The sequence below is a fragment of the Diceros bicornis genome, chromosome 36 (assembly GCF_020826845.1).
Source record: "Diceros bicornis minor isolate mBicDic1 chromosome 36, mDicBic1.mat.cur, whole genome shotgun sequence".
Classification (NCBI taxonomy): Eukaryota; Metazoa; Chordata; class Mammalia; order Perissodactyla; family Rhinocerotidae; genus Diceros; species Diceros bicornis.
In genome coordinates, this window is record NC_080775.1 from 35,726,495 (window position 1) to 35,870,673 (window position 144,179).

Here is a 144,179-nt window from a genome sequence, read left to right on the forward strand (position 1 = left end):
TCCTAACAAAGTTTTGACACAGATTCCCTATTCGGGCATTCAGAACATATAGCACGTTGCTGCAAGCAAGCACATTCTCATTCAAAGATGCAAGTTACTATGTAGGAACAAGTTTGTATAAGTATTTCAAAGATGCCCAGAACTGAGCTAAACTTGGTATGTCTCCAACTCCAAGAAATAACTTCATGCCCCATCTCCCTTACTTCCAGCTAGTAAGGATCACATAATTCCTAACAAAGTTTTGACACAGCTTCCCTATTCGGGCATTCAGAACATATAGCACGTTGCTGTAAGCAAGCACATTCTCATTCAAAGTTGCAAGTTACTATGTAGGAACAAGTTTGTATAGGTATTTCAAAGATGCCCAGAACTGAGCTAAACTTGGTATGTGTCCAACTCCTAGAAATAACTTCATGCCCCATCTCCCTTACTTCCAGCTAGTAAGGATCACATAATTCCTAACAAAGTTTTGACACAGATTCCCAATTCGGGCATTCAGAACATATAGCACGTTGCTGTAAGCAAGCACATTCTCATTCAAAGTTGCAAGTTACTATGTAGGAACAAGTTTGTATAGGTATTTCAAAGATGCCCAGAACTGAGCTAAACTTGGTATGTGTCCAACTCCTAGAAATAACTTCATGCCCCATCTCCCTTACTTCCAGCTAGTAAGGATCACATAATTCCTAACAAAGTTTTGACACAGATTCCCAATTCGGGCATTCAGAACATATAGCACGTTGCTGTAAGCAAGCAGATTCTCATTCAAAGATGCAAGTTACTAGGTAGGAACAAGTTTGTATAGGTATTTCAAAGATGCCCAGAACTGAGCTAAACTTGGTATGTGTCCAACTCCTAGAAATAACTTCATGCCCCATCTCCCTTACTTCCAGCTAGTAAGGATCACATAATTCCTAACAATGTTTTGACACAAATTCCCAATTCGGGCATTCAGAACATATAGCACGTTGCTGTAAGCAAGCACATTTTCATTCAAAGTTGCAAGTTACCATGTAGGAACAAGTTTGTATAGGTATTTCAAAGATGCCCAGAACTGAGCTAAACTTGGTATGTGTCCAACTCCTAGAAATAACTTCATGCCCCATCTCCCTTACTTCCAGCTAGTAAGGATCACATAATTCCTAACAAAGTTTTGACACAGATTCCCAATTCGGGCATTCAGAACATATAGCACGTTGCTGTAAGCAAGCAGATTCTCATTCAAAGTTGCACGTTACTAGGTAGGAACAAGTTTGTATAGGTATTTCAAAGATGCCCAGAACTGAGCTAAACTTGGTATGTGTCCAACTCCTAGAAATAACTTCATGCCCCATCTCCCTTACTTCCAGCTAGTAAGGATCACATAATTCCTAACAAAGTTTTGACACAGATTCCCTATTCGGGCATTCAGAACATATAACACGTTGCTGTAAGCAATCACATTTTCATTCAAAGTTGCAAGTTACTATGTAGGAACAAGTTGGTATAGGTATTTCAAAGATGCCCAGAACTGAGCTAAACTTGGTATGTGTCCAACTCCTAGAAATAACTTCATGCCCCATCTCCCTTACTTCCAGCTAGTAAGGATCACATAATTCCTAACAAAGTTTTGACACAGATTCCCAATTCGGGCATTCAGAACATATAGCACGTTGCTGTAAGCAAGCACATTCTCATTCAAAGTTGCAAGTTACTGTGTAGGAACAAGTTTGTATAGGTATTTCAAAGATGCCCAGAACTGAGCTAAACTTGGTATGTGTCCAACTCCTAGAAATAACTTCATGCCCCATCTCCCTTACTTCCAGCTAGTAAGGATCACATAATTCCTAACAAAGTTTTGACACAGATTCCCAATTCGGGCATTCAGAACATATAGCCCGTTGCTGTAAGCAAGCACATACTCATTCAAAGTTGCAAGTTACTGTTTAGGAACAAGTTTGTATAGGTATTTCAAAGATGCCCAGAACTGAGCTAAACTTGGTATGTGTCCAACTCCTAGAAATAACTTCATGCCCCATCTCCCTTACTTCCAGCTAGTAAGCATCACATAATTCCTAACAAAGTTTTGACACAGATTCCCAATTCGGGCATTCAGAACATATAGCACGTTGCTGTAAGCAAGCACATTCTCATTCAAAGATGCAAGTTACTATGTAGGAACAAGTTTGTATAGGTATTTCAAAGATGCCCAGAACTGAGCTAAACTTGGTATGTGTTCAACTCCTAGAAATAACTTCATGCCCCATCTCCCTTACTTCCAGCTAGTAAGGATCACATAATTCCTAACAAAGTTTTGACACAGATTCCCAATTCGGGCATTCAGAACATATAGCACGTTGCTGTAAGCAAGGACATTCTCATTCAAAGTTGCAAGTTACTATGTAGGAACAAGTTTGTATAGCTATTTCAAAGATGCCCAGAACTGAGCTAAACTTGGTATGTGTCCAACTCCTAGAAATAACTTCATGCCCCATCTCCCTTACTTCCAGCTAGTAAGGATCACATAATTCCTAACAAAGTTTTGACACAGATTCCCTATTCGGGCATTCAGAACATATAGCACGTTGCTGCAAGCAAGCACATTCTCATTCAAAGTTGCAAGTACTATGTAGGAACAAGTTTGTATAGGTATTTCAGAGATGCCCAGAACTGAGCTAAACTTGGTATGTGTCCAAATCCTAGAAATAACTTCATGCCCCATCTCCCTTACTTCCAGCTAGTAAGGATCACATAATTCCTAACAAAGTTTTGACACAGATTGCCAATTCGGGCATTCAGAACATATAGCACGTTGCTGTAAGCAAGCACATTCTCATTCAAAGATGCAAGTTCCTATGTAGGAACAAGTTTGTATAGGTATTTCAGAGATGTCCAGAACTGAGCTAAACTTGGTATGTGTCCAACTCCTAGAAATAACTTCATGCCCCATCTCCCTTACTTCCAGCTAGTAAGGATCACATAATTCCTAACAAAGTTTTGACACAGATTGCCAATTCGGGCATTCAGAACATATAGCACGTTGCTGTAAGCAAGCACAATCTCATTCAAAGTTGCAAGTTACTATGTGGGAACAAGTTTGTATAGGTATTTCAAAGATGCCCAGAACTGAGCTAAACTTGGTATTTGTCCAACTCCTAGAAATAACTTCATGCCCCATCTCCCTTACTTCCAGCTAGTAAGGATCACATAATTCCTAACAAAGTTTTGACACAGATTCCCAATTCGGGCATTCAGAACATATAGCACGTTGCTGTAAGCAAGCAGATTCTCATTCAAAGATGCAAGTTACTATGTAGGGACAAGTTTGTATAGGTATTTCAAAGATGCCCAGAACTGAGCTAAACTTGGTATGTGTCCAACTCCTAGAAATAACTTCATGCCCCATCTCCCTTTCTTCCAGCTAGTAAGGATCACATAATTACTAACAAAGTTTTGACACAGATTCCCAATTCGGGCATTCAGAACATATAGCACGTTGCTGTAAGCAAGCAGATTCCCATTCAAAGATGCAAGTTACTATGTAGGAACAAGTTTGTATAGGTATTTCAAAGATGCCCAGAACTGAGCTAAACTTGCTATGTGTCCAACTCCTAGAAATAACTTCATGCCCCATCTCCCTTACTTCCAGCTAGTAAGGATCACATAATTCCTAACAAAGTTTTGACACAGATTCCCAATTCGGGCATTCAGAACATATAGCACGTTGCTGTAAGCAAGCACATTTTCATTCAAAGTTGCAAGTTACTTTGTAGGAACAAGTTTGTATAGGTATTTCCAAGATGCCCAGAACTGAGCTAAACTTGGTATGTGTCCAACTCCTAGAAATAACTTCATGCCCCATCTCCCTTACTTCCAGCTAGTAAGGATCACATAATTCCTAACAAAGTTTTGACACAGATTCCCAATTCGGGCATTCAGAACATATAGCACGTTGCTGTAAGCAAGCACATTCTCATTCAAAGATGCAAGTTACTATGTAGGAACAAGTTTGTATAGGTATTTCAAAGATGCCCAGAACTGAGCTAAACTTGGTATGTGTCCAACTCCTAGAAATAACTTCATGCCCCATCTCCCTTACTTCCAGCTAGTAAGGATCACATAATTCCTAACAAAGTTTTGACACAGATTCCCAATTCGGGCATTCAGAACATATAGCACGTTGCTGTAAGCAAGCACATTTTCATTCAAAGTTGCAAGTTACTAGGTAGGAACAAGTTTGTATAGGTATTTCAAAGATGCCCAGAACTGAGCTCAACTTGGTATGTGTCCAACTCCTAGAAGTAACTTCATGCCCCATCTCCCTTACTTCCAGCTAGTAAGGATCACATAATTCCTAACAAAGTTTTGACACAGATTCCCTATTCGGGCATTCAGAACATATAGCACGTTGCTGTAAGCAAGCAGATTCTCATTCAAAGATGCAAGTTACTAGGTAGGAACAAGATTGTATAGGTATTTCAAAGATGCCCAGAACTCAGCTCAACTTGGTATGTGTCCAACTCCTAGAAGTAACTTCATGCCCCATCTCCCTTACTTCCAGCTAGTAAGGATCACATAATTTCAAACAAAGTTTTGACACAGATTCCCTATTCGGGCATTCAGAACATATAGCACGTTGCTGCAAGCAAGCACATTCTCATTCAAAGCTGCAAGTTACTAGGTAGGAACAAGTTTGTATAGGTATTTCAAAGATGCCCAGAACTGAGCTCAACTTGGTATGTGTCCAACTCCTAGAAGTAACTTCATGCCTCATCTCCCTTACTTCCAGCTAGTAAGGATCACATAATTCCTAACAAAGTTTTGACACAGATTCCCAATTCGGGCATTCAGAACATATAGCACGTTGCTGCAAGCAAGCACATTCTCATTCAAAGTTGCATGTTACTATGTAGGAACAAGTTTGTATAGGTATTTCAAAGATGCCCAGAACTGAGCTAAACTTGGTATGTGTCCAACTCCTAGAAATAACTTCATGCCCCATCTCCCTTACTTCCAGCTAGTAAGGATCACATAATTCCTAACAAAGTTTTGACACAGATTCCCAATTCGGGCCTTCAGAACATATAGCACGTTGCTGCAAGCAAGCACATTCTCATTCAAAGATGCAAGTTACTATGTAGGAACAAGTTTGTATAGGTATTTCAAAGATGCCCAGAACTGAGCTAAACTTGGTATGTGTCCAACTCCTAGAAATAACTTCATGCCCCATCTCCCTTACTTCCAGCTAGTAAGGATCACATAATTCCTAACAAAGTTTTGACACAGATTCCCAATTCGGGAATTCAGAACATATAGCACGTTGCTGTAAGCAAGCAGATTCCCATTCAAAGATGCAAGTTACTATGTAGGAACAAGTTTGTATAGGTATTTCAAAGATGCCCAGAACTGAGCTAAACTTGGTATGTGTCCAACTCCTAGAAATAACTTCATGCCCCATCTCCCTTACTTCCAGCTAGTAAGGATCACATAATTCCTAACAGTTTTGACACAGATTGCCAATTCGGGCATTCAGAACATATAGCACGCTGCTGTAAGCAAGCACATTCTCATTCAAAGATGCAAGTTACTATGTAGGAACAAGTTTGTATAGGTATTTCAAAGATGCCCAGAACTGAGCTAAACTTGGTATGTGTCCAACTCCTAGAAATAACTTCATGCCCCATCTCCCTTACTTCCAGCTATTAAGGATCACATAATTCCTAACAAAGTTTTGACACAGATTCCCAATTCGGGCATTCAGAACATATAGCACGTTGCTGTTAGCAAGCAGATTTTCATTCAAAGTTGCAAGTTACTATGTAGGAACAAGTTTGTATAGGTACTTCAAAGATGCCCAGAACTGAGCTAAACTTGGTATGTGTCCAACTCCTAGAAATAACTTCATGCCCCATCTCCCTTACTTCCAGCTAGTAAGGATCACATAATTCCTAACAAAGTTTTGACACAGATTGCCAATTCGGGCATTCAGAACATATAGCACGTTGCTGCAAGCAAGCACATTCTCATTCAAAGTTGCAAGATACTATGTAGGAACAAGTTTGTATAGGTATTTCAAAGATGCCCAGAACTGAGCTAAACTTGGTATGTCTCCAACTCCAAGAAATAACTTCATGCCCCATCTCCCTTACTTCCAGCTAGTAAGGATCACATAATTCCTAACAAAGTTTTGACACAGCTTCCCTATTCGGGCATTCAGAACATATAGCACGTTGCTGTAAGCAAGCACATTCTCATTCAAAGTTGCAAGTTACTATGTAGGAACAAGTTTGTATAGGTATTTCAAAGATGCCCAGAACTGAGCTAAACTTGGTATGTGTCCAACTCCTAGAAATAACTTCATGCCCCATCTCCCTTACTTCCAGCTAGTAAGGATCACATAATTCCTAACAAAGTTTTGACACAGATTCCCAATTCGGGCATTCAGAACATCTAGCACGTTGCTGTAAGCAAGCACATTCTCATTCAAAGTTGCAAGTTACTATGTAGGAACAAGTTTGTATAGGTATTTCAAAGATGCCCAGAACTGAGCTAAACTTGGTATGTGTCCAACTCCTAGAAATAACTTCATGCCCCATCTCCCTTACTTCCAGCTAGTAAGGATCACATAATTCGTAACAAAGTTTTGACACAGATTCCCAATTCGGGCATTCAGAACATATAGCACGTTGCTGTAAGCAAGCAGATTCTCATTCAAAGTTGCAAGTTACTAGGTAGGAACAAGTTTGTATAGGTATTTCAAAGATGCCCAGAACTGAGCTAAACTTGGTATGTGTCCAACTCCTAGAAATAACTTCATGCCCCATCTCCCTTACTTCCAGCTAGTAAGGATCACATAATTCCTAACAAAGTTTTGACACAGATTCCCAATTCGGGCATTCAGAACATATAGCACGTTGCTGTAAGCAAGCACATTCTCATTCAAAGATGCAAGTTACTATGTAGGAACAAGTTTGTATAGGTATTTCAAAGATGCCCAGAACTGAGCTAAACTTGCTATGTGTCCAACTCCTAGAAATAACTTCATGCCCCATCTCCCTTACTTCCAGCTAGTAAGGATCACATAATTCCTAACAAAGTTTTGACACAGATTCCCAATTCGGGCATTCAGAACATATAGCACGTTGCTGTAAGCAAGCACATTCTCATTCAAAGTTGCAAGTTACTATGTAGGAACAAGTTTGTATAGGTATTTCAAAGATGCCCAGAACTGAGCTAAACTTGGTATGTGTCCAACTCCTAGAAATAACTTCATGCCCCATCTCCCTTACTTCCAGCTAGTAAGGATCACATAATTCCTAACAAAGTTTTGACACAGATTCCCAATTCGGGCATTCAGAACATATAGCACGTTGCTGTAAGCAAGCAGATTCCCATTCAAAGATGCAAGTTACTATGTAGGAACAAGTTTGTATAGGTATTTCAAAGATGCCCAGAACTGAGCTAAACTTGGTATGTGTCCAACTCCTAGAAATAACTTCATGCCCCATCTCCCTTACTTCCAGCTAGTAAGGATCACATAATTCCTAACAGTTTTGACACAGATTCCCAATTCGGGCATTCAGAACATATAGCACGTTGCTGTAAGCAAGCACATTCTCATTCTAAGATGCAAGTTACTATGTAGGAACAAGTTTGTATAGGTATTTCAAAGATGCCCAGAACTGAGCTAAACTTGCTATGTGTCCAACTCCTAGAAATAACTTCATGCCCCATCTCCCTTACTTCCAGCTAGTAAGGATCACATAATTCCTAACAAAGTTTTGACACAGATTCCCAATTCGGGCATTCAGAACATATAGCACGTTGCTGTAAGCAAGCACATTCTCATTCAAAGTTGCAAGTTACTATGTAGGAACAAGTTTGTATAGGTATTTCAAAGATGCCCAGAACTGAGCTAAACTTGGTATGTGTCCAAGTCCTAGAAATAACTTCATGCCCCATCTCCCTTACTTCCAGCTAGTAAGGATCACATAATTCCTAACAAAGTTTTGACACAGATTCCCAATTCGGGCATTCAGAACATATAGCACGTTGCTGTAAGCAAGCAGATTCCCATTCAAAGATGCAAGTTACTATGTAGGAACAAGTTTGTATAGGTATTTCAAAGATGCCCTGAACTGAGCTAAACTTGCTATGTGTCCAAGTCCTAGAAATAACTTCATGCCCCATCTCCCTTACTTCCAGCTAGTAAGGATCACATAATTCCTAACAAAGTTTTGACACAGATTCCCAATTCGGGCATTCAGAACATATAGCACGTTGCTGTAAGCAAGCAGATTCCCATTCAAAGATGCAAGTTACTATGTAGGAACAAGTTTGTATAGGTATTTCAAAGATGCCCAGAACTGAGCTAAACTTGGTATGTGTCCAACTCCTAGAAATAACTTCATGCCCCATCTCCCTTACTTCCAGCTAGTAAGGATCACATAATTCCTAACAGTTTTGACACAGATTGCCAATTCGGGCATTCAGAACATATAGCACGCTGCTGTAAGCAAGCACATTCCCATTCAAAGATGCAAGTTACTATGTAGGAACAAGTTTGTATAGGTATTTCAAAGATGCCCAGAACTGAGCTAAACTTGGTATGTGTCCAACTCCTAGAAATAACTTCATGCCCCATCTCCCTTACTTCCAGCTATTAAGGATCACATAATTCCTAACAAAGTTTTGACACAGATTGCCAATTCGGGCATTCAGAACATATAGCACGTTGCTGTAAGCAAGCAGATTCCCATTCAAAGATGCAAGTTACTATGTAGGAACAAGTTTGTATAGGTATTTCAAAGATGCCCAGAACTGAGCTAAACTTGGTATGTGTCCAACTCCTAGAAATAACTTCATGCCCCATCTCCCTTACTTCCAGCTAGTAAGGATCACATAATTCCTAACAGTTTTGACACAGATTCCCATTTCGGGCATTCAGAACATATAGCACGTTGCTGTAAGCAAGCACATTCTCATTCAAAGATGCAAGTTACTATGTAGGAACAAGTTTGTATAGGTATTTCAAAGATGCCCAGAACTGAGCTAAACTTGGTATGTGTCCAACTCCTAGAAATAACTTCATGCCCCATCTCCCTTACTTCCAGCTAGTAAGGATCACATAATTCCTAACAAAGTTTTGACACAGATTCCCATTTCGGGCATTCAGAACATATAGCACGTTGCTGTAAGCAAGCACATTCTCATTCAAAGTTGCAAGTTACTATGTAGGAACAAGTTTGTATAGGTATTTCAAAGATGCCCAGAACTGAGCTAAACTTGGTATGTGTCCAACTCCTAGAAATAACTTCATGCCCCATCTCCCTTACTTCCAGCTAGTAAGGATCACATAATTCCTAACAAAGTTTTGACACAGATTCCCAATTCGGGCATTCAGAACATATAGCACGTTGCTGTAAGCAAGCAGATTCCCATTCAAAGATGCAAGTTACTATGTAGGAACAAGTTTGTATAGGTATTTCAAAGATGCCCTGAACTGAGCTAAACTTGCTATGTGTCCAACTCCTAGAAATAACTTCATGCCCCATCTCCCTTACTTCCAGCTAGTAAGGATCACATAATTCCTAACAAAGTTTTGACACAGATTCCCAATTCGGGCATTCAGAACATATAGCACGTTGCTGTAAGCAAGCAGATTCCCATTCAAAGATGCAAGTTACTATGTAGGAACAAGTTTGTATAGGTATTTCAAAGATGCCCAGAACTGAGCTAAACTTGGTATGTGTCCAACTCCTAGAAATAACTTCATGCCCCATCTCCCTTACTTCCAGCTAGTAAGGATCACATAATTCCTAACAGTTTTGACACAGATTGCCAATTCGGGCATTCAGAACATATAGCACGCTGCTGTAAGCAAGCAGATTCCCATTCAAAGATGCAAGTTACTATGTAGGAACAAGTTTGTATAGGTATTTCAAAGATGCCCAGAACTGAGCTAAACTTGGTATGTGTCCAACTCCTAGAAATAACTTCATGCCCCATCTCCCTTACTTCCAGCTAGTAAGGATCACATAATTCCTAACAAAGTTTTGACACAGATTCCCAATTCGGGCATTCAGAACATATAGCACGCTGCTGTAAGCAAGCAGATTCAAATTCAAAGATGCAAGTTACTATGTAGGAACAAGTTTGTATAGGTATTTCAAAGATGCCCAGAACTGAGCTAAACTTGGTATGTGTCCAACTCCTAGAAATAACTTCATGCCCCATCTCCCTTACTTCCAGCTAGTAAGGATCACATAATTCCTAACAGTTTTGACACAGATTCCCAATTCGGGCATTCAGAACATATAGCACGTTGCTGTAAGCAAGCACATTCTCATTCAAAGATGCAAGTTACTATGTAGGAACAAGTTTGTATAGGTATTTCAAAGATGCCCAGAACTGAGCTAAACTTGCTATGTGTCCAACTCCTAGAAATAACTTCATGCCCCATCTCCCTTACTTCCAGCTAGTAAGGATCACATAATTCCTAACAAAGTTTTGACACAGATTCCCAATTCGGGCATTCAGAACATATAGCACGTTGCTGTAAGCAAGCACATTCTCATTCAAAGTTGCAAGTTACTATGTAGGAACAAGTTTGTATAGGTATTTCAAAGATGCCCAGAACTGAGCTAAACTTGGTATGTGTCCAACTCCTAGAAATAACTTCATGCCCCATCTCCCTTACTTCCAGCTAGTAAGGATCACATAATTCCTAACAAAGTTTTGACACAGATTCCCAATTCGGGCATTCAGAACATATAGCACGTTGCTGTAAGCAAGCAGATTCCCATTCAAAGATGCAAGTTACTATGTAGGAACAAGTTTGTATAGGTATTTCAAAGATGCCCTGAACTGAGCTAAACTTGCTATGTGTCCAACTCCTAGAAATAACTTCATGCCCCATCTCCCTTACTTCCAGCTAGTAAGGATCACATAATTCCTAACAAAGTTTTGACACAGATTCCCAATTCGGGCATTCAGAACATATAGCACGTTGCTGTAAGCAAGCAGATTCCCATTCAAAGATGCAAGTTACTATGTAGGAACAAGTTTGTATAGGTATTTCAAAGATGCCCAGAACTGAGCTAAACTTGGTATGTGTCCAACTCCTAGAAATAACTTCATGCCCCATCTCCCTTACTTCCAGCTAGTAAGGATCACATAATTCCTAACAGTTTTGACACAGATTGCCAATTCGGGCATTCAGAACATATAGCACGCTGCTGTAAGCAAGCACATTCTCATTCAAAGATGCAAGTTACTATGTAGGAACAAGTTTGTATAGGTATTTCAAAGATGCCCAGAACTGAGCTAAACTTGGTATGTGTCCAACTCCTAGAAATAACTTCATGCCCCATCTCCCTTACTTCCAGCTATTAAGGATCACATAATTCCTAACAAAGTTTTGACACAGATTCCCAATTCGGGCATTCAGAACATATAGCACGTTGCTGTTAGCAAGCAGATTTTCATTCAAAGTTGCAAGTTACTATGTAGGAACAAGTTTGTATAGGTACTTCAAAGATGCCCAGAACTGAGCTAAACTTGGTATGTGTCCAACTCCTAGAAATAACTTCATGCCCCATCTCCCTTACTTCCAGCTAGTAAGGATCACATAATTCCTAACAAAGTTTTGACACAGATTGCCAATTCGGGCATTCAGAACATATAGCACGTTGCTGCAAGCAAGCACATTCTCATTCAAAGTTGCAAGATAGTATGTAGGAACAAGTTTGTATAGGTATTTCAAAGATGCCCAGAACTGAGCTAAACTTGGTATGTCTCCAACTCCAAGAAATAACTTCATGCCCCATCTCCCTTACTTCCAGCTAGTAAGGATCACATAATTCCTAACAAAGTTTTGAGACAGCTTCCCTATTCGGGCATTCAGAACATATAGCACGTTGCTGTAAGCAAGCACATTCTCATTCAAAGTTGCAAGTTACTATGTAGGAACAAGTTTGTATAGGTATTTCAAAGATGCCCAGAACTGAGCTAAACTTGGTATGTGTCCAACTCCTAGAAATAACTTCATGCCCCATCTCCCTTACTTCCAGCTAGTAAGGATCACATAATTCCTAACAAAGTTTTGACACAGATTCCCAATTCGGGCATTCAGAACATATAGCACGTTGCTGTAAGCAAGCAGATTCTCATTCAAAGATGCAAGTTACTAGGTAGGAACAAGTTTGTATAGGTATTTCAAAGATGCCCAGAACTGAGCTAAACTTGGTATGTGTCCAACTCCTAGAAATAACTTCATGCCCCATCTCCCTTACTCCCAGCTAGTAAGGATCACATAATTCCTAACAATGTTTTGACACAAATTCCCAATTCGGGCATTCAGAACATATAGCACGTTGGTGTAAGCAAGCACATTTTCATTCAAAGTTGCAAGTTACCATGTAGGAACAAGTTTGTATAGGTATTTCAAAGATGCCCAGAACTGAGCTAAACTTGGTATGTGTCCAACTCCTAGAAATAACTTCATGCCCCATCTCCCTTACTTCCAGCTAGTAAGGATCACATAATTCGTAACAAAGTTTTGACACAGATTCCCAATTCGGGCATTCAGAACATATAGCACGTTGCTGTAAGCAAGCACATTTTCATTCAAAGTTGCAAGTTACTATGTAGGAACAAGTTTGTATAGGTATTTCAAAGATGCCCAGAACTGAGCTAAACTTGGTATGTGTCCAACTCCTAGAAATAACTTCATGCCCCATCTCCCTTACTTCCAGCTAGTAAGGATCACATAATTCCTAACAAAGTTTTGACACAGATTGCCAATTCGGGCATTCAGAACATATAGCACGTTGCTGTAAGCAAGCACATTCTCATTCAAAGTTGCAAGTTACTATGTAGGAACAAGTTTGTATAGGTATTTCAAAGATGCCCAGAACTGAGCTAAACTTGGTATGTGTCCAACTCCTAGAAATAACTTCATGCCCCATCTCCCTTACATCCAGCTAGTAAGGATGACATAATTCCTAACAAAGTTTTGACACAGATTCCCAATTCGGGCCTTCAGAACATATAGCACGTTGCTGTAAGCAAGCACATTCTCATTCAAAGATGCAAGTTACTATGTAGGAACAAGTTTGTATAGGTATTTCAAAGATGCCCAGAACTGAGCTAAACTTGGTATGTGTCCAACTCCTAGAAATAACTTCATGCCCCATCTCCCTTACTTCCAGCTAGTAAGGATCACATAATTCCTAGCAAAGTTTTGACACAGATTCCCAATTCGGGCATTCAGAACATATAGCACGTTGCTGTAAGCAAGCAGATTCCCATTCAAAGATGCAAGTTACTATGTAGGAACAAGTTTGTATAGGTATTTCAAAGATGCCCAGAACTGAGCTAAACTTGGTATGTGTCCAACTCCTAGAAATAACTTCATGCCCCATCTCCCTTACTTCCAGCTAGTAAGGATCACATAATTCCTAACAGTTTTGACACAGATTGCCAATTCGGGCATTCAGAACATATAGCACGTTGCTGCAAGCAAGCACATTCTCATTCAAAGTTGCAAGTTACTATGTAGGAACAAGTTTGTATAGGTATTTCAAAGATGCCCAGAACTGAGCTAAACTTGGTATGTCTCCAACTCCAAGAAATAACTTCATGCCCCATCTCCCTTACTTCCAGCTAGTAAGGATCACATAATTCCTAACAAAGTTTTGACACAGATTCCCAATTCGAGCATTCAGAACATATAGCACGTTGCTGTAAGCAAGCACATTCTCATTCAAAGTTGCAAGTTACTATGTAGGAACTAGTTTGTATAGGTATTTCAAAGATGCCCAGAACTGAGCTAAACTTGGTATGTGTCCAACTCCTAGAAATAACTTCATGCCCCATCTCCCTTACTTCCAGCTAGTAAGGATCACATAATTCGTAACAAAGTTTTGACACAGATTCCCAATTCGGGCATTCAGAACATATAGCACGTTGCTGTAAGCAAGCACATTTTCATTCAAAGTTGCAAGTTACTATGTAGGAACAAGTTTGTATAGGTATTTCAAAGATGCCCAGAACTGAGCTAAACTTGGTATGTGTCCAACTCCTAGAAATAACTTCATGCCCCATCTCCCTTACTTCCAGCTAGTAAGGATCACATAATTCCTAACAAAGTTTTGACACAGATTGCCAATTCGGGCATTCAGAACATATAGCACGTTGCTGCAAGCAAGCACATTCTCATTCAAAGATGCAAGTTTCTATGTAGGAACAAGTTTGTATAGGTATTTCAAAGATGCCCAGAACTGAGCTAAACTTGGTATGTGTCCAACTCCTAGAAATAACTTCATGCCCCATCTCCCTTACTTCCAGCTAGTAAGGATGACATAATTCCTAACAAAGTTTTGACACAGATTGCCAATTCGGGCATTCAGAACATATAGCACGTTGCTGCAAGCAAGCACATTCTCATTCAAAGATGCAAGTTACTATGTAGGAACAAGTTTGTATAGGTATTTCAAAGATGCCCAGAACTGAGCTAAACTTGGTATGTGTCCAACTCCTAGAAATAACTTCATGCCCCATCTCCCTTACTTCCAGCTAGTAAGGATCACATAATTCCTAACAAAGTTTTGACACAGATTCCCTATTCGGGCATTCAGAACATATAGCACGTTGCTGCAAGCAAGCACATTCTCATTCAAAGATGCAAGTTACTATGTAGGAACAAGTTTGTATAGGTATTTCAAAGATGCCCAGAACTGAGCTAAACGTTGTATGTGTCGAACTCCTAGAAATAACTTCATGCCCCATCTCCCTTACTTCCAGCTAGTAAGGATCACATAATTCCTAACAAAGTTTTGACACAGATTCCCTATTCGGGCATTCAGAACATATAGCACGTTGCTGCAAGCAAGCACATTCTCATTCAAAGATGCAAGTTACTATGTAGGAACAAGTTTGTATAGGTATTTCAAAGATGCCCAGAACTGAGCTAAACTTGGTATGTCTCCAACTCCAAGAAATAACTTCATGCCCCATCTCCCTTACTTCCAGCTAGTAAGGATCACATAATTCCTAACAAAGTTTTGACACAGCTTCCCTATTCGGGCATTCAGAACATATAGCACGTTGCTGTAAGCAAGCACATTCTCATTCAAAGTTGCAAGTTACTATGTAGGAACAAGTTTGTATAGGTATTTCAAAGATGCCCAGAACTGAGCTAAACTTGCTATGTGTCCAACTCCTAGAAATAACTTCATGCCCCATCTCCCTTACTTCCAGCTAGTAAGGATCACATAATTCCTAACAAAGTTTTGACACAGATTCCCAATTCGGGCATTCAGAACATATAGCACGTTGCTGTAAGCAAGCACATTTAAATTCAAAGTTGCAAGTTACTTTGTAGGAACAAGTTTGTATAGGTATTTCCAAGATGCCCAGAACTGAGCTAAACTTGGTATGTGTCCAACTCCTAGAAATAACTTCATGCCCCATCTCCCTTACTTCCAGCTAGTAAGGATCACATAATTCCTAACAAAGTTTTGACACAGATTCCCAATTCGGGCATTCAGAACATATAGCACGTTGCTGTAAGCAAGCACATTCTCATTCAAAGATGCAAGTTACTATGTAGGAACAAGTTTGTATAGGTATTTCAAAGATGCCCAGAACTGAGCTAAACTTGGTATGTGTCCAACTCCTAGAAATAACTTCATGCCCCATCTCCCTTACTTCCAGCTAGTAAGGATCACATAATTCCTAACAAAGTTTTGACACAGATTCCCAATTCGGGCATTCAGAACATATAGCACGTTGCTGTAAGCAAGCACATTTTCATTCAAAGTTGCAAGTTACTAGGTAGGAACAAGTTTGTATAGGTATTTCAAAGATGCCCAGAACTGAGCTCAACTTGGTATGTGTCCAACTCCTAGAAGTAACTTCATGCCCCATCTCCCTTACTTCCAGCTAGTAAGGATCACATAATTCCTAACAAAGTTTTGACACAGATTCCCTATTCGGGCATTCAGAACATATAGCACGTTGCTGTAAGCAAGCAGATTCTCATTCAAAGATGCAAGTTACGAGGTAGGAACAAGATTGTATAGGTATTTCAAAGATGCCCAGAACTGAGCTCAACTTGGTATGTGTCCAACTCCTAGAAGTAACTTCATGCCCCATCTCCCTTACTTCCAGCTAGTAAGGATCACATAATTTCTAACAAAGTTTTGACACAGATTCCCTATTCGGGCATTCAGAACATATAGCACGTTGCTGCAAGCAAGCACATTCTCATTCAAAGATGCAAGTTACTAGGTAGGAACAAGTTTGTATAGGTATTTCAAAGATGCCCAGAACTGAGCTCAACTTGGTATGTGTCCAACTCCTAGAAGTAACTTCATGCCTCATCTCCCTTACTTCCAGCTAGTAAGGATCACATAATTCCTAACAAAGTTTTGACACAGATTCCCAAATCGGGCATTCAGAACATATAGCACGTTGCTGCAAGCAAGCACATTCTCATTCAAAGTTGCATGTTACTATGTAGGAACAAGTTTGTATAGGTATTTCAAAGATGCCCAGAACTGAGCTAAACTTGGTATGTGTCCAACTCCTAGAAATAACTTCATGCCCCATCTCCCTTACTTCCAGCTAGTAAGGATCACATAATTCCTAACAAAGTTTTGACACAGATTCCCAATTCGGGCCTTCAGAACATATAGCACGTTGCTGTAAGCAAGCACATTCTCATTCAAAGATGCAAGTTACTATGTAGGAACAAGTTTGTATAGGTATTTCAAAGATGCCCAGAACTGAGCTAAACTTGGTATGTGTCCAACTCCTAGAAATAACTTCATGCCCCATCTCCCTTACTTCCAGCTAGTAAGGATCACATAATTCCTAACAAAGTTTTGACACAGATTCCCAATTCGGGAATTCAGAACATATAGCACGTTGCTGTAAGCAAGCAGATTCCCATTCAAAGATGCAAGTTACTATGTAGGAACAAGTTTGTATAGGTATTTCAAAGATGCCCAGAACTGAGCTAAACTTGGTATGTGTCCAACTCCTAGAAATAACTTCATGCCCCATCTCCCTTACTTCCAGCTAGTAAGGATCACATAATTCCTAACAGTTTTGACACAGATTGCCAATTCGGGCATTCAGAACATATAGCACGCTGCTGTAAGCAAGCACATTCTCATTCAAAGATGCAAGTTACTATGTAGGAACAAGTTTGTATAGGTATTTCAAAGATGCCCAGAACTGAGCTAAACTTGGTATGTGTCCAACTCCTAGAAATAACTTCATGCCCCATCTCCCTTACTTCCAGCTATTAAGGATCACATAATTCCTAACAAAGTTTTGACACAGATTCCCAATTCGGGCATTCAGAACATATAGCACGTTGCTGTTAGCAAGCAGATTTTCATTCAAAGTTGCAAGTTACTATGTAGGAACAAGTTTGTATAGGTACTTCAAAGATGCCCAGAACTGAGCTAAACTTGGTATGTGTCCAACTCCTAGAAATAACTTCATGCCCCATCTCCCTTACTTCCAGCTAGTAAGGATCACATAATTCCTAACAAAGTTTTGACACAGATTGCCAATTCGGGCATTCAGAACATATAGCACGTTGCTGCAAGCAAGCACATTCTCATTCAAAGTTGCAAGATACTATGTAGGAACAAGTTTGTATAGGTATTTCAAAGATGCCCAGAACTGAGCTAAACTTGGTATGTCTCCAACTCCAAGAAATAACTTCATGCCCCATCTCCCTTACTTCCAGCTAGTAAGGATCACATAATTCCTAACAAAGTTTTGACACAGCTTCCCTATTCGGGCATTCAGAACATCTAGCACGTTGCTGTAAGCAAGCACATTCTCATTCAAAGTTGCAAGTTACTATGTAGGAACAAGTTTGTATAGGTATTTCAAAGATGCCCAGAACTGAGCTAAACTTGGTATGTGTCCAACTCCTAGAAATAACTTCATGCCCCATCTCCCTTACTTCCAGCTAGTAAGGATCACATAATTCCTAACAAAGTTTTGACACAGATTCCCAATTCGGGCATTCAGAACATATAGCACGTTGCTGTAAGCAAGCAGATTCTCATTCAAAGATGCAAGTTACTAGGTAGGAACAAGTTTGTATAGGTATTTCAAAGATGCCCAGAACTGAGCTAAACTTGGTATGTGTCCAACTCCTAGAAATAACTTCATGCCCCATCTCCCTTACTCCCAGCTAGTAAGGATCACATAATTCCTAACAATGTTTTGACACAAATTCCCAATTCGGGCATTCAGAACATATAGCACGTTGCTGTAAGCAAGCACATTTTCATTCAAAGTTGCAAGTTACCATGTAGGAACAAGTTTGTATAGGTATTTCAAAGATGCCCAGAACTGAGCTAAACTTGGTATGTGTCCAACTCCTAGAAATAACTTCATGCCCCATCTCCCTTACTTCCAGCTAGTAAGGATCACATAATTCCTAACAGTTTTGACACAGATTCCCAATTCGGGCATTCAGAACATATAGCACGTTGCTGTAAGCAAGCACATTCTCATTCAAAGATGCAAGTTACTATGTAGGAACAAGTTTGTATAGGTATTTCAAAGATGCCCAGAACTGAGCTAAACTTGCTATGTGTCCAACTCCTAGAAATAACTTCATGCCCCATCTCCCTTACTTCCAGCTAGTAAGGATCACATAATTCCTAACAAAGTTTTGACACAGATTCCCAATTCGGGCATTCAGAACATATAGCACGTTGCTGTAAGCAAGCAGATTCTCATTCAAAGTTGCAAGTTACTAGGTAGGAACAAGTTTGTATAGGTATTTCAAAGATGCCCAGAACTGAGCTAAACTTGGTATGTGTCCAACTCCTAGAAATAACTTCATGCCCCATCTCCCTTACTTCCAGCTAGTAAGGATCACATAATTCCTAACAAAGTTTTGACACAGATTCCCAATTCGGGCATTCAGAACATATAGCACGTTGCTGTAAGCAATCACATTTTCATTCAAAGTTGCAAGTTACTATGTAGGAACAAGTTTGTATAGGTATTTCAAAGATGCCCAGAACTGAGCTAAACTTGGTATGTGTCCAACTCCTAGAAATAACTTCATGCCCCATCTCCCTTACTTCCAGCTAGTAAGGATCACATAATTCCTAACAGTTTTGACACAGATTCCCAATTCGGGCATTCAGAACATATAGCACGTTGCTGTAAGCAAGCACATTCTCATTCAAAGATGCAAGTTACTATGTAGGAACAAGTTTGTATAGGTATTTCAAAGATGCCCAGAACTGAGCTAAACTTGCTATGTGTCCAACTCCTAGAAATAACTTCATGCCCCATCTCCCTTACTTCCAGCTAGTAAGGATCACATAATTCCTAACAAAGTTTTGACACAGATTCCCAATTCGGGCATTCAGAACATACAGCACGTTGCTGTAAGCAAGCACATTCTCATTCAAAGTTGCAAGTTACAATGTAGGAACAAGTTTGTATAGGTATTTCAAAGATGCCCAGAACTGAGCTAAACTTGGTATGTGTCCAACTCCTAGAAATAACTTCATGCCCCATCTCCCTTACTTCCAGCTAGTAAGGATCACATAATTCCTAACAAAGTTTTGACACAGATTCCCAATTCGGGCATTCAGAACATACAGCACGTTGCTGTAAGCAAGCAGATTCCCATTCAAAGATGCAAGTTACTATGTAGGAACAAGTTTGTATAGGTATTTCAAAGATGCCCAGAACTGAGCTAAACTTGGTATGTGTCCAACTCCTAGAAATAACTTCATGCCCCATCTCCCTTACTTCCAGCTAGTAAGGATCACATAATTCCTAACAAAGTTTTGACACAGATTCCCTATTCGGGCATTCAGAACATATAGCACGTTGCTGCAAGCAAGCACATTCTCATTCAAAGATGCAAGTTACTATGTAGGAACAAGTTTGTATAGGTATTTCAAAGATGCCCAGAACTGAGCTAAACGTTGTATGTGTCGAACTCCTAGAAATAACTTCATGCCCCATCTCCCTTACTTCCAGCTAGTAAGGATCACATAATTCCTAACAAAGTTTTGACACAGATTCCCTATTCGGGCATTCAGAACATATAGCACGTTGCTGCAAGCAAGCACATTCTCATTCAAAGATGCAAGTTACTATGTAGGAACAAGTTTGTATAGGTATTTCAAAGATGCCCAGAACTGAGCTAAACTTGGTATGTCTCCAACTCCAAGAAATAACTTCATGCCCCATCTCCCTTACTTCCAGCTAGTAAGGATCACATAATTCCTAACAAAGTTTTGACACAGCTTCCCTATTCGGGCATTCAGAACATATAGCACGTTGCTGTAAGCAAGCACATTCTCATTCAAAGTTGCAAGTTACTATGTAGGAACAAGTTTGTATAGGTATTTCAAAGATGCCCAGAACTGAGCTAAACTTGCTATGTGTCCAACTCCTAGAAATAACTTCATGCCCCATCTCCCTTACTTCCAGCTAGTAAGGATCACATAATTCCTAACAAAGTTTTGACACAGATTCCCAATTCGGGCATTCAGAACATATAGCACGTTGCTGTAAGCAAGCACATTTAAATTCAAAGTTGCAAGTTACTTTGTAGGAACAAGTTTGTATAGGTATTTCCAAGATGCCCAGAACTGAGCTAAACTTGGTATGTGTCCAACTCCTAGAAATAACTTCATGCCCCATCTCCCTTACTTCCAGCTAGTAAGGATCACATAATTCCTAACAAAGTTTTGACACAGATTCCCAATTCGGGCATTCAGAACATATAGCACGTTGCTGTAAGCAAGCACATTCTCATTCAAAGATGCAAGTTACTATGTAGGAACAAGTTTGTATAGGTATTTCAAAGATGCCCAGAACTGAGCTAAACTTGGTATGTGTCCAACTCCTAGAAATAACTTCATGCCCCATCTCCCTTACTTCCAGCTAGTAAGGATCACATAATTCCTAACAAAGTTTTGACACAGATTCCCAATTCGGGCATTCAGAACATATAGCACGTTGCTGTAAGCAAGCACATTTTCATTCAAAGTTGCAAGTTACTAGGTAGGAACAAGTTTGTATAGGTATTTCAAAGATGCCCAGAACTGAGCTCAACTTGGTATGTGTCCAACTCCTAGAAGTAACTTCATGCCCCATCTCCCTTACTTCCAGCTAGTAAGGATCACATAATTCCTAACAAAGTTTTGACACAGATTCCCTATTCGGGCATTCAGAACATATAGCACGTTGCTGTAAGCAAGCAGATTCTCATTCAAAGATGCAAGTTACGAGGTAGGAACAAGATTGTATAGGTATTTCAAAGATGCCCAGAACTGAGCTCAACTTGGTATGTGTCCAACTCCTAGAAGTAACTTCATGCCCCATCTCCCTTACTTCCAGCTAGTAAGGATCACATAATTTCTAACAAAGTTTTGACACAGATTCCCTATTCGGGCATTCAGAACATATAGCACGTTGCTGCAAGCAAGCACATTCTCATTCAAAGATGCAAGTTACTAGGTAGGAACAAGTTTGTATAGGTATTTCAAAGATGCCCAGAACTGAGCTCAACTTGGTATGTGTCCAACTCCTAGAAGTAACTTCATGCCTCATCTCCCTTACTTCCAGCTAGTAAGGATCACATAATTCCTAACAAAGTTTTGACACAGATTCCCAAATCGGGCATTCAGAACATATAGCACGTTGCTGCAAGCAAGCACATTCTCATTCAAAGTTGCATGTTACTATGTAGGAACAAGTTTGTATAGGTATTTCAAAGATGCCCAGAACTGAGCTAAACTTGGTATGTGTCCAACTCCTAGAAATAACTTCATGCCCCATCTCCCTTACTTCCAGCTAGTAAGGATCACATAATTCCTAACAAAGTTTTGACACAGATTCCCAATTCGGGCCTTCAGAACATATAGCACGTTGCTGTAAGCAAGCACATTCTCATTCAAAGATGCAAGTTACTATGTAGGAACAAGTTTGTATAGGTATTTCAAAGATGCCCAGAACTGAGCTAAACTTGGTATGTGTCCAACTCCTAGAAATAACTTCATGCCCCATCTCCCTTACTTCCAGCTAGTAAGGATCACATAATTCCTAACAAAGTTTTGACACAGATTCCCAATTCGGGAATTCAGAACATATAGCACGTTGCTGTAAGCAAGCAGATTCCCATTCAAAGATGCAAGTTACTATGTAGGAACAAGTTTGTATAGGTATTTCAAAGATGCCCAGAACTGAGCTAAACTTGGTATGTGTCCAACTCCTAGAAATAACTTCATGCCCCATCTCCCTTACTTCCAGCTAGTAAGGATCACATAATTCCTAACAGTTTTGACACAGATTGCCAATTCGGGCATTCAGAACATATAGCACGCTGCTGTAAGCAAGCACATTCTCATTCAAAGATGCAAGTTACTATGTAGGAACAAGTTTGTATAGGTATTTCAAAGATGCCCAGAACTGAGCTAAACTTGGTATGTGTCCAACTCCTAGAAATAACTTCATGCCCCATCTCCCTTACTTCCAGCTATTAAGGATCACATAATTCCTAACAAAGTTTTGACACAGATTCCCAATTCGGGCATTCAGAACATATAGCACGTTGCTGTTAGCAAGCAGATTTTCATTCAAAGTTGCAAGTTACTATGTAGGAACAAGTTTGTATAGGTACTTCAAAGATGCCCAGAACTGAGCTAAACTTGGTATGTGTCCAACTCCTAGAAATAACTTCATGCCCCATCTCCCTTACTTCCAGCTAGTAAGGATCACATAATTCCTAACAAAGTTTTGACACAGATTGCCAATTCGGGCATTCAGAACATATAGCACGTTGCTGCAAGCAAGCACATTCTCATTCAAAGTTGCAAGATACTATGTAGGAACAAGTTTGTATAGGTATTTCAAAGATGCCCAGAACTGAGCTAAACTTGGTATGTCTCCAACTCCAAGAAATAACTTCATGCCCCATCTCCCTTACTTCCAGCTAGTAAGGATCACATAATTCCTAACAAAGTTTTGACACAGCTTCCCTATTCGGGCATTCAGAACATCTAGCACGTTGCTGTAAGCAAGCACATTCTCATTCAAAGTTGCAAGTTACTATGTAGGAACAAGTTTGTATAGGTATTTCAAAGATGCCCAGAACTGAGCTAAACTTGGTATGTGTCCAACTCCTAGAAATAACTTCATGCCCCATCTCCCTTACTTCCAGCTAGTAAGGATCACATAATTCCTAACAAAGTTTTGACACAGATTCCCAATTCGGGCATTCAGAACATATAGCACGTTGCTGTAAGCAAGCAGATTCTCATTCAAAGATGCAAGTTACTAGGTAGGAACAAGTTTGTATAGGTATTTCAAAGATGCCCAGAACTGAGCTAAACTTGGTATGTGTCCAACTCCTAGAAATAACTTCATGCCCCATCTCCCTTACTCCCAGCTAGTAAGGATCACATAATTCCTAACAATGTTTTGACACAAATTCCCAATTCGGGCATTCAGAACATATAGCACGTTGCTGTAAGCAAGCACATTTTCATTCAAAGTTGCAAGTTACCATGTAGGAACAAGTTTGTATAGGTATTTCAAAGATGCCCAGAACTGAGCTAAACTTGGTATGTGTCCAACTCCTAGAAATAACTTCATGCCCCATCTCCCTTACTTCCAGCTAGTAAGGATCACATAATTCCTAACAGTTTTGACACAGATTCCCAATTCGGGCATTCAGAACATATAGCACGTTGCTGTAAGCAAGCACATTCTCATTCAAAGATGCAAGTTACTATGTAGGAACAAGTTTGTATAGGTATTTCAAAGATGCCCAGAACTGAGCTAAACTTGCTATGTGTCCAACTCCTAGAAATAACTTCATGCCCCATCTCCCTTACTTCCAGCTAGTAAGGATCACATAATTCCTAACAAAGTTTTGACACAGATTCCCAATTCGGGCATTCAGAACATATAGCACGTTGCTGTAAGCAAGCAGATTCTCATTCAAAGTTGCAAGTTACTAGGTAGGAACAAGTTTGTATAGGTATTTCAAAGATGCCCAGAACTGAGCTAAACTTGGTATGTGTCCAACTCCTAGAAATAACTTCATGCCCCATCTCCCTTACTTCCAGCTAGTAAGGATCACATAATTCCTAACAAAGTTTTGACACAGATTCCCAATTCGGGCATTCAGAACATATAGCACGTTGCTGTAAGCAATCACATTTTCATTCAAAGTTGCAAGTTACTATGTAGGAACAAGTTTGTATAGGTATTTCAAAGATGCCCAGAACTGAGCTAAACTTGGTATGTGTCCAACTCCTAGAAATAACTTCATGCCCCATCTCCCTTACTTCCAGCTAGTAAGGATCACATAATTCCTAACAGTTTTGACACAGATTCCCAATTCGGGCATTCAGAACATATAGCACGTTGCTGTAAGCAAGCACATTCTCATTCAAAGATGCAAGTTACTATGTAGGAACAAGTTTGTATAGGTATTTCAAAGATGCCCAGAACTGAGCTAAACTTGCTATGTGTCCAACTCCTAGAAATAACTTCATGCCCCATCTCCCTTACTTCCAGCTAGTAAGGATCACATAATTCCTAACAAAGTTTTGACACAGATTCCCAATTCGGGCATTCAGAACATACAGCACGTTGCTGTAAGCAAGCACATTCTCATTCAAAGTTGCAAGTTACAATGTAGGAACAAGTTTGTATAGGTATTTCAAAGATGCCCAGAACTGAGCTAAACTTGGTATGTGTCCAACTCCTAGAAATAACTTCATGCCCCATCTCCCTTACTTCCAGCTAGTAAGGATCACATAATTCCTAACAAAGTTTTGACACAGATTCCCAATTCGGGCATTCAGAACATACAGCACGTTGCTGTAAGCAAGCAGATTCCCATTCAAAGATGCAAGTTACTATGTAGGAACAAGTTTGTATAGGTATTTCAAAGATGCCCAGAACTGAGCTAAACTTGGTATGTGTCCAACTCCTAGAAATAACTTCATGCCCCATCTCCCTTACTTCCAGCTAGTAAGGATCACATAATTCCTAACAGTTTTGACACAGATTCCCAATTCGGGCATTCAGAACATATAGCACGTTGCTGTAAGCAAGCAGATTCTCATTCAAAGATGCAAGTTACTATGTAGGAACAAGTTTGTATAGGTATTTCAAAGATGCCCAGAACTGAGCTAAACTTGCTATGTGTCCAACTCCTAGAAATAACTTCATGCCCCATCTCCCTTACTTCCAGCTAGTAAGGATCACATAATTCCTAACAAAGTTTTGACACAGATTCCCAATTCGGGCATTCAGAACATATAGCACGTTGCTGTAAGCAAGCACATTCTCATTCAAAGTTGCAAGTTACTATGTAGGAACAAGTTTGTATAGGTATTTCAAAGATGCCCAGAACTGAGCTAAACTTGGTATGTGTCCAACTCCTAGAAATAACTTCATGCCCCATCTCCCTTACTTCCAGCTAGTAAGGATCACATAATTCCTAACAAAGTTTTGACACAGATTCCCAATTCGGGCATTCAGAACATATAGCACGTTGCTGTAAGCAAGCAGATTCCCATTCAAAGATGCAAGTTACTATGTAGGAACAAGTTTGTATAGGTATTTCAAAGATGCCCTGAACTGAGCTAAACTTGCTATGTGTCCAACTCCTAGAAATAACTTCATGCCCCATCTCCCTTACTTCCAGCTAGTAAGGATCACATAATTCCTAACAAAGTTTTGACACAGATTCCCAATTCGGGCATTCAGAACATATAGCACGTTGCTGTAAGCAAGCAGATTCCCATTCAAAGATGCAAGTTACTATGTAGGAACAAGTTTGTATAGGTATTTCAAAGATGCCCAGAACTGAGCTAAACTTGGTATGTGTCCAACTCCTAGAAATAACTTCATGCCCCATCTCCCTTACTTCCAGCTAGTAAGGATCACATAATTCCTAACAGTTTTGACACAGATTGCCAATTCGGGCATTCAGAACATATAGCACGCTGCTGTAAGCAAGCACATTCTCATTCAAAGATGCAAGTTACTATGTAGGAACAAGTTTGTATAGGTATTTCAAAGATGCCCAGAACTGAGCTAAACTTGGTATGTGTCCAACTCCTAGAAATAACTTCATGCCCCATCTCCCTTACTTCCAGCTATTAAGGATCACATAATTCCTAACAAAGTTTTGACACAGATTCCCAATTCGGGCATTCAGAACATATAGCACGTTGCTGTTAGCAAGCAGATTTTCATTCAAAGTTGCAAGTTACTATGTAGGAACAAGTTTGTATAGGTACTTCAAAGATGCCCAGAACTGAGCTAAACTTGGTATGTGTCCAACTCCTAGAAATAACTTCATGCCCCATCTCCCTTACTTCCAGCTAGTAAGGATCACATAATTCCTAACAAAGTTTTGACACAGATTGCCAATTCGGGCATTCAGAACATATAGCACGTTGCTGCAAGCAAGCACATTCTCATTCAAAGTTGCAAGATAGTATGTAGGAACAAGTTTGTATAGGTATTTCAAAGATGCCCAGAACTGAGCTAAACTTGGTATGTCTCCAACTCCAAGAAATAACTTCATGCCCCATCTCCCTTACTTCCAGCTAGTAAGGATCACATAATTCCTAACAAAGTTTTGAGACAGCTTCCCTATTCGGGCATTCAGAACATATAGCACGTTGCTGTAAGCAAGCACATTCTCATTCAAAGTTGCAAGTTACTATGTAGGAACAAGTTTGTATAGGTATTTCAAAGATGCCCAGAACTGAGCTAAACTTGGTATGTGTCCAACTCCTAGAAATAACTTCATGCCCCATCTCCCTTACTTCCAGCTAGTAAGGATCACATAATTCCTAACAAAGTTTTGACACAGATTCCCAATTCGGGCATTCAGAACATCTAGCACGTTGCTGTAAGCAAGCACATTCTCATTCAAAGTTGCAAGTTACTATGTAGGAACAAGTTTGTATAGGTATTTCAAAGATGCCCAGAACTGAGCTAAACTTGGTATGTGTCCAACTCCTAGAAATAACTTCATGCCCCATCTCCCTTACTTCCAGCTAGTAAGGATGACATAATTCCTAACAAAGTTTTGACACAGATTCCCAATTCGGGCATTCAGAACATATAGCACGTTGCTGTAAGCAAGCAGATTCTCATTCAAAGATGCAAGTTACTAGGTAGGAACAAGTTTGTATAGGTATTTCAAAGATGCCCAGAACTGAGCTAAACTTGGTATGTGTCCAACTCCTAGAAATAACTTCATGCCCCATCTCCCTTACTCCCAGCTAGTAAGGATCACATAATTCCTAACAATGTTTTGACACAAATTCCCAATTCGGGCATTCAGAACATATAGCACGTTGGTGTAAGCAAGCACATTTTCATTCAAAGTTGCAAGTTACCATGTAGGAACAAGTTTGTATAGGTATTTCAAAGATGCCCAGAACTGAGCTAAACTTGGTATGTGTCCAACTCCTAGAAATAACTTCATGCCCCATCTCCCTTACTTCCAGCTAGTAAGGATCACATAATTCGTAACAAAGTTTTGACACAGATTCCCAATTCGGGCATTCAGAACATATAGCACGTTGCTGTAAGCAAGCACATTTTCATTCAAAGTTGCAAGTTACTATGTAGGAACAAGTTTGTATAGGTATTTCAAAGATGCCCAGAACTGAGCTAAACTTGGTATGTGTCCAACTCCTAGAAATAACTTCATGCCCCATCTCCCTTACTTCCAGCTAGTAAGGATCACATAATTCCTAACAAAGTTTTGACACAGATTGCCAATTCGGGCATTCAGAACATATAGCACGTTGCTGTAAGCAAGCACATTCTCATTCAAAGTTGCAAGTTACTATGTAGGAACAAGTTTGTATAGGTATTTCAAAGATGCCCAGAACTGAGCTAAACTTGGTATGTGTCCAACTCCTAGAAATAACTTCATGCCCCATCTCCCTTACATCCAGCTAGTAAGGATGACATAATTCCTAACAAAGTTTTGACACAGATTCCCAATTCGGGCCTTCAGAACATATAGCACGTTGCTGTAAGCAAGCACATTCTCATTCAAAGATGCAAGTTACTATGTAGGAACAAGTTTGTATGGGTATTTCAAAGATGCCCAGAACTGAGCTAAACTTGGTATGTGTCCAACTCCTAGAAATAACTTCATGCCCCATCTCCCTTACTTCCAGCTAGTAAGGATCACATAATTCCTAGCAAAGTTTTGACACAGATTCCCAATTCGGGCATTCAGAACATATAGCACGTTGCTGTAAGCAAGCAGATTCCCATTCAAAGATGCAAGTTACTATGTAGGAACAAGTTTGTATAGCTATTTCAAAGATGCCCAGAACTGAGCTAAACTTGGTATGTGTCCAACTCCTAGAAATAACTTCATGCCCCATCTCCCTTACTTCCAGCTAGTAAGGATCACATAATTCCTAACAGTTTTGACACAGATTGCCAATTCGGGCATTCAGAACATATAGCACGTTGCTGCAAGCAAGCACATTCTCATTCAAAGTTGCAAGTTACTATGTAGGAACAAGTTTGTATAGGTATTTCAAAGATGCCCAGAACTGAGCTAAACTTGGTATGTCTCCAACTCCAAGAAATAACTTCATGCCCCATCTCCCTTACTTCCAGCTAGTAAGGATCACATAATTCCTAACAAAGTTTTGACACAGATTCCCAATTCGAGCATTCAGAACATATAGCACGTTGCTGTAAGCAAGCACATTCTCATTCAAAGTTGCAAGTTACTATGTAGGAACTAGTTTGTATAGGTATTTCAAAGATGCCCAGAACTGAGCTAAACTTGGTATGTGTCCAACTCCTAGAAATAACTTCATGCCCCATCTCCCTTACTTCCAGCTAGTAAGGATCACATAATTCCTAACAAAGTTTTGACACAGATTCCCAATTCGGGCATTCAGAACATATAGCACGTTGCTGTAAGCAAGCACATTTTCATTCAAAGTTGCAAGTTACTATGTAGGAACAAGTTTGTATAGGTATTTCAAAGATGCCCAGAACTGAGCTAAACTTGGTATGTGTCCAACTCCTAGAAATAACTTCATGCCCCATCTCCCTTACTTCCAGCTAGTAAGGATCACATAATTCCTAACAAAGTTTTGACACAGATTGCCAATTCGGGCATTCAGAACATATAGCACGTTGCTGCAAGCAAGCACATTCTCATTCAAAGATGCAAGTTTCTATGTAGGAACAAGTTTGTATAGGTATTTCAAAGATGCCCAGAACTGAGCTAAACTTGGTATGTGTCCAACTCCTAGAAATAACTTCATGCCCCATCTCCCTTACTTCCAGCTAGTAAGGATGACATAATTCCTAACAAAGTTTTGACACAGATTGCCAATTCGGGCATTCAGAACATATAGCACGTTGCTGCAAGCAAGCACATTCTCATTCAAAGATGCAAGTTACTATGTAGGAACAAGTTTGTATAGGTATTTCAAAGATGCCCAGCACTGAGCTAAACTTGGTATGTGTCCAACTCCTAGAAATAACTTCATGCCCCATCTCCCTTACTTCCAGCTAGTAAGGATCACATAATTCCTAACAAAGTTTTGACACAGATTCCCTATTCGGGCATTCAGAACATATAGCACGTTGCTGCAAGCAAGCACATTCTCATTCAAAGATGCAAGTTACTATGTAGGAACAAGTTTGTATAGGTATTTCAAAGATGCCCAGAACTGAGCTAAACGTTGTATGTGTCGAACTCCTAGAAATAACTTCATGCCCCATCTCCCTTACTTCCAGCTAGTAAGGATCACATAATTCCTAACAAAGTTTTGACACAGATTCCCTATTCGGGCATTCAGAACATATAGCACGTTGCTGCAAGCAAGCACATTCTCATTCAAAGATGCAAGTTACTATGTAGGAACAAGTTTGTATAGGTATTTCAAAGATGCCCAGAACTGAGCTAAACTTGGTATGTCTCCAACTCCAAGAAATAACTTCATGCCCCATCTCCCTTACTTCCAGCTAGTAAGGATCACATAATTCCTAACAAAGTTTTGACACAGCTTCCCTATTCGGGCATTCAGAACATATAGCACGTTGCTGTAAGCAAGCACATTCTCATTCAAAGTTGCAAGTTACTATGTAGGAACAAGTTTGTATAGGTATTTCAAAGATGCCCAGAACTGAGCTAAACTTGGTATGTGTCCAACTCCTAGAAATAACTTCATGCCCCATCTCCCTTACTTCCAGCTAGTAAGGATCACATAATTCCTAACAAAGTTTTGACACAGATTCCCAATTCGGGCATTCAGAACATATAGCACGTTGCTGTAAGCAAGCACATTTTCATTCAAAGTTGCAAGTTACTATGTAGGAACAAGTTTGTATAGGTATTTCAAAGATGCCCAGAACTGAGCTAAACTTGGTATGTGTCCAACTCCTAGAAATAACTTCATGCCCCATCTCCCTTACTTCCAGCTAGTAAGGATCACATAATTCCTAACAAAGTTTTGACACAGATTCCCAATTCGGGCATTCAGAACATATAGCACGTTGCTGTAAGAAAGCAGATTCTCATTCAAAGATGCAAGTTACTAGGTAGGAACAAGTTTGTATAGGTATTTCAAAGATGCCCAGAACTGAGCTAAACTTGGTATGTGTCCAACTCCTAGAAATAACTTCATGCCCCATCTCCCTTACTTCCAGCTAGTAAGGATCACATAATTCCTAACAATGTTTTGACACAAATTCCCAATTCGGGCATTCAGAACATATAGCACGTTGGTGTAAGCAAGCACATTTTCATTCAAATTTGCAAGTTACCATGTAGGAACAAGTTTGTATAGGTATTTCAAAGATGCCCAGAACTGAGCTAAACTTGGTATGTGTCCAACTCCTAGAAATAACTTCATGCCCCATCTCCCTTACTTCCAGCTAGTAAGGATCACATAATTCCTAACAAAGTTTTGACACAGATTCCCTATTCGGGCATTCAGAACATATAACACGTTGCTGTAAGCAATCACATTTTCATTCAAAGTTGCAAGTTACTATGTAGGAACAAGTTGGTATAGGTATTTCAAAGATGCCCAGAACTGAGCTAAACTTGGTATGTGTCCAACTCCTAGAAATAACTTCATGCCCCATCTCCCTTACTTCCAGCTAGTAAGGATCACATAATTCCTAACAGTTTTGACACAGATTCCCAATTCGGGCATTCAGAACATATAGCACGTTGCTGTAAGCAAGCACATTCTCATTCAAAGATGCAAGTTACTATGTAGGAACAAGTTTGTATAGGTATTTCAAAGATGCCCAGAACTGAGCTAAACTTGCTATGTGTCCAACTCCTAGAAATAACTTCATGCCCCATCTCCCTTACTTCCAGCTAGTAAGGATCACATAATTCCTAACAAAGTTTTGACACAGATTCCCAATTCGGGCATTCAGAACATATAGCACGTTGCTGTAAGCAAGCACATTCTCATTCAAAGTTGCAAGTTACTGTGTAGGATCAAGTTTGTATAGGTATTTCAAAGATGCCCAGAACTGAGCTAAACTTGGTATGTGTCCAACTCCTAGAAATAACTTCATGCCCGATCTCCCTTACTTCCAGCTAGTAAGGATCACATAATTCCTAACAAAGTTTTGACACAGATTGCCAATTCGGGCATTCAGAACATATAGCACGTTGCTGTAAGCAAGCACAATCTCATTCAAAGTTGCAAGTTACTATGTGGGAACAAGTTTGTATAGGTATTTCAAAGATGCCCAGAACTGAGCTAAACTTGGTATTTGTCCAACTCCTAGAAATAACTTCATGCCCCATCTCCCTTACTTCCAGCTAGTAAGGATCACATAATTCCTAACAAAGTTTTGACACAGATTCCCAATTCGGGCATTCAGAACATATAGCACGTTGCTGTAAGCAAGCAGATTCTCATTCAAAGATGCAAGTTACTATGTAGGAACAAGTTTGTATAGGTATTTCAAAGATGCCCAGAACTGAGCTAAACTTGGTATGTGTCCAACTCCTAGAAATAACTTCATGCCCCATCTCCCTTTCTTCCAGCTAGTAAGGATCACATAATTACTAACAAAGTTTTGACACAGATTCCCAATTCGGGCATTCAGAACATATAGCACGTTGCTGTAAGCAAGCAGATTCCCATTCAAAGATGCAGGTTACTATGTAGGAACAAGTTTGTATAGGTATTTCAAAGATGCCCAGAACTGAGCTAAACTTGCTATGTGTCCAACTCCTAGAAATAACTTCATGCCCCATCTCCCTTACTTCCAGCTAGTAAGGATCACATAATTCCTAACAAAGTTTTGACACAGATTCCCAATTCGGGCATTCAGAACATATAGCACGTTGCTGTAAGCAAGCACATTTAAATTCAAAGTTGCAAGTTACTTTGTAGGAACAAGTTTGTATAGGTATTTCCAAGATGCCCAGAACTGAGCTAAACTTGGTATGTGTCCAACTCCTAGAAATAACTTCATGCCCCATCTCCCTTACTTCCAGCTAGTAAGGATCACATAATTCCTAACAAAGTTTTGACACAGATTCCCAATTCGGGCATTCAGAACATATAGCACGTTGCTGTAAGCAAGCACATTCTCATTCAAAGATGCAAGTTACTATGTAGGAACAAGTTTGTATAGGTATTTCAAAGATGCCCAGAACTGAGCTAAACTTGGTATGTGTCCAACTCCTAGAAATAACTTCATGCCCCATCTCCCTTACTTCCAGCTAGTAAGGATCACATAATTCCTAACAAAGTTTTGACACAGATTCCCAAATCGGGCATTCAGAACATATAGCACGTTGCTGTAAGCAAGCACATTTTCATTCAAAGTTGCAAGTTACTAGGTAGGAACAAGTTTGTATAGGTATTTCAAAGATGCCCAGAACTGAGCTCAACTTGGTATGTGTCCAACTCCTAGAAGTAACTTCATGCCCCATCTCCCTTACTTCCAGCTAGTAAGGATCACATAATTCCTAACAAAGTTTTGACACAGATTCCCTATTCGGGCATTCAGAACATATAGCACGTTGCTGTAAGCAAGCAGATTCTCATTCAAAGATGCAAGTTACGAGGTAGGAACAAGATTGTATAGGTATTTCAAAGATGCCCAGAACTGAGCTCAACTTGGTATGTGTCCAACTCCTAGAAGTAACTTCATGCCCCATCTCCCTTACTTCCAGCTAGTAAGGATCACATAATTTCTAACAAAGTTTTGACACAGATTCCCTATTCGGGCATTCAGAACATATAGCACGTTGCTGCAAGCAAGCACATTCTCATTCAAAGATGCAAGTTACTAGGTAGGAACAAGTTTGTATAGGTATTTCAAAGATGCCCAGAACTGAGCTCAACTTGGTATGTGTCCAACTCCTAGAAGTAACTTCATGCCTCATCTCCCTTACTTCCAGCTAGTAAGGATCACATAATTCCTAACAAAGTTTTGACACAGATTCCCAAATCGGGCATTCAGAACATATAGCACGTTGCTGCAAGCAAGCACATTCTCATTCAAAGTTGCATGTTACTATGTAGGAACAAGTTTGTATAGGTATTTCAAAGATGCCCAGAACTGAGCTAAACTTGGTATGTGTCCAACTCCTAGAAATAACTTCATGCCCCATCTCCCTTACTTCCAGCTAGTAAGGATCACATAATTCCTAACAAAGTTTTGACACAGATTCCCAATTCGGGCCTTCAGAACATATAGCACGTTGCTGTAAGCAAGCACATTCTCATTCAAAGATGCAAGTTACTATGTAGGAACAAGTTTGTATAGGTATTTCAAAGATGCCCAGAACTGAGCTAAACTTGGTATGTGTCCAACTCCTAGAAATAACTTCATGCCCCATCTCCCTTACTTCCAGCTAGTAAGGATCACATAATTCCTAACAAAGTTTTGACACAGATTCCCAATTCGGGAATTCAGAACATATAGCACGTTGCTGTAAGCAAGCAGATTCCCATTCAAAGATGCAAGTTACTATGTAGGAACAAGTTTGTATAGGTATTTCAAAGATGCCCAGAACTGAGCTAAACTTGGTATGTGTCCAACTCCTAGAAATAACTTCATGCCCCATCTCCCTTACTTCCAGCTAGTAAGGATCACATAATTCCTAACAGTTTTGACACAGATTGCCCATTCGGGCATTCAGAACATATAGCACGCTGCTGTAAGCAAGCACATTCTCATTCAAAGATGCAAGTTACTATGTAGGAACAAGTTTGTATAGGTATTTCAAAGATGCCCAGAACTGAGCTAAACTTGGTATGTGTCCAACTCCTAGAAATAACTTCATGCCCCATCTCCCTTACTTCCAGCTATTAAGGATCACATAATTCCTAACAAAGTTTTGACACAGATTCCCAATTCGGGCATTCAGAACATATAGCACGTTGCTGTTAGCAAGCAGATTTTCATTCAAAGTTGCAAGTTACTATGTAGGAACAAGTTTGTATAGGTACTTCAAAGATGCCCAGAACTGAGCTTAACTTGGTATGTGTCCAACTCCTAGAAATAACTTCATGCCCCATCTCCCTTACTTCCAGCTAGTAAGGATCACATAATTCCTAACAAAGTTTTGACACAGATTGCCAATTCGGGCATTCAGAACATATAGCACGTTGCTGCAAGCAAGCACATTCTCATTCAAAGTTGCAAGATACTATGTAGGAACAAGTTTGTATAGGTATTTCAAAGATGCCCAGAACTGAGCTAAACTTGGTATGTCTCCAACTCCAAGAAATAACTTCATGCCCCATCTCCCTTACTTCCAGCTAGTAAGGATCACATAATTCCTAACAAAGTTTTGACACAGCTTCCCTATTCGGGCATTCAGAACATCTAGCACGTTGCTGTAAGCAAGCACATTCTCATTCAAAGTTGCAAGTTACTATGTAGGAACAAGTTTGTATAGGTATTTCAAAGATGCCCAGAACTGAGCTAAACTTGGTATGTGTCCAACTCCTAGAAATAACTTCATGCCCCATCTCCCTTACTTCCAGCTAGTAAGGATCACATAATTCCTAACAAAGTTTTGACACAGATTCCCAATTCGGGCATTCAGAACATATAGCACGTTGCTGTAAGCAAGCAGATTCTCATTCAAAGATGCAAGTTACTAGGTAGGAACAAGTTTGTATAGGTATTTCAAAGATGCCCAGAACTGAGCTAAACTTGGTATGTGTCCAACTCCTAGAAATAACTTCATGCCCCATCTCCCTTACTCCCAGCTAGTAAGGATCACATAATTCCTAACAATGTTTTGACACAAATTCCCAATTCGGGCATTCAGAACATATAGCACGTTGCTGTAAGCAAGCACATTTTCATTCAAAGTTGCAAGTTACCATGTAGGAACAAGTTTGTATAGGTATTTCAAAGATGCCCAGAACTGAGCTAAACTTGCTATGTGTCCAACTCCTAGAAATAACTTCATGCCCCATCTCCCTTACTTCCAGCTAGTAAGGATCACATAATTCGTAACAAAGTTTTGACACAGATTCCCAATTCGGGCATTCAGAACATATAGCACGTTGCTGTAAGCAAGCAGATTCCCATTCAAAGATGCAAGTTACTATGTAGGAACAAGTTTGTATAGGTATTTCAAAGATGCCCAGAACTGAGCTAAACTTGCTATGTGTCCAACTCCTAGAAATAACTTCATGCCCCATCTCCCTTACTTCCAGCTAGTAAGGATCACATAATTCCTAACAAAGTTTTGACACAGATTCCCAATTCGGGCATTCAGAACATATAGCACGTTGCTGTAAGCAAGCACATTTAAATTCAAAGTTGCAAGTTACTTTGTAGGAACAAGTTTGTATAGGTATTTCCAAGATGCCCAGAACTGAGCTAAACTTGGTATGTGTCCAACTCCTAGAAATAACTTCATGCCCCATCTCCCTTACTTCCAGCTAGTAAGGATCACATAATTCCTAACAAAGTTTTGACACAGATTCCCAATTCGGGCATTCAGAACATATAGCACGTTGCTGTAAGCAAGCACATTCTCATTCAAAGATGCAAGTTACTATGTAGGAACAAGTTTGTATAGGTATTTCAAAGATGCCCAGAACTGAGCTAAACTTGGTATGTGTCCAACTCCTAGAAATAACTTCATGCCCCATCTCCCTTACTTCCAGCTAGTAAGGATCACATAATTCCTAACAAAGTTTTGACACAGATTCCCAATTCGGGCATTCAGAACATATAGCACGTTGCTGTAAGCAAGCACATTTTCATTCAAAGTTGCAAGTTACTAGGTAGGAACAAGTTTGTATAGGTATTTCAAAGATGCCCAGAACTGAGCTCAACTTGGTATGTGTCCAACTCCTAGAAGTAACTTCATGCCCCATCTCCCTTACTTCCAGCTAGTAAGGATCACATAATTCCTAACAAAGTTTTGACACAGATTCCCTATTCGGGCATTCAGAACATATAGCACGTTGCTGTAAGCAAGCAGATTCTCATTCAAAGATGCAAGTTACGAGGTAGGAACAAGATTGTATAGGTATTTCAAAGATGCCCAGAACTGAGCTCAACTTGGTATGTGTCCAACTCCTAGAAGTAACTTCATGCCCCATCTCCCTTACTTCCAGCTAGTAAGGATCACATAATTTCTAACAAAGTTTTGACACAGATTCCCTATTCGGGCATTCAGAACATATAGCACGTTGCTGCAAGCAAGCACATTCTCATTCAAAGATGCAAGTTACTAGGTAGGAACAAGTTTGTATAGGTATTTCAAAGATGCCCAGAACTGAGCTAAACTTGGTATGTGTCCAACTCCTAGAAGTAACTTCATGCCTCATCTCCCTTACTTCCAGCTAGTAAGGATCACATAATTCCTAACAAAGTTTTGACACAGATTCCCAAATCGGGCATTCAGAACATATAGCACGTTGCTGCAAGCAAGCACATTCTCATTCAAAGTTGCATGTTACTATGTAGGAACAAGTTTGTATAGGTATTTCAAAGATGCCCAGAACTGAGCTAAACTTGGTATGTGTCCAACTCCTAGAAATAACTTCATGCCCCATCTCCCTTACTTCCAGCTAGTAAGGATCACATAATTCCTAACAAAGTTTTGACACAGATTCCCAATTCGGGCCTTCAGAACATATAGCACGTTGCTGTAAGCAAGCACATTCTCATTCAAAGATGCAAGTTACTATGTAGGAACAAGTTTGTATAGGTATTTCAAAGATGCCCAGAACTGAGCTAAACTTGGTATGTGTCCAACTCCTAGAAATAACTTCATGCCCCATCTCCCTTACTTCCAGCTAGTAAGGATCACATAATTCCTAACAAAGTTTTGACACAGATTCCCAATTCGGGAATTCAGAACATATAGCACGTTGCTGTAAGCAAGCAGATTCCCATTCAAAGATGCAAGTTACTATGTAGGAACAAGTTTGTATAGGTATTTCAAAGATGCCCAGAACTGAGCTAAACTTGGTATGTGTCCAACTCCTAGAAATAACTTCATGCCCCATCTCCCTTACTTCCAGCTAGTAAGGATCACATAATTCCTAACAGTTTTGACACAGATTGCCAATTCGGGCATTCAGAACATATAGCACGCTGCTGTAAGCAAGCACATTCTCATTCAAAGATGCAAGTTACTATGTAGGAACAAGTTTGTATAGGTATTTCAAAGATGCCCAGAACTGAGCTAAACTTGGTATGTGTCCAACTCCTAGAAATAACTTCATGCCCCATCTCCCTTACTTCCAGCTATTAAGGATCACATAATTCCTAACAAAGTTTTGACACAGATTCCCAATTCGGGCATTCAGAACATATAGCACGTTGCTGTTAGCAAGCAGATTTTCATTCAAAGTTGCAAGTTACTATGTAGGAACAAGTTTGTATAGGTACTTCAAAGATGCCCAGAACTGAGCTAAACTTGGTATGTGTCCAACTCCTAGAAATAACTTCATGCCCCATCTCCCTTACTTCCAGCTAGTAAGGATCACATAATTCCTAACAAAGTTTTGACACAGATTCCCAATTCGGGCATTCAGAACATATAGCACGTTGCTGTAAGCAAGCAGATTCTCATTCAAAGATGCAAGTTACTAGGTAGGAACAAGTTTGTATAGGTATTTCAAAGATGCCCAGAACTGAGCTAAACTTGGTATGTGTCCAACTCCTAGAAATAACTTCATGCCCCATCTCCCTTACTCCCAGCTAGTAAGGATCACATAATTCCTAACAATGTTTTGACACAAATTCCCAATTCGGGCATTCAGAACATATAGCACGTTGCTGTAAGCAAGCACATTTTCATTCAAAGTTGCAAGTTACCATGTAGGAACAAGTTTGTATAGGTATTTCAAAGATGCCCAGAACTGAGCTAAACTTGCTATGTGTCCAACTCCTAGAAATAACTTCATGCCCCATCTCCCTTACTTCCAGCTAGTAAGGATCACATAATTCGTAACAAAGTTTTGACACAAATTCCCAATTCGGGCATTCAGAACATATAGCACGTTGCTGTAAGCAAGCAGATTCTCATTCAAAGTTGCAAGTTACTAGGTAGGAACAAGTTTGTATAGGTATTTCAAAGATGCCCAGAACTGAGCTAAACTTGGTATGTGTCCAACTCCTAGAAATAACTTCATGCCCCATCTCCCTTACTTCCAGCTAGTAAGGATCACATAATTCCTAACAAAGTTTTGACACAGATTCCCAATTCGGGCATTCAGAACATATAGCACGTTGCTGTTAGCAATCACATTTTCATTCAAAGTTGCAAGTTACTATGTAGGAACAAGTTTGTATAGGTATTTCAAAGATGCCCAGAACTGAGCTAAACTTGGTATGTGTCCAACTCCTAGAAATAACTTCATGCCCCATCTCCCTTACTTCCAGCTAGTAAGGATCACATAATTCCTAACAGTTTTGACACAGATTCCCAATTCGGGCATTCAGAACATATAGCACGTTGCTGTAAGCAAGCACATTCTCATTCAAAGATGCAAGTTACTATGTAGGAACAAGTTTGTATAGGTATTTCAAAGATGCCCAGAACTGAGCTAAACTTGCTATGTGTCCAACTCCTAGAAATAACTTCATGCCCCATCTCCCTTACTTCCAGCTAGTAAGGATCACATAATTCCTAACAAAGTTTTGACACAGATTGCCAATTCGGGCATTCAGAACATATAGCACGTTGCTGTAAGCAAGCACATTCTCATTCAAAGTTGCAAGTTACTATGTAGGAACAAGTTTGTATAGGTATTTCAAAGATGCCCAGAACTGAGCTAAACTTGGTATGTGTCCAACTCCTAGAAATAACTTCATGCCCCATCTCCCTTACTTCCAGCTAGTAAGGATCACATAATTCCTAACAAAGTTTTGACACAGATTCCCAATTCGGGCATTCAGAACATATAGCACGTTGCTGTAAGCAAGCAGATTCCCATTCAAAGATGCAAGTTACTATGTAGGAACAAGTTTGTATAGGTATTTCAAAGATGCCCAGAACTGAGCTAAACTTGGTATGTGTCCAACTCCTAGAAATAACTTCATGCCCCATCTCCCTTACTTCCAGCTAGTAAGGATCACATAATTCCTAACAGTTTTGACACAGATTCCCAATTCGGGCATTCAGAACATATAGCACGTTGCTGTAAGCAAGCACATTCTCATTCAAAGATGCAAGTTACTATGTAGGAACAAGTTTGTATAGGTATTTCAAAGATGCCCAGAACTGAGCTAAACTTGCTATGTGTCCAACTCCTAGAAATAACTTCATGCCCCATCTCCCTTACTTCCAGCTAGTAAGGATCACATAATTCCTAACAAAGTTTTGACACAGATTCCCAATTCGGGCATTCAGAACATATAGCACGTTGCTGTAAGCAAGCACATTCTCATTCAAAGTTGCAAGTTACTATGTAGGAACAAGTTTGTATAGGTATTTCAAAGATGCCCAGAACTGAGCTAAACTTGGTATGTGTCCAACTCCTAGAAATAACTTCATGCCCCATCTCCCTTACTTCCAGCTAGTAAGGATCACATAATTCCTAACAAAGTTTTGACACAGATTCCCAATTCGGGCATTCAGAACATATAGCACGTTGCTGTAAGCAAGCAGATTCCCATTCAAAGATGCAAGTTACTATGTAGGAACAAGTTTGTATAGGTATTTCAAAGATGCCCTGAACTGAGCTAAACTTGCTATGTGTCCAACTCCTAGAAATAACTTCATGCCCCATCTCCCTTACTTCCAGCTAGTAAGGATCACATAATTCCTAACAAAGTTTTGACACAGATTCCCAATTCGGGCATTCAGAACATATAGCACGTTGCTGTAAGCAAGCAGATTCCCATTCAAAGATGGAAGTTACTATGTAGGAACAAGTTTGTATAGGTATTTCAAAGATGCCCAGAACTGAGCTAAACTTGGTATGTGTCCAACTCCTAGAAATTACTTCATGCCCCATCTCCCTTACTTCCAGCTAGTAAGGATCACATAATTCCTAACAGTTTTGACACAGATTGCCAATTCGGGCATTCAGAACATATAGCACGCTGCTGTAAGCAAGCACATTCTCATTCAAAGATGCAAGTTACTATGTAGGAACAAGTTTGTATAGGTATTTCAAAGATGCCCAGAACTGAGCTAAACTTGGTATGTGTCCAACTCCTAGAAATAACTTCATGCCCCATCTCCCTTACTTCCAGCTAGTAAGGATCACATAATTCCTAACAAAGTTTTGACACAGATTGCCAATTCGGGCATTCAGAACATATAGCACGTTGCTGTAAGCAAGCACATTCTCATTCAAAGATGCAAGTTACTATGTAGGAACAAGTTTGTATAGGTATTTCAAAGATGCCCTGAACTGAGCTAAACTTGCTATGTGTCCAACTCCTAGAAATAACTTCATGCCCCATCTCCCTTACATCCAGCTAGTAAGGATCACATAATTCCTAACAAAGTTTTGACACAGATTCCCAATTCGGGCCTTCAGAACATATAGCACGTTGCTGTAAGCAAGCACATTCTCATTCAAAGATGCAAGTTACTATGTAGGAACAAGTTTGTATAGGTATTTCAAAGATGCCCAGAACTGAGCTAAACTTGGTATGTGTCCAACTCCTAGAAATAACTTCATCCCCCATCTCCATTACTTCCAGCTAGTAAGGATCACATAATTCCTAACAAAGTTTTGACACAGATTCCCAATTCGGGCATTCAGAACATATAGCACGTTGCTGTAAGCAAGCACACTCTCATTCAAAGTTGCAAGTTACTATGTAGGAACAAGTTTGTATAGGTATTTCAAAGATGCCCAGAACTGAGCTAAACTTGGTATGTGTCCAACTCCTAGAAATAACTTCATGCCCCATCTCCCTTACTTCCAGCTAGTAAGGATCACATAATTCCTAACAGTTTTGACACAGATTGCCAATTCGGGCATTCAGAACATATAGCACGTTGCTGTAAGCAAGCACATTCTCATTCAAAGATGCAAGTTACTATGTAGGAACAAGTTTGTATAGGTATTTCAAAGATGCCCAGAACTGAGCTAAACTTGGTATGTGTCCAACTCCTAGAAATAACTTCATGCCCCATCTCCCTTACTTCCAGCTAGTAAGGATCACATAATTCCTAACAAAGTTTTGACACAGATTCCCAATTCGGGCATTCAGAACATATAGCACGTTGCTGTAAGCAAGCACATTTTCATTCAAAGTTGCAAGTTACTATGTAGGAACAAGTTTGTATAGGTACTTCAAAGATGCCCAGAACTGAGCTAAACTTGGTATGTGTCCAACTCCTAGAAATAACTTCATGCCCCATCTCCCTTACTTCCAGCTAGTAAGGATCACATAATTCCTAACAAAGTTTTGACACAGATTGCCAATTCGGGCATTCAGAACATATAGCACGTTGCTGTAAGCAAGCACATTCTCATTCAAAGATGCAAGTTACTATGTAGGAACAAGTTTGTATAGGTATTTCAAAGATGCCCAGAACTGAGCTAAACTTGGTATGTGTCCAACTCCTAGAAATAACTTCATGCCCCATCTCCCTTACTTCCAGCTAGTAAGGATCACATAATTCCTAACAAAGTTTTGACACAGATTCCCAATTCGGGCATTCAGAACATATAGCACGTTGCTGCAAGCAAGCACATTCTCATTCAAAGATGCAAGTTACTATGTAGGAACAAGTTTGTATAGGTATTTCAAAGATGCCCAGAACTGAGCTAAACTTGGTATGTGTCCAACTCCTAGAAATAACTTCATGCCCCATCTCCCTTACTTCCAGCTAGTAAGGATCACATAATTCCTAACAAAGTTTTGACACAGATTCCCTATTCGGGCATTCAGAACATATAGCACGTTGCTGCAAGCAAGCACATTCTCATTCAAAGATGCAAGTTACTATGTAGGAACAAGTTTGTATAGGTATTCCAAAGATGCCCAGAACTGAGCTAAACGTTGTATGTGTCCAACTCCTAGAAATAACTTCATGCCCCATCCCCCTTACTTCCAGCTAGTAAGGATCACATAATTCCTAACAAAGTTTTGACACAGATTCCCTATTCGGGCATTCAGAACATATAGCACGTTGCTGCAAGCAAGCACATTCTCATTCAAAGATGCAAGTTACTATGTAGGAACAAGTTTGTATAGGTATTTCAAAGATGCCCTGAACTGAGCTAAACTTGGTATGTCTCCAACTCCAAGAAATAACTTCATGCCCCATCTCCCTTACTTCCAGCTAGTAAGGATCACATAATTCCTAACAAAGTTTTGACACAGCTTCCCTATTCGGGCATTCAGAACATATAGCACGTTGCTGTAAGCAAGCACATTCTCATTCAAAGTTGCAAGTTACTATGTAGGAACAAGTTTGTATAGGTATTTCAAAGATGCCCAGAACTGAGCTAAACTTGGTATGTGTCCAACTCCTAGAAATAACTTCATGCCCCATCTCCCTTACTTCCAGCTAGTAAGGATGACATAATTCCTAACAAAGTTTTGACACAGATTCCCAATTCGGGCATTCAGAACATATAGCACGTTGCTGTAAGCAAGCAGATTCTCATTCAAAGATGCAAGTTACTAGGTAGGAACAAGTTTGTATAGGTATTTCAAAGATGCCCAGAACTGAGCTAAACTTGGTATGTGTCCAACTCCTAGAAATAACTTCATGCCCCATCTCCCTTACTTCCAGCTAGTAAGGATCACATAATTCCTAACAATGTTTTGACACAAATTCCCAATTCGGGCATTCAGAACATATAGCACGTTGCTGTAAGCAAGCACATTTTCATTCAAAGTTGCAAGTTACCATGTAGGAACAAGTTTGTATAGGTATTTCAAAGATGCCCAGAACTGAGCTAAACTTGGTATGTGTCCAACTCCTAGAAATAACTTCATGCCCCATCTCCCTTACTTCCAGCTAGTAAGGATCACATAATTCCTAACAAAGTTTTGACACAGATTCCCAATTCGGGCATTCAGAACATATAGCACGTTGCTGTAAGCAAGCAGATTCTCATTGAAAGTTGCAAGATACTAGGTAGGAACAAGTTTGTATAGGTATTTCAAAGATGCCCAGAACTGAGCTAAACTTGGTATGTGTCCAACTCCTAGAAATAACTTCATGCCCCATCTCCCTTACTTCCAGCTAGTAAGGATCACATAATTCCTAACAAAGTTTTGACACAGATTCCCAATTCGGGCATTCAGAACATATAGCACGTTGCTGTAAGCAATTACATTTTCATTCAAAGTTGCAAGTTACTATGTAGGAACAAGTTTGTATAGGTATTTCAAAGATGCCCAGAACTGAGCTAAACTTGGTATGTGTCCAACTCCTAGAAATAACTTCATGCCCCATCTCCCTTACTTCCAGCTAGTAAGGATCACATAATTCCTAACAGTTTTGACACAGATTCCCAATTCGGGCATTCAGAACATATAGCACGTTGCTGTAAGCAAGCACATTCTCATTCAAAGATGCAAGTTACTATGTAGGAACAAGTTTGTATAGGTATTTCAAAGATGCCCAGAACTGAGCTAAACTTGCTATGTGTCCAACTCCTAGAAATAACTTCATGCCCCATCTCCCTTACTTCCAGCTAGTAAGGATCACATAATTCCTAACAAAGTTTTGACACAGATTGCCAATTCGGGCATTCAGAACATATAGCACGTTGCTGTAAGCAAGCACATTCTCATTCAAAGATGCAAGTTACTATGTAGGAACAAGTTTGTATAGGTATTTCAAAGATGCCCAGAACTGAGCTAAACTTGCTATGTGTCCAACTCCTAGAAATAACTTCATGCCCCATCTCCCTTACTTCCAGCTAGTAAGGATCACATAATTCCTAACAAAGTTTTGACACAGATTGCCAATTCGGGCATTCAGAACATATAGCACGTTGCTGTAAGCAAGCACATTCTCATTCAAAGATGCAAGTTACTATGTAGGAACAAGTTTGTATAGGTATTTCAAAGATGCCCAGAACAGAGCTAAACTTGGTATGTGTCCAACTCCTAGAAATAACTTCATGCCCCATCTCCCTTACTTCCAGCTAGTAAGGATCACATAATTCCTAACAAAGTTTTGACACAGATTCCCAATTCGGGCATTCAGAACATATAGCACGTTGCTGTAAGCAAGCACATTCTCATTCAAAGTTGCAAGTTACTATGTAGGAACAAGTTTGTATAGGTATTTCAAAGATGCCCAGAACTGAGCTAAACTTGGTATGTGTCCAACTCCTAGAAGTAACTTCATGCCCCATCTCCCTTACTTCCAGCTAGTAAGGATCACATAATTCCTAGCAAAGTTTTGACACAGATTGCCAATTCGGGCATTCAGAACATATAGCACGTTGCTGTAAGCAAGCACATTCTCATTCAAAGATGCAAGTTACTATGTAGGAACAAGTTTGTATAGGTATTTCAAAGATGCCCAGAACTGAGCTAAACTTGCTATGTGTCCAACTCCTAGAAGTAACTTCATGCCCCATCTCCCTTACTTCCAGCTAGTAAGGATCACATAATTCCTAACAAAGTTTTGACACAGATTCCCAATTCGGGCATTCAGAACATATAGCACGTTGCTGTAAGCAAGCACATTTTCATTCAAAGTTGCAAGTTACCATGTAGGAACAAGTTTGTATAGGTATTTCAAAGATGCCCAGAACTGAGCTAAACTTGGTATGTGTCCAACTCCTAGAAATAACTTCATGCCCCATCTCCCTTACTTCCAGCTAGTAAGGATCACATAATTCCTAACAAAGTTTTGACACAGATTCCCAATTCGGGCATTCAGAACATATAGCACGTTGCTGTAAGCAAGCAGATTCTCATTCAAAGTTGCAAGTTACTAGGTAGGAACAAGTTTGTATAGGTATTTCAAAGATGCCCAGAACTGAGCTAAACTTGGTATGTGTCCAACTCCTAGAAATAACTTCCTGCCCCATCTCCCTTACTTCCAGCTAGTAAGGATCACATAATTCCTAACAAAGTTTTGACACAGATTCCCAATTCGGGCATTCAGAACATATAGCACGTTGCTGTAAGCAATTACATTTTCATTCAAAGTTGCAAGTTACTATGTAGGAACAAGTTTGTATAGGTATTTCAAAGATGCCCAGAACTGAGCTAAACTTGGTATGTGTCCAACTCCTAGAAATAACTTCATGCCCCATCTCCCTTACTTCCAGCTAGTAAGGATCACATAATTCCTAACAGTTTTGACACAGATTCCCAATTCCGGCATTCAGAACATATAGCACGTTGCGGTAAGCAAGCACATTCTCATTAAAAGATGCAAGTTACTATGTAGGAACAAGTTTGTATAGGTATTTCAAAGATGCCCAGAACTGAGCTAAACTTGCTATGTGTCCAACTCCTAGAAATAACTTCATGCCCCATCTCCCTTATTTCCAGCTAGTAAGGATCACATAATTCCTAACAAAGTTTTGACACAGATTGCCAATTCGGGCATTCAGAACATATAGCACGTTGCTGTAAGCAAGCACATTCTCATTCAAAGATGCAAGTTACTATGTAGGAACAAGTTTGTATAGGTATTTCAAAGATGCCCAGAACAGAGCTAAACTTGGTATGTGTCCAACTCCTAGAAATAACTTCATGCCCCATCTCCCTTACTTCCAGCTAGTAAGGATCACATAATTCCTAACAAAGTTTTGACACAGATTCCCAATTCGGGCATTCAGAACATATAGCACGTTGCTGTAAGCAAGCACATTCTCATTCAAAGTTGCAAGTTACTATGTAGGAACAAGTTTGTATAGGTATTTCAAAGATGCCCAGAAGTGAGCTAAACTTGGTATGTGTCCAACTCCTAGAAGTAACTTCATGCCCCATCTCCCTTACTTCCAGCTAGTAAGGATCACATAATTCCTAGCAAAGTTTTGACACAGATTGCCAATTCGGGCATTCAGAACATATAGCACGTTGCTGTAAGCAAGCACATTCTCATTCAAAGATGCAAGTTACTATGTAGGAACAAGTTTGTATAGGTATTTCAAAGATGCCCAGAACTGAGCTAAACTTGCTATGTGTCCAACTCCTAGAAGTAACTTCATGCCCCATCTCCCTTACTTCCAGCTAGTAAGGATCACATAATTCCTAACAAAGTTTTGACACAGATTGCCAATTCGGGCATTCAGAACATATAGCACGTTGCTGTAAGCAAGCACATTCTCATTCAAAGTTGCAAGTTACTATGTAGGAACAAGTTTGTATAGGTATTTCAAAGATGCCCAGAACTGAGCTAAACTTGGTATGTGTCCAACTCCTAGAAATAACTTCATGCCCCATCTCCCTTACTTCCAGCTAGTAAGGATCACATAATTCCTAACAGTTTTGACACAGATTCCCAATTCGGGCATTCAGAACATATAGCACGTTGCTGTAAGCAAGCACATTCTCATTCAAAGATGCAAGTTACTATGTAGGAACAAGTTTGTATAGGTATTTCAAAGATGCCCTGAACTGAGCTAAACTTGCTATGTGTCCAACTCCTAGAAATAACTTCATGCCCCATCTCCCTTACTTCCAGCTAGTAAGGATCACATAATTCCTAACAAAGTTTTGACACAGATTCCCAATTCGGGCATTCAGAACATATAGCACGTTGCTGTAAGCAAGCACATTCTCATTCAAAGATGCAAGTTACTATGTAGGAACAAGTTTGTATAGGTATTTCAAAGATGCCCTGAACTGAGCTAAACTTGCTATGTGTCCAACTCCTAGAAATAACTTCATGCCCCATCTCCCTTACTTCCAGCTAGTAAGGATCACATAATTCCTAACAAAGTTTTGACACAGATTGCCAATTCGGGCATTCAGAACATATAGCACGTTGCTGTAAGCAAGCACATTCTCATTCAAAGATGCAAGTTACTATGTAGGAACAAGTTTGTATAGGTATTTCAAAGATGCCCAGAACTGAGCTAAACTTGATATGTGTCCAACTCCTAGAAATAACTTCATGCCCCATCTCCCTTACTTCCAGCTAGTAAGGATCACATAATTCCTAACAAAGTTTTGACACAGATTGCCAATTCGGGAATTCAGAACATATAGCACGTTGCTGTAAGCAAGCACATTCTCATTCAAAAGATGCAAGTTACTATGTAGGAACAAGTTTGTATAGGTATTTCAAAGATGCCCAGAACTGAGCTAAACTTGGTATGTGTCCAACTCCTAGAAATAACTTCATGCCCCATCTCCCTTACTTCCAGCTAGTAAGGATCACATAATTCCTAACAAAGTTTTGACACAGATTCCCAATTCGGGCATTCAGAACATATAGCACGTTGCTGTAAGCAAGCACATTCTCATTCAAAGTTGCAAGTTACTATGTAGGAACAAGTTTGTATAGGTATTTCAAAGATGCCCAGAACTGAGCTAAACTTGGTATGTGTCCAACTCGTCTAAATAACTTCATGCCCCATCTCCCTTACTTCCAGCTAGTAAGGATCACATAATTCCTAACAAAGTTTTGACACAGATTCCCAATTCGGGCATTCAGAACATATAGCACGTTGCTGTAAGCGAGCACATTTTCATTCAAAGTTGCAAGTTACTTTGTAGGAACAAGTTTGTATAGGTATTTCAAAGATGCCCAGAACTGAGCTAAACTTGGTATGTGTCCAACTCCTAGAAATAACTTCATGCCCCATCTCCCTTACTTCCAGCTAGTAAGGATCACATAATTCCTAACAAAGTTTTGACACAGATTCCCAATTCGGGCATTCAGAACATATAGCACGCTGCTGTAAGCAAGCACATTCTCATTCAAAGTTGCAAGTTACTATGTAGGAACAAGTTTGTATAGGTATTTCAAAGATGCCCAGAACTGAGCTAAACTTGGTATGTGTCCAACTCCTAGAAATAACTTCATGCCCCATCTCCCTTACTTCCAGCTAGTAAGGATCACATAATTCCTAACAAAGTTTTGACACAGATTCCCAATTCGGGCATTCAGAACATATAGCACGTTGCTGTAAGCAAGCAGATTCTCATTCAAAGTTGCAAGTTACTAGGTAGGAACAAGTTTGTATAGGTATTTCAAAGATGCCCAGAACTGAGCTAAACTTGGTATGTGTCCAACTCCTAGAAATAACTTCATGCCCCATCTCCCTTACTTCCAGCTAGTAAGGATCACATAATTCCTAACAAAGTTTTGACACAGATTCCCAATTCGGGCATTCAGAACATATAGCACGTTGCTGTAAGCAAGCACATTCTCATTCAAAGTTGCAAGTTACTATGTAGGAACAAGTTTGTATAGGTATTTCAAAGATGCCCAGAACTGAGCTAAACTTGGTATGTGTCCAACTCCTAGAAATAACTTCATGCCCCATCTCCCTTACTTCCAGCTAGTAAGGATCACATAATTCCTAACAAAGTTTTGACACAGATTCCCAATTCGGGCATTCAGAACATATAGCACGTTGCTGTAAGCAAGCAGATTCCCATTCAAAGATGCAAGTTACTATGTAGGAACAAGTTTGTATAGGTATTTCAAAGATGCCCTGAACTGAGCTAAACTTGCTATGTGTCCAACTCCTAGAAATAACTTCATGCCCCATCTCCCTTACTTCCAGCTAGTAAGGATCACATAATTCCTAACAAAGTTTTGACACAGATTCCCAATTCGGGCATTCAGAACATATAGCACGTTGCTGTAACCAAGCACATTCTCATTCAAAGATGCAAGTTACTATGTAGGAACAAGTTTGTATAGGTATTTCAAAGATGCCCAGAACTGAGCTAAACTTGATATGTGTCCAACTCCTAGAAATAACTTCATGCCCCATCTCCCTTACTTCCAGCTAGTAAGGATCACATAATTCCTAACAAAGTTTTGACACAGATTCCCAATTCGGGCATTCAGAACATATAGCACGTTGCTGTAAGCAAGCACATTCTCATTCAAAGATGCAAGTTACTATGTAGGAACAAGTTTGTATAGGCATTTCAAAGATGCCCAGAACTGAGCTAAACTTGGTATGTGTCCAAATCCTAGAAATAACTTCATGCCCCATCTCCCTTACTTCCAGCTAGTAAGGATCACATAATTCCTAACAAAGTTTTGACACAGATTCCCAATTCGGGCATTCAGAACATATAGCACGCTGCTGTAAGCAAGCACATTCTCATTCAAAGTTGCAAGTTACTATGTAGGAACAAGTTTGTATAGGTATTTCAAAGATGCCCAGAACTGAGCTAAACTTGGTATGTGTCCAACTCCTAGAAATAACTTCATGCCCCATCTCCCTTACTTCCAGCTAGTAAGGATCACATAATTCCTAACAAAGTTTTGACACAGATTCCCAATTCGGGCATTCAGAACATATAGCACGCTGCTGTAAGCAAGCACATTTTCATTCAAAGTTGCAAGTTACTTTGTAGGAACAAGTTTGTATAGGTATTTCAAAGATGCCCAGAACTGAGCTAAACTTGGTATGTGTCCAACTCCTAGAAATAAATTCATGACCCATCTCCCTTACTTCCAGCTAGTAAGGATCACATAATTCCTAACAAAGTTTTGACACAGATTCCCAATTCGGGCATTCAGAACATATAGCACGCTGCTGTAAGCAAGCACATTCTCATTCAAAGTTGCAAGTTACTATGTAGGAACAAGTTTGTATAGGTATTTCAAAGATGCCCAGAACTGAGCTAAACTTGGTATGTGTCCAACTCCTAGAAATAACTTCATGCCCCATCTCCCTTACTTCCAGCTAGTAAGGATCACATAATTCCTAACAAAGTTTTGACACAGATTCCCAATTCGGGCATTCAGAACATATAGCACGTTGCTGTAAGCAAGCAGATTCTCATTCAAAGTTGCAAGTTACTAGGTAGGAACAAGTTTGTATAGGTATTTCAAAGATGCCCAGAACTGAGCTAAACTTGGTATGTGTCCAACTCCTAGAAATAACTTCATGCCCCATCTCCCTTACTTCCAGCTAGTAAGGATCACATAATTCCTAACAAAGTTTTGACACAGATTCCCAATTCGGGCATTCAGAACATATAGCACGTTGCTGTAAGAAAGCACATTCTCATTCAAAGTTGCAAGTTACTATGTAGGAACAAGTTTGTATAGGTATTTCAAAGATGCCCAGAACTGAGCTAAACTTGGTATGTGTCCAACTCCTAGAAATAACTTCATGCCCCATCTCCCTTACTTCCAGCTAGTAAGGATCACATAATTCCTAACAGTTTTGACACAGATTCCCAATTCGGGCATTCAGAACATATAGCACGTTGCTGTAAGCAAGCAGATTCCCATTCAAAGATGCAAGTTACTATGTAGGAACAAGTTTGTATAGGTATTTCAAAGATGCCCTGAACTGAGCTAAACTTGCTATGTGTCCAACTCCTAGAAATAACTTCATGCCCCATCTCCCTTACTTCCAGCTAGTAAGGATCACATAATTCCTAACAAAGTTTTGACACAGATTCCCAATTCGGGCATTCAGAACATATAGCACGTTGCTGTAACCAAGCACATTCTCATTCAAAGATGCAAGTTACTATGTAGGAACAAGTTTGTATAGGTATTTCAAAGATGCCCAGAACTGAGCTAAACTTGATATGTGTCCAACTCCTAGAAATAACTTCATGCCCCATCTCCCTTACTTCCAGCTAGTAAGGATCACATAATTCCTAACAAAGTTTTGACACAGATTCCCAATTCGGGCATTCAGAACATATAGCACGTTGCTGTAAGCAAGCACATTCTCATTCAAAGATGCAAGTTACTATGTAGGAACAAGTTTGTATAGGCATTTCAAAGATGCCCAGAACTGAGCTAAACTTGGTATGTGTCCAACTCCTAGAAATAACTTCATGCCCCATCTCCCTTACTTCCAGCTAGTAAGGATCACATAATTCCTAACAAAGTTTTGACACAGATTGCCAATTCGGGCATTCAGAACATATAGCACGCTGCTGTAAGCAAGCACATTCTCATTCAAAGTTGCAAGTTACTATGTAGGAACAAGTTTGTATAGGCATTTCAAAGATGCCCAGAACTGAGCTAAACTTGGTATGTGTCCAACTCCTAGAAATAACTTCATGCCCCATCTCCCTTACTTCCAGCTAGTAAGGATCACATAATTCCTAACAAAGTTTTGACACAGATTCCCAATTCGGGCATTCAGAACATATAGCACGTTGCTGTAAGCAAGCACATTTTCATTCAAAGTTGCAAGTTACTTTGTAGGAACAAGTTTGTATAGGTATTTCAAAGATGCCCAGAACTGAGCTAAACTTGGTATGTGTCCAACTCCTCTAAATAACTTCATGCCCCATCTCCCTTACTTCCAGCTAGTAAGGATCACATAATTCCTAACAAAGTTTTGACACAGATTCCCAATTCGGCCATTCAGAACATATAGCACGCTGCTGTAAGCAAGCACATTCTCATTCAAAGTTGCAAGTTACTATGTAGGAACAAGTTTGTATAGGTATTTCAAAGATGCCCAGAACTGAGCTAAACTTGGTATGTGTCCAACTCCTAGAAATAACTTCATGCCCCATCTCCCTTACTTCCAGCTAGTAAGGATCACATAATTCCTAACAAAGTTTTGACACAGATTCCCAATTCGGGCATTCAGAACATATAGCACGCTGCTGTAAGCAAGCACATTCTCATTCAAAGTTGCAAGTTACTTTGTAGGAACAAGTTTGTATAGGTATTTCAAAGATGCCCAGAACTGAGCTAAACTTGGTATGTGTCCAACTCCTAGAAATAACTTCATGCCCCATCTCCCTTACTTCCAGCTAGTAAGGATCACATAATTCCTAACAAAGTTTTGACACAGATTCCCAATTCGGGCATTCAGAACATATAGCACGTTGCTGTAAGCAAGCACATTCTCATTCAAAGATGCAAGTTAATATGTAGGAACAAGTTTGTATAGGTATTTCAAAGATGCCCAGAACTGAGCTAAACTTGGTATGTGTCCAACTCCTAGAAATAACTTCATGCCCCATCTCCCTTACTTCCAGCTAGTAAGGATCACATAATTCCTAACAAAGTTTTGACACAGATTCCCAATTCGGGCATTCAGAACATATAGCACGCTGCTGTAAGCAAGCACATTCTCATTCAAAGTTGCAAGTTACTATGTAGGAACAAGTTTGTATAGGTATTTCAAAGATGCCCAGAACTGAGCTAAACTTGGTATGTGTCCAACTCCTAGAAATAACTTCATGCCCCATCTCCCTTACTTCCAGCTAGTAAGGATCACATAATTCCTAACAAAGTTTTGACACAGATTCCCAATTCGGGCATTCAGAACATATAGCACGTTGCTGTAAGCAAGCACATTTTCATTCAAAGATGCAAGTTACTATGTAGGAACAAGTTTGTATAGGTATTTCAAAGATGCCCAGATCTGAGCTAAACTTGGTATGTGTCCAACTCCAAGAAATAACTTCATGCCCCATCTGCCTTACTTCCAGCTAGTAAGGATCACATAATTCCTAACAAAGTTTTGACACAGATTCCCAATTCGGGCATTCAGAACATATAGCACGTTGCTGCAAGCAAGCACATTCTCATTCAAAGTTGCAAGTTACTATGTAGGAACAAGTTTGTATAGGTATTTCAAAGATGCCCAGAACTGAGCTAAACTTGGTATGTGTCCAACTCCTAGAAATAACTTCATGCCCCATCTCCCTTACTTCCAGCTAGTAAGGATCACATAATTCCTAACAAAGTTTTGACACAGATTCCCAATTCGGGCATTCAGAACATATAGCACGTTGCTGTAAGCAAGCAGATTTTCATTCAAAGTTGCAAGTTACTAGGTAGGAACAAGTTTGTATAGGTATTTCAAAGATGCCCAGAACTGAGCTAAACTTGGTATGTGTCCAACTCCTAGAAATAACTTCATGCCCCATCTCCCTTACTTCCAGCTAGTAAGGATCACGTAATTCCTAACAAAGTTTTGACACAGATTCCCAATTCGGGCATTCAGAACATATAGCACGTTGCTGTAAGCAATCACATTTTCATTCAAAGTTGCAAGTTACTATGTAGGAACAAGTTTGTATAGGTATTTCAAAGATGCCCAGAACTGAGCTAAACTTGGTATGTGTCCAACTCCTAGAAATAACATCATGCCCCATCTCCCTTACTTCCAGCTAGTAAGGATCACATAATTCCTAACAGTTTTGACACAGATTCCCAATTCGGGCATTCAGAACATATAGCACGTTGCTGTAAGCAAGCACATTCTCATTCAAAGATGCAAGTTACTATGTAGGAACAAGTTTGTATAGGTATTTCAAAGATGCCCAGAACTGAGCTAAACTTGGTATGTGTCCAACTCCTAGAAATAACTTCATGCCCCATCTCCCTTACTTCCAGCTAGTAAGGATCACATAATTCCTAACAAAGTTTTGACACAGATTCCCAATTCGGGCATTCAGAACATATAGCACGTTGCTGTAACCAAGCACATTCTCATTCAAAGATGCAAGTTACTATGTAGGAACAAGTTTGTATAGGTATTTCAAAGATGCCCAGAACTGAGCTAAACTTGATATGTGTCCAACTCCTAGAAATAACTTCATGCCCCATCTCCCTTACTTCCAGCTAGTAAGGATCACATAATTCCTAACAAACTTTTGACACAGATTGCCAATTCGGGCATTCAGAACATATAGCACGTTGCTGTAAGCAAGCACATTCTCATTCAAAGATGCAAGTTACTATGTAGGAACAAGTTTGTATAGGCATTTCAAAGATGCCCAGAACTGAGCTAAACTTGGTATGTGTCCAACTCCTAGAAATAACTTCATGCCCCATCTCCCTTACTTCCAGCTAGTAAGGATCACATAATTCCTAACAAAGTTTTGACACAGATTCCCAATTCGGGCATTCAGAACATATAGCACGCTGCTGTAAGCAAGCACATTCTCATTCAAAGTTGCAAGTTACTATGTAGGAACAAGTTTGTATAGGTATTTCAAAGATGCCCAGAACTGAGCTAAACTTGGTATGTGTCCAACTCCTAGAAATAACTTCATGCCCCATCTCCCTTACTTCCAGCTAGTAAGGATCACATAATTCCTAACAAAGTTTTGACACAGATTCCCAATTCGGGCATTCAGAACATATAGCACGTTGCTGTAAGCAAGCACATTTTCATTCAAAGTTGCAAGTTACTTTGTAGGAACAAGTTTGTATAGGTATTTCAAAGATGCCCAGAACTGAGCTAAACTTGGTATGTGTCCAACTCCTCTAAATAACTTCATGCCCCATCTCCCTTACTTCCAGCTAGTAAGGATCACATAATTCCTAACAAAGTTTTGACACAGATTCCCAATTCGGGCATTCAGAACATATAGCACGCTGCTGTAAGCAAGCACATTCTCATTCAAAGTTGCAAGTTACTATGTAGGAACAAGTTTGTATAGGTATTTCAAAGATGCCCAGAACTGAGCTAAACTTGGTATGTGTCCAACTCCTAGAAATAACTTCATGCCCCATCTCCCTTACTTCCAGCTAGTAAGGATCACATAATTCCTAACAAAGTTTTGACACAGATTCCCAATTCGGGCATTCAGAACATATAGCACGCTGCTGTAAGCAAGCACATTTTCATTCAAAGTTGCAAGTTACTTTGTAGGAACAAGTTTGTATAGGTATTTCAAAGATGCCCAGAACTGAGCTAAACTTGGTATGTGTCCAACTCCTAGAAATAACTTCATGCCCCATCTCCCTTACTTCCAGCTAGTAAGGATCACATAATTCCTAACAAAGTTTTGACACAGATTCCCAATTCGGGCATTCAGAACATATAGCACGTTGCTGTAAGCAAGCACATTCTCATTCAAAGATGCAAGTTACTATGTAGGAACAAGTTTGTATAGGTATTTCAAAGATGCCCAGAACTGAGCTAAACTTGGTATGTGTCCAACTCCTAGAAATAACTTCATGCCCCATCTCCCTTACTTCCAGCTAGTAAGGATCACATAATTCCTAACAAAGTTTTGACACAGATTCCCAATTCGGGCATTCAGAACATATAGCACGCTGCTGTAAGCAAGTACATTCTCATTCAAAGTTGCAAGTTACTATGTAGGAACAAGTTTGTATAGGTATTTCAAAGATGCCCAGAACTGAGCTAAACTTGGTATGTGTCCAACTCCTAGAAATAACTTCATGCCCCATCTCCCTTACTTCCAGCTAGCAAGGATCACATAATTCCTAACAAAGTTTTGACACAGATTCCCAATTCGGGCATTCAGAACATATAGCACGTTGCTGTAAGCAAGCTCATTTTCATTCAAAGATGCAAGTTACTACGTAGGAACAAGTTTGTATAGGTATTTCAAAGATGCCCAGATCTGAGCTAAACTTGGTATGTGTCCAACTCCAAGAAATAACTTCATGCCCCATCTGCCTTACTTCCAGCTAGTAAGGATCACATAATTCCTAACAAAGTTTTGACACAGATTCCCAATTCGGGCATTCAGAACATATAGCACGTTGCTGCAAGCAAGCACATTCTCATTCAAAGTTGCAAGTTACTATGTAGGAACAAGTTTGTATAGGTATTTCAAAGATGCCCAGAACTGAGCTAAACTTGGTATGTGTCCAACTCCTAGAAATAACTTCATGCCCCATCTCCCTTACTTCCAGCTAGTAAGGATCACATAATTCCTAACAAAGTTTTGACACAGATTCCCAATTCGGGCATTCAGAACATATAGCACGTTGCTGTAAGCAAGCAGATTTTCATTCAAAGTTGCAAGTTACTAGGTAGGAACAAGTTTGTATAGGTATTTCAAAGATGCCCAGAACTGAGCTAAACTTGGTATGTGTCCAACTCCTAGAAATAACTTCATGCCCCATCTCCCTTACTTCCAGCTAGTAAGGATCACGTAATTCCTAACAAAGTTTTGACACAGATTCCCAATTCGGGCATTCAGAACATATAGCACGTTGCTGTAAGCAATCACATTTTCATTCAAAGTTGCAAGTTACTATGTAGGAACAAGTTTGTATAGGTATTTCAAAGATGCCCAGAACTGAGCTAAACTTGGTATGTGTCCAACTCCTAGAAATAACATCATGCCCCATCTCCCTTACTTCCAGCTAGTAAGGATCACATAATTCCTAACAGTTTTGACACAGATTCCAAATTCGGGCATTCAGAACATATAGCACGTTGCTGTAAGCAAGCACATTCTCATTCAAAGATGCAAGTTACTATGTAGGAACAAGTTTGTATAGGTATTTCAAAGATGCCCAGAACTGAGCTAAACTTGGTATGTGTCCAACTCCTAGAAATAACTTCATGCCCCATCTCCCTTACTTCCAGCAGGTAAGGATCACATAATTCCTAACAAAGTTTTGACACAGATTCCCAATTCGGGCATTCAGAACATATAGCACGTTGCTGTAAGCAAGCACATTCTCATTCAAAGTTGCAAGTTACTATGTAGGAACAAGTTTGTATAGGTATTTCAAAGATGCCCAGAACTGAGCTAAACTTGGTATGTGTCCAACTCCTAGAAATAACTTCATGCCCCATCTCCCTTACTTCCAGCTAGTAAGGATCACATAATTCCTAACAAAGTTTTGACACAGATTCCCAATTCGGGCATTCAGAACATATAGCACGTTGCTGTAAGCGAGCACATTTTCATTCAAAGTTGCAAGTTACTTTGTAGGAACAAGTTTGTATAGGTATTTCAAAGATGCCCAGAACTGAGCTAAACTTGGTATGTGTCCAACTCCTAGAAATAACTTCATGCCCCATCTCCCTTACTTCCAGCTAGTAAGGATCACATAATTCCTAACAAAGTTTTGACACAGATTCCCAATTCGGGCATTCAGAACATATAGCACGCTGCTGTAAGCAAGCACATTCTCATTCAAAGTTGCAAGTTACTATGTAGGAACAAGTTTGTATAGGTATTTCAAAGATGCCCAGAACTGAGCTAAACTTGGTATGTGTCCAACTCCTAGAAATAACTTCATGCCCCATCTCCCTTACTTCCAGCTAGTAAGGATCACATAATTCCTAACAAAGTTTTGACACAGATTCCCAATTCGGGCATTCAGAACATATAGCACGTTGCTGTAAGCAAGCAGATTCTCATTCAAAGTTGCAAGTTACTAGGTAGGAACAAGTTTGTATAGGTATTTCAAAGATGCCCAGAACTGAGCTAAACTTGGTATGTGTCCAACTCCTAGAAATAACTTCATGCCCCATCTCCCTTACTTCCAGCTAGTAAGGATCACATAATTCCTAACAAAGTTTTGACACAGATTCCCAATTCGGGCATTCAGAACATATAGCACGTTGCTGTAAGCAAGCACATTCTCATTCAAAGTTGCAAGTTACTATGTAGGAACAAGTTTGTATAGGTATTTCAAAGATGCCCAGAACTGAGCTAAACTTGGTATGTGTCCAACTCCTAGAAATAACTTGATGCCCCATCTCCCTTACTTCCAGCTAGTAAGGATCACATAATTCCTAACAAAGTTTTGACACAGATTCCCAATTCGGGCATTCAGAACATATAGCACGTTGCTGTAACCAAGCAGATTCCCATTCAAAGATGCAAGTTACTATGTAGGAACAAGTTTGTATAGGTATTTCAAAGATGCCCTGAACTGAGCTAAACTTGCTATGTGTCCAACTCCTAGAAATAACTTCATGCCCCATCTCCCTTACTTCCAGCTAGTAAGGATCACATAATTCCTAACAAAGTTTTGACACAGATTCCCAATTCGGGCATTCAGAACATATAGCACGTTGCTGTAACCAAGCACATTCTCATTCAAAGATGCAAGTTACTATGTAGGAACAAGTTTGTATAGGTATTTCAAAGATGCCCAGAACTGAGCTAAACTTGATATGTGTCCAACTCCTAGAAATAACTTCATGCCCCATCTCCCTTACTTCCAGCTAGTAAGGATCACATAATTCCTAACAAAGTTTTGACACAGATTCCCAATTCGGGCATTCAGAACATATAGCACGTTGCTGTAAGCAAGCACATTCTCATTCAAAGATGCAAGTTACTATGTAGGAACAAGTTTGTATAGGCATTTCAAAGATGCCCAGAACTGAGCTAAACTTGGTATGTGTCCAACTCCTAGAAATAACTTCATGCCCCATCTCCCTTACTTCCAGCTAGTAAGGATCACATAATTCCTAACAAAGTTTTGACACAGATTCCCAATTCGGGCATTCAGAACATATAGCACGCTGCTGTAAGCAAGCACATTCTCATTCAAAGTTGCAAGTTACTATGTAGGAACAAGTTTGTATAGGTATTTCAAAGATGCCCAGAACTGAGCTAAACTTGGTATGTGTCCAACTCCTAGAAATAACTTCATCCCCCATCTCCCTTACTTCCAGCTAGTAAGGATCACATAATTCCTAACAAAGTTTTGACACAGATTCCCAATTCGGGCATTCAGAACATATAGCACGTTGCTGTAAGCAAGCACATTTTCATTCAAAGTTGCAAGTTACTTTGTAGGAACAAGTTTGTATAGGTATTTCAAAGATGCCCAGAACTGAGCTAAACTTGGTATGTGTCCAACTCCTAGAAATAACTTCATGCCCCATCTCCCTTACTTCCAGCTAGTAAGGATCACATAATTCCTAACAAAGTTTTGACACAGATTCCCAATTCGGGCATTCAGAACATATAGCACGCTGCTGTAAGCAAGCACATTCTCATTCAAAGTTGCAAGTTACTATGTAGGAACAAGTTTGTATAGGTATTTCAAAGATGCCCAGAACTGAGCTAAACTTGGTATGTGTCCAACTCCTAGAAATAACTTCATGCCCCATCTCCCTTACTTCCAGCTAGTAAGGATCACATAATTCCTAACAAAGTTTTGACACAGATTCCCAATTCGGGCATTCAGAACATATAGCACGTTGCTGTAAGCAAGCAGATTCTCATTCAAAGTTGCAAGTTACTAGGTAGGAACAAGTTTGTATAGGTATTTCAAAGATGCCCAGAACTGAGCTAAACTTGGTATGTGTCCAACTCCTAGAAATAACTTCATGCCCCATCTCCCTTACTTCCAGCTAGTAAGGATCACATAATTCCTAACAAAGTTTTGACACAGATTCCCAATTCGGGCATTCAGAACATATAGCACGTTGCTGTAAGCAAGCACATTCTCATTCAAAGTTGCAAGTTACTATGTAGGAACAAGTTTGTATAGGTATTTCAAAGATGCCCAGAACTGAGCTAAACTTGGTATGTGTCCAACTCCTAGAAATAACTTCATGCCCCATCTCCCTTACTTCCAGCTAGTAAGGATCACATAATTCCTAACAAAGTTTTGACACAGATTCCCAATTCGGGCATTCAGAACATATAGCACGTTGCTGTAAGCAAGCAGATTCCCATTCAAAGATGCAAGTTACTATGTAGGAACAAGTTTGTATAGGTATTTCAAAGATGCCCTGAACTGAGCTAAACTTGCTATGTGTCCAACTCCTAGAAATAACTTCATGCCCCATCTCCCTTACTTCCAGCTAGTAAGGATCACATAATTCCTAACAAAGTTTTGACACAGATTCCCAATTCGGGCATTCAGAACATATAGCACGTTGCTGTAACCAAGCACATTCTCATTCAAAGATGCAAGTTACTATGTAGGAACAAGTTTGTATAGGTATTTCAAAGATGCCCAGAACTGAGCTAAACTTGATATGTGTCCAACTCCTAGAAATAACTTCATGCCCCATCTCCCTTACTTCCAGCTAGTAAGGATCACATAATTCCTAACAAAGTTTTGACACAGATTCCCAATTCGGGCATTCAGAACATATAGCACGTTGCTGTAAGCAAGCACATTCTCATTCAAAGATGCAAGTTACTATGTAGGAACAAGTTTGTATAGGCATTTCAAAGATGCCCAGAACTGAGCTAAACTTGGTATGTGTCCAACTCCTAGAAATAACTTCATGCCCCATCTCCCTTACTTCCAGCTAGTAAGGATCACATAATTCCTAACAAAGTTTTGACACAGATTGCCAATTCGGGCATTCAGAACATATAGCACGCTGCTGTAAGCAAGCACATTCTCATTCAAAGTTGCAAGTTACTATGTAGGAACAAGTTTGTATAGGCATTTCAAAGATGCCCAGAACTGAGCTAAACTTGGTATGTGTCCAACTCCTAGAAATAACTTCATGCCCCATCTCCCTTACTTCCAGCTAGTAAGGATCACATAATTCCTAACAAAGTTTTGACACAGATTCCCAATTCGGGCATTCAGAACATATAGCACGTTGCTGTAAGCAAGCACATTTTCATTCAAAGTTGCAAGTTACTTTGTAGGAACAAGTTTGTATAGGTATTTCAAAGATGCCCAGAACTGAGCTAAACTTGGTATGTGTCCAACTCCTCTAAATAACTTCATGCCCCATCTCCCTTACTTCCAGCTAGTAAGGATCACATAATTCCTAACAAAGTTTTGACACAGATTCCCAATTCGGGCATTCAGAACATATAGCACACTGCTGTAAGCAAGCACATTCTCATTCAAAGTTGCAAGTTACTATGTAGGAACAAGTTTGTATAGGTATTTCAAAGATGCCCAGAACTGAGCTAAACTTGGTATGTGTCCAACTCCTAGAAATAACTTCATGCCCCATCTCCCTTACTTCCAGCTAGTAAGGATCACATAATTCCTAACAAAGTTTTGACACAGATTCCCAATTCGGGCATTCAGAACATATAGCACGCTGCTGTAAGCAAGCACATTCTCATTCAAAGTTGCAAGTTACTTTGTAGGAACAAGTTTGTATAGGTATTTCAAAGATGCCCAGAACTGAGCTAAACTTGGTATGTGTCCAACTCCTAGAAATAACTTCATGCCCCATCTCCCTTACTTCCAGCTAGTAAGGATCACATAATTCCTAACAAAGTTTTGACACAGATTCCCAATTCGGGCATTCAGAACATATAGCACGTTGCTGTAAGCAAGCACATTCTCATTCAAAGATGCAAGTTAATATGTAGGAACAAGTTTGTATAGGTATTTCAAAGATGCCCAGAACTGAGCTAAACTTGGTATGTGTCCAACTCCTAGAAATAACTTCATGCCCCATCTCCCTTACTTCCAGCTAGTAAGGATCACATAATTCCTAACAAAGTTTTGACACAGATTCCCAATTCGGGCATTCAGAACATATAGCACGCTGCTGTAAGCAAGCACATTCTCATTCAAAGTTGCAAGTTACTATGTAGGAACAAGTTTGTATAGGTATTTCAAAGATGCCCAGAACTGAGCTAAACTTGGTATGTGTCCAACTCCTAGAAATAACTTCATGCCCCATCTCCCTTACTTCCAGCTAGTAAGGATCACATAATTCCTAACAAAGTTTTGACACAGATTCCCAATTCGGGCATTCAGAACATATAGCACGTTGCTGTAAGCAAGCACATTTTCATTCAAAGATGCAAGTTACTATGTAGGAACAAGTTTGTATAGGTATTTCAAAGATGCCCAGATCTGAGCTAAACTTGGTATGTGTCCAACTCCAAGAAATAACTTCATGCCCCATCTGCCTTACTTCCAGCTAGTAAGGATCACATAATTCCTAACAAAGTTTTGACACAGATTCCCAATTCGGGCATTCAGAACATATAGCACGTTGCTGCAAGCAAGCACATTCTCATTCAAAGTTGCAAGTTACTATGTAGGAACAAGTTTGTATAGGTATTTCAAAGATGCCCAGAACTGAGCTAAACTTGGTATGTGTCCAACTCCTAGAAATAACTTCATGCCCCATCTCCCTTACTTCCAGCTAGTAAGGATCACATAATTCCTAACAAAGTTTTGACACAGATTCCCAATTCGGGCATTCAGAACATATAGCACGTTGCTGTAAGCAAGCAGATTTTCATTCAAAGTTGCAAGTTACTAGGTAGGAACAAGTTTGTATAGGTATTTCAAAGATGCCCAGAACTGAGCTAAACTTGGTATGTGTCCAACTCCTAGAAATAACTTCATGCCCCATCTCCCTTACTTCCAGCTAGTAAGGATCACGTAATTCCTAACAAAGTTTTGACACAGATTCCCAATTCGGGCATTCAGAACATATAGCACGTTGCTGTAAGCAATCACATTTTCATTCAAAGTTGCAAGTTACTATGTAGGAACAAGTTTGTATAGGTATTTCAAAGATGCCCAGAACTGAGCTAAACTTGGTATGTGTCCAACTCCTAGAAATAACATCATGCCCCATCTCCCTTACTTCCAGCTAGTAAGGATCACATAATTCCTAACAGTTTTGACACAGATTCCCAATTCGGGCATTCAGAACATATAGCACGTTGCTGTAAGCAAGCACATTCTCATTCAAAGATGCAAGTTACTATGTAGGAACAAGTTTGTATAGGTATTTCAAAGATGCCCAGAACTGAGCTAAACTTGGTATGTGTCCAACTCCTAGAAATAACTTCATGCCCCATCTCCCTTACTTCCAGCTAGTAAGGATCACATAATTCCTAACAAAGTTTTGACACAGATTCCCAATTCGGGCATTCAGAACATATAGCACGTTGCTGTAACCAAGCACATTCTCATTCAAAGATGCAAGTTACTATGTAGGAACAAGTTTGTATAGGTATTTCAAAGATGCCCAGAACTGAGCTAAACTTGATATGTGTCCAACTCCTAGAAATAACTTCATGCCCCATCTCCCTTACTTCCAGCTAGTAAGGATCACATAATTCCTAACAAAGTTTTGACACAGATTGCCAATTCGGGCATTCAGAACATATAGCACGTTGCTGTAAGCAAGCACATTCTCATTCAAAGATGCAAGTTACTATGCAGGAACAAGTTTGTATAGGCATTTCAAAGATGCCCAGAACTGAGCTAAACTTGGTATGTGTCCAACTCCTAGAAATAACTTCATGCCCCATCTCCCTTACTTCCAGCTAGTAAGGATCACATAATTCCTAACAAAGTTTTGACACAGATTCCCAATTCGGGCATTCAGAACATATAGCACGCTGCTGTAAGCAAGCACATTCTCATTCAAAGTTGCAAGTTACTATGTAGGAACAAGTTTGTATAGGTATTTCAAAGATGCCCAGAACTGAGCTAAACTTGGTATGTGTCCAACTCCTAGAAATAACTTCATGCCCCATCTCCCTTACTTCCAGCTAGTAAGGATCACATAATTCCTAACAAAGTTTTGACACAGATTCCCAATTCGGGCATTCAGAACATATAGCACGTTGCTGTAAGCAAGCACATTTTCATTCAAAGTTGCAAGTTACTTTGTAGGAACAAGTTTGTATAGGTATTTCAAAGATGCCCAGAACTGAGCTAAACTTGGTATGTGTCCAACTCCTCTAAATAACTTCATGCCCCATCTCCCTTACTTCCAGCTAGTAAGGATCACATAATTCCTAACAAAGTTTTGACACAGATTCCCAATTCGGGCATTCAGAACATATAGCACGCTGCTGTAAGCAAGCACATTCTCATTCAAAGTTGCAAGTTACTATGTAGGAACAAGTTTGTATAGGTATTTCAAAGATGCCCAGAACTGAGCTAAACTTGGTATGTGTCCAACTCCTAGAAATAACTTCATGCCCCATCTCCCTTACTTCCAGCTAGTAAGGATCACATAATTCCTAACAAAGTTTTGACACAGATTCCCAATTCGGGCATTCAGAACATATAGCACGTTGCTGTAAGCAAGCACATTTTCATTCAAAGTTGCAAGTTACTTTGTAGGAACAAGTTTGTATAGGTATTTCAAAGATGCCCAGAACTGAGCTAAACTTGGTATGTGTCCAACTCCTCTAAATAACTTCATGCCCCATCTCCCTTACTTCCAGCTAGTAAGGATCACATAATTCCTAACAAAGTTTTGACACAGATTCCCAATTCGGGCATTCAGAACATATAGCACGTTGCTGTAAGCAAGTACATTCTCATTCAAAGTTGCAAGTTACTATGTAGGAACAAGTTTGTATAGGTATTTCAAAGATGCCCAGAACTGAGCTAAACTTGGTATGTGTCCAACTCCTAGAAATAACTTCATGCCCCATCTCCCTTACTTCCAGCTAGTAAGGATCACATAATTCCTAACAAAGTTTTGACACAGATTCCCAATTCGGGCATTCAGAACATATAGCACGTTGCTGTAAGCAAGCACATTTTCATTCAAAGATGCAAGTTACTTTGTAGGAACAAGTTTGTATAGGTATTTCAAAGATGCCCAGATCTGAGCTAAACTTGGTATGTGTCCAACTCCAAGAAATAACTTCATGCCCCATCTGCCTTACTTCCAGCTAGTAAGGATCACATAATTCCTAACAAAGTTTTGACACAGATTCCCAATTCGGGCATTCAGAACATATAGCACGTTGCTGCAAGCAAGCACATTCTCATTCAAAGTTGCAAGTTACTATGTAGGAACAAGTTTGTATAGGTATTTCAAAGATGCCCAGAACTGAGCTAAACTTGGTATGTGTCCAACTCCTAGAAATAACTTCATGCCCCATCTCCCTTACTTCCAGCTAGTAAGGATCACATAATTCCTAACAAAGTTTTGACACAGATTCCCAATTCGGGCATTCAGAACATATAGCACGTTGCTGTAAGCAAGCAGATTTTCATTCAAAGTTGCAAGTTACTAGGTAGGAACAAGTTTGTATAGGTATTTCAAAGATGCCCAGAACTGAGCTAAACTTGGTATGTGTCCAACTCCTAGAAATAACTTCATGCCCCATCTCCCTTACTTCCAGCTAGTAAGGATCACGTAATTCCTAACAAAGTTTTGACACAGATTCCCAATTCGGGCATTCAGAACATATAGCACGTTGCTGTAAGCAATCACATTTTCATTCAAAGTTGCAAGTTACTATGTAGGAACAAGTTTGTATAGTTATTTCAAAGATGCCCAGAACTGAGCTAAACTTGGTATGTGTCCAACTCCTAGAAATAACATCATGCCCCATCTCCCTTACTTCCAGCTAGTAAGGATCACATAATTCCTAACAGTTTTGACACAGATTCCCAATTCGGGCATTCAGAACATATAGCACGTTGCTGTAAGCAAGCACATTCTCATTCAAAGATGCAAGTTACTATGTAGGAACAAGTTTGTATAGGTATTTCAAAGATGCCCAGAACTGAGCTAAACTTGGTATGTGTCCAACTCCTAGAAATAACTTCATGCCCCATCTCCCTTACTTCCAGCAGGTAAGGATCACATAATTCCTAACAAAGTTTTGACACAGATTGCCAATTCGGGCATTTAGAACATATAGCACGTTGCTGTAAGCAAGCACATTCTCATTCAAAGATGCAAGTTACTATGTATGAACAAGTTTGTATAGGTATTTCAAAGATGCCCAGAACTGAGCTAAACTTGGTATGTGTAGAACTCCTAGAAATAACTTCATGCCCCATCTCCCTTACTTCCAGCTAGTAAGGATCACATAATTCCTAACAAAGTTTTGACACAGATTCCCAATTCGGGCATTCAGAACATATAGCACGTTGCTGTAAGCAAGCAGATTCTCATTCAAAGTTGCAAGTTACTAGGTAGGAACAAGTTTGTATAGGTATTTCAAAGATGCCCAGAACTGAGCTAAACTTGGTATGTGTCCAACTCCTAGAAATAACTTCATGCCCCATCTCCCTTACTTCCAGCTAGTAAGGATCACATAATTCCTAACAAAGTTTTGACACAGATTCCCAATTCGGGCATTCAGAACATATAGCACGTTGCTGTAAGCAAGCACATTCTCATTCAAAGTTGCAAGTTACTATGTAGGAACAAGTTTGTATAGGTATTTCAAAGATGCCCAGAACTGAGCTAAACTTGGTATGTGTCCAACTCCTAGAAATAACTTCATGCCCCATCTCCCTTACTTCCAGCTAGTAAGGATCACATAATTCCTAACAAAGTTTTGACACAGATTCCCAATTCGGGCATTCAGAACATATAGCACGTTGCTGTAAGCAAGCAGATTCCCATTCAAAGATGCAAGTTACTATGTAGGAACAAGTTTGTATAGGTATTTCAAAGATGCCCTGAACTGAGCTAAACTTGCTATGTGTCCAACTCCTAGAAATAACTTCATGCCCCATCTCCCTTACTTCCAGCTAGTAAGGATCACATAATTCCTAACAAAGTTTTGACACAGATTCCCAATTCGGGCATTCAGAACATATAGCACGTTGCTGTAACCAAGCACATTCTCATTCAAAGATGCAAGTTACTATGTAGGAACAAGTTTGTATAGGTATTTCAAAGATGCCCAGAACTGAGCTAAACTTGATATGTGTCCAACTCCTAGAAATAACTTCATGCCCCATCTCCCTTACTTCCAGCTAGTAAGGATCACATAATTCCTAACAAAGTTTTGACACAGATTCCCAATTCGGGCATTCAGAACATATAGCACGCTGCTGTAAGCAAGCACATTCTCATTCAAAGTTGCAAGTTACTATGTAGGAACAAGTTTGTATAGGTATTTCAAAGATGCCCAGAACTGAGCTAAACTTGGTATGTGTCCAACTCCTAGAAATAACTTCATGCCCCATCTCCCTTACTTCCAGCTAGTAAGGATCACATAATTCCTAACAAAGTTTTGACACAGATTCCCAATTCGGGCATTCAGAACATATAGCACGTTGCTGTAAGCAAGCACATTTTCATTCAAAGTTGCAAGTTACTTTGTAGGAACAAGTTTGTATAGGTATTTCAAAGATGCCCAGAACTGAGCTAAACTTGGTATGTGTCCAACTCCTCTAAATAACTTCATGCCCCATCTCCCTTACTTCCAGCTAGTAAGGATCACATAATTCCTAACAAAGTTTTGACACAGATTCCCAATTCGGGCATTCAGAACATATAGCACGCTGCTGTAAGCAAGCACATTCTCATTCAAAGTTGCAAGTTACTATGTAGGAACAAGTTTGTATAGGTATTTCAAAGATGCCCAGAACTGAGCTAAACTTGGTATGTGTCCAACTCCTAGAAATAACTTCATGCCCCATCTCCCTTACTTCCAGCTAGTAAGGATCACATAATTCCTAACAAAGTTTTGACACAGATTCCCAATTCGGGCATTCAGAACATATAGCACGTTGCTGTAAGCAAGCACATTTTCATTCAAAGTTGCAAGTTACTTTGTAGGAACAAGTTTGTATAGGTATTTCAAAGATGCCCAGAACTGAGCTAAACTTGGTATGTGTCCAACTCCTAGAAATAACTTCATGCCCCATCTCCCTTACTTCCAGCTAGTAAGGATCACATAATTCCTAACAAAGTTTTGACACAGATTCCCAATTCGGGCATTCAGAACATATAGCACGTTGCTGTAAGCAAGCACATTCTCATTCAAAGATGCAAGTTAATATGTAGGAACAAGTTTGTATAGGTATTTCAAAGATGCCCAGAACTGAGCTAAACCTGGTATGTGTCCAACTCCTAGAAATAACTTCATGCCCCATCTCCCTTACTTCCAGCTAGTAAGGATCACATAATTCCTAACAAAGTTTTGACACAGATTCCCAATTCGGGCATTCAGAACATATAGCACGTTGCTGTAAGCAAGCACATTTTCATTCAAAGATGCAAGTTACTATGTAGGAACAAGTTTGTATAGGTATTTCAAAGATGCCCAGATCTGAGCTAAACTTGGTATGTGTCCAACTCCAAGAAATAACTTCATGCCCCATCTGCCTTACTTCCAGCTAGTAAGGATCACATAATTCCTAACAAAGTTTTGACACAGATTCCCAATTCGGGCATTCAGAACATATAGCACGTTGCTGCAAGCAAGCACATTCTCATTCAAAGTTGCAAGTTACTATGTAGGAACAAGTTTGTATAGGTATTTCAAAGATGCCCAGAACTGAGCTAAACTTGGTATGTGTCCAACTCCTAGAAATAACTTCATGCCCCATCTCCCTTACTTCCAGCTAGTAAGGATCACATAATTCCTAACAAAGTTTTGACACAGATTCCCAATTCGGGCATTCAGAACATATAGCACGTTGCTGTAAGCAAGCAGATTCCCATTCAAAGATGCAAGTTACTATGTAGGAACAAGTTTGTATAGGTATTTCAAAGATGCCCAGAACTGAGCTAAACTTGCTATGTGTCCAACTCCTAGAAATAACTTCATGCCCCATCTCCCTTACTTCCAGCTAGTAAGGATCACATAATTCCTAACAAAGTTTTGACACAGATTCCCAATTCGGGCATTCAGAACATATAGCACGTTGCTGTAAGCAAGCACATTTTCATTCAAAGTTGCAAGTTACTTTGTAGGAACAAGTTTGTATAGGTATTTCAAAGATGCCCAGAACTGAGCTCAACTTGGTATGTGTCCAACTCCTAGAAATAACTTCATGCCCCATCTCCCTTACTTCCAGCTAGTAAGGATCACATAATTCCTAACAAAGTTTTGACACAGATTCCCAATTCGGGCATTCAGAACATATAGCACGTTGCTGTAAGCAAGCAGATTCTCATTCAAAGATGCAAGTTACTAGGTAGGAACAAGTTTGTATAGGTATTTCAAAGATGCCCAGAACTGAGCTCAACTTGGTATGTGTCCAACTCCTAGAAGTATCTTCATGCCCCATCTCCCTTACTTCCAGCTAGTAAGGATCACATAATTTCTAACAAAGTTTTGACACAGCTTCCCTATTCGGGCATTCAGAACATATAGCACGTTGCTGCAAGCAAGCACATTCTCATTCAAAGATGCAAGTTACTAGGTAGGAACAAGTTTGTATAGGTATTTCAAAGATGCCCAGAACTGAGCTAAACTTGGTATGTGTCCAACTCCAAGAAGTAACTTCATGCCCCATCTCCCTTACTTCCAGCTAGTAAGGATCACATAATTCCTAACAAAGTTTTGACACAGATTCCCTATTCGGGCATTCAGAACATATAGCACGTTGCTGCAAGCAAGCACATTCTCATTCAAAGTTGCATGTTACTATGTAGGAACAAGTTTGTATAGGTATTTCAAAGATGCCCAGAACTGAGCTAAACTTGGTATGTGTCCAACTCTTAGAAATAACTTCATGCCCCATCTCCCTTACTTCCAGCTAGTAAGGATCACATAATTTCTAACAAAGTTTTGACACAGATTGCCAATTTGGGCATTCAGAACATATAGCACGTTGCTGTAAGCAAGCACATTCTCATTCAAAGTTGCAAGTTACTATGTAGGAACAAGTTTGTATAGGTATTTCAAAGATGCCCAGAACTGAGCTAAACTTGGTATGTGTCCAACTCCTAGAAATAACTTCATGCCCCATCTCCCTTTCTTCCAGCTAGTAAGGATCACATAATTCCTAACAAAGTTTTGACACAGATTCCCAATTCGGGCCTTCAGAACATATAGCACGTTGCTGTAAGCAAGCACATTCTCATTCAAAGATGCAAGTTACTATGTAGGAACAAGTTTGTATAGGTATTTCAAAGATGCCCAGAACTGAGCTAAACTTGGTATGTGTCCAACTCCTAGAAATAACTTCATGCCCCATCTCCCTTACTTCCAGCTAGTAAGGATCACATAATTCCTAACAAAGTTTTGACACAGATTCCCAATTCGGGCATTCAGAACATATAGCACGTTGCTGTTGGCAAGCAGATTCCCATTCAAAGATGCAAGTTACTATGTAGGAACAAGTTTGTATAGGTATTTCAAAGATGCCCAGAACTGAGCTAAACTTGGTATGTGTCCAACTCCTAGAAATAACTTCATGCCCCATCTCCCTTACTTCCAGCTAGTAAGGATCACATAATTCCTAACAGTTTTGACACAGATTGCCAGTTCGGGCATTCAGAACCTATAGCACGTTGCTGTAAGCAAGCGCATTCTCATTCAAAGATGCAAGTAACTATGTAGGAACAAGTTTGTATAGGTATTTCAAAGATGCCCAGAACTGAGCTAAACTTGGTATGTGTCCAACTCCTAGAAATAACTTCATGCCCCATCTCCCTTACTTCCAGCTAGTAAGGATCACATAATTCCTAACAAAGTTTTGACACAGATTCCCAATTCGGGCATTCAGAACATGTAGCAGGTTGCTGTAAGCAAGCAGATTCTCATTCAAAGATGCAAGTTACTATGTAGGAACAAGTTTGTATAGGTATTTCAAAGATGCCCAGAACTGAGCTCAACTTGGTATGTGTCCAACTCCTAGAAATAACTTCATGCCCCATCTCCCTTACTTCCAGCTAGTAAGGATCACATAATTCCTAACAATGTTTTCACACAGATTCCCAATTCGGGCATTCAGAACATATAGCACGTTGGTGTAAGCAAGCACATTTTCATTCAAAGTTGCAAGTTACTAGGTAGGAATAAGTTTGTATAGGTATTTCAAAGATGCCCAGAACTGAGCTAAACTTGGTATGTGTCCAACTCCTAGAAATAACTTCATGCCACATCTCCCTTACTTCCAGCTAGTAAGGATCACATAATTCCTAACAAAGTTTTGACACAGATTCCCAATTCGGGCATTCAGAACATATAGCACGTTGCTGCAAGCAAGCACATTCTCATTCAAAGATGCAGGTTACTATGTAGGAACAAGTTTGTATAGGTATTTCAAAGATGCCCAGAACTGAGCTAAACTTGGTATGTGTCCAACTCCTAGAAATAACTTCATGCCCCATCTCCCTTACTTCCAGCTAGTAAGGATCACATAATTCCTAACAAAGTTTTGACACAGATTCCCTATTCGGGCATTCAGAACATATAGCACGTTGCTGCAAGCAAGCACATTCTCATTCAAAGTTGCAAGTTACAATGTAGGAACTAGTTTGTATAGGTATTTCAAAGATGCCCAGAACTGAGCTAAACTTGGTATGTGTCCAACTCCTAGAAATAACTTCATGCCCCATCTCCCTTACTTCCAGCTAGTAAGGATCACATAATTCCTAACAAAGTTTTGACACAGATTCCCAATTCGGGCATTCAGAACATATAGCACGTTGCTGTAAGCAAGCACATTTTCATTCAAAGTTGCAAGTTACTATGTAGGAACAAGTTTGTATAGGTATTTCAAAGATGCCCAGAACTGAGCTAAACTTGGTATGTGTCCAACTCCTAGAAATAACTTCATGCCCCATCTCCCTTACTTCCAGCTAGTAAGGATCACATAATTCCTAACAAAGTTTTGACACAGATTGCCAATTCGGGCATTCAGAACATATAGCACGTTGCTGCAAGCAAGCACATTCTCATTCAAAGATGCAAGTTTCTATGTAGGAACAAGTTTGTATAGGTATTTCAAAGATGCCCAGAACTGAGCTAAACTTGGTATGTGTCCAACTCCTAGAAATAACTTCATGCCCCATCTCCCTTACTTCCAGCTAGTAAGGATCACATAATTCCTAACAAAGTTTTGACACAGATTCCCAATTCGGGCATTCAGAACATATAGCACGTTGCTGTAAGCAAGCACATTTTCATTCAAAGTTGCAAGTTACTATGTAGGAACAAGTTTGTATAGGTATTTCAAAGATGCCCAGAACTGAGCTAAACTTGGTATGTGTCCAACTCCTAGAAATAACTTCATGCCCCATCTCCCTTACTTCCAGCTAGTAAGGATCACATAATTCCTAACAAAGTTTTGACACAGATTCCCAATTCGGGCATTCAGAACATATAGCACGTTGCTGCAAGCAAGCACATTCTCATTCAAAGATGCAAGTTTCTATGTAGGAACAAGTTTGTATAGGTATTTCAAAGATGCCCAGAACTGAGCTAAACTTGGTATGTGTCCAACTCCTAGAAATAACTTCATGCCCCATCTCCCTTACTTCCAGCTAGTAAGGATCACATCATTCCTAACAAAGTTTTGACACAGATTGCCAATTCGGGCATTCAGAACATATAGCACGTTGCTGCAAGCAAGCACATTCTCATTCAAAGATGCAGTTTACTATGTAGGAACAAGTTTGTATAGGTATTTCAAAGATGCCCAGAACTGAGCTAAACTTGGTATGTGTCCAACTCCTAGAAATAACTTCATGCCCCATCTCCCTTACTTCCAGCTAGTAAGGATCACATAATTCCTAACAAAGTTTTGACACAGATTCCCAATTCGGGCATTCAGAACATATAGCACGTTGCTGTAAGCAAGCACATTCTCATTCAAAGTTGCAAGTTACTGTGTAGGAACAAGTTTGTATAGGTATTTCAAAGATGCCCAGAACTGAGCTAAACTTGGTATGTGTCCAACTCCTAGAAATAACTTCATGCCCCATCTCCCTTACTTCCAGCTAGTAAGGATCACATAATTACTAACAAAGTTTTGACACAGATTCCCAATTCGGGCATTCAGAACATATAGCACGTTGCTGTAAGCAAGCACATTCTCATTCAAAGTTGCAAGTTACTATGTAGGAACAAGTTTGTATAGGTATTTCAAAGATGCCCAGAACTGAGCTAAACTTGGTATGTGTCCAACTCCTAGAAATAACTTCATGCCCCATCTCCCTTACTTCCAGCTAGTAAGGATCACATAATTCCTAACAAAGTTTTGACACAGATTCCCAATTCGGGCATTCAGAACATATAGCACGTTGCTGTAAGCAAGCACATTCTCATTCAAAGATGCAAGTTACTATGTAGGAACAAGTTTGTATAGGTATTTCAAAGATGCCCAGAACTGAGCTAAACTTGGTATGTGTTCAACTCCTAGAAATAACTTCATGCCCCATCTCCCTTACTTCCAGCTAGTAAGGATCACATAATTCCTAACAAAGTTTTGACACAGATTGCCAATTCGGGCATTCACAACATATAGCACGTTGCTGTAAGCAAGGACATTCTCATTCAAAGTTGCAAGTTACTATGTAGGAACAAGTTTGTATAGGTATTTCAAAGATGCCCAGAACTGAGCTAAACTTGCTATGTGTCCAACTCCTAGAAATAACTTCATGCCCCATCTCCCTTACTTCCAGCTAGTAAGGATCACATAATTCCTAACAAAGTTTTGACACAGATTCCCTATTCGGGCATTCAGAACATATAGCACGTTGCTGCAAGCAAGCACATTCTCATTCAAAGTTGCAAGTACTATGTAGGAACAAGTTTGTATAGGTATTTCAGAGTTGCCCAGAACTGAGCTAAACTTGGTATGTGTCCAACTCCTAGAAATAACTTCATGCCCCATCTCCCTTACTTCCAGCTAGTAAGGATCACATAATTCCTAACAAAGATTTGACACAGATTGCCAATTCGGGCATTCAGAACATATAGCACGTTGCTGTAAGCAAGCACATTCTCATTCAAAGATGCAAGTTCCTATGTAGGAACAAGATTGTATAGGTATTTCAGAGATGTCCAGAACTGAGCTAAAATTGGTATGTGTCCAACTCCTAGAAATAACTTCATGCCCCATCTCCCTTACTTCCAGCTAGTAAGGATCACATAATTCCTAACAAAGTTTTGACACAGATTCCCAATTCGGGCATTCAGAACATATAGCACGTTGCTGTAAGCAAGCACAATCTCATTCAAAGTTGCAAGTTACTATGTAGGAACAAGTTTGTATAGGTATTTCAAAGATGCCCAGAACTGAGCTAAACTTGGTATTTGTCCAACTCCTAGAAATAACTTCATGCCCCATCTCCCTTACTTCCAGCTAGTAAGGATCACATAATTCCTAACAAAGTTTTGACACAGATTCCCAATTCGGGCATTCAGAACATATAGCACGTTGCTGTAAGCAAGCAGATTCTCATTCAAAGATGCAAGTTACTATGTAGGAACAAGTTTGTATAGGTATTTCAAAGATGCCCAGAACTGAGCTAAACTTGGTATGTGTCCAACTCCTAGAAATAACTTCATGCCCCATCTCCCTTTCTTCCAGCTAGTAAGGATCACATAATTACTAACAAAGTTTTGACACAGATTCCCAATTCGGGCATTCAGAACATATAGCACGTTGCTGTAAGCAAGCAGATTCCCATTCAAAGATGCAAGTTACTATGTAGGAACAAGTTTGTATAGGTATTTCAAAGATGCCCAGAACTGAGCTAAACTTGCTATGTGTCCAACTCCTAGAAATAACTTCATGCCCCATCTCCCTTACTTCCAGCTAGTAAGGATCACATAATTCCTAACAAAGTTTTGACACAGATTCCCAATTCGGGCATTCAGAACATATAGCACGTTGCTGTAAGCAAGCACATTTTCATTCAAAGTTGCAAGTTACTTTGTAGGAACAAGTTTGTATAGGTATTTCAAAGATGCCCAGAACTGAGCTAAACTTGGTATGTGTCCAACTCCTAGAAATAACTTCATGCCCCATCTCCCTTACTTCCAGCTAGTAAGGATCACATAATTCCTAACAAAGTTTTGACACAGATTCCCAATTCGGGCATTCAGAACATATAGCACGTTGCTGTAAGCAAGCACATTCTCATTCAAAGATGCAAGTTACTATGTAGGAACAAGTTTGTATAGGTATTTCAAAGATGCCCAGAACTGAGCTAAACTTGGTATGTGTCCAACTCCTAGAAATAACTTCATGCCCCATCTCCCTTACTTCCAGCTAGTAAGGATCACATAATTCCTAACAAAGTTTTGACACAGATTCCCAATTCGGGCATTCAGAACATATAGCACGTTGCTGTAAGCAAGCACATTTTCATTCAAAGTTGCAAGTTACTAGGTAGGAACAAGTTTGTATAGGTATTTCAAAGATGCCCAGAACTGAGCTCAACTTGGTATGTGTCCAACTCCTAGAAGTAACTTCATGCCCCATCTCCCTTACTTCCAGCTAGTAAGGATCACATAATTCCTAACAAAGTTTTGACACAGATTCCCTATTCGGGCATTCAGAACATATAGCACGTTGCTGTAAGCAAGCAGATTCTCATTCAAAGATGCAAGTTACTAGGTAGGAACAAGATTGTATAGGTATTTCAAAGATGCCCAGAACTGAGCTCAACTTGGTATGTGTCCAACTCCTAGAAGTAACTTCATGCCCCATCTCCCTTACTTCCAGCTAGTAAGGATCACATAATTTCTAACAAAGTTTTGACACAGATTCCCTATTCGGGCATTCAGAACATATAGCACGTTGCTGCAAGCAAGCACATTCTCATTCAAAGATGCAAGTTACTAGGTAGGAACAAGTTTGTATAGGTATTTCAAAGATGCCCAGAACTGAGCTCAACTTGGTATGTGTCCAACTCCTAGAAGTAACTTCATGCCTCATCTCCCTTACTTCCAGCTAGTAAGGATCACATAATTCCTAACAAAGTTTTGAAACAGATTCCCAAATCGGGCATTCAGAACATATAGCACGTTGCTGCAAGCAAGCACATTCTCATTCAAAGTTGCATGTTACTATGTAGGAACAAGTTTGTATAGGTATTTCAAAGATGCCCAGAACTGAGCTAAACTTGGTATGTGTCCAACTCCTAGAAATAACTTCATGCCCCATCTCCCTTACTTCCAGCTAGTAAGGATCACATAATTCCTAACAAAGTTTTGACACAGATTGCCAATTCGGGCATTCAGAACATATAGCACGTTGCTGTAAGCAAGCACATTCTCATTCAAAGTTGCAAGTTACTATGTAGGAACAAGTTTGTATAGGTATTTCAAAGATGCCCAGAACTGAGCTAAACTTGGTATGTGTCCAACTCCTAGAAATAACTTCATGCCCCATCTCCCTTACATCCAGCTAGTAAGGATCACATAATTCCTAACAAAGTTTTGACACAGATTCCCAATTCGGGCCTTCAGAACATATAGCACGTTGCTGTAAGCAAGCACATTCTCATTCAAAGATGCAAGTTACTATGTAGGAACAAGTTTGTATAGGTATTTCAAAGATGCCCAGAACTGAGCTAAACTTGGTATGTGTCCAACTCCTAGAAATAACTTCATGCCCCATCTCCCTTACTTCCAGCTAGTAAGGATCACATAATTCCTAACAAAGTTTTGACACAGATTCCCAATTCGGGCATTCAGAACATATAGCACGTTGCTGTAAGCAAGCAGATTCCCATTCAAAGATGCAAGTTACTATGTAGGAACAGGTTTGTATAGGTATTTCAAAGATGCCCAGAACTGAGCTAAACTTGGTATGTGTCCAACTCCTAGAAATAACTTCATGCCCCATCTCCCTTACTTCCAGCTAGTAAGGATCACATAATTCCTAACAGTTTTGACACAGATTGCCAATTCGGGCATTCAGAACATATAGCACGCTGCTGTAAGCAAGCACATTCTCATTCAAAGATGCAAGTTAATATGTAGGAACAAGTTTGTATAGGTATTTCAAAGATGCCCAGAACTGAGCTAAACTTGGTATGTGTCCAACTCCTAGAAATAACTTCATGCCCCATCTCCCTTACTTCCAGCTAGTAAGGATCACATAATTCCTAACAAAGTTTTGACACAGATTGCCAATTCGGGCATTCAGAACATATAGCACGTTGCTGCAAGCAAGCACATTCTCATTCAAAGTTGCAAGATACTATGTAGGAACAAGTTTGTATAGGTATTTCAAAGATGCCCAGAACTGAGCTAAACTTGGTATGTGTCCAACTCCTAGAAATAACTTCATGCCCCATCTCCCTTACTTCCAGCTAGTAAGGATCACATAATTCCTAACAAAGTTTTGACACAGATTCCCAATTCGGGCATTCAGAACACATAGCACGTTGCTGCAAGCAAGCACATTCTCATTCAAAGATGCAAGTTACTATGTAGGAACAAGTTTGTATAGGTATTTCAAAGATGCCCAGAACTGAGCTAAACTTGGTATGTCTCCAACTCCAAGAAATAACTTCATGCCCCATCTCCCTTACTTCCAGCTAGTAAGGATCACATAATTCCTAACAAAGTTTTGACACAGCTTCCCTATTCGGGCATTCAGAACATATAGCACGTTTCTGTAAGCAAGCACATTCTCATTCAAAGTTGCAAGTTACTATGTAGGAACAAGTTTGTATAGGTATTTCAAAGATGCCCAGAACTGAGCTAAACTTGGTATGTGTCCAACTCCTAGAAATAACTTCATGCCCCATCTCCCTTACTTCCAGCTAGTAAGGATCACATAATTCCTAACAAAGTTTTGACACAGATTGCCAATTCGGGCATTCAGAACATATAGCACGTTGCTGTAAGCAAGCACATTCTCATTCAAAGTTGCAAGTTACTATGTAGGAACAAGTTTGTATAGGTATTTCAAAGATGCCCAGAACTGAGCTAAACTTGGTATGTGTCCAACTCCTAGAAATAACTTCATGCCCCATCTCCCTTACATCCAGCTAGTAAGGATCACATAATTCCTAACAAAGTTTTGACACAGATTCCCAATTCGGGCCTTCAGAACATATAGCACGTTGCTGTAAGCAAGCACATTCTCATTCAAAGATGCAAGTTACTATGTAGGAACAAGTTTGTATAGGTATTTCAAAGATGCCCAGAACTGAGCTAAACTTGGTATGTGTCCAACTCCTAGAAATAACTTCATGCCCCATCTCCCTTACTTCCAGCTAGTAAGGATCACATAATTCCTAACAAAGTTTTGACACAGATTCCCAATTCGGGCATTCAGAACATATAGCACGTTGCTGTAAGCAAGCAGATTCCCATTCAAAGATGCAAGTTACTATGTAGGAACAAGTTTGTATAGGTATTTCAAAGATGCCCAGAACTGAGCTAAACTTGGTATGTGTCCAACTCCTAGAAATAACTTCATGCCCCATCTCCCTTACTTCCAGCTAGTAAGGATCACATAATTCCTAACAGTTTTGACACAGATTGCCAATTCGGGCATTCAGAACATATAGCACGCTGCTGTAAGCAAGCACATTCTCATTCAAAGATGCAAGTTACTATGTAGGAACAAGTTTGTATAGGTATTTCAAAGATGCCCAGAACTGAGCTAAACTTGGTATGTGTCCAACTCCTAGAAATAACTTCATGCCCCATCTCCCTTACTTCCAGCTAGTAAGGATCACATAATTCCTAACAAAGTTTTGACACAGATTGCCAATTCGGGCATTCAGAACATATAGCACGTTGCTGCAAGCAAGCACATTCTCATTCAAAGTTGCAAGATACTATGTAGGAACAAGTTTGTATAGGTATTTCAAAGATGCCCAGAACTGAGCTAAACTTGGTATGTGTCCAACTCCTAGAAATAACTTCATGCCCCATCTCCCTTACTTCCAGCTAGTAAGGATCACATAATTCCTAACAAAGTTTTGACACAGATTCCCAATTTGGGCATTCAGAACACATAGCACGTTGCTGCAAGCAAGCACATTCTCATTCAAAGATGCAAGTTACTATGTAGGAACAAGTTTGTATAGGTATTTCAAAGATGCCCAGAACTGAGCTAAACTTGGTATGTCTCCAACTCCAAGAAATAACTTCATGCCCCATCTCCCTTACTTCCAGCTAGTAAGGATCACATAATTCCTAACAAAGTTTTGACACAGCTTCCCTATTCGGGAATTCAGAACATATAGCACGTTTCTGTAAGCAAGCACATTCTCATTCAAAGTTGCAAGTTACTATGTAGGAACAAGTTTGTATAGGTATTTCAAAGATGCCCAGAACTGAGCTAAACTTGGTATGTGTCCAACTCCTAGAAATAACTTCATGCCCCATCTCCCTTACTTCCAGCTAGTAAGGATCACATAATTCCTAACAAAGTTTTGACACAGATTCCCAATTCGGGCATTCAGAACATCTAGCTCGTTGCTGTAAGCAAGCACATTCTCATTCAAAGTTGCAAGTTACTATGTAGGAACAAGTTTGTATAGGTATTTCAAAGATGCCCAGAACTGAGCTAAACTTGGTATGTGTCCAACTCCTAGAAATAACTTCATGCCCCATCTCCCTTACTTCCAGCTAGTAAGGATGACATAATTCCTAACAAAGTTTTGACACAGATTCCCAATTCGGGCATTCAGAACATATAGCACGTTGCTGTAAGCAAGCAGATTCTCATTCAAAGATGCAAGTTACTAGGTAGGAACAAGTTTGTATAGGTATTTCAAAGATGCCCAGAACTGAGCTAAACTTGGTATGTGTCCAACTCCTAGAAATAACTTCATGCCCCATCTCCCTTACTCCCAGCTAGTAAGGATCACATAATTCCTAACAATGTTTTGACACAAATTCCCAAATCGGGCATTCAGAACATATAGCACGTTGCTGTAAGCAAGCACATTTTCATTCAAAGTTGCAAGTTACCATGTAGGAACAAGTTTGTATAGGTATTTCAAAGATGCCCAGAACTGAGCTAAACTTGGTATGTGTCCAACTCCTAGAAATAACTTCATGCCCCATCTCCCTTACTTCCAGCTAGTAAGGATCACATAATTCCTAACAAAGTTTTGACACAGATTCCCAATTCGGGCATTCAGAACATCTAGCTCGTTGCTGTAAGCAAGCACATTCTCATTCAAAGTTGCAAGTTACTATGTAGGAACAAGTTTGTATAGGTATTTCAAAGATGCCCAGAACTGAGCTAAACTTGGTATGTGTCCAACTCCTAGAAATAACTTCATGCCCCATCTCCCTTACTTCCAGCTAGTAAGGATGACATAATTCCTAACAAAGTTTTGACACAGATTCCCAATTCGGGCATTCAGAACATATAGCACGTTGCTGTAAGCAAGCAGATTCTCATTCAAAGATGCAAGTTACTAGGTAGGAACAAGTTTGTATAGGTATTTCAAAGATGCCCAGAACTCAGCTAAACTTGGTATGTGTCCAACTCCAAGAAGTAACTTCATGCCCCATCTCCCTTACTTCCAGCTAGTAAGGATCACATAATTCCTAACAAAGTTTTGACACAGATTCCCAAATCGGGCATTCAGAACATATAGCACGTTGCTGCAAGCAAGCACATTCTCATTCAAAGTTGCATGTTACTATGTAGGAACAAGTTTGTATAGGTATTTCAAAGATGCCCAGAACTGAGCTAAACTTGGTATGTGTCCAACTCCTAGAAATAACTTCATGCCCCATCTCCCTTACTTCCAGCTAGTAAGGATCACATAATTCCTAACAAAGTTTTGACACAGATTCCCAATTCGGGCATTCAGAACATATAGCACGTTGCTGTAAGCAAGCACATTCTCATTCAAAGTTGCAAGTTACTATGTAGGAACAAGTTTGTATAGGTATTTCAAAGATGCCCAGAACTGAGCTAAACTTGGTATGTGTCCAACTCCTAGAAATAACTTCATGCCCCATCTCCCTTACTTCCAGCTAGTAAGGATCACATAATTCCTAACAGTTTTGACACAGATTGCCAATTCGAGCATTCAGAACATATAGCACGTTGCTGTAAGCAAGCACATTCTCATTCAAAGATGCAAGTTACTATGTAGGAACAAGTTTGTATAGGTATTTCAAAGATGCCCAGAACTGAGCTAAACTTGGTATGTGTCCAACTCCTAGAAATAACTTCATGCCCCATCTCCCTTACTTCCAGCTAGTAAGGATCACATAATTCCTAACAAAGTTTTGACACAGATTCCCAATTCGGGCATTCAGAACATATAGCACGTTGCTGTAAGCAAGCACATTTTCATTCAAAGTTGCAAGTTACTATGTAGGAACAAGTTTGTATAGGTACTTCAAAGATGCCCAGAACTGAGCTAAACTTGGTATGTGTCCAACTCCTAGAAATAACTTCATGCCCCATCTCCTTTACTTCCAGCTAGTAAGGATCACATAATTCCTAACAAAGTTTTGACACAGATTGCCAATTCGGGAATTCAGAACATATAGCACGTTGCTGCAAGCAAGCACATTCTCATTCAAAGATGCAAGTTACTATGTAGGAACAAGTTTGTATAGGTATTTCAAAGATGCCCAGAACTGAGCTAAACTTGGTATGTGTCCAACTCCTAGAAATAACTTCATGCCCCATCTCCCTTACTTCCAGCTAGTAAGGATCACATAATTCCTAACAAAGTTTTGACACAGATTCCCTATTCGGGCATTCAGAACATATAGCACGTTGCTGCAAGCAAGCACATTCTCATTCAAAGATGCAAGTTACTATGTAGGAACAAGTTTGTATAGGTATTTCAAAGATGCCCAGAACTGAGCTAAACGTTGTATGTGTCCAACTCCTAGAAATAACTTCATGCCCCATCTCCCTTACTTCCAGCTAGTAAGGATCACATAATTCCTAACAAAGTTTTGACACAGATTCCCTAGTCGGGCATTCAGAACACATAGCACGTTGCTGCAAGCAAGCACATTCTCATTCAAAGATGCAAGTTACTATGTAGGAACAAGTTTGTATAGGTATTTCAAAGATGCCCAGAACTGAGCTAAACTTGGTATGTCTCCAACTCCAAGAAATAACTTCATGCCCCATCTCCCTTACTTCCAGCTAGTAAGGATCACATAATTCCTAACAAAGTTTTGACACAGCTTCCCTATTCGGGAATTCAGAACATATAGCACGTTGCTGTAAGCAAGCACATTCTCATTCAAAGTTGCAAGTTACTATGTAGGAACAAGTTTGTATAGGTATTTCAAAGATGCCCAGAACTGAGCTAAACTTGGTATGTGTCCAACTCCTAGAAATAACTTCATGCCCCATCTCCCTTACTTCCAGCTAGTAAGGATCACATAATTCCTAACAAAGTTTTGACACAAATTCCCAATTCGGGCATTCAGAACATCTAGCACGTTGCTGTAAGCAAGCACATTCTCATTCAAAGTTGCAAGTTACTATGTAGGAACAAGTTTGTATAGGTATTTCAAAGATGCCCAGAACTGAGCTAAACTTGGTATGTGTCCAACTCCTAGAAATAACTTCATGCCCCATCTCCCTTACTTCCAGCTAGTAAGGATGACATAATTCCTAACAAAGTTTTGACACAGATTCCCAATTCGGGCATTCAGAACATATAGCACGTTGCTGTAAGCAAGCAGATTCTCATTCAAAGATGCAAGTTGCTAGGTCGGAACAAGTTTGTATAGGTATTTCAAAGATGCCCAGAACTGAGCTAAACTTGGTATGTGTCCAACTCCTAGAAATAACTTCATGCCCCATCTCCCTTACTTCCAGCTAGTAAGGATCACATAATTCCTAACAATGTTTTGACACAAATTCCCAATTCGGGAATTCAGAACATATAGCACGTTGCTGTAAGCAAGCACATTTTCATTCAAAGTTGCAAGTTACCATGTAGGAACAAGTTTGTATAGGTATTTCAAAGATGCCCAGAACTGAGCTAAACTTGGTATGTGTCCAACTCCTAGAAATAACTTCATGCCCCATCTCCCTTACTTCCAGCTAGTAAGGATCACATAATTCCTAACAAAGTTTTGACACAGATTCCCAATTCGGGCATTCAGAACATATAGCACGTTGCTGTAAGCAATCACATTCTCATTCAAAGTTGCAAGTTACTAGGTAGGAACAAGTTTGTATAGGTATTTCAAAGATGCCCAGAACTGAGCTAAACTTGGTATGTGTCCAACTCCTAGAAATAACTTCATGCCCCATCTCCCTTACTTCCAGCTAGTAAGGATCACATAATTCCTAACAAAGTTTTGACACAGATTCCCAATTCGGGCATTCAGAACATATAGCACGTTGCTGTAAGCAATTACATTTTCATTCAAAGTTGCAAGTTACTATGTAGGAACAAGTTTGTATAGGTATTTCAAAGATGCCCAGAACTGAGCTAAACTTGGTATGTGTCCAACTCCTAGAAATAACTTCATGCCCCATCTCCCTTACTTCCAGCTAGTAAGGATCACATAATTCCTAACAGTTTTGACACAGATTCCCAATTCGGGCATTCAGAACATATAGCACGTTGCTGTAAGCAAGCACATTCTCATTCAAAGATGCAAGTTACTATGTAGGAACAAGTTTGTATAGGTATTTCAAAGATGCCCAGAACTGAGCTAAACTTGCTATGTGTCCAACTCCTAGAAATAACTTCATGCCCCATCTCCCTTACTTCCAGCTAGTAAGGATCACATAATTCCTAACAAAGTTTTGACACAGATTGCCAATTCGGGCATTCAGAACATATAGCACGTTGCTGTAAGCAAGCACATTCTCATTCAAAGATGCAAGTTACTATGTAGGAACAAGTTTGTATAGGTATTTCAAAGATGCCCAGAACAGAGCTAAACTTGGTATGTGTCCAACTCCTAGAAATAACTTCATGCCCCATCTCCCTTACTTCCAGCTAGTAAGGATCACATAATTCCTAACAAAGTTTTGACACAGATTCCCAATTCGGGCATTCAGAACATATAGCACGTTGCTGTAAGCAAGCACATTCTCATTCAAAGTTGCAAGTTACTATGTAGGAACAAGTTTGTATAGGTATTTCAAAGATGCCCAGAACTGAGCTAAACTTGGTATGTGTCCAACTCCTAGAAGTAACTTCATGCCCCATCTCCCTTACTTCCAGCTAGTAAGGATCACATAATTCCTAGCAAAGTTTTGACACAGATTGCCAATTCGGGCATTCAGAACATATAGCACGTTGCTGTAAGCAAGCACATTCTCATTCAAAGATGCAAGTTACTATGTAGGAACAAGTTTGTATAGGTATTTCAAAGATGCCCAGAACTGAGCTAAACTTGCTATGTGTCCAACTCCTAGAAATAACTTCATGCCCCATCTCCCTTACTTCCAGCTAGTAAGGATCACATAATTCCTAACAAAGTTTTGACACAGATTCCCAATTCGGGCATTCAGAACATATAGCACGTTGCTGTAAGCAAGCACATTCTCATTCAAAGATGCAAGTTACTATGTAGGAACAAGTTTGTATAGGTATTTCAAAGATGCCCAGAACAGAGCTAAACTTGGTATGTGTCCAACTCCTAGAAATAACTTCATGCCCCATCTCCCTTACTTCCAGCTAGTAAGGATCACATAATTCCTAACAAAGTTTTGACACAGATTCCCAATTCGGGCATTCAGAACATATAGCACGTTGCTGTAAGCAAGCACATTCTCATTCAAAGTTGCAAGTTACTATGTAGGAACAAGTTTGTATAGGTATTTCAAAGATGCCCAGAACTGAGCTAAACTTGGTATGTGTCCAACTCCTAGAAGTAACTTCATGCCCCATCTCCCTTACTTCCAGCTAGTAAGGATCACATAATTCCTAGCAAAGTTTTGACACAGATTGCCAATTCGGGCATTCAGAACATATAGCACGTTGCTGTAAGCAAGCACATTCTCATTCAAAGATGCAAGTTACTATGTAGGAACAAGTTTGTATAGGTATTTCAAAGATGCCCAGAACTGAGCTAAACTTGCTATGTGTCCAACTCCTAGAAATAACTTCATGCCCCATCTCCCTTACTTCCAGCTAGTAAGGATCACATAATTCCTAACAAAGTTTTGACACAGATTCCCAATTCGGGCATTCAGAACATATAGCACGTTGCTGTAAGCAAGCACATTCTCATTCAAAGTTGCAAGTTACTATGTAGGAACAAGTTTGTATAGGTATTTCAAAGATGCCCAGAACTGAGCTAAACTTGGTATGTGTCCAACTCCTAGAAATAACTTCATGCCCCATCTCCCTTACTTCCAGCTAGTAAGGATCACATAATTCCTAACAAAGTTTTGACACAGATTCCCAATTCGGGCATTCAGAACATATAGCACGTTGCTGTAAGCAAGCAGATTCCCATTCAAAGATGCAAGTTACTATGTAGGAACAAGTTTGTATAGGTATTTCAAAGATGCCCTGAACTGAGCTAAACTTGCTATGTGTCCAACTCCTAGAAATAACTTCATGCCCCATCTCCCTTACTTCCAGCTAGTAAGGATCACATAATTCCTAACAAAGTTTTGACACAGATTCCCAATTCGGGCATTCAGAACATATAGCACGTTGCTGTAAGCAAGCACATTCTCATTCAAAGATGCAAGTTACTATGTAGGAACAAGTTTGTATAGGTATTTCAAAGATGCCCAGAACAGAGCTAAACTTGGTATGTGTCCAACTCCTAGAAATAACTTCATGCCCCATCTCCCTTACTTCCAGCTAGTAAGGATCACATAATTCCTAACAAAGTTTTGACACAGATTCCCAATTCGGGCATTCAGAACATATAGCACGTTGCTGTAAGCAAGCACATTCTCATTCAAAGTTGCAAGTTACTATGTAGGAACAAGTTTGTATAGGTATTTCAAAGATGCCCAGAACTGAGCTCAACTTGGTATGTGTCCAACTCCTAGAAGTAACTTCATGCCCCATCTCCCTTACTTCCAGCTAGTAAGGATCACATAATTCCTAGCAAAGTTTTGACACAGATTGCCAATTCGGGCATTCAGAACATATAGCACGTTGCTGTAAGCAAGCACATTCTCATTCAAAGATGCAAGTTACTATGTAGGAACAAGTTTGTATAGGTATTTCAAAGATGCCCAGAACTGAGCTAAACTTGCTATGTGTCCAACTCCTAGAAATAACTTCATGCCCCATCTCCCTTACTTCCAGCTAGTAAGGATCACATAATTCCTAACAAAGTTTTGACACAGATTCCCAATTCGGGCATTCAGAACATATAGCACGTTGCTGTAAGCAAGCACATTCTCATTCAAAGTTGCAAGTTACTATGTAGGAACAAGTTTGTATAGGTATTTCAAAGATGCCCAGAACTGAGCTAAACTTGGTATGTGTCCAACTCCTAGAAATAACTTCATGCCCCATCTCCCTTACTTCCAGCTAGTAAGGATCACATAATTCCTAACAAAGTTTTGACACAGATTCCCAATTCGGGCATTCAGAACATATAGCACGTTGCTGTAAGCAAGCAGATTCCCATTCAAAGATGCAAGTTACTATGTAGGAACAAGTTTGTATAGGTATTTCAAAGATGCCCTGAACTGAGCTAAACTTGCTATGTGTCCAACTCCTAGAAATAACTTCATGCCCCATCTCCCTTACTTCCAGCTAGTAAGGATCACATAATTCCTAACAAAGTTTTGACACAGATTCCCAATTCGGGCATTCAGAACATATAGCACGTTGCTGTAAGCAAGCACATTCTCATTCAAAGATGCAAGTTACTATGTAGGAACAAGTTTGTATAGGTATTTCAAAGATGCCCAGAACTGAGCTAAACTTGGTATGTGTCCAACTCCTAGAAATAACTTCATGCCCCATCTCCCTTACTTCCAGCTAGTAAGGATCACATAATTCCTAACAAAGTTTTGACACAGATTGCCAATTCGGGCATTCAGAACATATAGCACGTTGCTGTAAGCAAGCACATTCTCATTCAAAGATGCAAGTTACTATGTAGGAACAAGTTTGTATAGGCATTTCAAAGATGCCCAGAACTGAGCTAAACTTGGTAGGTGTCCAACTCCTAGAAATAACTTCATGCCCCATCTCCCTTACTTCCAGCTAGTAAGGATCACATAATTCCTAACAAAGTTTTGACACAGATTCCCAATTCGGGCATTCAGAACATATAGCACGCTGCTGTAAGCAAGCACATTCTCATTCAAAGTTGCAAGTTACTATGTAGGAACAAGTTTGTATAGGTATTTCAAAGATGCCCAGAACTGAGCTAAACTTGGTATGTGTCCAACTCCTAGAAATAACTTCATGCCCCATCTCCCTTACTTCCAGCTAGTAAGGATCACATAATTCCTAACAAAGTTTTGACACAGATTCCCAATTCGGGCATTCAGAACATATAGCACGCTGCTGTAAGCAAGCACATTCTCATTCAAAGTTGCAAGTTACTTTGTAGGAACAAGTTTGTATAGGTATTTCAAAGATGCCCAGAACTGAGCTAAACTTGGTATGTGTCCAACTCCTAGAAATAACTTCATGCCCCATCTCCCTTACTTCCAGCTAGTAAGGATCACATAATTCCTAACAAAGTTTTGACACAGATTCCCAATTCGGGCATTCAGAACATATAGCACGTTGCTGTAAGCAAGCACATTCTCATTCAAAGTTGCAAGTTACTTTGTAGGAACAAGTTTGTATAGGTATTTCAAAGATGCCCAGAACTGAGCTAAACTTGGTATGTGTCCAACTCCTAGAAATAACTTCATGCCCCATCTCCCTTACTTCCAGCTAGTAAGGATCACATAATTCCTAACAAAGTTTTGACACAGATTCCCAATTCGGGCATTCAGAACATATAGCACGCTGCTGTAAGCAGGCACATTCTCATTCAAAGTTGCAAGTTACTATGTAGGAACAAGTTTGTATAGGTATTTCAAAGATGCCCAGAACTGAGCTAAACTTGGTATGTGTCCAACTCCTAGAAATAACTTCATGCCCCATCTCCCTTACTTCCAGCTAGTAAGGATCACATAATTCCTAACAAAGTTTTGACACAGATTCCCAATTCGGGCATTCAGAACATATAGCACGTTGCTGTAAGCAAGCAGATTCTCATTCAAAGTTGCAAGTTACTAGGTAGGAACAAGTTTGTATAGGTATTTCAAAGATGCCCAGAACTGAGCTAAACTTGGTATGTGTCCAACTCCTAGAAATAACTTCATGCCCCATCTCCCTTACTTCCAGCTAGTAAGGATCACATAATTCCTAACAAAGTTTTGACACAGATTCCCAATTCGGGCATTCAGAACATATAGCACGTTGCTGTAAGCAATCACATTTTCATTCAAAGTTGCAAGTTACTATGTAGGAACAAGTTTGTATAGGTATTTCAAAGATGCCCAGAACTGAGCTAAACTTGGTATGTGTCCAACTCCTAGAAATAACTTCATGCCCCATCTCCCTTACTTCCAGCTAGTAAGGATCACATAATTCCTAACAGTTTTGACACAGATTCCCAATTCGGGCATTCAGAACATATAGCACGTTGCTGTAGGCAAGCACATTCTCAATCAAAGATGCAAGTTACTATGTAGGAACAAGTTTGTATAGGTATTTCAAAGATGCCCAGAACTGAGCTAAACTTGCTATGTGTCCAACTCCTAGAAATAACTTCATGCCCCATCTCCCTTACTTCCAGCTAGTAAGGATCACATAATTCCTAACAAAGTTTTGACACAGATTGCCAATTCGGGCATTCAGAACATATAGCACGTTGCTGTAAGCAAGCACATTCTCATTCAAAGATGCAAGTTACTATGTAGGAACAAGTTTGTATAGGTATTTCAAAGATGCCCAGAACTGAGCTAAACTTGCTATGTGTCCAACTCCTAGAAATAACTTCATGCCCCATCTCCCTTACTTCCAGCTAGTAAGGATCACATAATTCCTAACAAAGTTTTGACACAGATTCCCAATTCGGGCATTCAGAACATATAGCACGTTGCTGTAAGCAAGCACATTCTCATTCAAAGTTGCAAGTTACTATGTAGGAACAAGTTTGTATAGGTATTTCAAAGATGCCCAGAACTGAGCTAAACTTGGTATGTGTCCAACTCCTAGAAGTAACTTCATGCCCCATCTCCCTTACTTCCAGCTAGTAAGGATCACATAATTCCTAGCAAAGTTTTGACACAGATTGCCAATTCGGGCATTCAGAACATATAGCACGTTGCTGTAAGCAAGCACATTCTCATTCAAAGATGCAAGTTACTATGTAGGAACAAGTTTGTATAGGTATTTCAAGGATGCCCAGAACTGAGCTAAACTTGCTATGTGTCCAACTCCTAGAAATAACTTCATGCCCCATCTCCCTTACTTCCAGCTAGTAAGGATCACATAATTCCTAACAAAGTTTTGACACAGATTCCCAATTCGGGCATTCAGAACATATAGCACGTTGCTGTAAGCAAGCACATTCTCATTCAAAGTTGCAAGTTACTATGTAGGAACAAGTTTGTATAGGTATTTCAAAGATGCCCAGAACTGAGCTAAACTTGGTATGTGTCCAACTCCTAGAAATAACTTCATGCCCCATCTCCCTTACTTCCAGCTAGTAAGGATCACATAATTCCTAACAAAGTTTTGACACAGATTCCCAATTCGGGCATTCAGAACATATAGCACGTTGCTGTAAGCAAGCAGATTCCCATTCAAAGATGCAAGTTACTATGTAGGAACAAGTTTGTATAGGTATTTCAAAGATGCCCTGAACTGAGCTAAACTTGCTATGTGTCCAACTCCTAGAAATAACTTCATGCCCCATCTCCCTTACTTCCAGCTAGTAAGGATCACATAATTCCTAACAAAGTTTTGACACAGATTCCCAATTCGGGCATTCAGAACATATAGCACGTTGCTGTAACCAAGCACATTCTCATTCAAAGATGCAAGTTACTATGTAGGAACAAGTTTGTATAGGTATTTCAAAGATGCCCAGAACTGAGCTAAACTTGATATGTGTCCAACTCCTAGAAATAACTTCATGCCCCATCTCCCTTACTTCCAGCTAGTAAGGATCACATAATTCCTAACAAAGTTTTGACACAGATTGCCAATTCGGGCATTCAGAACATATAGCACGTTGCTGTAAGCAAGCACATTCTCATTCAAAGATGCAAGTTACTATGTAGGAACAAGTTTGTATAGGCATTTCAAAGATGCCCAGAACTGAGCTAAACTTGGTATGTGTCCAACTCCTAGAAATAACTTCATGCCCCATCTCCCTTACTTCCAGCTAGTAAGGATCACATAATTCCTAACAAAGTTTTGACACAGATTCCCAATTCGGGCATTCAGAACATATAGCACGCTGCTGTAAGCAAGCACATTCTCATTCAAAGTTGCAAGTTACTATGTAGGAACAAGTTTGTATAGGTATTTCAAAGATGCCCAGAACTGAGCTAAACTTGGTATGTGTCCAACTCCTAGAAATAACTTCATGCCCCATCTCCCTTACTTCCAGCTAGTAAGGATCACATAATTCCTAACAAAGTTTTGACACAGATTCCCAATTCGGGCATTCAGAACATATAGCACGTTGCTGTAAGCAAGCACATTTTCATTCAAAGTTGCAAGTTACTTTGTGGGAACAAGTTTGTATAGGTATTTCAAAGATGCCCAGAACTGAGCTAAACTTGGTATGTGTCCAACTCCTCTAAATAACTTCATGCCCCATCTCCCTTACTTCCAGCTAGTAAGGATCACATAATTCCTAACAAAGTTTTGACACAGATTCCCAGTTCGGGCATTCAGAACATATAGCACGCTGCTGTAAGCAAGCACATTCTCATTCAAAGCTGCAAGTTACTATGTAGGAACAAGTTTGTATAGGTATTTCAAAGATGCCCAGAACTGAGCTAAACTTGGTATGTGTCCAACTCCTAGAAATAACTTCATGCCCCATCTCCCTTACTTCCAGCTAGTAAGGATCACATCACTCCTAACAAAGTTTTGACACAGATTCCCAATTCGGGCATTCAGAACATATAGCACGCTGCTGTAAGCAAGCACATTCTCATTCAAAGTTGCAAGTTACTTTGTAGGAACAAGTCTGTATAGGTATTTCAAAGATGCCCAGAACTGAGCTAAACTTGGTATGTGTCCAACTCCTAGAAATAACTTCATGCCCCATCTCCCTTACTTCCAGCTAGTAAGGATCACATAATTCCTAACAAAGTTTTGACACAGATTCCCAATTCGGGCATTCAGAACATATAGCACGTTGCTGTAAGAAATCACATTTTCATTCAAAGTTGCAAGTTACTATGTAGGAACAAGTTTGTATAGGTATTTCAAAGATGCCCAGAACTGAGCTAAACTTGCTATGTGTCCAACTCCTAGAAATAACTTCATGCCCCATCTCCCTTACTTCCAGCTAGTAAGGATCACATAATTCCTAACAGTTTTGACACAGATTCCCAATTCGGGCATTCAGAACATATAGCACGTTGCTGTAAGCAAGCAGATTCCCATTCAAAGATGCAAGTTACTATGTAGGAACAAGTTTGTATAGGTATTTCAAAGATGCCCAGAACTGAGCTAAACTTGCTATGTGTCCAACTCCTAGAAATAACTTCATGCCCCATCTCCCTTACTTCCAGCTAGTAAGGATCACATAATTCCTAACAAAGTTTTGACACAGATTGCCAATTCGGGCATTCAGAACATATAGCACGTTGCTGTAAGCAAGCACATTCTCATTCAAAGATGCAAGTTACTATGTAGGAACAAGTTTGTATAGGTATTTCAAAGATGCCCAGAACTGAGCTAAACTTGCTATGTGTCCAACTCCTAGAAATAACTTCATGCCCCATCTCCCTTACTTCCAGCTAGTAAGGATCACATAATTCCTAACAAAGTTTTGACACAGATTCCCAATTCGGGCATTCAGAACATATAGCACGTTGCTGTAAGCAAGCACATTCTCATTCAAAGTTGCAAGTTACTATGTAGGAACAAGTTTGTATAGGTATTTCAAAGATGCCCAGAACTGAGCTAAACTTGGTATGTGTCCAACTCCTAGAAGTAACTTCATGCCCCATCTCCCTTACTTCCAGCTAGTAAGGATCACATAATTCCTAGCAAAGTTTTGACACAGATTGCCAATTCGGGCATTCAGAACATATAGCACGTTGCTGTAAGCAAGCACATTCTCATTCAAAGATGCAAGTTACTATGTAGGAACAAGTTTGTATAGGTATTTCAAAGATGCCCAGAACTGAGCTAAACTTGCTATGTGTCCAACTCCTAGAAATAACTTCATGCCCCATCTCCCTTACTTCCAGCTAGTAAGGATCACATAATTCCTAACAAAGTTTTGACACAGATTCCCAATTCGGGCATTCAGAACATATAGCACGTTGCTGTAAGCAAGCACATTCTCATTCAAAGTTGCAAGTTACTATGTAGGAACAAGTTTGTATAGGTATTTCAAAGATGCCCTGAACTGAGCTAAACTTGCTATGTGTCCAACTCCTAGAAATAACTTCATGCCCCATCTCCCTTACTTCCAGCTAGTAAGGATCACATAATTCCTAACAAAGTTTTGACACAGATTCCCAATTCGGGCATTCAGAACATATAGCACGCTGCTGTAACCAAGCACATTCTCATTCAAAGATGCAAGTTACTATGTAGGAACAAGTTTGTATAGGTATTTCAAAGATGCCCAGAACTGAGCTAAACTTGATATGTGTCCAACTCCTAGAAATAACTTCATGCCCCATCTCCCTTACTTCCAGCTAGTAAGGATCACATAATTCCTAACAAAGTTTTGACACAGATTCCCAATTCGGGCATTCAGAACATATAGCACGCTGCTGTAAGCAAGCACATTCTCATTCAAAGATGCAAGTTACTATGTAGGAACAAGTTTGTATAGGCATTTCAAAGATGCCCAGAACTGAGCTAAACTTGGTATGTGTCCAACTCCTAGAAATAACTTCATGCCCCATCTCCCTTACTTCCAGCTAGTAAGGATCACATAATTCCTAACAAAGTTTTGACACAGATTCCCAATTCGGGCATTCAGAACATATAGCACGCTGCTGTAAGCAAGCACATTCTCATTCAAAGTTGCAAGTTACTATGTAGGAACAAGTTTGTATAGGTATTTCAAAGATGCCCAGAACTGAGCTAAACTTGGTATGTGTCCAACTCCTAGAAATAACTTCATGCCCCATCTCCCTTACTTCCAGCTAGTAAGGATCACATAATTCCTAACAAAGTTTTGACACAGATTGCCAATTCGGGCATTCAGAACATATAGCACGTTGCTGTAAGCAAGCACGTTTTCATTCAAAGTTGCAAGTTACTTTGTAGGAACAAGTTTGTATAGGTATTTCAAAGATGCCCAGAACTGAGCTAAACTTGGTATGTGTCCAACTCCTCTAAATAACTTCATGCCCCATCTCCCTTACTTCCAGCTAGTAAGGATCACATAATTCCTAACAAAGTTTTGACACAGATTCCCAATTCGGGCATTCAGAACATATAGCACGCTGCTGTAAGCAAGCACATTCTCATTCAAAGTTGCAAGTTACTATGTAGGAACAAGTTTGTATAGGTATTTCAAAGATGCCCAGAACTGAGCTAAACTTGGTATGTGTCCAACTCCTAGAAATAACTTCATGCCCCATCTCCCTTACTTCCAGCTAGTAAGGATCACAAAATTCCTAACAAAGTTTTGACACAGATTCCCAATTCGGGCATTCAGAACATATAGCACGTTGCTGTAAGCAAGCACATTTTCATTCAAAGTTGCAAGTTACTTTGTAGGAACAAGTTTGTATAGGTATTTCAAAGATGCCCAGAACTGAGCTAAACTTGGTATGTGTCCAACTCCTAGAAATAACTTCATGCCCCATCTCCCTTACTTCCAGCTAGTAAGGATCACATAATTCCTAACAAAGTTTTGACACAGATTGCCAATTCGGGCATTCAGAACATATAGCACGTTGCTGTAAGCAAGCACATTCTCATTCAAAGATGCAAGTTACTATGTAGGAACAAGTTTGTATAGGTATTTCAAAGATGCCCAGAACTGAGCTAAACTTGGTATGTGTCCAACTCCTAGAAATAACTTCATGCCCCATCTCCCTTACTTCCAGCTAGTAAGGATCACATAATTCCTAACAAAGTTTTGACACAGATTCCCAATTCGGGCATTCAGAACATATAGCACGTTGCTGTAAGCAAGCACATTCTCATTCAAAGATGCAAGTTACTATGTATGAACAAGTTTGTATAGGTATTTCAAAGATGCCCAGAACTGAGCTAAACTTGGTATGTGTCCAACTCCTAGAAATAACTTCATGCCCCATCTCCCTTACTTCCAGCTAGTAAGGATCACATAATTCCTAACAAAGTTTTGAAACAGATTGCCAATTCGGGCATTCAGAACATATAGCACGTTGCTGTAAGCAAGCACATTCTCATTCAAAGATGCAAGTTACTATGTATGAACAAGTTTGTATAGGTATTTCAAAGATGCCCAGAACTGAGCTAAACTTGGTATGTGTAGAACTCCTAGAAATAACTTCATGCCCCATCTCCCTTACTTCCAGCTAGTAAGGATCACATAATTCCTAACAAAGTTTTGACACAGATTCCCAATTCGGGCATTCAGAACATATAGCACGTTGCTGTAAGCAAGCACATTCTCATTCAAAGTTGCAAGTTACTATGTAGGAACAAGTTTGTATAGGTATTTCAAAGATGCCCTGAACTGAGCTAAACTTGCTATGTGTCCAACTCCTAGAAATAACTTCATGCCCCATCTCCCTTACTTCCAGCTAGTAAGGATCACATAATTCCTAGCAAAGTTTTGACACAGATTGCCAATTCGGGCATTCAGAACATATAGCACGTTGCTGTAAGCAAGCACATTCTCATTCAAAGATGCAAGTTACTATGTAGGAACAAGTTTGTATAGGTATTTCAAAGATGCCCAGAACTGAGCTAAACTTGGTATGTGTCCAACTCCTAGAAATAACTTCATGCCCCATCTCCCTTACTTCCAGCTAGTAAGGATCACATAATTCCTAACAATGTTTTGACACAGATTGCCAATTCGGGCATTCAGAACATATAGCACGTTGCTGTAAGCAAGCACATTCTCATTCAAAGATGCAAGTTACTATGTAGGAACAAGTTTGTATAGGTATTTCAAAGATGCCCAGAACTGAGCTAAACTTGGTATGTGTCCAACTCCTAGAAATAACTTCATGCCCCATCTCCCTTTCTTCCAGCTAGTAAGGATCACATAATTCCTAACAAAGTTTTGACACAGATTCCCAATTCGGGCATTCAGAACATATAGCACGCTGCTGTAAGCAAGCACATTCTCATTCAAAGTTGCAAGTTACTATGTAGGAACAAGTTTGTATAGGTATTTCAAAGATGCCCAGAACTGAGCTAAACTTGGTATGTGTCCAACTCCTAGAAATAACTTCATGCCCCATCTCCCTTACTTCCAGCTAGTAAGGATCACATAATTCCTAACAAAGTTTTGACACAGATTCCCAATTCGGGCATTCAGAACATATAGCACGTTGCTGTAAGCAAGCAGATTCCCATTCAAAGATGCAAGTTACTATGTAGGAACAAGTTTGTATAGGTATTTCAAAGATGCCCAGAACTGAGCTAAACTTGCTATGTGTCCAACTCCTAGAAATAACTTCATGCCCCATCTCCCTTACTTCCAGCTAGTAAGGATCACATAATTCCTAACAAAGTTTTGACACAGATTCCCAATTCGGGCATTCAGAACATATAGCACGTTGCTGTAAGCAAGCACATTTTCATTCAAAGTTGCAAGTTACTTTGTAGGAACAAGTTTGTATAGGTATTTCAAAGATGCCCAGAACTGAGCTAAACTTGGTATGTGTCCAACTCCTAGAAATAACTTCATGCCCCATCTCCCTTACTTCCAGCTAGTAAGGATCACATAATTCCTAACAAAGTTTTGACACAGATTCCCAATTCGGGCATTCAGAACATATAGCACGTTGCTGTAAGCAAGCACATTCTCATTCAAAGATGCAAGTTACTATGTAGGAACAAGTTTGTATAGGTATTTCAAAGATGCCCAGAACTGAGCTAAACTTGGTATGTGTCCAACTCCTAGAAATAACTTCATGCCCCATCTCCCTTACTTCCAGCTAGTAAGGATCACATAATTCCTAACAAAGTTTTGACACAGATTGCCAATTCGGGCATTCAGAACATATAGCACGTTGCTGTAAGCAAGCACATTCTCATTCAAAGATGCAAGTTACTATGTATGAACAAGTTTGTATAGGTATTTCAAAGATGCCCAGAACTGAGCTAAACTTGGTATGTGTAGAACTCCTAGAAATAACTTCATGCCCCATCTCCCTTACTTCCAGCTAGTAAGGATCACATAATTCCTAACAAAGTTTTGACACAGATTCCCAATTCGGGCATTCAGAACATATAGCACGTTGCTGTAAGCAAGCACATTCTCATTCAAAGTTGCAAGTTACTATGTAGGAACAAGTTTGTATAGGTATTTCAAAGATGCCCTGAACTGAGCTAAACTTGCTATGTGTCCAACTCCTAGAAATAACTTCATGCCCCATCTCCCTTACTTCCAGCTAGTAAGGATCACATAATTCCTAGCAAAGTTTTGACACAGATTGCCAATTCGGGCATTCAGAACATATAGCACGTTGCTGTAAGCAAGCACATTCTCATTCAAAGATGCAAGTTACTATGTAGGAACAAGTTTGTATAGGTATTTCAAAGATGCCCAGAACTGAGCTAAACTTGGTATGTGTCCAACTCCTAGAAATAACTTCATGCCCCATCTCCCTTACTTCCAGCTAGTAAGGATCACATAATTCCTAACAATGTTTTGACACAGATTGCCAATTCGGGCATTCAGAACATATAGCACGTTGCTGTAAGCAAGCACATTCTCATTCAAAGATGCAAGTTACTATGTAGGAACAAGTTTGTATAGGTATTTCAAAGATGCCCAGAACTGAGCTAAACTTGGTATGTGTCCAACTCCTAGAAATAACTTCATGCCCCATCTCCCTTTCTTCCAGCTAGTAAGGATCACATAATTCCTAACAAAGTTTTGACACAGATTCCCAATTCGGGCATTCAGAACATATAGCACGCTGCTGTAAGCAAGCACATTCTCATTCAAAGTTGCAAGTTACTATGTAGGAACAAGTTTGTATAGGTATTTCAAAGATGCCCAGAACTGAGCTAAACTTGGTATGTGTCCAACTCCTAGAAATAACTTCATGCCCCATCTCCCTTACTTCCAGCTAGTAAGGATCACATAATTCCTAACAAAGTTTTGACACAGATTCCCAATTCGGGCATTCAGAACATATAGCACGTTGCTGTAAGCAAGCAGATTCCCATTCAAAGATGCAAGTTACTATGTAGGAACAAGTTTGTATAGGTATTTCAAAGATGCCCAGAACTGAGCTAAACTTGCTATGTGTCCAACTCCTAGAAATAACTTCATGCCCCATCTCCCTTACTTCCAGCTAGTAAGGATCACATAATTCCTAACAAAGTTTTGACACAGATTCCCAATTCGGGCATTCAGAACATATAGCACGTTGCTGTAAGCAAGCACATTTTCATTCAAAGTTGCAAGTTACTTTGTAGGAACAAGTGTGTATAGGTATTTCAAAGATGCCCAGAACTGAGCTAAACTTGGTATGTGTCCAACTCCTAGAAATAACTTCATGCCCCATCTCCCTTACTTCCAGCTAGTAAGGATCACATAATTCCTAACAAAGTTTTGACACAGATTCCCAATTCGGGCATTCAGAACATATAGCACGTTGCTGTAAGCAAGCACATTCTCATTCAAAGATGCAAGTTACTATGTAGGAACAAGTTTGTATAGGTATTTCAAAGATGCCCAGAACTGAGCTAAACTTGGTATGTGTCCAACTCCTAGAAATAACTTCATGCCCCATCTCCCTTACTTCCAGCTAGTAAGGATCACATAATTCCTAACAAAGTTTTGACACAGATTGCCAATTCGGGCATTCAGAACATATAGCACGTTGTTGTAAGCAAGCACATTCTCATTCAAAGATGCAAGTTACTATGTAGGAACAAGTTTGTATAGGTATTTCAAAGATGCCCAGAACTGAGCTAAACTTGCTATGTGTCCAACTCCTAGAAATAACTTCATGCCCCATCTCCCTTACTTCCAGCTAGTAAGGATCACATAATTCCTAGCAAAGTTTTGACACAGATTGCCAATTCGGGCATTCAGAACATATAGCACGTTGCTGTAAGCAAGCAGATTCCCATTCAAAGATGCAAGTTACTATGTAGGAACAAGTTTGTATAGGTATTTCAAAGATGCCCTGAACTGAGCTAAACTTGCTATGTGTCCAACTCTTAGAAATAACTTCATGCCCCATCTCCCTTACTTCCAGCTAGTAAGGATCACATAATTCCTAACAAAGTTTTGACACAGATTCCCAATTCGGGCATTCAGAACATATAGCACGTTGCTGTAAGCAAGCACATTCTCATTTAAAGATGCAAGTTACTATGTAGGAACAAGTTTGTATAGGTATTTCAAAGATGCCCAGAACTGAGCTAAACTTGATATGTGTCCAACTCCTAGAAATAACTTCATGCCCCATCTCCCTTACTTCCAGCTAGTAAGGATCACATAATTCCTAACAATGTTTTGACACAGATTGCCAATTCGGGCATTCAGAACATATAGCACGTTGCTGTAAGCAAGCACATTCTCATTCAAAGATGCAAGTTACTATGTAGGAACAAGTTTGTATAGGTATTTCAAAGATGCCCAGAACTGAGCTAAACTTGGTATGTGTCCAACTCCTAGAAATAACTTCATGCCCCATCTCCCTTTCTTCCAGCTAGTAAGGATCACATAATTCCTAACAAAGTTTTGACACAGATTCCCAATTCGGGCATTCAGAACATATAGCACGCTGCTGTAAGCAAGCACATTCTCATTCAAAGTTGCAAGTTACTATGTAGAAACAAGTTTGTATAGGTATTTCAAAGATGCCCAGAACTGAGCTAAACTTGCTATGTGTCCAACTCCTAGAAATAACTTCATGCCCCATCTCCCTTACTTCCAGCTAGTAAGGATCACATAATTCCTAACAAAGTTTTGACACAGATTCCCAAATCGGGCATTCAGAACATATAGCACGTTGCTGCAAGCAAGCACATTCTCATTCAAAGTTGCATGTTACTATGTAGGAACAAGTTTGTATAGGTATTTCAAAGATGCCCAGAACTGAGCTAAACTTGGTATGTGTCCAACTCCTAGAAATAACTTCATGCCCCATCTCCCTTACTTCCAGCTAGTAAGGATCACATAATTCCTAACAAAGTTTTGACACAGATTGCCAATTCGGGCATTCAGAACATATAGCACGTTGCTGTAAGCAAGCACATTCTCATTCAAAGTTGCAAGTTACTATGTAGGAACAAGTTTGTATAGGTATTTCAAAGATGCCCAGAACTGAGCTAAACTTGGTATGTGTCCAACTCCTAGAAATAACTTCATGCCCCATCTCCCTTACTTCCAGCTAGTAAGGATCACATAATTCCTAACAGTTTTGACACAGATTGCCAATTCGGGCATTCAGAACATATAGCACGTTGCTGTAAGCAAGCACATTCTCATTCAAAGATGCAAGTTACTATGTAGGAACAAGTTTGTATAGGTATTTCAAAGATGCCCAGAACTGAGCTAAACTTGGTATGTGTCCAACTCCTAGAAATAACTTCATGCCCCATCTCCCTTACTTCCAGCTAGTAAGGATCACATAATTCCTAACAAAGTTTTGACACAGATTCCCAATTCGGGCATTCAGAACATATAGCACGTTGCTGTAAGCAAGCACATTTTCATTCAAAGTTGCAAGTTACTATGTAGGAACAAGTATGTATAGGTACTTCAAAGATGCCCAGAACTGAGCTAAACTTGGTATGTGTCCAACTCCTAGAAATAACTTCATGCCCCATCTCCTTTACTTCCAGCTAGTAAGGATCACATAATTCCTAACAAAGTTTTGACACAGATTGCCAATTCGGGAATTCAGAACATATAGCACGTTGCTGCAAGCAAGCACATTCTCATTCAAAGATGCAAGTTACTATGTAGGAACAAGTTTGTATAGGTATTTCAAAGATGCCCAGAACTGAGCTAAACTTGGTATGTGTCCAACTCCTAGAAATAACTTCATGCCCCATCTCCCTTACTTCCAGCTAGTAAGGATCACATAATTCCTAACAAAGTTTTGACACAGATTCCCTATTCGGGCATTCAGAACATATAGCACGTTGCTGCAAGCAAGCACATTCTCATTCAAAGATGCAAGTTACTATGTAGGAACAAGTTTGTATAGGTATTTCAAAGATGCCCAGAACTGAGCTAAACGTTGTATGTGTCCAACTCCTAGAAATAACTTCATGCCCCATCTCCCTTACTTCCAGCTAGTAAGGATCACATAATTCCTAACAAAGTTTTGACACAGATTCCCTATTCGGGCATTCAGAACACATAGCACGTTGCTGCAAGCAAGCACATTCTCATTCAAAGATGCAAGTTACTATGTAGGAACAAGTTTGTATAGGTATTTCAAAGATGCCCAGAACTGAGCTAAACTTGGTATGTCTCCAACTCCAAGAAATAACTTCATGCCCCATCTCCCTTACTTCCAGCTAGTAAGGATCACATAATTCCTAACAAAGTTTTGACACAGCTTCCCTATTCGGGAATTCAGAACATATAGCACGTTGCTGTAAGCAAGCACATTCTCATTCAAAGTTGCAAGTTACTATGTAGGAACAAGTTTGTATAGGTATTTCAAAGATGCCCAGAACTGAGCTAAACTTGCTATGTGTCCAACTCCTAGAAATAACTTCATGCCCCATCTCCCTTACTTCCAGCTAGTAAGGATCACATAATTCCTAACAAAGTTTTGACACAAATTCCCAATTCGGGCATTCAGAACATCTAGCACGTTGCTGTAAGCAAGCACATTCTCATTCAAAGTTGCAAGTTACTATGTAGGAACAAGTTTGTATAGGTATTTCAAAGATGCCCAGAACTGAGCTAAACTTGGTATGTGTCCAACTCCTAGAAATAACTTCATGCCCCATCTCCCTTACTTCCAGCTAGTAAGGATGACATAATTCCTAACAAAGTTTTGACACAGATTCCCAATTCGGGCATTCAGAACATATAGCACGTTGCTGTAAGCAAGCAGATTCTCATTCAAAGATGCAAGTTACTAGGTAGGAACAAGTTTGTATAGGTATTTCAAAGATGCCCAGAACTGAGCTAAACTTGGTATGTGTCCAACTCCTAGAAATAACTTCATGCCCCATCTCCCTTACTTCCAGCTAGTAAGGATCACATAATTCCTAACAATGTTTTGACACAAATTCCCAATTCGGGCATTCAGAACATATAGCACGTTGCTGTAAGCAAGCACATTTTCATTCAAAGTTGCAAGTTACCATGTAGGAACAAGTTTGTATAGGTATTTCAAAGATGCCCAGAACTGAGCTAAACTTGGTATGTGTCCAACTCCTAGAAATAACTTCATGCCCCATCTCCCTTACTTCCAGCTAGTAAGGATCACATAATTCCTAACAAAGTTTTGACACAGATTCCCAATTCGGGCATTCAGAACATATAGCACGTTGCTGTAAGCAAGCAGATTCTCATTCAAAGTTGCAAGTTACTAGGTAGGAACAAGTTTGTATAGGTATTTCAAAGATGCCCAGAACTGAGCTAAACTTGGTATGTGTCCAACTCCTAGAAATAACTTCATGCCCCATCTCCCTTACTTCCAGCTAGTAAGGATCACATAATTCCTAACAAAGTTTTGACACAGATTCCCAATTCGGGCATTCAGAACATATAGCACGTTGCTGTAAGCAATTACATTTTCATTCAAAGTTGCAAGTTACTATGTAGGAACAAGTTTGTATAGGTATTTCAAAGATGCCCAGAACTGAGCTAAACTTGGTATGTGTCCAACTCCTAGAAATAACTTCATGCCCCATCTCCCTTACTTCCAGCTAGTAAGGATCACATAATTCCTAACAGTTTTGACACAGATTCCCAATTCGGGCATTCAGAACATATAGCACGTTGCTGTAAGCAAGCACATTCTCATTCAAAGATGCAAGTTACTATGTAGGAACAAGTTTGTATAGGTGTTTCAAAGATGCCCAGAACTGAGCTAAACTTGCTATGTGTCCAACTCCTAGAAATAACTTCATGCCCCATCTCCCTTACTTCCAGCTAGTAAGGATCACATAATTCCTAACAAAGTTTTGACACAGATTGCCAATTCGGGCATTCAGAACATATAGCACGTTGCTGTAAGCAAGCACATTCTCATTCAAAGATGCAAGTTACTATGTAGGAACAAGTTTGTATAGGTATTTCAAAGATGCCCAGAACAGAGCTAAACTTGGTATGTGTCCAACTCCTAGAAATAACTTCATGCCCCATCTCCCTTACTTCCAGCTAGTAAGGATCACATAATTCCTAACAAAGTTTTGACACAGATTCCCAATTCGGGCATTCAGAACATATAGCACGTTGCTGTAAGCAAGCACATTCTCATTCAAAGTTGCAAGTTACTATGTAGGAACAAGTTTGTATAGGTATTTCAAAGATGCCCAGAACTGAGCTAAACTTGGTATGTGTCCAACTCCTAGAAGTAACTTCATGCCCCATCTCCCTTACTTCCAGCTAGTAAGGATCACATAATTCCTAGCAAAGTTTTGACACAGATTGCCAATTCGGGCATTCAGAACATATAGCACGTTGCTGTAAGCAAGCACATTCTCATTCAAAGATGCAAGTTACTATGTAGGAACAAGTTTGTATAGGTATTTCAAAGATGCCCAGAACTGAGCTAAACTTGCTATGTGTCCAACTCCTAGAAATAACTTCATGCCCCATCTCCCTTACTTCCAGCTAGTAAGGATCACATAATTCCTAACAAAGTTTGGACACAGATTCCCAATTCGGGCATTCAGAACATATAGCACGTTGCTGTAAGCAAGCACATTCTCATTCAAAGTTGCAAGTGACTATGTAGGAACAAGTTTGTATAGGTATTTCAAAGATGCCCAGAACTGAGCTAAACTTGGTATGTGTCCAACTCCTAGAAATAACTTCATGCCCCATCTCCCTTACTTCCAGCTAGTAAGGATCACATAATTCCTAACAAAGTTTTGACACAGATTCCCAATTCGGGCATTCAGAACATATAGCACGTTGCTGTAAGCAAGCAGATTCCCATTCAAAGATGCAAGTTACTACGTAGGAACAAGTTTGTATAGGTATTTCAAAGATGCCCTGAACTGAGCTAAACTTGCTATGTGTCCAACTCCTAGAAATAACTTCATGCCCCATCTCCCTTACTTCCAGCTAGTAAGGATCACATAATTCCTAACAAAGTTTTGACACAGATTCCCAATTCGGGCATTCAGAACATATAGCACGTTGCTGTAAGCAAGCACATTCTCATTCAAAGATGCAAGTTACTACGTAGGAACAAGTTTGTATAGGTATTTCAAAGATGCCCAGAACTGAGCTAAACTTGGTATGTGTCCAACTCCTAGAAATAACTTCATGCCCCATCTCCCTTACTTCCAGCTAGTAAGGATCACATAATTCCTAACAAAGTTTTGACACAGATTGCCAATTCGGGCATTCAGAACATATAGCACGTTGCAGTAAGCAAGCACATTCTCATTCAAAGATGCAAGTTACTATGTAGGAACAAGTTTGTATAGGTATTTCAAAGATGCCCAGAACTGAGCTAAACTTGGTATGTGTCCAACTCCTAGAAATAACTTCATGCCCCATCTCCCTTACTTCCAGCTAGTAAGGATCACATAATTCCTAACAAAGTTTTGACACAGATTCCCAATTCGGGCATTCAGAACATATAGCACGCTGCTGTAAGCAAGCACATTCTCATTCAAAGTTGTAAGTTACTATGTAGGAACAAGTTTGTATAGGTATTTCAAAGATGCCCAGAACTGAGCTAAACTTGGTATGTGTCCAACTCCTAGAAATAACTTCATGCCCCATCTCCCTTACTTCCAGCTAGTAAGGATCACATAATTCCTAACAAAGTTTTGACACAGATTCCCAATTCGGGCATTCAGAACATATAGCACGTTGCTGTAAGCAAGCACATTTTCATTCAAAGTTGCAAGTTACTTTGTAGGAACAAGTTTGTATAGGTATTTCAAAGATGCCCAGAACTGAGCTAAACTTGGTATGTGTCCAACTCCTAGAAATAACTTCATGCCCCATCTCCCTTACTTCCAGCTAGTAAGGATCACATAATTCCTAACAAAGTTTTGACACAGATTCCCAATTCGGGCATTCAGAACATATAGCACGTTGCTGTAAGCAAGCAGATTCCCATTCAAAGATGCAAGTTACTACGTAGGAACAAGTTTGTATAGGTATTTCAAAGATGCCCTGAACTGAGCTAAACTTGCTATGTGTCCAACTCCTAGAAATAACTTCATGCCCCATCTCCCTTACTTCCAGCTAGTAAGGATCACATAATTCCTAACAAAGTTTTGACACAGATTCCCAATTCGGGCATTCAGAACATATAGCACGTTGCTGTAAGCAAGCACATTCTCATTCAAAGATGCAAGTTACTACGTAGGAACAAGTTTGTATAGGTATTTCAAAGATGCCCAGAACTGAGCTAAACTTGCTATGTGTCCAACTCCTAGAAATAACTTCATGCCCCATCTCCCTTACTTCCAGCTAGTAAGGATCACATAATTCCTAACAAAGTTTTGACACAGATTGCCAATTCGGGCATTCAGAACATATAGCACATTGCAGTAAGCAAGCACATTCTCATTCAAAGTTGCAAGTTACTATGTAGGAACAAGTTTGTATAGGTATTTCAAAGATGCCCAGAACTGAGCTAAACTTGGTATGTGTCCAACTCCTAGAAATAACTTCATGCCCCATCTCCCTTACTTCCAGCTAGTAAGGATCACATAATTCCTAACAAAGTTTTGACACAGATTCCCAATTCGGGCATTCAGAACATATAGCACGCTGCTGTAAGCAAGCACATTCTCATTCAAAGTTGCAAGTTACTATGTAGGAACAAGTTTGTATAGGTATTTCAAAGATGCCCAGAACTGAGCTAAACTTGGTATGTGTCCAACTCCTAGAAATAACTTCATGCCCCATCTCCCTTACTTCCAGCTAGTAAGGATCACATAATTCCTAACAAAGTTTTGACACAGATTCCCAATTCGGGCATTCAGAACATATAGCACGTTGCTGTAAGCAAGCACATTTTCATTCAAAGTTGCAAGTTACTTTGTAGGAACAAGTTTGTATAGGTATTTCAAAGATGCCCAGAACTGAGCTAAACTTGGTATGTGTCCAACTCCTAGAAATAACTTCATGCCCCATCTCCCTTACTTCCAGCTAGTAAGGATCACATAATTCCTAACAGTTTTGACACAGATTCCCAATTCGGGCATTCAGAACATATAGCACGTTGCTGTAAGCAAGCACATTCTCATTCAAAGATGCAAGTTACTATGTAGGAACAAGTTTGTATAGGTATTTCAAAGATGCCCAGAACAGAGCTAAACTTGCTATGTGTCCAACTCCTAGAAATAACTTCATGCCCCATCTCCCTTACTTCCAGCTAGTAAGGATCACATAATTCCTAACAAAGTTTTGACACAGATTGCCAATTCGGGCATTCAGAACATATAGCACGTTGCTGTAAGCAAGCACATTCTCATTCAAAGTTGCAAGTTACTATGTAGGAACAAGTTTGTATAGGTATTTCAAAGATGCCCAGAACTGAGCTAAACTTGGTATGTGTCCAACTCCTAGAAATAACTTCATGCCCCATCTCCCTTACTTCCAGCTAGTAAGGATCACATAATTCCTAACAAAGTTTTGACACAGATTCCCAATTCGGGCATTCAGAACATATAGCACGTTGCTGTAAGCAAGCACATTCTCATTCAAAGTTGCAAGTTACTATGTAGGAACAAGTTTGTATAGGTATTTCAAAGATGCCCAGAACTGAGCTAAACTTGGTATGTGTCCAACTCCTAGAAATAACTTCATGCCCCATCTCCCTTACTTCCAGCTAGTAAGGATCACATAATTCCTAACAAAGTTTTGACACAGATTCCCAATTCGGGCATTCAGAACATATAGCACGTTGCTGTAAGCAAGCACATTCTCATTCAAAGATGCAAGTTACTATGTAGGAACAAGTTTGTATAGGTATTTCAAGGATGCCCAGAACTGAGCTAAACTTGGTATGTGTCCAACTCCTAGAAGTAACTTCATGCCCCATCTCCCTTACTTCCAGCTAGTAAGGATCACATAATTCCTAGCAAAGTTTTGACACAGATTGCCAATTCGGGCATTCAGAACATATAGCACGTTGCTGTAAGCAAGCACATTCTCATTCAAAGTTGCAAGTTACTATGTAGGAACAAGTTTGTATAGGTATTTCAAGGATGCCCAGAACTGAGCTAAACTTGCTATGTGTCCAACTCCTAGAAATAACTTCATGCCCCATCTCCCTTACTTCCAGCTAGTAAGGATCACATAATTCCTAACAAATTTTTGACACAGATTCCCAATTCGGGCATTCAGAACATATAGCACGTTGCTGTAAGCAAGCAGATTCCCATTCAAAGTTGCAAGTTACTATGTAGGAACAAGTTTGTATAGGTATTTCAAAGATGCCCAGAACTGAGCTAAACTTGGTATGTGTCCAACTCCTAGAAATAACTTCATGCCCCATCTCCCTTACTTCCAGCTAGTAAGGATCACATAATTCCTAACAAAGTTTTGACACAGATTCCCAATTCGGGCATTCAGAACATATAGCACGTTGCTGTAAGCAAGCAGATTCCCATTCAAAGATGCAAGTTACTATGTAGGAACAAGTTTGTATAGGTATTTCAAAGATGCCCAGAACTGAGCTAAACTTGCTATGTGTCCAACTCCTAGAAATAACTTCATGCCCCATCTCCCTTACTTCCAGCTAGTAAGGATCACATAATTCCTAACAAAGTTTTGACACAGATTCCCAATTCGGGCATTCAGAACATATAGCACGTTGCTGTAACCAAGCACATTCTCATTCAAAGATGCAAGTTACTATGTAGGAACAAGTTTGTATAGGCATTTCAAAGATGCCCAGAACTGAGCTAAACTTGATATGTGTCCAACTCCTAGAAATAACTTCATGCCCCATCTCCCTTACTTCCAGCTAGTAAGGATCACATAATTCCTAACAAAGTTTTGACACAGATTCCCAATTCGGGCATTCAGAACATATAGCACGTTGCTGTAAGCAAGCACATTCTCATTCAAAGATGCAAGTTACTATGTAGGAACAAGTTTGTATAGGCATTTCAAAGATGCCCAGAACTGAGCTAAACTTGGTATGTGTCCAACTCCTAGAAATAACTTCATGCCCCATCTCCCTTACTTCCAGCTAGTAAGGATCACATAATTCCTAACAAAGTTTTGACACAGATTCCCAATTCGGGCATTCAGAACATATAGCACGCTGCTGTAAGCAAGCACATTCTCATTCAAAGTTGCAAGTTACTATGTAGGAACAAGTTTGTATAGGTATTTCAAAGATGCCCAGAACTGAGCTAAACTTGGTATGTGTCCAACTCCTAGAAATAACTTCATGCCCCATCTCCCTTACTTCCAGCTAGTAAGGATCACATAATTCCTAACAAAGTTTTGACACAGATTCCCAATTCGGGCATTCAGAACATACAGCACGTTGCTGTAAGCAAGCACATTTTCATTCAAAGTTGCAAGTTACTTTGTGGGAACAAGTTTGTATAGGTATTTCAAAGATGCCCAGAACTGAGCTAAACTTGGTATGTGTCCAACTCCTCTAAATAACTTCATGCCCCATCTCCCTTACTTCCAGCTAGTAAGGATCACATAATTCCTAACAAAGTTTTGACACAGATTCCCAGTTCGGGCATTCAGAACATATAGCACGCTGCTGTAAGCAAGCACATTCTCATTCAAAGTTGCAAGTTACTATGTAGGAACAAGTTTGTATAGGTATTTCAAAGATGCCCAGAACTGAGCTAAACTTGGTATGTGTCCAACTCCTAGAAATAACTTCATGCCCCATCTCCCTTACTTCCAGCTAGTAAGGATCACATCATTCCTAACAAAGTTTTGACACAGATTCCCAATTCGGGCATTCAGAACATATAGCACGCTGCTGTAAGCAAGCACATTCTCATTCAAAGTTGCAAGTTACTTTGTAGGAACAAGTCTGTATAGGTATTTCAAAGATGCCCAGAACTGAGCTAAACTTGGTATGTGTCCAACTCCTAGAAATAACTTCATGCCCCATCTCCCTTACTTCCAGCTAGTAAGGATCACATAATTCCTAACAAAGTTTTGACACAGATTCCCAATTCGGGCATTCAGAACATATAGCACGTTGCTGTAAGCAAGCACATTCTCATTCAAAGTTGCAAGTTACTATGTAGGAACAAGTTTGTATAGGTATTTCAAAGATGCCCAGAACTGAGCTAAAATTGGTATGTGTCCAACTCCTAGAAGTAACTTCATGCCCCATCTCCCTTACTTCCAGCTAGTAAGGATCACATAATTCCTAGCAAAGTTTTGACACAGATTGCCAATTCGGGCATTCAGAACATATAGCACGTTGCTGTAAGCAAGCACATTCTCATTCAAAGATGCAAGTTACTATGTAGGAACAAGTTTGTATAGGTATTTCAAGGATGCCCAGAACTGAGCTAAACTTGCTATGTGTCCAACTCCTAGAAATAACTTCATGCCCCATCTCCCTTACTTCCAGCTAGTAAGGATCACATAATTCCTAACAAAGTTTTGACACAGATTCCCAATTCGGGCATTCAGAACATATAGCACGTTGCTGTAAGCAAGCACATTCTCATTCAAAGTTGCAAGTTACTATGTAGGAACAAGTTTGTATAGGTATTTCAAAGATGCCCAGAACTGAGCTAAACTTGGTATGTGTCCAACTCCTAGAAATAACTTCATGCCCCATCTCCCTTACTTCCAGCTAGTAAGGATCACATAATTCCTAACAAAGTTTTGACACAGATTCCCAATTCGGGCATTCAGAACATATAGCACGTTGCTGTAAGCAAGCAGATTCCCATTCAAAGATGCAAGTTACTATGTAGGAACAAGTTTGTATAGGTATTTCAAAGATGCCCTGAACTGAGCTAAACTTGCTATGTGTCCAACTCCTAGAAATAACTTCATGCCCCATCTCCCTTACTTCCAGCTAGTAAGGATCACATAATTCCTAACAAAGTTTTGACACAGATTCCCAATTCGGGCATTCAGAACATATAGCACGTTGCTGTAACCAAGCACATTCTCATTCAAAGATGCAAGTTACTATGTAGGAACAAGTTTGTATAGGTATTTCAAAGATGCCCAGAACTGAGCTAAACTTGATATGTGTCCAACTCCTAGAAATAACTTCATGCCCCATCTCCCTTACTTCCAGCTAGTAAGGATCACATAATTCCTAACAAAGTTTTGACACAGATTGCCAATTCGGGCATTCAGAACATATAGCACGTTGCTGTAAGCAAGCACATTCTCATTCAAAGATGCAAGTTACTATGTAGGAACAAGTTTGTATAGGCATTTCAAAGATGCCCAGAACTGAGCTAAACTTGGTATGTGTCCAACTCCTAGAAATAACTTCATGCCCCATCTCCCTTACTTCCAGCTAGTAAGGATCACATAATTCCTAACAAAGTTTTGACACAGATTCCCAATTCGGGCATTCAGAACATATAGCACGCTGCTGTAAGCAAGCACATTCTCATTCAAAGTTGCAAGTTACTATGTAGGAACAAGTTTGTATAGGTATTTCAAAGATGCCCAGAACTGAGCTAAACTTGGTATGTGTCCAACTCCTAGAAATAACTTCATGCCCCATCTCCCTTACTTCCAGCTAGTAAGGATCACATAATTCCTAACAAAGTTTTGACACAGATTCCCAATTCGGGCATTCAGAACATATAGCACGTTGCTGTAAGCAAGCACATTTTCATTCAAAGTTGCAAGTTACTTTGTGGGAACAAGTTTGTATAGGTATTTCAAAGATGCCCAGAACTGAGCTAAACTTGGTATGTGTCCAACTCCTCTAAATAACTTCATGCCCCATCTCCCTTACTTCCAGCTAGTAAGGATCACATAATTCCTAACAAAGTTTTGACACAGATTCCCAGTTCGGGCATTCAGAACATATAGCACGCTGCTGTAAGCAAGCACATTCTCATTCAAAGTTGCAAGTTACTATGTAGGAACAAGTTTGTATAGGTATTTCAAAGATGCCCAGAACTGAGCTAAACTTGGTATGTGTCCAACTCCTAGAAATAACTTCATGCCCCATCTCCCTTACTTCCAGCTAGTAAGGATCACATCATTCCTAACAAAGTTTTGACACAGATTCCCAATTCGGGCATTCAGAACATATAGCACGCTGCTGTAAGCAAGCACATTCTCATTCAAAGTTGCAAGTTACTTTGTAGGAACAAGTCTGTATAGGTATTTCAAAGATGCCCAGAACTGAGCTAAACTTGGTATGTGTCCAACTCCTAGAAATAACTTCATGCCCCATCTCCCTTACTTCCAGCTAGTAAGGATCACATAATTCCTAACAAAGTTTTGACACAGATTCCCAATTCGGGCATTCAGAACATATAGCACGTTGCTGTAAGAAATCACATTTTCATTCAAAGTTGCAAGTTACTATGTAGGAACAAGTTTGTATAGGTATTTCAAAGATGCCCAGAACTGAGCTAAACTTGGTATGTGTCCAACTCCTAGAAATAACTTCATGCCCCATCTCCCTTACTTCCAGCTAGTAAGGATCACATAATTCCTAACAGTTTTGACACAGATTCCCAATTCGGGCATTCAGAACATATAGCACGTTGCTGTAAGCAAGCAGATTCCCATTCAAAGATGCAAGTTACTATGTAGGAACAAGTTTGTATAGGTATTTCAAAGATGCCCAGAACTGAGCTAAACTTGCTATGTGTCCAACTCCTAGAAATAACTTCATGCCCCATCTCCCTTACTTCCAGCTAGTAAGGATCACATAATTCCTAACAAAGTTTTGACACAGATTGCCAATTCGGGCATTCAGAACATATAGCACGTTGCTGTAAGCAAGCACATTCTCATTCAAAGATGCAAGTTACTATGTAGGAACAAGTTTGTATAGGTATTTCAAAGATGCCCAGAACTGAGCTAAACTTGCTATGTGTCCAACTCCTAGAAATAACTTCATGCCCCATCTCCCTTACTTCCAGCTAGTAAGGATCACATAATTCCTAACAAAGTTTTGACACAGATTCCCAATTCGGGCATTCAGAACATATAGCACGTTGCTGTAAGCAAGCACATTCTCATTCAAAGTTGCAAGTTACTATGTAGGAATAAGTTTGTATAGGTATTTCAAAGATGCCCAGAACTGAGCTAAACTTGGTATGTGTCCAACTCCTAGAAGTAACTTCATGCCCCATCTCCCTTACTTCCAGCTAGTAAGGATCACATAATTCCTAGCAAAGTTTTGACACAGATTGCCAATTCGGGCATTCAGAACATATAGCACGTTGCTGTAAGCAAGCACATTCTCATTCAAAGATGCAAGTTACTATGTAGGAACAAGTTTGTATAGGTATTTCAAAGATGCCCAGAACTGAGCTAAACTTGCTATGTGTCCAACTCCTAGAAATAACTTCATGCCCCATCTCCCTTACTTCCAGCTAGTAAGGATCACATAATTCCTAACAAAGTTTTGACACAGATTCCCAATTCGGGCATTCAGAACATATAGCACGTTGCTGTAAGCAAGCACATTCTCATTCAAAGTTGCAAGTTACTATGTAGGAACAAGTTTGTATAGGTATTTCAAAGATGCCCTGAACTGAGCTAAACTTGCTTTGTGTCCAACTCCTAGAAATAACTTCATGCCCCATCTCCCTTACTTCCAGCTAGTAAGGATCACATAATTCCTAACAAAGTTTTGACACAGATTCCCAATTCGGGCATTCAGAACATATAGCACGCTGCTGTAACCAAGCACATTCTCATTCAAAGATGCAAGTTACTATGTAGGAACAAGTTTGTATAGGTATTTCAAAGATGCCCAGAACTGAGCTAAACTTGATATGTGTCCAACTCCTAGAAATAACTTCATGCCCCATCTCCCTTACTTCCAGCTAGTAAGGATCACATAATTCCTAACAAAGTTTTGACACAGATTCCCAATTCGGGCATTCAGAACATATAGCACGCTGCTGTAAGCAAGCACATTCTCATTCAAAGATGCAAGTTACTATGTAGGAACAAGTTTGTATAGGCATTTCAAAGATGCCCAGAACTGAGCTAAACTTGGTATGTGTCCAACTCCTAGAAATAACTTCATGCCCCATCTCCCTTACTTCCAGCTAGTAAGGATCACATAATTCCTAACAAAGTTTTGACACAGATTCCCAATTCGGGCATTCAGAACATATAGCACGCTGCTGTAAGCAAGCACATTCTCATTCAAAGTTGCAAGTTACTATGTAGGAACAAGTTTGTATAGGTATTTCAAAGATGCCCAGAACTGAGCTAAACTTGGTATGTGTCCAACTCCTCTAAATAACTTCATGCCCCATCTCCCTTACTTCCAGCTAGTAAGGATCACATAATTCCTAACAAAGTTTTGACACAGATTCCCAATTCGGGCATTCAGAACATATAGCACGTTGCTGTAAGCAAGCACGTTTTCATTCAAAGTTGCAAGTTACTTTGTAGGAACAAGTTTGTATAGGTATTTCAAAGATGCCCAGAACTGAGCTAAACTTGGTATGTGTCCAACTCCTCTAAATAACTTCATGCCCCATCTCCCTTACTTCCAGCTAGTAAGGATCACATAATTCCTAACAAAGTTTTGACACAGATTCCCAATTCGGGCATTCAGAACATATAGCACGCTGCTGTAAGCAAGCACATTCTCATTCAAAGTTGCAAGTTACTATGTAGGAACAAGTTTGTATAGGTATTTCAAAGATGCCCAGAACTGAGCTAAACTTGGTATGTGTCCAACTCCTAGAAATAACTTCATGCCCCATCTCCCTTACTTCCAGCTAGTAAGGATCACAAAATTCCTAACAAAGTTTTGACACAGATTCCCAATTCGGGCATTCAGAACATATAGCACGTTGCTGTAAGCAAGCACATTTTCATTCAGAGTTGCAAGTTACTTTGTAGGAACAAGTTTGTATAGGTATTTCAAAGATGCCCAGAACTGAGCTAAACTTGGTATGTGTCCAACTCCTAGAAATAACTTCATGCCCCATCTCCCTTACTTCCAGCTAGTAAGGATCACATAATTCCTAACAAAGTTTTGACACAGATTCCCAATTCGGGCATTCAGAACATATAGCACGTTGCTGTAAGCAAGCACATTTTCATTCAAAGATGCAAGTTACTTTGTAGGAACAAGTTTGTATAGGTATTTCAAAGATGCCCAGAACTGAGCTAAACTTGGTATGTGTCCAACTCCTAGAAATAACTTCATGCCCCATCTCCCTTACTTCCAGCTAGTAAGGATCACATAATTCCTAACAAAGTTTTGACACAGATTCCCAATTCGGGCATTCAGAACATATAGCACGTTGCTGTAAGCAAGCAGATTCCCATTCAAAGATGCAAGTTACTACGTAGGAACAAGTTTGTATAGGTATTTCAAAGATGCCCTGAACTGAGCTAAACTTGCTATGTGTCCAACTCCTAGAAATAACTTCATGCCCCATCTCCCTTACTTCCAGCTAGTAAGGATCACATAATTCCTAACAAAGTTTTGACACAGATTCCCAATTCGGGCATTCAGAACATATAGCACGTTGCTGTAAGCAAGCACATTCTCATTCAAAGATGCAAGTTACTACGTAGGAACAAGTTTGTATAGGTATTTCAAAGATGCCCAGAACTGAGCTAAACTTGCTATGTGTCCAACTCCTAGAAATAACTTCATGCCCCATCTCCCTTACTTCCAGCTAGTAAGGATCACATAATTCCTAACAAAGTTTTGACACAGATTGCCAATTCGGGCATTCAGAACATATAGCACGTTGCAGTAAGCAAGCACATTCTCATTCAAAGTTGCAAGTTACTATGTAGGAACAAGTTTGTATAGGTATTTCAAAGATGCCCAGAACTGAGCTAAACTTGGTATGTGTCCAACTCCTAGAAATCACTTCATGCCCCATCTCCCTTACTTCCAGCTAGTAAGGATCACATAATTCCTAACAAAGTTTTGACACAGATTCCCAATTCGGGCATTCAGAACATATAGCACGTTGCTGTAAGCAAGCACATTCTCATTCAAAGTTGCAAGTTACTATGTAGGAACAAGTTTGTATAGGTATTTCAAAGATGCCCAGAACTGAGCTAAACTTGGTATGTGTCCAACTCCTAGAAATAACTTCATGCCCCATCTCCCTTACTTCCAGCTAGTAAGGATCACATAATTCCTAACAAAGTTTTGACACAGATTCCCAATTCGGGCATTCAGAACATATAGCACGTTGCTGTAAGCAAGCACATTTTCATTCAAAGTTGCAAGTTACTTTGTAGGAACAAGTTTGTATAGGTATTTCAAAGATGCCCAGAACTGAGCTAAACTTGGTATGTGTCCAACTCCTAGAAATAACTTCATGCCCCATCTCCCTTACTTCCAGCTAGGAAGGATCACATAATTCCTAACAAAGTTTTGACACAGATTGCCAATTCGGGCATTCAGAACATATAGCACGTTGCTGTAAGCAAGCAGATTCTCATTCAAAGTTGCAAGTTACTAGGTAGGAACAAGTTTGTATAGGTATTTCAAAGATGCCCAGAACTGAGCTAAACTTGGTATGTGTCCAACTCCTAGAAATAACTTCATGCCCCATCTCCCTTACTTCCAGCTAGTAAGGATCACATAATTCCTAACAAAGCTTTGACACAGATTCCCAATTCGGGCATTCAGAACATATAGCACGTTGCTGTAAGCAAGCACATTCTCATTCAAAGTTGCAAGTTACTATGTAGGAACAAGTTTGTATAGGTATTTCAAAGATGCCCAGAACTGAGCTAAACTTGGTATGTGTCCAACTCCTAGAAATAACTTCATGCCCCATCTCCCTTACTTCCAGCTAGTAAGGATCACATAATTCCTAACAAAGTTTTGACACAGATTCCCAATTCGGGCATTCAGAACATATAGCACGTTGCTGTAAGCAAGCACATTCTCATTCAAAGATGCAAGTTACTATGTAGGAACAAGTTTGTATAGGTATTTCAAAGATGCCCAGAACAGAGCTAAACTTGGTATGTGTCCAACTCCTAGAAATAACTTCATGCCCCATCTCCCTTACTTCCAGCTAGTAAGGATCACATAATTCCTAACAAAGTTTTGACACAGATTCCCAATTCGGGCATTCAGAACATATAGCACGTTGCTGTAAGCAAGCACATTCTCATTCAAAGTTGCAAGTTACTATGTAGGAACAAGTTTGTATAGGTATTTCAAAGATGCCCAGAACTGAGCTAAACTTGGTATGTGTCCCACTCCTAGAAGTAACTTCATGCCCCATCTCCCTTACTTCCAGCTAGTAAGGATCACATAATTCCTAGCAAAGTTTTGACACAGATTGCCAATTCGGGCATTCAGAACATATAGCACGTTGCTGTAAGCAAGCACATTCTCATTCAAAGATGCAAGTTACTATGTAGGAACAAGTTTGTATAGGTATTTCAAAGATGCCCAGAACTGAGCTAAACTTGGTATGTCTCCAACTCCAAGAAATAACTTCATGCCCCATCTCCCTTACTTCCAGCTAGTAAGGATCACATAATTCCTAACAAAGTTTTGACACAGATTCCCAATTCGGGCATTCAGAACATATAGCACGTTGCTGTAAGCAAGCACATTCTCATTCAAAGTTGCAAGTTACTATGTAGGAACTAGTTTGTATAGGTATTTCAAAGATGCCCAGAACTGAGCTAAACTTGGTATGTGTCCAACTCCTAGAAATAACTTCATGCCCCATCTCCCTTACTTCCAGCTAGTAAGGATCACATAATTCCTAACAAAGTTTTGACACAGATTCCCAATTCGGGCATTCAGAACATATAGCACGTTGCTGTAAGCAAGCAGATTCCCATTCAAAGATGCAAGTTACTATGTAGGAACAAGTTTGTATAGGTATTTCAAAGATGCCCTGAACTGAGCTAAACTTGCTATGTGTCCAACTCCTAGAAATAACTTCATGCCCCATCTCCCTTACTTCCAGCTAGTAAGGATCACATAATTCCTAACAAAGTTTTGACACAGATTCCCAATTCGGGCATTCAGAACATATAGCACGTTGCTGTAAGCAAGCACATTCTCATTCAAAGATGCAAGTTACTATGTAGGAACAAGTTTGTATAGGTATTTCAAAGATGCCCAGAACTGAGCTAAACTTGGTATGTGTCCAACTCCTAGAAATAACTTCATGCCCCATCTCCCTTACTTCCAGCTAGTAAGGATCACATAATTCCTAACAAAGTTTTGACACAGATTGCCAATTCGGGCATTCAGAACATATAGCACGTTGCTGTAAGCAAGCACATTCTCATTCAAAGATGCAAGTTACTATGTAGGAACAAGTTTGTATAGGCATTTCAAAGATGCCCAGAACTGAGCTAAACTTGGTATGTGTCCAACTCCTAGAAATAACTTCATGCCCCATCTCCCTTACTTCCAGCTAGTAAGGATCACATAATTCCTAACAAAGTTTTGACACAGATTCCCAATTCGGGCATTCAGAACATATAGCACGCTGCTGTAAGCAAGCACATTCTCATTCAAAGTTGCAAGTTACTATGTAGGAACAAGTTTGTATAGGTATTTCAAAGATGCCCAGAACTGAGCTAAACTTGGTATGTGTCCAACTCCTAGAAATAACTTCATGCCCCATCTCCCTTACTTCCAGCTAGTAAGGATCACATAATTCCTAACAAAGTTTTGACACAGATTCCCAATTCGGGCATTCAGAACATATAGCACGCTGCTGTAAGCAAGCACATTCTCATTCAAAGTTGCAAGTTACTTTGTAGGAACAAGTTTGTATAGGTATTTCAAAGATGCCCAGAACTGAGCTAAACTTGGTATGTGTCCAACTCCTAGAAATAACTTCATGCCCCATCTCCCTTACTTCCAGCTAGTAAGGATCACATAATTCCTAACAAAGTTTTGACACAGATTCCCAATTCGGGCATTCAGAACATATAGCACGTTGCTGTAAGCAAGCACATTCTCATTCAAAGTTGCAAGTTACTTTGTAGGAACAAGTTTGTATAGGTATTTCAAAGATGCCCAGAACTGAGCTAAACTTGGTATGTGTCCAACTCCTAGAAATAACTTCATGCCCCATCTCCCTTACTTCCAGCTAGTAAGGATCACATAATTCCTAACAAAGTTTTGACACAGATTCCCAATTCGGGCATTCAGAACATATAGCACGCTGCTGTAAGCAGGCACATTCTCATTCAAAGTTGCAAGTTACTATGTAGGAACAAGTTTGTATAGGTATTTCAAAGATGCCCAGAACTGAGCTAAACTTGGTATGTGTCCAACTCCTAGAAATAACTTCATGCCCCATCTCCCTTACTTCCAGCTAGTAAGGATCACATAATTCCTAACAAAGTTTTGACACAGATTCCCAATTCGGGCATTCAGAACATATAGCACGTTGCTGTAAGCAAGCAGATTCTCATTCAAAGTTGCAAGTTACTAGGTAGGAACAAGTTTGTATAGGTATTTCAAAGATGCCCAGAACTGAGCTAAACTTGGTATGTGTCCAACTCCTAGAAATAACTTCATGCCCCATCTCCCTTACTTCCAGCTAGTAAGGATCACATAATTCCTAACAAAGTTTTGACACAGATTCCCAATTCGGGCATTCAGAACATATAGCACGTTGCTGTAAGCAAGCACATTTTCATTCAAAGTTGCAAGTTACTATGTAGGAACAAGTTTGTATAGGTATTTCAAAGATGCCCAGAACTGAGCTAAACTTGGTATGTGTCCAACTCCTAGAAATAACTTCATGCCCCATCTCCCTTACTTCCAGCTAGTAAGGATCACATAATTCCTAACAGTTTTGACACAGATTCCCAATTCGGGCATTCAGAACATATAGCACGTTGCTGTAAGCAAGCACATTCTCAATCAAAGATGCAAGTTACTATGTAGGAACAAGTTTGTATAGGTATTTCAAAGATGCCCAGAACTGAGCTAAACTTGCTATGTGTCCAACTCCTAGAAATAACTTCATGCCCCATTTCCCTTACTTCCAGCTAGTAAGGATCACATAATTTCTAACAAAGTTTTGACACAGATTGCCAATTCGGGCATTCAGAACATATAGCACGTTGCTGTAAGCAAGCACATTCTCATTCAAAGATGCAAGTTACTATGTAGGAACAAGTTTGTATAGGTATTTCAAAGATGCCCAGAACTGAGCTAAACTTGCTATGTGTCCAACTCCTAGAAATAACTTCATGCCCCATCTCCCTTACTTCCAGCTAGTAAGGATCACATAATTCCTAACAAAGTTTTGACACAGATTCCCAATTCGGGCATTCAGAACATATAGCACGTTGCTGTAAGCAAGCACATTCTCATTCAAAGTTGCAAGTTACTATGTAGGAACAAGTTTGTATAGGTATTTCAAAGATGCCCAGAACTGAGCTAAACTTGGTATGTGTCCAACTCCTAGAAGTAACTTCATGCCCCATCTCCCTTACTTCCAGCTAGTAAGGATCACATAATTCCTAGCAAAGTTTTGACACAGATTGCCAATTCGGGCATTCAGAACATATAGCACGTTGCTGTAAGCAAGCACATTCTCATTCAAAGATGCAAGTTACTATGTAGGAACAAGTTTGTATAGGTATTTCAAGGATGCCCAGAACTGAGCTAAACTTGCTATGTGTCCAACTCCTAGAAATAACTTCATGCCCCATCTCCCTTACTTCCAGCTAGTAAGGATCACATAATTCCTAACAAAGTTTTGACACAGATTCCCAATTCGGGCATTCAGAACATATAGCACGTTGCTGTAAGCAAGCACATTCTCATTCAAAGTTGCAAGTTACTATGTAGGAACAAGTTTGTATAGGTATTTCAAAGATGCCCAGAACTGAGCTAAACTTGGTATGTGTCCAACTCCTAGAAATAACTTCATGCCCCATCTCCCTTACTTCCAGCTAGTAAGGATCACATAATTCCTAACAAAGTTTTGACACAGATTCCCAATTCGGGCATTCAGAACATATAGCACGTTGCTGTAAGCAAGCAGATTCCCATTCAAAGATGCAAGTTACTATGTAGGAACAAGTTTGTATAGGTATTTCAAAGATGCCCTGAACTGAGCTAAACTTGCTATGTGTCCAACTCCTAGAAATAACTTCATGCCCCATCTCCCTTACTTCCAGCTAGTAAGGATCACATAATTCCTAACAAAGTTTTGACACAGATTCCCAATTCGGGCATTCAGAACATATAGCACGTTGCTGTAACCAAGCACATTCTCATTCAAAGATGCAAGTTACTATGTAGGAACAAGTTTGTATAGGCATTTCAAAGATGCCCAGAACTGAGCTAAACTTGGTATGTGTCCAACTCCTAGAAATAACTTCATGCCCCATCTCCCTTACTTCCAGCTAGTAAGGATCACATAATTCCTAACAAAGTTTTGACACAGATTCCCAATTCGGGCATTCAGAACATATAGCACGCTGCTGTAAGCAAGCACATTCTCATTCAAAGTTGCAAGTTACTATGTAGGAACAAGTTTGTATAGGTATTTCAAAGATGCCCAGAACTGAGCTAAACTTGGTATGTGTCCAACTCCTAGAAATAACTTCATGCCCCATCTCCCTTACTTCCAGCTAGTAAGGATCACATAATTCCTAACAAAGTTTTGACACAGATTCCCAATTCGGGCATTCAGAACATATAGCACGTTGCTGTAAGCAAGCACATTTTCATTCAAAGTTGCAAGTTACTTTGTGGGAACAAGTTTGTATAGGTATTTCAAAGATGCCCAGAACTGAGCTAAACTTGGTATGTGTCCAACTCCTCTAAATAACTTCATGCCCCATCTCCCTTACTTCCAGCTAGTAAGGATCACATAATTCCTAACAAAGTTTTGACACAGATTCCCAGTTCGGGCATTCAGAACATATAGCACGCTGCTGTAAGCAAGCACATTCTCATTCAAAGTTGCAAGTTACTATGTAGGAACAAGTTTGTATAGGTATTTCAAAGATGCCCAGAACTGAGCTAAACTTGGTATGTGTCCAACTCCTAGAAATAACTTCATGCCCCATCTCCCTTACTTCCAGCTAGTAAGGATCACATCATTCCTAACAAAGTTTTGACACAGATTCCCAATTCGGGCATTCAGAACATATAGCACGCTGCTGTAAGCAAGCACATTCTCATTCAAAGTTGCAAGTTACTTTGTAGGAACAAGTCTGTATAGGTATTTCAAAGATGCCCAGAACTGAGCTAAACTTGGTATGTGTCCAACTCCTAGAAATAACTTCATGCCCCATCTCCCTTACTTCCAGCTAGTAAGGATCACATAATTCCTAACAAAGTTTTGACACAGATTCCCAATTCGGGCATTCAGAACATATAGCACGTTGCTGTAAGCAAGCACATTCTCATTCAAAGTTGCAAGTTACTATGTAGGAACAAATTTGTATAGGTATTTCAAAGATGCCCAGAACTGAGCTAAACTTGGTATGTGTCCAACTCCTAGAAGTAACTTCATGCCCCATCTCCCTTACTTCCAGCTAGTAAGGATCACATAATTCCTAGCAAAGTTTTGACACAGATTGCCAATTCGGGCATTCAGAACATATAGCACGTTGCTGTAAGCAAGCACATTCTCATTAAAAGATGCAAGTTACTATGTAGGAACAAGTTTGTATAGGTATTTCAAGGATTCCCAGAACTGAGCTAAACTTGCTATGTGTCCAACTCCTAGAAATAACTTCATGCCCCATCTCCCTTACTTCCAGCTAGTAAGGATCACATAATTCCTAACAAAGTTTTGACACAGATTCCCAATTCGGGCATTCAGAACATATAGCACGTTGCTGTAAGCAAGCACATTCTCATTCAAAGTTGCAAGTTACTATGTAGGAACAAGTTTGTATAGGTATTTCAAAGATGCCCAGAACTGAGCTAAACTTGGTATGTGTCCAACTCCTAGAAATAACTTCATGCCCCATCTCCCTTACTTCCAGCTAGTAAGGATCACATAATTCCTAACAAAGTTTTGACACAGATTCCCAATTCGGGCATTCAGAACATATAGCACGTTGCTGTAAGCAAGCAGATTCCCATTCAAAGATGCAAGTTACTATGTAGGAACAAGTTTGTATAGGTATTTCAAAGATGCCCTGAACTGAGCTAAACTTGCTATGTGTCCAACTCCTAGAAATAACTTCATGCCCCATCTCCCTTACTTCCAGCTAGTAAGGATCACATAATTCCTAACAAAGTTTTGACACAGATTCCCAATTCGGGCATTCAGAACATATAGCACGTTGCTGTAACCAAGCACATTCTCATTCAAAGATGCAAGTTACTATGTAGGAACAAGTTTGTATAGGTATTTCAAAGATGCCCAGAACTGAGCTAAACTTGATATGTGTCCAACTCCTAGAAATAACTTCATGCCCCATCTCCCTTACTTCCAGCTAGTAAGGATCACATAACTCCTAACAAAGTTTTGACACAGATTGCCAATTCGGGCATTCAGAACATATAGCACGTTGCTGTAAGCAAGCACATTCTCATTCAAAGATGCAAGTTACTATGTAGGAACAAGTTTGTATAGGCATTTCAAAGATGCCCAGAACTGAGCTAAACTTGGTATGTGTCCAACTCCTAGAAATAACTTCATGCCCCATCTCCCTTACTTCCAGCTAGTAAGGATCACATAATTCCTAACAAAGTTTTGACACAGATTCCCAATTCGGGCATTCAGAACATATAGCACGCTGCTGTAAGCAAGCACATTCTCATTCAAAGTTGCAAGTTACTATGTAGGAACAAGTTTGTATAGGTATTTCAAAGATGCCCAGAACTGAGCTAATCTTGGTATGTGTCCAACTCCTAGAAATAACTTCATGCCCCATCTCCCTTACTTCCAGCTAGTAAGGATCACATAATTCCTAACAAAGTTTTGACACAGATTCCCAATTCGGGCATTCAGAACATATAGCACGTTGCTGTAAGCAAGCACATTTTCATTCAAAGTTGCAAGTTACTTTGTGGGAACAAGTTTGTATAGGTATTTCAAAGATGCCCAGAACTGAGCTAAACTTGGTATGTGTCCAACTCCTCTAAATAACTTCATGCCCCATCTCCCTTACTTCCAGCTAGTAAGGATCACATAATTCCTAACAAAGTTTTGACACAGATTCCCAGTTCGGGCATTCAGAACATATAGCACGCTGCTGTAAGCAAGCACATTCTCATTCAAAGTTGCAAGTTACTATGTAGGAACAAGTTTGTATAGGTATTTCAAAGATGCCCAGAACTGAGCTAAACTTGGTATGTGTCCAACTCCTAGAAATAACTTCATGCCCCATCTCCCTTACTTCCAGCTAGTAAGGATCACATCATTCCTAACAAAGTTTTGACACAGATTCCCAATTCGGGCATTCAGAACATATAGCACGCTGCTGTAAGCAAGCACATTCTCATTCAAAGTTGCAAGTTACTTTGTAGGAACAAGTCTGTATAGGTATTTCAAAGATGCCCAGAACTGAGCTAAACTTGGTATGTGTCCAACTCCTAGAAATAACTTCATGCCCCATCTCCCTTACTTCCAGCTAGTAAGGATCACATAATTCCTAACAAAGTTTTGACACAGATTCCCAATTCGGGCATTCAGAACATATAGCACGTTGCTGTAAGAAATCACATTTTCATTCAAAGTTGCAAGTTACTATGTAGGAACAAGTTTGTATAGGTATTTCAAAGATGCCCAGAACTGAGCTAAACTTGGTATGTGTCCAACTCCTAGAAATAACTTCATGCCCCATCTCCCTTACTTCCAGCTAGTAAGGATCACATAATTCCTAACAGTTTTGACACAGTTTCCCAATTCGGGCATTCAGAACATATAGCACGTTGCTGTAAGCAAGCAGATTCCCATTCAAAGATGCAAGTTACTATGTAGGAACAAGTTTGTATAGGTATTTCAAAGATGCCCAGAACTGAGCTAAACTTGCTATGTGTCCAACTCCTAGAAATAACTTCATGCCCCATCTCCCTTACTTCCAGCTAGTAAGGATCACATAATTCCTAACAAAGTTTTGACACAGATTGCCAATTCGGGCATTCAGAACATATAGCACGTTGCTGTAAGCAAGCACATTCTCATTCAAAGATGCAAGTTACTATGTAGGAACAAGTTTGTATAGGTATTTCAAAGATGCCCAGAACTGAGCTAAACTTGCTATGTGTCCAACTCCTAGAAATAACTTCATGCCCCATCTCCCTTACTTCCAGCTAGTAAGGATCACATAATTCCTAACAAAGTTTTGACACAGATTCCCAATTCGGGCATTCAGAACATATAGCACGTTGCTGTAAGCAAGCACATTCTCATTCAAAGTTGCAAGTTACTATGTAGGAACAAGTTTGTATAGGTATTTCAAAGATGCCCAGAACTGAGCTAAACTTGGTATGTGTCCAACTCCTAGAAGTAACTTCATGCCCCATCTCCCTTACTTCCAGCTAGTAAGGATCACATAATTCCTAGCAAAGTTTTGACACAGATTGCCAATTCGGGCATTCAGAACATATAGCACGTTGCTGTAAGCAAGCACATTCTCATTCAAAGATGCAAGTTACTATGTAGGAACAAGTTTGTATAGGTATTTCAAAGATGCCCAGAACTGAGCTAAACTTGCTATGTGTCCAACTCCTAGAAATAACTTCATGCCCCATCTCCCTTACTTCCAGCTAGTAAGGATCACATAATTCCTAACAAAGTTTTGACACAGATTCCCAATTCGGGCATTCAGAACATATAGCACGTTGCTGTAAGCAAGCACATTCTCATTCAAAGTTGCAAGTTACTATGTAGGAACAAGTTTGTATAGGTATTTCAAAGATGCCCTGAACTGAGCTAAACTTGCTATGTGTCCAACTCCTAGAAATAACTTCATGCCCCATCTCCCTTACTTCCAGCTAGTAAGGATCACATAATTCCTAACAAAGTTTTGACACAGATTCCCAATTCGGGCATTCAGAACATATAGCACGTTGCTGTAAGCAAGCACATTCTCATTCAAAGTTGCAAGTTACTATGTAGGAACAAGTTTGTATAGGTATTTCAAAGATGCCCAGAACTGAGCTAAACTTGGTATGTGTCCAACTCCTAGAAGTAACTTCATGCCCCATCTCCCTTACTTCCAGCTAGTAAGGATCACATAATTCCTAGCAAAGTTTTGACACAGATTGCCAATTCGGGCATTCAGAACATATAGCACGTTGCTGTAAGCAAGCACATTCTCATTCAAAGATGCAAGTTACTATGTAGGAACAAGTTTGTATAGGTATTTCAAGGATGCCCAGAACTGAGCTAAACTTGCTATGTGTCCAACTCCTAGAAATAACTTCATGCCCCATCTCCCTTACTTCCAGCTAGTAAGGATCACATAATTCCTAACAAAGTTTTGACACAGATTCCCAATTCGGGCATTCAGAACATATAGCACGTTGCTGTAAGCAAGCACATTCTCATTCAAAGTTGCAAGTTACTATGTAGGAACAAGTTTGTATAGGTATTTCAAAGATGCCCAGAACTGAGCTAAACTTGGTATGTGTCCAACTCCTAGAAGTAACTTCATGCCCCATCTCCCTTACTTCCATCTAGTAAGGATCACATAATTCCTAGCAAAGTTTTGACACAGATTGCCAATTCGGGCATTCAGAACATATAGCACGTTGCTGTAAGCAAGCACATTCTCATTCAAAGATGCAAGTTACTATGTAGGAACAAGTTTGTATAGGTATTTCAAGGATGCCCAGAACTGAGCTAAACTTGCTATGTGTCCAACTCCTAGAAATAACTTCATGCCCCATCTCCCTTACTTCCAGCTAGTAAGGATCACATAATTCCTAACAAAGTTTTGACACAGATTCCCAATTCGGGCATTCAGAACATATAGCACGTTGCTGTAAGCAAGCACATTCTCATTCAAAGTTGCAAGTTACTATGTAGGAACAAGTTTGTATAGGTATTTCAAAGATGCCCAGAACTGAGCTAAACTTGGTATGTGTCCAACTCCTAGAAATAACTTCATGCCCCATCTCCCTTACTTCCAGCTAGTAAGGATCACATAATTCCTAACAAAGTTTTGACACAGATTCCCAATTCGGGCATTCAGAACATATAGCACGTTGCTGTAAGCAAGCAGATTCCCATTCAAAGATGCAAGTTACTATGTAGGAACAAGTTTGTATAGGTATTTCAAAGATGCCCTGAACTGAGCTAAACTTGCTATGTGTCCAACTCCTAGAAATAACTTCATGCCCCATCTCCCTTACTTCCAGCTAGTAAGGATCACATAATTCCTAACAAAGTTTTGACACAGATTCCCAATTCGGGCATTCAGAACATATAGCACGTTGCTGTAACCAAGCACATTCTCATTCAAAGATGCAAGTTACTATGTAGGAACAAGTTTGTATAGGTATTTCAAAGATGCCCAGAACTGAGCTAAACTTGATATGTGTCCAACTCCTAGAAATAACTTCATGCCCCATCTCCCTTACTTCCAGCTAGTAAGGATCACATAATTCCTAACAAAGTTTTGACACAGATTGCCAATTCGGGCATTCAGAACATATAGCACGTTGCTGTAAGCAAGCACATTCTCATTCAAAGATGCAAGTTACTATGTAGGAACAAGTTTGTATAGGCATTTCAAAGATGCCCAGAACTGAGCTAAACTTGGTAAGTGTCCAACTCCTAGAAATAACTTCATGCCCCATCTCCCTTACTTCCAGCTAGTAAGGATCACATAATTCCTAACAAAGTTTTGACACAGATTCCCAATTCGGGCATTCAGAACATATAGCACGCTGCTGTAAGCAAGCACATTCTCATTCAAAGTTGCAAGTTACTATGTAGGAACAAGTTTGTATAGGTATTTCAAAGATGCCCAGAACTGAGCTAAACTTGGTATGTGTCCAACTCCTAGAAATAACTTCATGCCCCATCTCCCTTACTTCCAGCTAGTAAGGATCACATAATTCCTAACAAAGTTTTGACACAGATTCCCAATTCGGGCATTCAGAACATATAGCACGTTGCTGTAAGCAAGCACATTTTCATTCAAAGTTGCAAGTTACTTTGTGGGAACAAGTTTGTATAGGTATTTCAAAGATGCCCAGAACTGAGCTAAACTTGGTATGTGTCCAACTCCTCTAAATAACTTCATGCCCCATCTCCCTTACTTCCAGCTAGTAAGGATCACATAATTCCTAACAAAGTTTTGACACAGATTCCCAGTTCGGGCATTCAGAACATATAGCACGCTGCTGTAAGCAAGCACATTCTCATTCAAAGTTGCAAGTTACTATGTAGGAACAAGTTTGTATAGGTATTTCAAAGATGCCCAGAACTGAGCTAAACTTGGTATGTGTCCAACTCCTAGAAATAACTTCATGCCCCATCTCCCTTACTTCCAGCTAGTAAGGATCACATCATTCCTAACAAAGTTTTGACACAGATTCCCAATTCGGGCATTCAGAACATATAGCACGCTGCTGTAAGCAAGCACATTCTCATTCAAAGTTGCAAGTTACTTTGTAGGAACAAGTCTGTATAGGTATTTCAAAGATGCCCAGAACTGAGCTAAACTTGGTATGTGTCCAACTCCTAGAAATAACTTCATGCCCCATCTCCCTTACTTCCAGCTAGTAAGGATCACATAATTCCTAACAAAGTTTTGACACAGATTCCCAATTCGGGCATTCAGAACATATAGCACGTTGCTGTAAGAAATCACATTTTCATTCAAAGTTGCAAGTTACTATGTAGGAACAAGTTTGTATAGGTATTTCAAAGATGCCCAGAACTGAGCTAAACTTGGTATGTGTCCAACTCCTAGAAATAACTTCATGCCCCATCTCCCTTACTTCCAGCTAGTAAGGATCACATAATTCCTAACAGTTTTGACACAGATTCCCAATTCGGGCATTCAGAACATATAGCACGTTGCTGTAACCAAGCAGATTCCCATTCAAAGATGCAAGTTACTATGTAGGAACAAGTTTGTATAGGTATTTCAAAGATGCCCAGAACTGAGCTAAACTTGCTATGTGTCCAACTCCTAGAAATAACTTCATGCCCCATCTCCCTTACTTCCAGCTAGTAAGGATCACATAATTCCTAACAAAGTTTTGACACAGATTGCCAATTCGGGCATTCAGAACATATAGCACGTTGCTGTAAGCAAGCACATTCTCATTCAAAGATGCAAGTTACTATGTAGGAACAAGTTTGTATAGGTATTTCAAAGATGCCCAGAACTGAGCTAAACTTGCTATGTGTCCAACTCCTAGAAATAACTTCATGCCCCATCTCCCTTACTTCCAGCTAGTAAGGATCACATAATTCCTAACAAAGTTTTGACACAGATTCCCAATTCGGGCATTCAGAACATATAGCACGTTGCTGTAAGCAAGCACATTCTCATTCAAAGTTGCAAGTTACTATGTAGGAACAAGTTTGTATAGGTATTTCAAAGATGCCCAGAACTGAGCTAAACTTGGTATGTGTCCAACTCCTAGAAGTAACTTCATGCCCCATCTCCCTTACTTCCAGCTTAAGGATCACATAATTCCTAGCAAAGTTTTGACACAGATTGCCAATTCGGGCATTCAGAACATATAGCACGTTGCTGTAAGCAAGCACATTCTCATTCAAAGATGCAAGTTACTATGTAGGAACAAGTTTGTATAGGTATTTCAAAGATGCCCAGAACTGAGCTAAACTTGCTATGTGTCCAACTCCTAGAAATAACTTCATGCCCCATCTCCCTTACTTCCAGCTAGTAAGGATCACATAATTCCTAACAAAGTTTTGACACAGATTCCCAATTCGGGCATTCAGAACATATAGCACGTTGCTGTAAGCAAGCACATTCTCATTCAAAGTTGCAAGTTACTATGTAGGAACAAGTTTGTATAGGTATTTCAAAGATGCCCTGAACTGAGCTAAACTTGCTATGTGTCCAACTCCTAGAAATAACTTCATGCCCCATCTCCCTTACTTCCAGCTAGTAAGGATCACATAATTCCTAACAAAGTTTTGACACAGATTCCCAATTCGGGCATTCAGAACATATAGCACGCTGCTGTAACCAAGCACATTCTCATTCAAAGATGCAAGTTACTATGTAGGAACAAGTTTGTATAGGTATTTCAAAGATGCCCAGAACTGAGCTAAACTTGATATGTGTCCAACTCCTAGAAATAACTTCATGCCCCATCTCCCTTACTTCCAGCTAGTAAGGATCACATAATTCCTAACAAAGTTTTGACACAGATTCCCAATTCGGGCATTCAGAACATATAGCACGCTGCTGTAAGCAAGCACATTCTAATTCAAAGATGCAAGTTACTATGTAGGAACAAGTTTGTATAGGCATTTCAAAGATGCCCAGAACTGAGCTAAACTTGGTATGTGTCCAACTCCTAGAAATAACTTCATGCCCCATCTCCCTTACTTCCAGCTAGTAAGGATCACATAATTCCTAACAAAGTTTTGACACAGATTCCCAATTCGGGCATTCAGAACATATAGCACGCTGCTGTAAGCAAGCACATTCTCATTCAAAGTTGCAAGTTACTATGTAGGAACAAGTTTGTATAGGTATTTCAAAGATGCCCAGAACTGAGCTAAACTTGGTATGTGTCCAACTCCTAGAAATAACTTCATGCCCCATCTCCCTTACTTCCAGCTAGTAAGGATCACATAATTCCTAACAAAGTTTTGACACAGATTCCCAATTCGGGCATTCAGAACATATAGCACGTTGCTGTAAGCAAGCACGTTTTCATTCAAAGTTGCAAGTTACTTTGTAGGAACAAGTTTGTATAGGTATTTCAAAGATGCCCAGAACTGAGCTAAACTTGGTATGTGTCCAACTCCTAGAAATAACTTCATGCCCCATCTCCCTTACTTCCAGCTAGTAAGGATCACATAATTCCTAACAAAGTTTTGACACAGATTGCCAATTCGGGCATTCAGAACATATAGCACGTTGCTGCAAGCAAGCACATTCTCATTCAAAGATGCAAGTTTCTATGTAGGAACAAGTTTGTATAGGTATTTCAAAGATGCCCAGAACTGAGCTAAACTTGGTATGTGTCCAACTCCTAGAAATAACTTCATGCCCCATCTCCCTTACTTCCAGCTAGTAAGGATCACATAATTCCTAACAGTTTTGACACAGATTCCCAATTCGGGCATTCAGAACATATAGCACGTTGCTGTAAGCAAGCACATTCTCAATCAAAGATGCAAGTTACTATGTAGGAACAAGTTTGTATAGGTATTTCAAAGATGCCCAGAACTGAGCTAAACTTGCTATGTGTCCAACTCCTAGAAATAACTTCATGCCCCATTTCCCTTACTTCCAGCTAGTAAGGATCACATAATTTCTAACAAAGTTTTGACACAGATTGCCAATTCGGGCATTCAGAACATATAGCACGTTGCTGTAAGCAAGCACATTCTCATTCAAAGATGCAAGTTACTATGTAGGAACAAGTTTGTATAGGTATTTCAAAGATGCCCAGAACTGAGCTAAACTTGCTATGTGTCCAACTCCTAGAAATAACTTCATGCCCCATCTCCCTTACTTCCAGCTAGTAAGGATCACATAATTCCTAACAAAGTTTTGACACAGATTCCCAATTCGGGCATTCAGAACATATAGCACGTTGCTGTAAGCAAGCACATTCTCATTCAAAGTTGCAAGTTACTATGTAGGAACAAGTTTGTATAGGTATTTCAAAGATGCCCAGAACTGAGCTAAACTTGGTATGTGTCCAACTCCTAGAAGTAACTTCATGCCCCATCTCCCTTACTTCCAGCTAGTAAGGATCACATAATTCCTAGCAAAGTTTTGACACAGATTGCCAATTCGGGCATTCAGAACATATAGCACGTTGCTGTAAGCAAGCACATTCTCATTCAAAGATGCAAGTTACTATGTAGGAACAAGTTTGTATAGGTATTTCAAGGATGCCCAGAACTGAGCTAAACTTGCTATGTGTCCAACTCCTAGAAATAACTTCATGCCCCATCTCCCTTACTTCCAGCTAGTAAGGATCACATAATTCCTAACAAAGTTTTGACACAGATTCCCAATTCGGGCATTCAGAACATATAGCACGTTGCTGTAAGCAAGCACATTCTCATTCAAAGTTGCAAGTTACTATGTAGGAACAAGTTTGTATAGGTATTTCAAAGATGCCCAGAACTGAGCTAAACTTGGTATGTGTCCAACTCCTAGAAATAACTTCATGCCCCATCTCCCTTACTTCCAGCTAGTAAGGATCACATAATTCCTAACAAAGTTTTGACACAGATTCCCAATTCGGGCATTCAGAACATATAGCACGTTGCTGTAAGCAAGCAGATTCCCATTCAAAGATGCAAGTTACTATGTAGGAACAAGTTTGTATAGGTATTTCAAAGATGCCCTGAACTGAGCTAAACTTGCTATGTGTCCAACTCCTAGAAATAACTTCATGCCCCATCTCCCTTACTTCCAGCTAGTAAGGATCACATAATTCCTAACAAAGTTTTGACACAGATTCCCAATTCGGGCATTCAGAACATATAGCACGTTGCTGTAACCAAGCACATTCTCATTCAAAGATGCAAGTTACTATGTAGGAACAAGTTTGTATAGGCATTTCAAAGATGCCCAGAACTGAGCTAAACTTGGTATGTGTCCAACTCCTAGAAATAACTTCATGCCCCATCTCCCTTACTTCCAGCTAGTAAGGATCACATAATTCCTAACAAAGTTTTGACACAGATTCCCAATTCGGGCATTCAGAACATATAGCACGCTGCTGTAAGCAAGCACATTCTCATTCAAAGTTGCAAGTTACTATGTAGGAACAAGTTTGTATAGGTATTTCAAAGATGCCCAGAACTGAGCTAAACTTGGTATGTGTCCAACTCCTAGAAATAACTTCATGCCCCATCTCCCTTACTTCCAGCTAGTAAGGATCACATAATTCCTAACAAAGTTTTGACACAGATTCCCAATTCGGGCATTCAGAACATATAGCACGTTGCTGTAAGCAAGCACATTTTCATTCAAAGTTGCAAGTTACTTTGTGGGAACAAGTTTGTATAGGTATTTCAAAGATGCCCAGAACTGAGCTAAACTTGGTATGTGTCCAACTCCTCTAAATAACTTCATGCCCCATCTCCCTTACTTCCAGCTAGTAAGGATCACATAATTCCTAACAAAGTTTTGACACAGATTCCCAGTTCGGGCATTCAGAACATATAGCACGCTGCTGTAAGCAAGCACATTCTCATTCAAAGTTGCAAGTTACTATGTAGGAACAAGTTTGTATAGGTATTTCAAAGATGCCCAGAACTGAGCTAAACTTGGTATGTGTCCAACTCCTAGAAATAACTTCATGCCCCATCTCCCTTACTTCCAGCTAGTAAGGATCACATCATTCCTAACAAAGTTTTGACACAGATTCCCAATTCGGGCATTCAGAACATATAGCACGCTGCTGTAAGCAAGCACATTCTCATTCAAAGTTGCAAGTTACTTTGTAGGAACAAGTCTGTATAGGTATTTCAAAGATGCCCAGAACTGAGCTAAACTTGGTATGTGTCCAACTCCTAGAAATAACTTCATGCCCCATCTCCCTTACTTCCAGCTAGTAAGGATCACATAATTCCTAACAAAGTTTTGACACAGATTCCCAATTCGGGCATTCAGAACATATAGCACGTTGCTGTAAGCAAGCACATTCTCATTCAAAGTTGCAAGTTACTATGTAGGAACAAATTTGTATAGGTATTTCAAAGATGCCCAGAACTGAGCTAAACTTGGTATGTGTCCAACTCCTAGAAGTAACTTCATGCCCCATCTCCCTTACTTCCAGCTAGTAAGGATCACATAATTCCTAGCAAAGTTTTGACACAGATTGCCAATTCGGGCATTCAGAACATATAGCACGTTGCTGTAAGCAAGCACATTCTCATTAAAAGATGCAAGTTACTATGTAGGAACAAGTTTGTATAGGTATTTCAAGGATTCCCAGAACTGAGCTAAACTTGCTATGTGTCCAACTCCTAGAAATAACTTCATGCCCCATCTCCCTTACTTCCAGCTAGTAAGGATCACATAATTCCTAACAAAGTTTTGACACAGATTCCCAATTCGGGCATTCAGAACATATAGCACGTTGCTGTAAGCAAGCACATTCTCATTCAAAGTTGCAAGTTACTATGTAGGAACAAGTTTGTATAGGTATTTCAAAGATGCCCAGAACTGAGCTAAACTTGGTATGTGTCCAACTCCTAGAAATAACTTCATGCCCCATCTCCCTTACTTCCAGCTAGTAAGGATCACATAATTCCTAACAAAGTTTTGACACAGATTCCCAATTCGGGCATTCAGAACATATAGCACGTTGCTGTAAGCAAGCAGATTCCCATTCAAAGATGCAAGTTACTATGTAGGAACAAGTTTGTATAGGTATTTCAAAGATGCCCTGAACTGAGCTAAACTTGCTATGTGTCCAACTCCTAGAAATAACTTCATGCCCCATCTCCCTTACTTCCAGCTAGTAAGGATCACATAATTCCTAACAAAGTTTTGACACAGATTCCCAATTCGGGCATTCAGAACATATAGCACGTTGCTGTAACCAAGCACATTCTCATTCAAAGATGCAAGTTACTATGTAGGAACAAGTTTGTATAGGTATTTCAAAGATGCCCAGAACTGAGCTAAACTTGATATGTGTCCAACTCCTAGAAATAACTTCATGCCCCATCTCCCTTACTTCCAGCTAGTAAGGATCACATAATTCCTAACAAAGTTTTGACACAGATTGCCAATTCGGGCATTCAGAACATATAGCACGTTGCTGTAAGCAAGCACATTCTCATTCAAAGATGCAAGTTACTATGTAGGAACAAGTTTGTATAGGCATTTCAAAGATGCCCAGAACTGAGCTAAACTTGGTATGTGTCCAACTCCTAGAAATAACTTCATGCCCCATCTCCCTTACTTCCAGCTAGTAAGGATCACATAATTCCTAACAAAGTTTTGACACAGATTCCCAATTCGGGCATTCAGAACATATAGCACGCTGCTGTAAGCAAGCACATTCTCATTCAAAGTTGCAAGTTACTATGTAGGAACAAGTTTGTATAGGTATTTCAAAGATGCCCAGAACTGAGCTAATCTTGGTATGTGTCCAACTCCTAGAAATAACTTCATGCCCCATCTCCCTTACTTCCAGCTAGTAAGGATCACATAATTCCTAACAAAGTTTTGACACAGATTCCCAATTCGGGCATTCAGAACATATAGCACGTTGCTGTAAGCAAGCACATTTTCATTCAAAGTTGCAAGTTACTTTGTGGGAACAAGTTTGTATAGGTATTTCAAAGATGCCCAGAACTGAGCTAAACTTGGTATGTGTCCAACTCCTCTAAATAACTTCATGCCCCATCTCCCTTACTTCCAGCTAGTAAGGATCACATAATTCCTAACAAAGTTTTGACACAGATTCCCAGTTCGGGCATTCAGAACATATAGCACGCTGCTGTAAGCAAGCACATTCTCATTCAAAGTTGCAAGTTACTATGTAGGAACAAGTTTGTATAGGTATTTCAAAGATGCCCAGAACTGAGCTAAACTTGGTATGTGTCCAACTCCTAGAAATAACTTCATGCCCCATCTCCCTTACTTCCAGCTAGTAAGGATCACATCATTCCTAACAAAGTTTTGACACAGATTCCCAATTCGGGCATTCAGAACATATAGCACGCTGCTGTAAGCAAGCACATTCTCATTCAAAGTTGCAAGTTACTTTGTAGGAACAAGTCTGTATAGGTATTTCAAAGATGCCCAGAACTGAGCTAAACTTGGTATGTGTCCAACTCCTAGAAATAACTTCATGCCCCATCTCCCTTACTTCCAGCTAGTAAGGATCACATAATTCCTAACAAAGTTTTGACACAGATTCCCAATTCGGGCATTCAGAACATATAGCACGTTGCTGTAAGAAATCACATTTTCATTCAAAGTTGCAAGTTACTATGTAGGAACAAGTTTGTATAGGTATTTCAAAGATGCCCAGAACTGAGCTAAACTTGGTATGTGTCCAACTCCTAGAAATAACTTCATGCCCCATCTCCCTTACTTCCAGCTAGTAAGGATCACATAATTCCTAACAGTTTTGACACAGTTTCCCAATTCGGGCATTCAGAACATATAGCACGTTGCTGTAAGCAAGCAGATTCCCATTCAAAGATGCAAGTTACTATGTAGGAACAAGTTTGTATAGGTATTTCAAAGATGCCCAGAACTGAGCTAAACTTGCTATGTGTCCAACTCCTAGAAATAACTTCATGCCCCATCTCCCTTACTTCCAGCTAGTAAGGATCACATAATTCCTAACAAAGTTTTGACACAGATTGCCAATTCGGGCATTCAGAACATATAGCACGTTGCTGTAAGCAAGCACATTCTCATTCAAAGATGCAAGTTACTATGTAGGAACAAGTTTGTATAGGTATTTCAAAGATGCCCAGAACTGAGCTAAACTTGCTATGTGTCCAACTCCTAGAAATAACTTCATGCCCCATCTCCCTTACTTCCAGCTAGTAAGGATCACATAATTCCTAACAAAGTTTTGACACAGATTCCCAATTCGGGCATTCAGAACATATAGCACGTTGCTGTAAGCAAGCACATTCTCATTCAAAGTTGCAAGTTACTATGTAGGAACAAGTTTGTATAGGTATTTCAAAGATGCCCAGAACTGAGCTAAACTTGGTATGTGTCCAACTCCTAGAAGTAACTTCATGCCCCATCTCCCTTACTTCCAGCTAGTAAGGATCACATAATTCCTAGCAAAGTTTTGACACAGATTGCCAATTCGGGCATTCAGAACATATAGCACGTTGCTGTAAGCAAGCACATTCTCATTCAAAGATGCAAGTTACTATGTAGGAACAAGTTTGTATAGGTATTTCAAAGATGCCCAGAACTGAGCTAAACTTGCTATGTGTCCAACTCCTAGAAATAACTTCATGCCCCATCTCCCTTACTTCCAGCTAGTAAGGATCACATAATTCCTAACAAAGTTTTGACACAGATTCCCAATTCGGGCATTCAGAACATATAGCACGTTGCTGTAAGCAAGCACATTCTCATTCAAAGTTGCAAGTTACTATGTAGGAACAAGTTTGTATAGGTATTTCAAAGATGCCCTGAACTGAGCTAAACTTGCTATGTGTCCAACTCCTAGAAATAACTTCATGCCCCATCTCCCTTACTTCCAGCTAGTAAGGATCACATAATTCCTAACAAAGTTTTGACACAGATTCCCAATTCGGGCATTCAGAACATATAGCACGTTGCTGTAAGCAAGCACATTCTCATTCAAAGTTGCAAGTTACTATGTAGGAACAAGTTTGTATAGGTATTTCAAAGATGCCCAGAACTGAGCTAAACTTGGTATGTGTCCAACTCCTAGAAGTAACTTCATGCCCCATCTCCCTTACTTCCAGCTAGTAAGGATCACATAATTCCTAGCAAAGTTTTGACACAGATTGCCAATTCGGGCATTCAGAACATATAGCACGTTGCTGTAAGCAAGCACATTCTCATTCAAAGATGCAAGTTACTATGTAGGAACAAGTTTGTATAGGTATTTCAAGGATGCCCAGAACTGAGCTAAACTTGCTATGTGTCCAACTCCTAGAAATAACTTCATGCCCCATCTCCCTTACTTCCAGCTAGTAAGGATCACATAATTCCTAACAAAGTTTTGACACAGATTCCCAATTCGGGCATTCAGAACATATAGCACGTTGCTGTAAGCAAGCACATTCTCATTCAAAGATGCAAGTTACTATGTAGGAACAAGTTTGTATAGGTATTTCAAGGATGCCCAGAACTGAGCTAAACTTGCTATGTGTCCAACTCCTAGAAATAACTTCATGCCCCATCTCCCTTACTTCCAGCTAGTAAGGATCACATAATTCCTAACAAAGTTTTGACACAGATTCCCAATTCGGGCATTCAGAACATATAGCACGTTGCTGTAAGCAAGCACATTCTCATTCAAAGTTGCAAGTTACTATGTAGGAACAAGTTTGTATAGGTATTTCAAAGATGCCCAGAACTGAGCTAAACTTGGTATGTGTCCAACTCCTAGAAATAACTTCATGCCCCATCTCCCTTACTTCCAGCTAGTAAGGATCACATAATTCCTAACAAAGTTTTGACACAGATTCCCAATTCGGGCATTCAGAACATATAGCACGTTGCTGTAAGCAAGCAGATTCCCATTCAAAGATGCAAGTTACTATGTAGGAACAAGTTTGTATAGGTATTTCAAAGATGCCCTGAACTGAGCTAAACTTGCTATGTGTCCAACTCCTAGAAATAACTTCATGCCCCATCTCCCTTACTTCCAGCTAGTAAGGATCACATAATTCCTAACAAAGTTTTGACACAGATTCCCAATTCGGGCATTCAGAACATATAGCACGTTGCTGTAACCAAGCACATTCTCATTCAAAGATGCAAGTTACTATGTAGGAACAAGTTTGTATAGGTATTTCAAAGATGCCCAGAACTGAGCTAAACTTGATATGTGTCCAACTCCTAGAAATAACTTCATGCCCCATCTCCCTTACTTCCAGCTAGTAAGGATCACATAATTCCTAACAAAGTTTTGACACAGATTGCCAATTCGGGCATTCAGAACATATAGCACGTTGCTGTAAGCAAGCACATTCTCATTCAAAGATGCAAGTTACTATGTAGGAACAAGTTTGTATAGGCATTTCAAAGATGCCCAGAACTGAGCTAAACTTGGTAAGTGTCCAACTCCTAGAAATAACTTCATGCCCCATCTCCCTTACTTCCAGCTAGTAAGGATCACATAATTCCTAACAAAGTTTTGACACAGATTCCCAATTCGGGCATTCAGAACATATAGCACGCTGCTGTAAGCAAGCACATTCTCATTCAAAGTTGCAAGTTACTATGTAGGAACAAGTTTGTATAGGTATTTCAAAGATGCCCAGAACTGAGCTAAACTTGGTATGTGTCCAACTCCTAGAAATAACTTCATGCCCCATCTCCCTTACTTCCAGCTAGTAAGGATCACATAATTCCTAACAAAGTTTTGACACAGATTCCCAATTCGGGCATTCAGAACATATAGCACGTTGCTGTAAGCAAGCACATTTTCATTCAAAGTTGCAAGTTACTTTGTGGGAACAAGTTTGTATAGGTATTTCAAAGATGCCCAGAACTGAGCTAAACTTGGTATGTGTCCAACTCCTCTAAATAACTTCATGCCCCATCTCCCTTACTTCCAGCTAGTAAGGATCACATAATTCCTAACAAAGTTTTGACACAGATTCCCAGTTCGGGCATTCAGAACATATAGCACGCTGCTGTAAGCAAGCACATTCTCATTCAAAGTTGCAAGTTACTATGTAGGAACAAGTTTGTATAGGTATTTCAAAGATGCCCAGAACTGAGCTAAACTTGGTATGTGTCCAACTCCTAGAAATAACTTCATGCCCCATCTCCCTTACTTCCAGCTAGTAAGGATCACATCATTCCTAACAAAGTTTTGACACAGATTCCCAATTCGGGCATTCAGAACATATAGCACGCTGCTGTAAGCAAGCACATTCTCATTCAAAGTTGCAAGTTACTTTGTAGGAACAAGTCTGTATAGGTATTTCAAAGATGCCCAGAACTGAGCTAAACTTGGTATGTGTCCAACTCCTAGAAATAACTTCATGCCCCATCTCCCTTACTTCCAGCTAGTAAGGATCACATAATTCCTAACAAAGTTTTGACACAGATTCCCAATTCGGGCATTCAGAACATATAGCACGTTGCTGTAAGAAATCACATTTTCATTCAAAGTTGCAAGTTACTATGTAGGAACAAGTTTGTATAGGTATTTCAAAGATGCCCAGAACTGAGCTAAACTTGGTATGTGTCCAACTCCTAGAAATAACTTCATGCCCCATCTCCCTTACTTCCAGCTAGTAAGGATCACATAATTCCTAACAGTTTTGACACAGATTCCCAATTCGGGCATTCAGAACATATAGCACGTTGCTGTAACCAAGCAGATTCCCATTCAAAGATGCAAGTTACTATGTAGGAACAAGTTTGTATAGGTATTTCAAAGATGCCCAGAACTGAGCTAAACTTGCTATGTGTCCAACTCCTAGAAATAACTTCATGCCCCATCTCCCTTACTTCCAGCTAGTAAGGATCACATAATTCCTAACAAAGTTTTGACACAGATTGCCAATTCGGGCATTCAGAACATATAGCACGTTGCTGTAAGCAAGCACATTCTCATTCAAAGATGCAAGTTACTATGTAGGAACAAGTTTGTATAGGTATTTCAAAGATGCCCAGAACTGAGCTAAACTTGCTATGTGTCCAACTCCTAGAAATAACTTCATGCCCCATCTCCCTTACTTCCAGCTAGTAAGGATCACATAATTCCTAACAAAGTTTTGACACAGATTCCCAATTCGGGCATTCAGAACATATAGCACGTTGCTGTAAGCAAGCACATTCTCATTCAAAGTTGCAAGTTACTATGTAGGAACAAGTTTGTATAGGTATTTCAAAGATGCCCAGAACTGAGCTAAACTTGGTATGTGTCCAACTCCTAGAAGTAACTTCATGCCCCATCTCCCTTACTTCCAGCTTAAGGATCACATAATTCCTAGCAAAGTTTTGACACAGATTGCCAATTCGGGCATTCAGAACATATAGCACGTTGCTGTAAGCAAGCACATTCTCATTCAAAGATGCAAGTTACTATGTAGGAACAAGTTTGTATAGGTATTTCAAAGATGCCCAGAACTGAGCTAAACTTGCTATGTGTCCAACTCCTAGAAATAACTTCATGCCCCATCTCCCTTACTTCCAGCTAGTAAGGATCACATAATTCCTAACAAAGTTTTGACACAGATTCCCAATTCGGGCATTCAGAACATATAGCACGTTGCTGTAAGCAAGCACATTCTCATTCAAAGTTGCAAGTTACTATGTAGGAACAAGTTTGTATAGGTATTTCAAAGATGCCCTGAACTGAGCTAAACTTGCTATGTGTCCAACTCCTAGAAATAACTTCATGCCCCATCTCCCTTACTTCCAGCTAGTAAGGATCACATAATTCCTAACAAAGTTTTGACACAGATTCCCAATTCGGGCATTCAGAACATATAGCACGCTGCTGTAACCAAGCACATTCTCATTCAAAGATGCAAGTTACTATGTAGGAACAAGTTTGTATAGGTATTTCAAAGATGCCCAGAACTGAGCTAAACTTGATATGTGTCCAACTCCTAGAAATAACTTCATGCCCCATCTCCCTTACTTCCAGCTAGTAAGGATCACATAATTCCTAACAAAGTTTTGACACAGATTCCCAATTCGGGCATTCAGAACATATAGCACGCTGCTGTAAGCAAGCACATTCTCATTCAAAGATGCAAGTTACTATGTAGGAACAAGTTTGTATAGGCATTTCAAAGATGCCCAGAACTGAGCTAAACTTGGTATGTGTCCAACTCCTAGAAATAACTTCATGCCCCATCTCCCTTACTTCCAGCTAGTAAGGATCACATAATTCCTAACAAAGTTTTGACACAGATTCCCAATTCGGGCATTCAGAACATATAGCACGCTGCTGTAAGCAAGCACATTCTCATTCAAAGTTGCAAGTTACTATGTAGGAACAAGTTTGTATAGGTATTTCAAAGATGCCCAGAACTGAGCTAAACTTGGTATGTGTCCAACTCCTAGAAATAACTTCATGCCCCATCTCCCTTACTTCCAGCTAGTAAGGATCACATAATTCCTAACAAAGTTTTGACACAGATTCCCAATTCGGGCATTCAGAACATATAGCACGTTGCTGTAAGCAAGCACGTTTTCATTCAAAGTTGCAAGTTACTTTGTAGGAACAAGTTTGTATAGGTATTTCAAAGATGCCCAGAACTGAGCTAAACTTGGTATGTGTCCAACTCCTCTAAATAACTTCATGCCCCATCTCCCTTACTTCCAGCTAGTAAGGATCACATAATTCCTAACAAAGTTTTGACACAGATTCCCAATTCGGGCATTCAGAACATATAGCACGCTGCTGTAAGCAAGCACATTCTCATTCAAAGTTGCAAGTTACTATGTAGGAACAAGTTTGTATAGGTATTTCAAAGATGCCCAGAACTGAGCTAAACTTGGTATGTGTCCAACTCCTAGAAATAACTTCATGCCCCATCTCCCTTACTTCCAGCTAGTAAGGATCACAAAATTCCTAACAAAGTTTTGACACAGATTCCCAATTCGGGCATTCAGAACATATAGCACGTTGCTGTAAGCAAGCACATTTTCATTCAAAGTTGCAAGTTACTTTGTAGGAACAAGTTTGTATAGGTATTTCAAAGATGCCCAGAACTGAGCTAAACTTGGTATGTGTCCAACTCCTAGAAATAACTTCATGCCCCATCTCCCTTACTTCCAGCTAGTAAGGATCACATAATTCCTAACAAAGTTTTGACACAGATTCCCAATTCGGGCATTCAGAACATATAGCACGTTGCTGTAAGCAAGCACATTCTCATTCAAAGATGCAAGTTACTATGTAGGAACAAGTTTGTATAGGTATTTCAAAGATGCCCAGAACTGAGCTAAACTTGGTATGTGTCCAACTCCTAGAAATAACTTCATGCCCCATCTCCCTTACTTCCAGCTAGTAAGGATCACATAATTCCTAACAAAGTTTTGACACAGATTCCCAATTCGGGCATTCAGAACATATAGCACGTTGCTGTAAGCAAGCACATTCTCATTCAAAGATGCAAGTTACTATGTATGAACAAGTTTGTATAGGTATTTCAAAGATGCCCAGAACTGAGCTAAACTTGGTATGTGTCCAACTCCTAGAAATAACTTCATGCCCCATCTCCCTTACTTCCAGCTAGTAAGGATCACATAATTCCTAACAAAGTTTTGACACAGATTGCCAATTCGGGCATTCAGAACATATAGCACGTTGCTGTAAGCAAGCACATTCTCATTCAAAGATGCAAGTTACTATGTATGAACAAGTTTGTATAGGTATTTCAAAGATGCCCAGAACTGAGCTAAACTTGGTATGTGTAGAACTCCTAGAAATAACTTTATGCCCCATCTCCCTTACTTCCAGCTAGTAAGGATCACATAATTCCTAACAAAGTTTTGACACAGATTCCCAATTCGGGCATTCAGAACATATAGCACGTTGCTGTAAGCAAGCACATTCTCATTCAAAGTTGCAAGTTACTATGTAGGAACAAGTTTGTATAGATATTTCAAAGATGCCCTGAACTGAGCTAAACTTGCTATGTGTCCAACTCCTAGAAATAACTTCATGCCCCATCTCCCTTACTTCCAGCTAGTAAGGATCACATAATTCCTAGCAAAGTTTTGACACAGATTGCCAATTCGGGCATTCAGAACATATAGCACGTTGCTGTAAGCAAGCACATTCTCATTCAAAGATGCAAGTTACTATGTAGGAACAAGTTTGTATAGGTATTTCAAAGATGCCCAGAACTGAGCTAAACTTGGTATGTGTCCAACTCCTAGAAATAACTTCATGCCCCATCTCCCTTACTTCCAGCTAGTAAGGATCACATAATTCCTAACAATGTTTTGACACAGATTGCCAATTCGGGCATTCAGAACATATAGCACGTTGCTGTAAGCAAGCACATTCTCATTCAAAGATGCAAGTTACTATGTAGGAACAAGTTTGTATAGGTATTTCAAAGATGCCCAGAACTGAGCTAAACTTGGTATGTGTCCAACTCCTAGAAATAACTTCATGCCCCATCTCCCTTTCTTCCAGCTAGTAAGGATCACATAATTCCTAACAAAGTTTTGACACAGATTCCCAATTCGGGCATTCAGAACATATAGCACGCTGCTGTAAGCAAGCACATTCTCATTCAAAGTTGCAAGTTACTATGTAGGAACAAGTTTGTATAGGTATTTCAAAGATGCCCAGAACTGAGCTAAACTTGGTATGTGTCCAACTCCTAGAAATAACTTCATGCCCCATCTCCCTTACTTCCAGCTAGTAAGGATCACATAATTCCTAACAAAGTTTTGACACAGATTCCCAATTCGGGCATTCAGAACATATAGCACGTTGCTGTAAGCAAGCAGATTCCCATTCAAAGATGCAAGTTACTATGTAGGAACAAGTTTGTATAGGTATTTCAAAGATGCCCAGAACTGAGCTAAACTTGCTATGTGTCCAACTCCTAGAAATAACTTCATGCCCCATCTCCCTTACTTCCAGCTAGTAAGGATCACATAATTCCTAACAAAGTTTTGACACAGATTCCCAATTCGGGCATTCAGAACATATAGCACGTTGCTGTAAGCAAGCACATTTTCATTCAAAGTTGCAAGTTACTTTGTAGGAACAAGTTTGTATAGGTATTTCAAAGATGCCCAGAACTGAGCTAAACTTGGTATGTGTCCAACTCCTAGAAATAACTTCATGCCCCATCTCCCTTACTTCCAGCTAGTAAGGATCACATAATTCCTAACAAAGTTTTGACACAGATTCCCAATTCGGGCATTCAGAACATATAGCACGTTGCTGTAAGCAAGCACATTCTCATTCAAAGATGCAAGTTACTATGTAGGAACAAGTTTGTATAGGTATTTCAAAGATGCCCAGAACTGAGCTAAACTTGGTATGTGTCCAACTCCTAGAAATAACTTCATGCCCCATCTCCCTTACTTCCAGCTAGTAAGGATCACATAATTCCTAACAAAGTTTTGACACAGATTGCCAATTCGGGCATTCAGAACATATAGCACGTTGTTGTAAGCAAGCACATTCTCATTCAAAGATGCAAGTTACTATGTAGGAACAAGTTTGTATAGGTATTTCAAAGATGCCCAGAACTGAGCTAAACTTGCTATGTGTCCAACTCCTAGAAATAACTTCATGCCCCATCTCCCTTACTTCCAGCTAGTAAGGATCACATAATTCCTAGCAAAGTTTTGACACAGATTGCCAATTCGGGCATTCAGAACATATAGCACGTTGCTGTAAGCAAGCAGATTCCCATTCAAAGATGCAAGTTACTATGTAGGAACAAGTTTGTATAGGTATTTCAAAGATGCCCTGAACTGAGCTAAACTTGCTATGTGTCCAACTCTTAGAAATAACTTCATGCCCCATCTCCCTTCCTTCCAGCTAGTAAGGATCACATAATTCCTAACAAAGTTTTGACACAGATTCCCAATTCGGGCATTCAGAACATATAGCACGTTGCTGTAAGCAAGCACATTCTCATTCAAAGATGCAAGTTACTATGTAGGAACAAGTTTGTATAGGTATTTCAAAGATGCCCAGAACTGAGCTAAACTTGATATGTGTCCAACTCCTAGAAATAACTTCATGCCCCATCTCCCTTACTTCCAGCTAGTAAGGATCACATAATTCCTAACAATGTTTTGACACAGATTGCCAATTCGGGCATTCAGAACATATAGCACGTTGCTGTAAGCAAGCACATTCTCATTCAAAGATGCAAGTTACTATGTAGGAACAAGTTTGTATAGGTATTTCAAAGATGCCCAGAACTGAGCTAAACTTGGTATGTGTCCAACTCCTAGAAATAACTTCA